This window comes from Trachurus trachurus, assembly GCF_905171665.1.
Source record: "Trachurus trachurus genome assembly, chromosome: 1".
In the NCBI taxonomy this organism is placed as follows: Eukaryota; Metazoa; Chordata; class Actinopteri; order Carangiformes; family Carangidae; genus Trachurus; species Trachurus trachurus.
Window position 1 is genome coordinate 18,612,639 of NC_139891.1, and position 121,896 is coordinate 18,734,534.

Here is a 121,896-nt window from a genome sequence, read left to right on the forward strand (position 1 = left end):
CTCTGAAGAGCGAGCTGGGCCTAACCGAACATGATCTCCTGCAGTGGGTTGAAGATGTTCAATCATGGGCTGCAGCAAGTATGCATCGTTAGAAATTAAATGACAATTCTTGACTTATTTAAATGTATGTTTTCTAACCTCTGATACATATATTTATTGAACAGCTCCATCAAACATCAGCCCAGACGATGCTCCTGGGCTGCAGCGCATTATGGAGGGCCTGGTGTTGAACATTAAAAGAAAAAAGCATGACAAGTATCGTCAGCATGGTGCGTATGCCAACATTTTATTTTGATCCTCCGTAACAGTTACAGTATTTGTCATTATTCAATGTTTGGATGTGTATTTATATTACAGACAGCAGCAAAGCCAGACAGCGTCTTGCCTCAAGGATTCAGAGGGAGAAAAACAAACTTGCTGAATGCATCAGCTTCTACAATCAGCTGGTGCCGGAGGAAGAGGCTGTCGCCGCTGCTGAGGAAATCTTGGCTGCAGATTACCCAATATGGCCATGGGATAAGGGTATGGGCTTACCTAAACTTGTAGTGTTTCTGAATGTATTGCATTCATATTTCTGACTCATAACATCACTTCCTCCTTTTGTTTTTTCTTATTACAGAATCTGACATTCCCTTGACCACGAAAAGGCACGCTTTTGATAAAGTGATGCTTTTAAGGCGTCTTGGAGAAGAGAGAGGGATTCTCATAAAAGAAATGCAGCAGCACTGGCTGTCCCTTTGCTGCTACTCCAGACAGCTGAGAGAATCACTCCTCAACAATGAGTCTTTGAGAGACTGTAAGTGTTTTTAAAATTTGAGACAACATTGCAAATGTTTTTTGTTCTTTTGTTTTGGAATGCATTCTGTAGTTTGTAGATTATTGATAAATATGCTTTTTAATGAGTAAAATTAAATCATTTTGTTCATACACATACTCTATACATATATGGATTTCATCCCAAAAAATATCATGAGTGCTTTTACAAACTGAGGAAGGACTGGTACAAAAAATTACCACTTGCTCCCATACTCGCATAATCTCTGACTGGTCAACATTTTGGTCTATTGACCAGACCAACATCTCACAGTGAAGTGTTGAAATGAAGTAAAACAAGTGTAAAATGAAGCAATGACCCCATCAACAGAGGTGTGGGAGCAGGTGTGTGTTTTAAAATATTTAACTTGACTGGGGATCTGTTCCCAACACCGCACAATACCAGGAGAGTGAGTTTGATTGGGCCTTGATCTTACGGACACATTAACCATGATTTAAAAATCACTGATAGAAGCTGTATTGACATTCAATATGGCATCATGGTACAATTCGAAAACAAACCGAGAGCAAAACTTACCTGCATAATGAAATGGGCACCCCTCACAGAGCATTGCACCCAGGCAGTTACCAGTAAAGCCACACATTGCCATCACACTCAGATACTGTATCTTTTATAATGTTTACTTTGTTTTGTGTGGTCTTGTTTACAGTATTTCAGTACTTACCAGAAATCATTTAATGTTACCCGTTACAAACAATATGCTTTTTTTTTATTTTTACATTCAACAGCTCTGCCGTCAGGACACACCCTTGAGGCCTTTGATGGACTGCGGTGCACGTTGAAAGCCCAGTTGGACAGAGCAAAGACGCTGATGACGGAGGTGAAGACTGTCTACAAAAAACTGGCAGTCTCAAGTGTCCTGAGTCAAGATGAGGACGAGGAGGAAGAAGAAGAAGATGTTGATATGAATGAAGGCCTTATGGACTCTGACAGTGATTCTGAAAGTGAATGAGTGTGTGTGTGTGTGGACTGACCAGAACCAGACCTGCCTCGTCCGTTTGTTTGTGGCAGCTAGTCCAGCCGCTAGTGGACTGACCAGAACCAGACCTGCCTCGTCCCTGTTTGTGTGTGGCAGCTAGTCCAGCCGCTAGTGGACTGACCAGAACCAGACCTGCCTCGTCCCTGTTTGTGTGTAGCAGCTAGTCCAGCTTCTCCCTGTTCTAATCTCAACATCTGGCCCAAGTGCATCAAGAGGGTTTATTTTGCATGGCTATCAGAGGCTTACCAGCAGTGCTCATGCAGCCACTTCCCCAGACAACACCTGTTCTGTTCTGTTCTGTTCTATTCTATTCTGTTCTATTCTGTTCTATTCTATTCTATTCTGTTCTGTTCTGTTCTATTCTATTCTGTTCTATTCTGTTCTGTTCTATTCTATTCTGTTCTGTTCTGTTCTGTTCGTTTTGTGCGTGTCTGAAGAGGGGGAAGGAAGGAGGTTTTTATTTTGAATAAAAAACAATTGACTTGAGTTGACTTGAATCATTTGTATTTTGTTGAAGAGCTTTCTAGCTTGATGATTTCACACTGTTTTTGTTGACATCTTACCATGATCATAGTAAAATAGAAAGACATTAAATATCTTACCATGATCATAGTGTACACATTATTAAATAGAAAGACATTAAACAACTTACCATGATCATAGTGTACACATTATTAAATAGAAAGACATTAAACATCTTACCATGACCATAGTGTGCACATTATTAAATAGAAAGACAGTACACAATAATCTGTCATTTTATAGGCCCACTCTGTCACATTTAAACGAGTGATGTTGTTGCGTCAGCGGCACACTAGATGGCGCTGTGTTGGCGCCGGGGTATAGACGTCACAATTCCTATCATATGATTAATAAATGAATGGTGATGATATAGAATATATATATTTTACAACGTTTTCTTTTAACGAGCAGCAATAAACCGTATCAGATAAAGATATTTGGCTAAAATTAACAACTTTTTGTTTCCATGCCTGGTGGAAGCAAGCTGTGCGTCGGTCAAATCGGTCCGGGCTGCATCTCGGAATTTGGAGAGAAAAGACTACTACACTGTTGGATAAATTGAGATCACATTACAGTTTTCATTGCTTCTAATGATTGAATGGTGAAGCAGTTAAACACGGAACTCATCGCGGCCGATTGGCCTCAAAGAGCTTACGTATTCTGTAACATTTCAACCAATACATCCATGATTTCAACCCGGAAACGGGTCTGTAGCCTACTACACGGCATAGCCGTTGTTATGGCAACGACGACGAGAAGACAAAACATTTATTTCGTGAGGAAATGTTCTTTTAACTGTCACTAAGCAGTTAAGCCTCCAGCAAACATCTCAAGTAACGTTATTATACAGCTCCGATAATTATATAATATAATATATATATAATATATAATAATCCGACTGCGTGGTTCAGGTCATAATCATAATTCAGTGCCCACAGCATAGTGGCAGAGAGTCCAATCAGTCGGATAAAATATCGCTGGAGTAGGCTACAAATAAAACTTAATTTTCATTCATTCAACATATTTGTAAAGTAAAAGACACATTTCTCGCTAGAAATGTCCTCAAATAGTGCCAAATAATCACATTTTATCCGCCAGAAAGCTTAATGAATAATGTTGAATATATACGTTTTCAATTTTCAAATTCGCAGAATATGTTACAAACAGAAGCTTATTTGCATTAATTCAACATACATTTGGAAACTAAAACACACATTTCTCGCTAAAAAAGTCATCAAAACCATGCCAAATATATCCTAAAATGTTGTTTTTCCAGCGAAAAAATAACGTTGTACAGCCACATGTAGAAAACGTTGATGTTGAATATATACGTTTTCAATTTTCAAATTCGCAGAATATGTTACAAACAGAAGCTTATTTGCATTAATTCAACATACATTTGGAAACTAAAACACACATTTCTCGCTAAAAAAGTCATCAAAACCATGCCAAATATATCCTAAAATGTTGTTTTTCCAGCGAAAAAATAACGTTGTACAGCCACATGTAGAAAACGTTGATAATGAACGCAGCAATTGGCTCACGTTAAATGAATGGGCAACGTAATGTTGGCGTATAACGTATTTTCGCTCGGAAACGTTGATCCTGGACTTTTCTGGAGTTTGCAGAATAGTCCATAGTGAACGTTTCTTTCTGGCGACTGGGTTGTACTTTTAGGTATTGTATGACTATAAGACATGCATACATACACCGTGAATAGAAAAGGGTTTGACATTTACCACCTTTTATAATAAAAAAATAAAATAAAATAAAAAAAGTAGGATGAAGATGAAAAGTGTCAGCGGTCTTAATTAGTCCCTCTTAAAAACTCATGTCAAGGTTTAAAGAGACGCTCTCTTGTGGAGACTGTGAACGCAACAGAAAATGTGTGATGTGTGGGTGGAGCTGTGGGTTCAGACCTGCTCTACCAAGCTCTGACTGTGATCAGGGAGTTGTTTCAAGGGATGCCACCAGTGAAAAACCGTTGCGTGGAAGAGATGCGCTGAAATGGACCTAAATGTTGTTAGAATTGTTCTTCTTCGTTTATTATTGCATCTAAAAATGCGCATACTTTCTCCAGCGTCTCATCCTCAATTGAGTGAACTGCAGGCTTCTGTTTTTACACGTATCACTCTCCTCATCATACATGCATATGCCTGAAGGTAAATGGACTTTTTTGTAGACCCTCCGCTTCAGTTGTGGCACATAATGACTGCGAGGACGCACGTAAATTGCCCAGCTGGCGACAGAGACTGAAGACTGCGCCTTGCTCTCTGTAGTAAACTTACTCTAAAGTTCTATTTATGGCGTTTTAAAATGTCAGACTCTGACTTGAGGAACGAAAGCAGCTATGGGATCTATTTTACAGAGGCTTTCAATGGATCCGTTCTGGAGCGAATATTTCAAAACGACAGCATCTTGACATGTAGGAACTTCACACTGGACCCGCAGGTTGTCGGGGTCGGGATCTTTCTCTCCGTTTTTATCTTGGTTGCCATCGTTGGGAACATTTTGGTAATCCTGTCTGTAGTGTGCAATAAACATTTGCAGACTGTTACAAACTTCTTTATTGTCAACCTAGCCATGGCAGACCTGCTGCTGAGCATTATTGTGCTGCCCTTCTCTGCAACCTTAGAGGTTCTGGGATGCTGGGTGTTTGGCCGGGTGTTCTGTAACATCTGGGCAGCGGTGGATGTGCTCTGCTGCACCGCATCCATCCTCAGCCTCTGTATCATTTCCATCGACCGATACATAGGGGTGAAATATTGCCTTAAATACCCCAGCATTATGACAGAAAGGAAGGCGGTGGTTATTTTAATCCTGGTGTGGGTATCATCCACAGTCATCTCTGTGGGACCGCTCCTGGGGTGGAAGGAACCGCCGCCGGTTGACGAAAGCGTGTGCAGGATCACGGAGGAGCCGGGATACGCGCTCTTCTCCTCGCTCTTCTCTTTCTACCTCCCGCTAATGGTCATCCTCTTCATGTATTTTAGAGTGTATGTGGTGGCCCGCAGGACTACTAAGAGCCTGGAAGCGGGCGTCAAGCGAGAGAGAAACAAGTCGATGGAAGTGGTTCTCCGGATACACTGTCGCAGCGTGTTGGAGGACGCGCGTCCGGCCAGCAGCTCCAAGAGCAACAAGAACCACCCGTTCCGAAGTTCGCTCTCTGTGCGGCTGATGAAGTTCTCCAGGGAGAAAAAGGCGGCCAAAACCCTCGCCGTCGTTGTGGGGATGTTTATCCTCTGCTGGCTGCCCTTTTTCTTCTTTCTATCCATGGGTATGTCTTATAACTTTACATTTTTCTCTCTTAAAGCTTCAGTGCGTCTCCCTAGATGCACCGAGGGTCATCACTCTTTCATGTCATCCCAGTCAAATTTTGTTTTTCTCAACAACATCAAACAAACTCTTAAATATTCTACCATCTTAAATGCATTCACTGGCAGTCTGGAGTTTATGAATCACTCCATGACTGATAGCACCTTATATGGTGGGTGCTAAATCATCCGCAATAAAATTAGATATTTTCTAACTGATTTATGTTCAGTGTGAATTATTAATAACTGTGCTTCACTTTGGTTGATTAAACTTTTCCAGACAGCTCCCCAAGAGAACTGGGTAAATTTCTATAAAAATAGCCTTGGTGGCTACAGGAGCAGACCACTATTACACTAAACATACTAAAAAAGATACGATATCCATTATTATCCATTAAAAAAAAAAAAAAAAGCCTTCACAGAAACATTTGGGCATAACAGGAAACATGAAAAAAAAAACATGTCTGCCGGATTTCATTTGCTGTTTATTTTGGATTCTATGCCAGGAAAGGGTGAAAATCAAGATTGTTATAATGTTATGCTCAGGAAGGGCCAAATCTACGATGTGACCATTACTGTGGTTTCTTTCATGTCTCTTATTTTTCTGAGAGCTCTGAGGACTGGCTGATATACACATTTTTTTAAAGAGCAGTCATAGTAAACTGACATTCTTCAGTAATGAGCACTCAAACTAAATGCTCCCAGTACCTTACAAAGCAGCACAGCTGTCTTAACCTCACACACTAATATGACTCACTGAAAGGAGTTTGTTGTACCTGGGTCACATTTATAGCAGGGAAAGGGAAAGACCACAGCAAAATAAAAAAATTAAAAAAATCATCAAATGGCACAGGAAATCCTGCAAAAACAAAGCCATTTGCCCTCAGTAGGAATAACAAGGTATTGAAATGATCTGCAAGATATAACAAGAGGGAAGACATTATTCTCTAATCAAGGCACATTGAAAAGCCCCTTCAGTGTAAATGACCAAGGCAGGTTTCTGTGGCCACACATAAATCAAACAGAAAAATACTGCATGTAAGCTGCACTTAACAAAAATAGCAGGCACAGAGAGACACACACTAATGGCAGCCTCATGAATTTTAATTTTGTGCATTTGTTTGAAGTAATCGATTATAAAAATCCATCATGAATAAATGGCCAGTATCTTATCAGGTATAGCACTCACAGCACTCTCACTCTTGCCGCCCCCTCTAAATTTTTCAGAATCAAATTATTAGAGAAAAAACCTGCAGGGGGAGAGAGGGTGCAAGAAATGAAATGGGTGCTGCTAATGAATTCACTCTCTCAATGGGGGTTAAAAGGGCAAGTTTAATTTGATCTGTATACAGAAATCTAAGATAAATGAAGACTTCCCATCCTCATCTGACTTGAGGCAAGTGAAGACATGAATGAGTTTTTACATTTATGATCTAAACATGTATTCATATGTTCTTCCATAATTATACATTGAGACTATTCTGCATAAAAGTTTCATGTTGATTATAACAAACAATCATTTCAAGTTAACAAACAATCTCCAATCATATAGATTGTCATCTGCATTTTTAAATTACCTATATTAACTGGAGTTTGTGATCACGTTATACAGCTGCTCCTGGGAAACATCAACCAAGATGTCAAGGCTGAGACCATTATTCATAATGTGGCACTGTTCTGAAAAATCTGTATTCCAAAAGGGGGGCTCAGCCAAAACGAACCATTATCTTATGTTCTGTCATAAATTGTTCTTTTGCATTAATGATTCTCGGTATGGTAGAGGACTCTAATTTGAATGACAGAGGAAGTAAGGCCGTCAAGAACATCGTTGTCATCTGTGATTGTTAAAGTGTAATAAAACTTTTACAGGGGTTTAAGCTCCTCGATGGAAAACATCTGTCCTGTTGCTTCCCTTCAGATATGCTGTTCATGTTCTCCAATTTGATCCTGAACATTTTAAGTCCCTGGTGGAAGTAGTTTAAACACGAAGTCCCTGCGGGGATCAGTAAAGTATTATAGTGTTGTTTTCATGCATTCATGGGGGAGTCACTGTTTGTTTACTAAATGACGGATCCATGAGTGTAGAGCAGCCACAACCCAAAGGTCCAAACCCCACTTAGCCACACCAAATGAACTGATGTTGGGGGTTTCTATAAAGGCATCATTAATGAGTAACCTTTTGCAAAGGAAGACCCTTTGAAAGGCAGACATGTACTTTTACCAACTCCTATGGCACTCAGGCACCTTTTACTGTGATGATGCAATCAGAAACTCTAGGGAGAGTGCCCTAACACCATTTGCTTATATTAGTGCACTAGACTCACAAGTACTGTTTCTTCTACTGCCAGAAAGTGATGGAATAAAGGCAGAGAGCCTTTGAAAGCTACTTTGAATGCCGTCTCTCTCCTAGTATAATGGATAAAAATATTAAGCAAAACCTATTGCACAGGGAATGAATTAGAACACAGTGTCATCGGATGTGCGATGTTCATTATTGCGATGACGATATGATTTGTGATAAATGAGCAAAAAAAGTGTGCATATTAACGATACATGAGTCTCCCTGCTAATAGGTACCCTGAAACACTGAACAGAATAAATGAAAAATATATGTTTACTGTAGCATACTTTTATTGAACAAACTGCACATGAATAATCATTATACAAGTAGTTCCGACCAAGCAATCTGATTGGTCAACAAGACATTTAGAACGTGCTCAAATCAGCATGACAGCACGCCTAACTCATCGCTAAACATATTACTCCGCCATGTCATGTTGTTTTATCCATCTCCATGGTAACCATCCATGGATTCTTATTTTTATTATTTTAGAAATGTTATGTTACTCGTGAAAATAAATTACAAACTAAATCAAACTCCTGTAGAGGGCTCCTTTCAGATGCCAAACTCAAATTTTAGAACAATTAAAGCAGAAGTAAGCGATCCGGTCGTTTTGGCTAACTTCCTGTCAGCCGATGGAGTTAGCAGTCCCCGCCCTCGTCCCTACGTCACCACATTCACGCACATACCTTGGCTGCACACACAGAGAGGACCGCCCCTTTATGCCGTTCTCTCTCCTCATTGGATAAAGGTTGTAGGATACAAGGAAAGTTTTCTCCTCGGCTTACAGCAGAGCAGAGTGACTGACAGACCCGTGTTTCAGACCAAACACTCTATGTAAGTGATTCCCGTCGGAAGATATAACTATTTAACACAAACATTCCGCTTACTTCTGCTTTATATAACCATTTTTTGCTGTAAACTGCCCCGTTTTAGCCGAGAGGCTGTTCCCTTCCGTATGTGTACAGTCAGAGAGATACTAGTTGTAAGTGCGGTGAAAATGAAATATGGCCTGGAGCTGAATATTTTGTTGGATAAAACGGAAGATAACTCTTCTCTCTCTCTCTCTTTGCGACTTTTGGGCTTTGGAGTAATCGAAATGTTTGGCTTTCCCCCAGCTGTGTCGGCGACGAGGTATTGATTTAGTTCGGGAAAATCAGAGACCGTGATAAAACATTAACGTCAGCTCAGAGTTCAGTCATCTGGGACTAGAAAATCCTTTGTTGCTAGGTCGTTACTAAGGGTTGGATTATTGGCTGTAGAGGTAAACTAGGTTCAATTACACATAGGAGTCTACTGACGTGACTGATTGTGTTTCAGGTATTAGTCGGACCCCATGTATTCCCATGGAAACGGGAAGCACACCCGCAAAAACCTTTCAAATTTGAGAGCAAATTGTCCATCAAAATAAATTTGATGATACATTTTATTTTGTTGGCAATAGTTGTATAATTGCAATATTAGGCTACCCTCGAGGGTAGCCCTGACCGCATCACTGTCGTGCTCAAATGACGTTAAAGCACACCCTCCCGGGTAATATTGCTTGAATCAATTAAACAGAATGTTTGTAAATACAGTCTCATGCGATCTCACGCGAGGGTAAAGTTCATGCGCTCAGTATGTTTACAGGTACTGTAGAATAAACCTCATGCCTCAGAGTTGATCTTCCTTTGTTGATAAAACGGGAGCTTCAGACGACCTGTAAACATAGTGAGCCGTCAACTTGACTCTCGCGCAAGACTTTGTATTACTGCGACATTTACAAACTTGTCTGCTTTCTTGAACTAAACAAACCCTCAGTGCATGTTTGAATAGCCATCTGACATTGTCTGCGAAAAAAAATGCGGTTTTGTGGGATGTAAATAGCCTAAACAGCCTAGGATCCGTCCGCTCCCATTATACGCTGCTGTGGCGATGCGGGAACAGACAGAACTACTGCATAACAGGAGCAATTAAAAAGAAAATCTTCAGATTCATTCTTTTAGACCTACAATATTAGTAAACTATTAGCCCAAGGTTGAATTTGCCTGGAATTGTCCTTTAAATATGTTGTATTCAACTGTACAATTTACTTGTAGTGCAATGCTTGTTTAACAAGGACTCAAAGTTTTCCTACTTGTAAGTCTTGTAATATTATATATTTTTTACTATTGTTCACAAATACAATTAAAAAACAAAACAGAACCAAAACTGATCATAATACTAGCATATTATTCCTCTTAGAAATCACACCAAGAAGCCATAGCTGCACGGGATAACATTTTCCTTAATTTGTATGAACATTAGCAAAGTAGTCATACTGTCATGGTCCCAGACATTCTCAATGCCATGCAATAATTGCATAAAAATACAGTAGACTATGTGTTTTAGAATTTGTTTTAAATCAGTTTAACCCATTTTAAAACTTGAACCAGAGTTGTGGTTGAGAGCCATAGAGTGAATGGGGAAGTTGGAAAGGATAGGCAGACCAGATCATTGTGTGTTTTGGACTTTTAATGTAATCTGTTAATAACATAATAAAAGTAAACTATATCATATATCGTCTGGTTGTATAATTTATGGTAATACTAGTAACCCTAAGGCTAATATGATCGTTACAATATGTCATGATGAATAAGGCTTATGAATGCATACAATAACTCAGGTATTCACTGGACCACCATCCTCGGTGGCCTCAAGTTGAGGTTGAGCTGTTTCAAATGTTGACCTTCACACAGAACATGAAATGTCAGGGAGATAATACCATAAGCTCTGTAACTGCGGACTGATCAGGATTCTGTCGGCTCACACAAAAGAGCCATCATTACCCCAAACTCTTCCAACAGCCTTCAGTGTGTATTCAAAGCAATCATCTGTTGCTTGACATTATGATTTGTGTTGGGGTATGAGCTGGTGTGAATATAAAAAGATACATCCTCAGAGGGGATTAAAGATGCCAATCATCATGCAGACACCAGACTTAAAGATAGTCTTATCTTCAAGGCAATGTAACAAAAAAAATGAGGAAGAAAAAAAAATTACCTGTTGTCATGGTGTTGCAGTTGTGCGTCAGAATGATGAATCATCTGCTGTCTGCCTTTAAGGTGATGTCACACAGTGTGAAGAATCAATGGGAAACATAATTTCCTTTAATCACTTTATTCACCTTAATCTTTAAAGATTCAGAGTCAGGACAGCTTTACAGATGAGTCTTTTTACAGAAATGAAAGCAAAGTCACAGACATGTAGCAGCTGCTATATACTGTACATTGTACAAGCTAAAGAAAACATTACAAGAAAAAGAGGGCTCTGTTTCACTTTTCAGGTTACATTCTCAAGTAAATGTTAGGCCTCATATTTTGCATTTGTTAGTGCACAGTTTGGTAGCTGATGTCAAAACGGCATGAATCCATTACTACACTGAAAACACAAGCCACTTTTGGTTCCAAGCAGTGCAGACTTGACATTAGCACTGTGAAATGTTGCCTCTCTGTGTCCAGGGTCAGTGCTGTGTTAGATCCAAACCAGGGAAGACAAGAACAACTTGTAAGAAACAGAAAAGCAACACTCTATGAATAATAGCATATCATACCAAAATTGCCATTGCAAGTATAAAGATATGAGCAAAGCAATGACATCCTGGGTTATTGACATACTGTACAGGAAGAAGTTTTCATAAAAAAAGAAAAAAGAAAACAAAACGTTTTGACTATTTATGTTGTGGGGATTTAGGGTTACCCCAACTAGCATAATGGAATATTTCAGGGTATACAAAGAAAGACGGCAAAAACAGGGTTGGTATAAACCTGTGCATAAGGAAAGTATTACATATGCAATCTTAAGACTAATCATGAACCAGAACACAAGATATCTCATACACCTTGAACCTAACACCTTGTAGGACAACTAATGTATCCTCCCAGAAAAAGCATACATCAGAGGGAAATTTAAATTGCCTTTACATTGTTAGCAGCCAGGTCAAACCAAGAAATCAAACATTTCGCATTCAAAAAAAAAAAGTTTCATCACCACATAATCTACTTAAGCAAATACAGAAAAGAAAAAGCTCTCTGCACTGGGGCTTATACTTGAAGCATCTTCTGTAAATATCAATCCCATTCACAAAAGTCACAACCCACAAACCTCTTCTGTTCCTATTTATAAACACAGCCAAACAGATATTGCCGCACAATGAATCATTACATAAATAATGCTGTGAATATCCAACTGTCAAGTGGATGAAAAATATGCTTGTAGTATAATAGCGTAATTCAATTTTGCCCACAGTGCTGCATTGTTTGTAGTGTGTGAAGTCAAACAGCAGGGGAACCAATACAGGATCTTAGTGATAATGCTTTTCTATATGGTTCCTAAAAGTGATAAACAATTTTACTTATTATATACAGTATTTAACCTGCAGTCTGCTGTACATACACTCTGCCTTCCCCTCTCTGGACTTTAATGTAACATTGATAGCAGTATTGGTATTGTGCATATACTATACATTTGGCTAACTCACAAATCTTACCCTCCTCTCCAGGTTCCTTCTTCCCAGCACTGAAGCCATCTGAGACTGTGTTCAAAGTGGTCTTTTGGCTGGGCTACTTCAACAGCTGCATTAACCCCATGATCTACCCGTGCTCCAGCAAGGAGTTCCAAAGGGCTTTCACTCGGCTCCTCAGGTGCCAGTGTCACCAGAGACAGAGGGTCCTGCGTCGCTTCTACGACCAGAGGTGGCGGACGGCTGTAAGAGGAAAAACAAGGGACCAGAGAGCAGACTATAAGCCTGGCTACACTGTGCATGAATCCTATGGCAGCTCTTTGTTACACAAGGGGAAAGGGCACTCACTAGGTTTCAAGAGATGGAGTCTGTTTCCACCCCTGCAAAAGTCCTCTGTCCAGCTCAAGAAGAAAGTGAACAATCTGTCAAATAAAATTAAGGGAGGGACAGGAAAAGGTACCACACCCGCAGTGGGCCGGATTGAGATAGTGGACACTGTCTCCATGGGGATTTACAACTCCTGTGAGCAGCACAGCTTCCAGTTCTATGATCTGGCAGATTGCTATGGCCTGAAAGAGACTGACATTTAGAGGGTCATCACAGAATCTTTTATTTATTTTCCAACGGCCATAATGGACCGACATGCAAGAAAAACTTAGATAGGGCATAATTGTTGATTAAAGCTGTGGACTGAGAGTGATGGCTTGACCCCAGCATAAACAGGACCCTTTTTTTTTTTTTTTTTTAATCTCTTGACCATCATGTTTATTTGGATGGAAATTCTTGTGGACTGCTTAAGGTCACATATTGGAAGTGCCAACTCCTCAGACTTAATTTTTCCTGCTGTCACTTGGAGCTTTGTGCATAGACAACAGTCCACAGCTGACTGTTGAATGCACTTTTGGTAAGACTTTAACATAAACCAGTGTCATTATTGCTATTTTCGTGTGTTTTTAGTATTAGCCAGCTGACACTGTGTGATGACCACTGAATGGTGAGTGCTTTGTTTGATGTCCAGTTGATTTGAGAAAAAAACCTCACTATTACATATATTTTAATATCTAACAGTAAAAAGTTAGAGTCATAAGTGCAATTTTCCATGTTAAATGAATTATGATATTTCATGTGCCATTTTTCTGTACTGACGAGGCATTGTAAAAGATAAGAGGCCAGCTGAGAATAGAATAGAGATAGTGCACAGTATTTATTTTCAAAGTTGGATTTATATGTTCACCTGGCATTGATATGAACACTCCTTTGAATGAACAACCATAATAACTGATCAAAGGTATTGTAAAGAGTACGGCCGAGGCCTGCTCTATGTGAACAGTGCCCCGAGATAACTGAATGAATTGTTGCTGAATAAAATGGACTTGACTTGTGTTGACATGAGTCTGCTTGGCCCTAACTGTAATTTGCTCCGCCAAGAGAATGCTAATGTGAAATTATGCTTTTTTTTGTATTTTCTAATGTTATGTTTATGTCAAATTAAAAGTGAACGAAAAGGAACACGTTGCATCTACCTCTGATTTTCAGTTGAATAACAGAAAAACACTCTCATAGTTTGACCCATGAATTAAAAAGAAATATTTGCTCTTTTCAACAGATAATGTTGTTTGGGTTGTTTTATCTTCCTCACTTTTTTTTCACCTGTGTGACAAATTGAGGCTGTTGGGAAGCAAAATGGTTTCTTTTTAGATAAAATACCAACAGAGTTAAAGGAAACTATCACTATTTCAGTCTGTCAGCTGAGTGATGAGAATCTGTTGATTGAGACTGCTATGCAAAATGAAGAATATAATTATTCAAAGTCGCGCACACACACACACACACACACACACACACACACACACACACACACACGGAAGAAACCCAAAGGAATGAAGAGAAAATGAGAGACAGACACAATCAAGACAAGCAAACCTCAATGAATCCCTGCTATTAGCTTCATTCTACCACAATCATCCCACATACTGTAATCTTTATTTTTTGCATTTGTAATATATATTTTACATTTATGGCAGGGTAAAATGCATTTCAATAAAGAGAGAGAAGGGGTTGACAAAAAAAACAAGGTCCTTATCTTGCACTAAAACATCAAAGCAAAGATGTATTGTCAGCACATGGGCTACAGAGTCAAAATCCAGATATGATACACACAGCTTAGCTATCATTGTTCACACGCTGTTTGTTGTGGTCTTCAACAAATGTTATTTGAACCATTTATTTTCACTCCACCGTCTGTCCCAAAACAAAAAAGAAATGACTCAACATTGTAACCACTCAACTTGCACACAGCTGTCGTCTAGTTCTTGACTACCTTGAGTAAGGCTAATTGTGTATGCTTTCTGTGTACTGGGAGTGTTTTGCAGAATACAGCTAGTTTCAGGTTACTTGGTTTTCCAGAAACTCTTTCCAATCTCATTGCTCACTTTACAACAATGTAAAACCACACACTGAGTCATGTCAATTGTCAGCAGATGTGATTGTTTGTTACCACGGAAACACAGCCCCTTGTTGAGTCTGAGATAACCTGCTAGATTGCTAGATTGACTTTTTGTATAACTAGTACAACTCACCACACTGCTGACTAATTAAAGAAATATAAATAACTACAAGAGCACAGTGAATCCAGTTAAGTAGAGAGAGAGAGAGAGAGAGAGAGAGAGAGAGAGAGAGAGAGAGAGAGAGAGAGAGAGAGAGAAGGATCTGAGATCTGTTAAAGACTTATAAACTTCATCCAGGAAGTATCACCACAGAGATGGATGAAATATTTAGAAAAAACTGAACTTGATACCAAATGATGCTTTATGAATGGCTGTTTTACATGAGCAAGATAAAAAAAGAAGCAGATTAACTGCTAAAAACACACAAAAAGTACATATTTTATTTTACATTGTGTATTTCCACATCAGCAGAGCAGCAGAAAAGAAAGAAAAGTTACAGTTCTCAACTCATCACAGGCTGCCATGTTCTGTGTTTATGCTGTCCGTAATCAGGATGTAGTGTGGCATGGGTGCTTGTATGTGTTAGGATTGAGACTGTGTGTATGTATGTATGTATGTATGAATGTGTGTGAAAAAGCCTACCCAAACCAACACCAACAACTAAACAAAGAAACAAAGGCCCCAAAACCCCCCACAGGTTGTGCTGGAGGTCCAACCCGGCCGGAGTGCAGAGAGAGAGTGGCTTCCCAGAGCTGAGCATTTCTGCTCTGGCCTGGTGGCCACACCCAGTCAGGTGCCAGCTATCAAGCCTGATGAGCTGGCTGCAGGCCTCCTCCAGCCATCACAAAAGATTTAGTTTGAAGAACTAGCACTCTTGACGTCAGACAACTCTGAAATGGCAGCAAATAATTTATTGAGCATAAGCTTGGCAAACTGAAGCACAGCATAGGTATCCTTGAGCATGGCTGCAGGTTTGGCGTCAGGCTCAGTCTCAGTAATCGTTCCCTGAATGATCTGCTTTGCTAGACATTACAGGGAATTAAGAAAACCCCCCGCAGGGGATCATAGAGACAGAGCCCACAGGTGGATGCTGGGGAGGAGGTGAGTTTGCAAAACCCCATAGGCAATAGCAGCGGAGAATAGCAGCAGCGGCAGCATAGCCAGGGATGAGCAGGTAAATTGGGGGGTTTAAATAACCCGCCCTACTTGAATGAGGGAACATGTGATTGATCAGCTGGTCAGGATGGGCGCGCGGCTTGGGTTGGCTGCCTGAACTAGCTTCGCAGGCTTCGCACCATTATTGAACATTTTTTTGTGTAGATTTCATGAGCATGGTCAAAACACAACTTCACTACATAGTTTTATTTACACCCTTTAGTCTTTATCAAGTAGGTGTTGAAAAATAACACTGCCATATAGACATTGACGGAACACATTAATTGGAGAAGGTTGTACAAGAGAATAAGCCAACCAACTTATCTCACTGCTAGTAGTGACTTTTTATTGATTATATTTATTTTATTTTTTAAATTTCCCAATGTCCATTAGCACACACATTTTATTGAAAATATGAATGACATTTAATTTAAAGCAGAAGTAAGTGATATATTTGTGTTAATATAAGTCTTAAATAGTTATATCCTCCGACAGCAATCACTTACATAGAGTGTTTGGACCGAAACACGGGTCTGTCAGTCCCTCTGCTCTGCTCTGAGCCGAGGAGAAAACATTTATCGTATCCTACAGTTTTTATCCAATGAGGAGAGAGAACAGCATGCAGGGCTGTGTGTGCAGCCAAGGGACGCCGTGAATGTGGTGACGTAGGGGCGAGGACTGTTATGGTACGTTCAAGGAAACTCGTAACTCGTGTTTTTCCGACCTGTGAAGTCGTACCAGTTCGATCTGGTACGAGTTCACGGGTCGGAAGTTACGAGTGGCAGTTATAGTGACTTTCATAGGTAAAACAGGTCGGAAAAACACGAGTGGGATGCCTGAAACGCTACAAAGTCGTAAGTTGTGACTTGAAGCTGTAATTTACGGTTTCAAAAGCCTACCTGGAACGCAGCATTAGCCAAAACGACCGGATCGCTTACTTCTGCTTTAAGTGAAATGTGATTAGTTTTAAAAGTGATTTTATGAACATGTCATTTTAGGGCTGTGTAATGCTTTGAACAAATTCAGTTTGTGTATAATCATAGTCTATTAAAATATGTAAGGTAAATACAATAGTGAATAAATCATATTTTTAGTCCTATATAGTCCCATACTCTGTTTTCCAAGCATACAACATAGTGACAGTATCAGCAACTCACTAACAGACGCCAAAACATCAACTTTAACTTTAATTACTGAGGCTAACTACAAGTTGCTTGATACCTCTGTGAAGATATAGTTTACAGTTACAGTGCAGATGAATGAGAATATTCACAGGCTTACAGTGCAGAGTGTAAATTATAATACGGGCATCAACTACTTCTTCAGGGTGAAAGACAATCCAGTGCAGCGCAGGCACATGCCACAGTCATCTCAAAGTGTTACAGTGTTTAGAATACCTTGCTTTCTTAATTTAAACTGTTGAATTATTGTAGTACAAGTACAAAATTTCCCTCGAAAATGCAGGAGTCGAAGTATTTAGTAACATAAAATAAATACTTGTGTACCTCAAAATAATAATAATAATAATAATAATAATAATAATAATAATAATAATAATAATAATAATAATAATAATAATAATAATAATAATAACAACAACTTAGATTTATATAGTGCCTTTCAGAACACCCAAGTACATTTACCCCAAGTACTATAATTTTGAGGTCAAAATTATAGTACTTGGGGTAAATGTACCTAATTACTTTCCATCAATTTCCTAATGGAAATATTTAGAATCCAGTGCATCTGTACTTTAACATTTTTCTATTACCCATCAAAATAAAAGGTAATGAGTGAAAGGGGGGCAATGAGAGGGTAAATAACTAAACCACAGCCACCCAAGACTATTAACAAGAAAAAATACACTCAATATTAATGTGTAAATAATGTCTCTCTACAACAATTAAGCCTCTGTTGTCTCACTGCGCATGATCAATCAATCAATCAGTCAAGCAAAAAACTTTATTTATCCCCAAGGGGCAATTAAAAGCAGCATGTAGAGCAGCAAGCTTAAGTTAAAAAAAACAAAAACAAGAAAATAAATATAAAATAATAAATTAATAAATAGTCTCTAGACATATAGTGTACGTCAGTTGAAATGGAAAGGGGTGAGGGATGTGGATATGTGTGTGTGCTAATGTGTGTTCATGAGTTCAGAGTTCAGAGTTGAGGAGGCTGTAACATGCTTATCAGGGGGGTCAGACTCTCCCAACGCCCCTCATGCTGTAGGTTGTGTTGCATTAAATTGGTGTTGAATTGCCCTTGTGTAAAATAACAAATCAACAAAAGAAATGTAAACAGAAATATTTCTACACAACCTGAATAAAACAAACAAACAAAACATAATAAGAATATGATAATACTTCCAAACTGACATTTATAGCCAGACAATAACAAAAGGTTAAGTTTCATAATCTTGATCTGTATGTCATGTCTTTATGTCATGGTTGAACTCACAATGTACAGGTTATATGTTCAGAAAAGAGAGTTTCAACTACTACCTGTGATGGAGACACCAAAACTCTCAATTTATGTCACCTCTTATAAATCAGCCTAGAAATGTCACTTTTCTTTTTTGCAAATTGTTTTCATTTATATAAAATCTGTTTGTGGTTAAGGTATGGTTCAACCCTCCTCCTCACTCATAGAAAATCATTTTTAGCAGTTTCCCAGCCTTGTAAAGTAGTTACATACACAAGTGGCAATCATTTGAATTTCCGTAGCCATAAATATATGGGATACATGTATAGGCTAATTACTTCCACTTCACAACTACTTTCTGGTGTGACTTTCATCTAATATTACAAGCACATTTTCTACTTTGCGCTACTGTTCTTTCCAAGCCATAGTACGACATGGAAATCATCCAAAACGTATTCACTTGACAATGCTAAGACTGGAAAAAAGCCCTTATGGCACAGCCTATCCTTCTGTTACAAAATCAAACCAGGTGATGTAAAAAAAAAAGCACGCCATAAGTAAAGGGGTGATTTAATATTGTAGTTAAAGTAAAGGTTGAGAATGGTTGCAGTCTCACCTCACACATTTTTCTCATATAGATTTTTCATAATTTGTTCATATTTCGCCTAGCTGTTAATAGAAATTCTGGTTGTAGCACACTGAACTTTGCCTTTGATTCCCCAAAATCTATAGCCCTTACTTATTTTACTCGCAATACATTGCAATACAATTACACGATTATCTTTTTATGCCTCAACAAAAAATTTAGATATCATTTCAATTTTATGGTTGATCTGCACGTTCATTTGCATCTTTCCTTGTGTGTGATAGCTCCATCCCAGGAGAGGATCCAGGTAGGCACACCCTGCAGCCAATGAACATAAGGAATGCCCTACGAAAGGAAGAGTTGAAGAAACCATACAGGAAAGGATTTAGAGATGAGTTGATATAGCCTAGCCACAGAAATATATCCCAGACCACCACCTCTGTGCTGTATTCAATAAATGGGTCCACAATGTTGACTGTAAAGAAAGGCATCCAGAAGATTAGGAATACCCCCATAATGATACCCAATGTTTTTGCTGCCTTTCTCTCCCTCCTCATAGTGTTTCGGTGTCTTTGCTTCTTGCTTGAGTCTTTCCCCACCCCAGCTGCCATCTGGCTTTCCATGGCGCTGATCTGTCTGGCTTGCCGTTTGGCAGCTTTGAAAATCTTCCAGTAGGCTATTAGCATGATAGCCATTGGCAAGTAGAAAGCTACCATGGAGGCCATGACAGCATAAATGCGATTGACCAAGAACACGCATACATCCTTAGGGAGCAAGATGTCCACACCAGAGATATGAAGATCTAGCATTATTGGGCCAAAGGAGATGAGCATGGGGACAGCCCAACATACAACAATGAGGAGAGCTACTCGACTGCGAGACATCTTTAAAGAGTAAACTAGTGGGTTGCAGACAGCATAGTAACGGTCAAAGGCAATGCAGCTGAGATGGAAGATGGAGGCAGTGCAAAGCATCACATCAAGGCTCGAGTGAAGCTGACAAAAAAGGGCACCAAAGTACCAGCATCCCTCCACAGTACGAATCATACTATAAGGCATTACTACCAGTCCAACAAGGCAGTCAGCTACTGCCAAGGACATGACGAAGGAGTTTGTGGGTGACTGCAACTGCTTAAAGTAGGCAATGGACAAGACCACTAGGAAATTTCCCACCACTGTGCAAGCAATGCCAACAGAGAGGAAGGCGTACAGGGAAATTCGAGAGACCTGGTTCCTCAGTGTGGTGCACGACTGAAGTTCAGTCTGAAGAGACGTGTTAGCATCCCCAAGCAGTTCCAAGCTGTTGTTATCCATGGTAAAATCAAACCTGTCAAAACACACAGATACAGGTGTAAGAAATTAACATTTTCGTTTGACATTGCAGTTAGTCAGGCATTTCAGAGCACTTTGGTTATATTCTTGTCATTATATTGTGAACAGTGCACCTATAATCCTATTAGTTTCAGACCAAACATCCTCTCCAAATTGTCATTAATGTATTTTTGAGCTGAAATCTATGATGCACGAATCACGAAACGTATTAAATAAATGTTGTTATAGCTGCCTTTTCTAAAATGTTTTGGGTTGAGCAAAACCCTTTACATCGACACAGATCTTGATATTCTGATGATGAGAATGATGCATTAGTCGGTTTTGCAATATTTTTGAAGTGCCAAATAGAAGCGAATAGCCTGATAAGGTGGGGGATTCTCCACATGTATCATTATCATCATTTGGAAATGGGAATTTGCAACCTGCATGTCAGTTTGTGCAAGTGAGGTTTGTAAGAATATTAGCAATTCATTTCATTTCACCAGTGTGTTTGCCTCAGGGAACAGTTATGAATTTATTAAATTTTAGTCCTCTGAGTTCAAGCATTGTTTATTAAAGGATGTCACACAGCTGAACACATATGACAAATTCTAAGTGCCAGTGGTGTGAATAGATGTCCCTGCTGATTTGGAACAGACTTTAATGAACACCACAGGGACTGTTCAGAGATGGTAAAGTAAAGCTGACTGAAAATGTAGGTTTTTGTTCAGGCTTGAACAAAAAATGACACAGATCATTGTAAATAAAGTCAAGCTGAAATATATTAATGTATTTGAATGTAATTTAAACTCCCAACACACTGTATATACAGTACCCAACCAGTGATTTTTGTAAATTTGTTTCTGCATCAAAAGCCATTCATATATGAATTATTTATTCAGTTAAAACATTGAAGGTGCATTTCAATCAGCCACACTTGGAGGCACACACACACACACACACACACACACACACACACACACACACACACACACACACACACACACACACACACACACACTGATCACTGATACCTTTCATCGTCTAATCTTTACAAGTGCTATATCTGCAAGAAAAACACCGTTATAATACAGTCTATTGTTTGTTTGTTTTAAGTGTATTTTCTTTTGCCATTATCCATGTAATTCTCAATTTCAATTTTAATTTATTTAAAAGGGACAATGTACAGTTAAAACATAAATGTTGCCATTTGATGCACTATACCAGATTTTAGCTTTAAGCTAATTTGCATCTGTAGTCCCTTGGCAGGTCACAAAAATACAACACAGTAACAAGACAGATTAAACAGTATACAGGAATAAAACACCACAACAACATGGCTACACACATCTGCGTGCAACTCCCCCCACCTCCCTCATCCCACCCACGCCCACACCCTCACACACAAAAGGAAGTCTAAGGACCAAATTAGTGGTTGCAGAGCTGGGCAGCTTTTAACAGATTTTTTAGGTTAGATTTGAAGACTCTGAGAGAGCTACTGCTCCTTACGGCGTCAGGTAAGGTATTCCACTGGTTTGTGGCTCTTACAGAAAAAGCAGATTGCCCCGCTACAGTGCGGCGAAATGGTATGGTTCTTTTCTAAAAGTCAATGTGGTGATTTTTACACTGCTCACAAGCAATAATTACTGTAATATAGTATGTGCAAAAGCTTTAAAAAATGTCTTCCTGCCAAGCTTAAACTACCACCACACTGTAATTAAGTGTCATCAATTATATTCACTGCTTAGTGATAAAATAAATATCCTCCCCTTGGTATTGTGTCATTTGCAATGAAATGCTAAAAAAACAAAACAATATTCATATGATGATAATATTGAAATGTTATATAAAACATCAAAGCTGTAAAAATTTCTATTTCTGCTTCTTCCTTTAAATTTAGAAGGTATAATACTTAATTATATGTACCTCACTAATTCTGAAAATGCTACATTTAATGTAAATTCAGAAGGATTGCTGATCTTTCATTTGATTTTATACTGAGCCCCTCAGTTACTGGCTGCAGATGACTTACTCATAGATGTTAACATTTCAGACAAACAGAATAATTTAAATTTGGTCTTTATTTTAAAATGCACAAGTTCACGTGAGAGAGTACCACAAAAATTGCAAATAGTGTGACTCACCTGTAAAGAAGAGAGATGATTGTCTATCTTCATGTCTGTATCATACTGCAGGTCTGTCAACCTTGGCTCTACACGGAGACCAGAGGGATGTGAGAAGTGCTGGGCTGTAATGAACACATGCAACAATAACCACAGTAAAAAAAAAAGAAAAGAAAACAGTCTGCTGCCAACTCCCCTGCTAACTCGGTTCAAATGAGTCAACAAAGGGGAACAGGGGGCTTTTATTGTGTGATTTTTGATGCTGCAGGTCTTATTGTAGGATGGTATATGAAGTTACTTTGCATTATTACAACAGTGTGTAAAATCATGTTGAGGGAATTTGTATGTGACACCAAACAGAAGTTACAGTACATGCAAAAAATATATACAACCTGCTATGTATGGTTTGTTTTACTAAACATTTTGCATGTTAAAATCATTAAATGAAGAAAGAACAATAGGAGAAATTGTTTGACGGCAACAATTAATACTTATGATGATGAAGTAAGCATATACCGAAAATATACATTATCTGACTTCACAATGAGCTTTGCATGGGTGCAGCTCCACTTTCTACTCTACATGTGGCATGCCCCTCAAACAGCGCTCATCATCCCTTTCATGTGCTTCACTGTGCAGTAGAGCACATCCTGTCCTACTCAGCTTGAATACCTTGGGCCTCTGCCAGTGACGGACGTATCTCATGTGTGGCGGATGTGTTCTAATTAAACATGGGGGATTTTTAATGAAGGGTGCAATAAAAGGCACATTGGCTCACTAGTGTTTTTTCAGACCAGTCATTCATATGTGTAATACAAGTGTGCTTTACAGACAGGGTAGACCGGCTGCACATCTGTTCTTTTGTTTATAAAAGAGGAGTGAGCAGAGGTTGATTTCTGTGCTTTGTTACATTTGCTAGAGGATAAATAGAGTGAATATCTTTTATGATTACACATTTCATTATTAGCAGTGTACCACCGACTGATGGTAGACTATTTGATCATTCAGTTTTGTTATCATTGTGGCTTTGTGGCATCATTTCTATGAATTTAAAACACTTTCATCTTGAATTTATGTACAAATATTTGAAGAAGATTATGTCAACTTGTAGCCTGACAAGCCAGACGATATCGTTAAAATGTATAGTCTGGCAACGACCGGCAGGGCCGTTGCTAGGAATTCTGGGCCCCCTTAAAGAATACTAAAGTGGGCCCCTCCCCCTAACTTTTCCTTTTTTTTTCTTAGACTACGTATGTATTATCGTTTTTTATTTAGCCTTCTTTGTTTTGATACTAATGCAGCATTACACTGCAAAAACTCAAGTATCTTAGCAAGAATATTTGTCTTATTTCTAGTCAAAATGTAATTTCTAGTCAAAACAAATCTCATTCTACTTAAAATAAGACACATCATATTAAAAGTAGCTTGTTTTTAGACACTTTTTACTTCTTTCAAGCAGATTTTCACTTGGAATAAGTAGAAAAAATCTGATAGTGGAGCAAGTTTTTCTTCCTTATTACAAGCACAAAAAACTTACTTTCACTGGCAGATTTTTCTATTTATTGTGAATTTAAGTGAAAATGATCTAAAAACAAGTTAATTTTTAGGTAATGAGTCTTATTTTAAGTGGAAAGAGATTAGTTTTGACTAGAAATTAGACATTTGGACAAGAAATAAGACAAATATTCTTGGAAAGATGTTGAGTTTTTACAGTGTACTATGAGTATTAGTCAGGGTCTTACGCAGAATAAATCAGTCATACAAAGATTAGACTACTGGGGTTTTTTATGGGCCCCACTGGGCGCTGGGCCCCTAGAATTATCATCACCTTTCTCCCCTATACAACGGCCCTGACGACCGGTAGACCTCGGCTCAATCCAGGGGGCGGGATGAAGGCTGTCTTTCAGACTCCCTCTGCACGCAATAGGGTAGCGCTTGAGCGCTACGACTAATCAGAGCGAAGAGCAGGATGACGTTAGCCTGACAAGCCAATTAAAATGTATGTCGTCATCGCGCTAAGCCCGCCCAATGACTCTCTAAACAGATAGAGCGCTGTGATTGGTGAACACAAACGGTGTTCAAGACTCCAAAAGTTCCTATGGCTCGTTTCTAGACCCACCTACGGAGCAAATATAATTTGCTGCCGCTAGGGAGCGTCTAGATTTCTAGGCTAGTCAACTTGCCATAAACACAAAAAATGTGCTTTTTTCATGACATTTTCTGGTAATGTCACTTTGATTAAAGCCCCTGTACAGACTTTTCATTTAGTGTTGATTTTGGCAGCCCCTGTGGATGAAAGCGATGGTGTTTTGCCGGAATGAAGACCACCACTGTCGTGGCGTGTAAATTTGTTTTGGAAACGTCAGAAAGAAGACGGGATTTGCTTTGAAAACGTTTTCTTTTTAGCAGCTACCTGCAGCGTGCATATGGATGAGGTAATGTATCCATTCGTATTGTTTCGTCAGTGGTCCGACCCGACCATGCCTTCCAGAGGTATAGGATTAGACTACTTAGAAATAGCATATCTTCACACTGATGGGCTCATTTGTTGTTGTTGGTAACATCAGCAGAAACCAGAGACTTTTGTATATCCAGTTAAAAGCTCTGTACCGGGGTTTAAAGCAGAAGTTTGTGTTAATATAAGTCTTAAATAGTTATATCTTCCGACAGCAATCAGTTATATAGAGTGTTTGGTCTGAAACACGGGTCTGTCAGTCACTCTGCTCTGTAAGCCGAGGAGAAAACTTTCCTTGTATCCTACAACCTTTATCCAATGAGGAGAGATAATGGCATAAAGGGGTGGTACTCTCTGTGTGTGCAGCCAAGGGATGCGTGTGAATGTGGTGACGTAGGGACGAGGACCAATAGATCCATGACGAGGGCGGGGACTGCTAACTCCATTGGCTGACAAGAAGTTAGCCAAAACGACATGATCGCTTACTTCTACTTTAATGTAAAGTTGTCATAATAAGGGCATCCCAAACCAATTTAATGTCAAGTTGTCATGACGAAGACAACTTCTGGTCATGTCACTTTGATTAATGTCAAGTTGTTAATGTTTATGACACATTCATGACTGTGTTATGTCACTGTTATGACAGTGTCATGTCACTCTTATGATGACATTTTCAAGTAAAGTGTTACCTAAAGTAACCAGCAAGTTACAGCAAATTGTAGTTCAACTACATGTAGTTTAAGGTCTCCCCACACTGCACACACACACACACACACAAGTCTGAATCAACCTCAAGGCAATGCAGCCCTCTTCTGGTGTTCCATTTTTATTGCATATGCAATAAGAATGACAAGAAAAGACAATATGGCTTGGGGAATCAAGATTTCGTTAAAGCATCAATAAAACAACATTGTGATAGAGGAATCAAGAAAAGTACAGTGATATATTGAAGTTCTTTGTCCCAATTTAAGAATCTGGGAAATCTAGATTATACAAAAGTTTTCAAGACTCCTTGAATTTGAACACCCTGCATAATAAATGTAAACGGGTAATAAAGGGAGGTTTGGTTATATCTGAAGATGAAAGGTAAAATAGTTGTAAATTAAAAATATACACAGATGGAGGGAGTTTGGGTATATGGAATTCTTTATTACCCCTGTTCAGAGGAGACATAAAGGTGTTGGAACAAACAAACAGCACTGACTGCCGTTTATTTTAGTTTAGTATTTTATATTTTAGCCATATTGATTGTATTGTCTTTTATTATTTAAAATTTGAGTTTGCTTAGTTTTAGGATTTTAACATTCTGTCTTCTTCTGTTTCTAGTGTTGCGGTTGGTGGGGTCCTCCATTCACCGGTTTGGTTGAGATGCTGGGAGTTCACTTTAGATGGTGATATGGTTTGTGGTTGCACAGTGTGGTGTTTTTATTTGAAGTGTGTTGGTTTTATATTTCTTTTTTGATATTTGGTATACTCCCAGTGTCCTATAGGCAGTAGGTGGTTGGTCCCCCAGCCGTGATATGACTGTCTGTCTTCGTGTCCTTCATTGACTGTGTTTTTTAGAATTTTACTTATTGTAAAATAAATGGCATATGATTGACCCACACTGACCGTTGTGGCCTCCTTAATTGAAGCCCCTGAGCTAGACCAATCCTCAAGGTTACATGTAGTTCAAATGAAACTCTTGTCTTACTGGTATGACATTCACACATTTAGAATTACTATGCCATTGGATGTTCCATCAATGTATTGGGGCACCATAACATTGTACACTTATCTACAGCAGATTAATATTTACTCAGAAATTAGAGGGAAGAACGTTCTAACGAGGACGTGAGTGCAACCCAATGCACCAACACTGGAAGACTGGCAATAAAACTGTTCAGGTAATCTATGGAGAGACTGGACTTCCTTTTTAACAATGAGATGGTGGTCAAATGAGTCAGATGTAGGTTAGGAGACCAGAATTGCTTTAAGTACCTTCTTGTATGGTTTGAAGTACCAGACTATGACTATTGGAGGACTGTGCTGTGAGTAGATCTCTTTAAAGAAATGTGACATTCTGTGTTCAGATGATAATCTGATGATGATTTTATTTTGCAAACTGTAAAATTAAAGGGAGAGCAATTGATGTGAGATGTGAGTGATATCTTGGTACATTTTTCATTATGTATCGGTGCAGGATAGATTTTATGTACCTAATCCTGATCACTGTATGGTCCTTCCCAGAAAAAAACAAAACAAAACAAAAGAATGACACACCATGAATTTTATTTATGTAGTTTGTGTATTTAAAACCCCAAACCATAATCAATCAGCTTCAAAGGGGGAAAAAAGATATAAAATTAGACGTACAACATCCACATTTTCAACCATCTCCATCAGGTTGCTTGTTTTTTTTTGCTCTCAAATTATCTTAAATTCAAAAATTTTGACACATTTGTACCTTCATTCACAATGAATAATAATGGATATAAACTATAATCAACTAAATTGTACAATGCTTTTACTTAAAAAGTAATAGCCGCATTTTGAGAACATTAACTACTACAACGAAAAATAGCACAGAAAATGGCAACTGCAAGAAATCATAATCATCATTGTAATCATCTTAAAGTCTTTTCTGATTAATAAAACATAATTTAAGCACAAGTTGTTTAAATAGCAAATTTAGAACATACTGAAAAATCTGTACGGTATTTGACACATATCTTTTTACCACATGACATTGTATTGGTAAATTTCATAATGTGTTTTCGTATTCTTTGTTTTGGTTAGTGCTTTATTCCCACACATGCTAATGCTAAGAGTCAAGGCAATGTATCAGTGCTTTGGATACTGTAATACAATACTCAAACATACTATATGCCAATTAGCATCTGTGCCACAGCCAGCAGTGTCAGTGAAAAGACTGCCAAAGAGGGTAGAGGTGAACTGCTTGAGCCTGAAATGTTAGAAAAAGCACATTATATTAGTCAATGAAATTCCAAATTAAGTTCAAAATGTAGGTTCAAGGAGGAACTACATCCCAAACCTTTACCCTGGGAATTACAAATACAACATACAAACATTTAGTTGATGATTTACACAACTTACTGATAAGTACACTGCCTGGAATAAAATTCAACAAGGTCGAATTGCCGAGTTCACTGCTGAGTTGTGAGGCTGCGTCGCTTGCAGAAGGAACCGAATTGTTATCTTTGAACACAAGAGTCATGTTGACAACCACTGATCCGTTTCTGCAATGACAAAGAACCAGAGAATAACTTTATAAAAAGAAGTGAGTGACACATGTCCAGCAAAATACTCAATAATTAAAGTTTAGTCTTACGTGAAAGCGTTAACGATGGAACGAAGGTAAGTTGAGCTGAACAGCCTGTTGCCCACTTCATTTATCTAAAAGAGGACATATTAATTTAACACAAAACACAATGGAATAGTCACTGTATGAAGTTTGAATCATGATAATTAATATAATAATTCAAATTCTAATAAAACAAAAGCTCTGAAAGCTAGAGAGTTTATGCCAGCCCTTTACCTCAATATATTCAGAATATTCTGCATTAATAAGATAGATACAGTAAGTAAAGATTGAAATGTGGGGACAGAGAGCAGGGGCACAACATGACAGTCTATTTTTTCTATTTTATTTGGCTCAACACTGAGCAAACCAACAGTGATCTACATTCAGACCTGCCTTCATTTTGGTAGGCATATTCCTAGTCCTGCTCTAAAGATATCTACCAAGATCTATTGGACAAACGGTTAATGTGGCCAATATTCGCTAAGCCCTGCCCTCTGCAATGATATTTTGAACATGTTTTTCAACCAATCTTGATCATTTATAATAGTGTCGATAGAGTCAAAATCTCAAAAGTTCTATTCATTTTACCGTTTTTTGGTTAGTTCATAACGGTGACCTTTATGGTCCGAGGGGCCAATTTTGGTGAAATTCCATCCAATAGGCTTTCAGATATCCCCCCTATGGGTTGAGCAAGAATTTAGTTCCCTAAGGCTGTATACCAAATTTGGTGTTGATGGAGTGATGTCAAAAGTTCTATGTTTTTCATATTATGCAAATTAACAAAAAAAATCCAACATGGCAGACTTTTATGGTCCAGGAGGCTTTTTTGGAGAGTACATTGAGCTGGGCTTGTGCGTCAAATTTCAAGTCAATCGGATTCATGGTGTGAGGTGTGTGGCCTTCCAAAAATCACATGTTTGAGCCTTAATAACAGCACCACCATCTGGCCAATGGGGCTTATATTCCTTGGAAAGCTAATGCATGTCATTTCCAGTCATTGGGTCAAGTTTAATGTTTCTGGCCCATTCCCGCTCACAGGAATTTGAGCCCAAGCGGCAGACAACACTATATTTAATAGTAATAATAATAATGATAACGCCCCACAGGGACATCTTACCACTGCCACCACTGATGCAGCCAAAGTCTGAAATGCAGATGATGACGAATTGGACAGATCTGATGTAAATGTTTCATTAAGACTGAATATCAGACCCAAAGTTCCCTCAGAGGATGAAGGAGCATCCGTAGATGCAGTGGCAGTAGTGGCAGTAGTGGCAACTGTTGCAGATGTAGCAGATGTAGCACTCGTAGTGGCATTTGTTGCAGACGTAGCATTAGTGGCACCTGTTGCAAATGTAGCATTAATAGAAAGAAAATATGAAGTTCTGTAGATATGGCTACACATACATACATACAACACATAATTTGTTTACACATGTTTATCATTCCTTGATTCAAATTGATCATAAGAAAATTTGATGAACTGGTTGTGTTATGACAATACCTGGTGCGGAAGTTACGTTCGAAGGGGCAACTGTGGCTGGTGTCACCACTGAAAAAAAGGCAATATAACAAATGTTGTTTTTTAATGTATTTTATCATATGCTACTGTATCTTTTTATATAAAAAACCAAACATGTAATTTGACATTTGATAATGTTTTAAAGCTTACCCTCTGCAACAATAGATGATGGGTCGACAGAGAGGCCACCAACACCACCATTTGCAACAGCAGTCGACAAAGTGCCGGCCACAGAATTGCCGTCTGGTAGCGCAGATGCATTGTTAAATCGCAGCTCAGCATCAACCACAACAGATCCTGCACTGTAAAAGAAGTACTCTTCGTTATTTTTTGTTATAGGAATCTTATTTGGCTACTGTGGCTTCATAACAAGGATGACTGATGTATCAACAAAAAAGTTGTATGAACTAAATCCAATCATAGAAGCCGCATAATTTGATTTCTTATAGTAATTTAAAATGGCACCAGCCTCCGTACCTAGTCTAAAAGTAATTACAAACCACATATGATAAAAATGTAAATGAAATTAAACAACACAAAAACAAGTTCAAACACTGTCTTCCATTTCCATCAATAACAAGGGCAAATTGTTGAAATGCATTATCAAAGAAGCATCAACAACTAAAAAAACTGTAATAAGAAGCATTGTTTTATACCTGAAGCCATTGATGGTGGTTCCATTGAAGCTTGGTCCAAATTGTGTTGAATAGACTGAATCAAGCTGTGAATGAATTGAATATCAACATATAACATTTCAAGTTAAACATGGAAGATATTTTCTCTTTCCATAATATGATATTTAATGCAGTTTTGATAGTGTTTTAAAGGGATAGTTCAACATTTTGCCAAATTTGCCATAATCCCCATTACCTTTAATTGTCGGAGGCAGAGACCCGAGTTGCCCAGCTAACACAATGGAGGCACACGGTATTTTCATGTTTCCCTCATCAAACTAAATACACAATCCAACAACTCCAAAACATTCTTGTGGACAAGTTCTGACCTGCACATTCAACACACTGAAATAATCTTGTATAATAATGTAACTTTACGACACATGAAGCAAATACTCTGAACTACTTGTGCTTCTGAAGTCACTCTGCCAAGCAGTCGTGTCTGGAATGTAGTTCCGGCTACGCATTGGCCTCAAAAACAACTCTGTCTCGTAATGTTACATTATTATTTCATAGCATGGTGAATATGCAGGTCCCAACTTCTCCATGAGAGTGTTTTGGAGTTGTTGAATTGTGTATTTGATGAGTTTGATGAGGGAAAGGCTAAAGTACTGCACGCCATGCAGAGCTTTCATCTCTGTCCCCGCCGATCTAAAAACAGCTTGCACCAGCAGTTAAAGGTGATGAACGGGATTATGGCAATAGGCAAATTTGCCAAAATGTTGAAATATCCATTTACGTAAAAGAGGATTACCAAAACAAGAGGCAACAGAGCAGTAAAATATATATGTAGGCTACTGTATATTTATGAACTTACCGCTGTGGAAACATCGTTTGCGAGAGAGATGAACTCTGGTGAAGATTGGTTTGACAGCTCTTGGGTAAAGTTTTGCGCCAAACTGAATGTCAACTTAATTGTTGGCTCTTGTGGTGGGGCAGGTGTTGTCACGTTGACTGGCGAAGGATGGTAAAATTATTTTGATAACTGGATTACATAAATACTTCCTTTAGAACTTGTCATGTTTATGATAACTGGCTGCTTTAAGACAGCAGATTTCATACTCTGTTGGTGTTAGTTAAGTTATTGTCCTGTTATTCCATGATTTGGAAATGGTTTAAGTACTTGTGTCACATGTTTACAAGAAATAAGGTTACCATGACCAAAGGGGGCAATGAATAATAATGAGTGACTGTAATAACTCAGAATATGAACTTCAAACAAGTAAAAATTTTGTGTTATGTCAATACCTGGTGGAGTAGTTATGTTCGTTGGTGGGGTTGGAGCTGGGGGTAGAGGTATTGCCATTCCTGAAAATAAGAAAATACCACAAGTGTTGGCATTTAATGTATTTTATCAACTGTTAATGTTTTATTATCAATCATGTACACAATTTGACATGCAACAATGATATAAAACTTACCATCTACAACAATAGATGATTGGTCGACAGGGAGGGTAAAATTAGAACTGGCATTAGCAGCCCTCAAAGTGTCGGCCACAGAGCTGCCATTTGGTAGTGCAGATCCATTGTTGAATAGCAGCTCAGCATGAACCACAACACTTCCTGCACTGTTAAAGAAATTTGTTATTGTTATTTGTTGTTACTAAAATCTTGGGTTTAATCAGCATGCACATTCTCCCTTAGGGTGGTGCTGGGAACAGGTCCCCAGTCAGGCTCAACATAAAAAAATCAGCACTTGTTCCCGCACTCTTTTATTGTTAAGTCAACGTTTCGGTCTATTGACCTTCATTCGGACCCAATATTTTACATCTGTTGTGTGACTTCCTTTTAAAAAATCTATAATATCTGTACTCTTCTGTCAATAAAAGGCAAAAAAAAAAAAAAAAAAAAAACATAGAAAAATAAATCTTATTTGGCTACTGTGGCTATTGTTGTTAAACTAAGGCTTCATAACAAGGATGACTGATATCAACAAAAAGTTGTATGAACTAATTCCAATCATAAAAACTGTATCATTTGATTTTTAATAGTAATTACAAACTACATATGATAAAAGTGTAAATGAAATTAAACAACACAAAAACAAGTTCAAACACTGTCTTCCATTTACATTAATAGCAAGTAGAAATTATTGTAATACATTATCAAAGAAGCATCAACAACTCAAAAAATATAATAAGAAGCATTGTTTTATACCTGAAGCTTTTGATCATGGTTTGATTGAAGCTTGATCCAAATTCTGTTTTATAGATTCCATCAAGCTGTGAATGAATTGAATATTAACATATAAATAAAATGTCAAGTTAAACATGAAAGATGTTTTCTATTGACTCTTTCCATAATATGATATTTAATGCAGTTTTGATAGTGTTTTAAAGGAGGATTACCTAAACAAGAGGCAACAGAGCAGTAGAACAGATATGTACTAATATCTATGAACTTACCTCTGTGGTTACATTTTTTTTCAAAGCGACGAACTCTGGTGAAGATGTGTCATGCAGCTCTGTGGTAAAGTTTTGCTGCAACTTGAATTCCAAATTAATTCCTCTCAGTTGCAAGATTTCGCCGACTGGGGGTGAAATTATTTTGATTAATAGGATTACAAAAACAAATCCTTCACAACCTGTCATATTTATGACAACTGGTTGCTTTACTCTGTTTATGGTAGTAAAGTAATAGAGTCCTGTTGTTCCATGATTTGGAAATGGTTTAAGTACTTGTGTTATATGTTTAATAGAAATCAGGTTACCACAACAAAAAGAGGCAATGAATAATAATGAGCGACGGTATTAACTCAGAGTATGAACTTCAAACAAGTGAAAATTTTACAGACTGGTTATGTCACAAAAAATAACTGGTAGGGAAGTTACATTGATCAGTATAGTTGGGGATGAGGGTGGAGGTGGTGCCACCACTGAAACTAAGAAAATATCACAAGTGTTGGCTTTTACTGTAATGTATTTTATCCACTGTTCATTTTTTACTATCAGTACACAATTTGACATTTAATAATGATATAAGCTTACCATCTATAACAACAGATGAGTTGTCGACTTTGAGGGTAAAATTAGAACTGGCATTAGCAGACGTCAAAGTTTCATTCAGCTTAGTGACATTTGGTAGTCCAGAAATATTGTTGAATAGCAGATCAGCATCAACCACAATAGATCCATTACTGTAAAAGAAATACTCTTTGTTATTTTTTGTTAAAGTAATCTTATTTGGCTACTGTGGCTATTGTTGTTAAACTAAGGCTTCATAACAAGGATGACTGATATCAACAAAAATGTTGTATGAACTAAATCCAATCATAAAAACTGTATCATTTGATTTCTAATAGTAATTGCAAACCACATATGATAAAAAGTGTAAATGAAATTAAACAACACAAAAACAAGTTCAAACACTGTCTTCCATTTCCGTTAATAACAAGGGCAAATTGTTTAAATACATTATCAAAGAAGCATCAACAACTCAAAAAAATATAATAGGAAGCATTGTTTTATACCTGAAACTATTGATGACGGTTCGATTGAAGTCTAGAGCAAATTCTGTTGAATAGATTCCATCAAGCTGTGAATGAATTGAATATTAACATATAATTAATATTTGAAGTTGAACATGAAAGATGTTTTCTATTGACTCTTTCCATAACATGATATTTAAATGCAGTTTTGCATGGTTGAGTTAGTTTTGCAGAGGATTACCAAAACAAGAGGCAATGCAGTATAGATATGTACTGTATATGAACTTACCTCTGCGGTTACATTTGTTTTCAAAGCGATGAAATCTGGTGAAGATTTGTTAGACAGCGATGTGGTAAAGTTTTGGTCCAAATGGAATTTCAATGTAGCTCTTAGCAGACCGGTCCTGTTGACTGGGGGTGAAATTATTTTCATTAATTGAATTACACAAATAAATCCTTTAGAACTTGTCATGTTTATGGCAAGTATTGCTGTAAACATATTAAGCATTTGTCACCATTTGTGTGATGTTGATGTTGTGTTGATGTTGTTGTTCCCACTAGTCCTGAAGAGAAAAAAATTAAAATTAAAATTGTGTCAAAAATAATGTATATTTGCTATATTTACCCTCACACACGCACGCACGCATGCGCACTCACACACAGAAACAAGTACCTGCTAGGAGCAGCAGGGACATGAGAAGATCCATCTTCCTGTGTAGTTCCTGTGAAACATATAACTTATTATACATATATTATGTTGATGCATGTTGATAGCATTTCCAATATGTAGAACAATTGCTTATAATATTTTGTCCAGCCATTAGTATCAGGGTCCCAAATATTAAAAACACCTTTATCCTAAAAAAAAAAAGAAAAAGAAAAAAAAAGCAGAATGAAGCAGAAACTGATTTTGTTACAAAGTGACTCAAATGACTTATTTGCAAGGCTATTCCATTTGACTGCATTACATTTCAAAATCAATATGAGACAGCTTAAAAGGAACTTATCAGAGGCAAATGCAAAGCAATACAGAAAACCATGTGGATGCATGTTTGTAGAAAAAAAGGATTACAAATGGCTAGATCAATCAAATAGACGCAGGTGATGCACAGTTTTTTCTTGTGTTATGAGCGTTAAATTTAATGATCAATTATAATAAATTTTGGGTCCAGTATAGCTTGCCCAAGAACACTTCGATTTGTGCACTGGTGGAGCCAGGGAGCCAAGGTGCTATCAAACCACCGACCTGTTAGTGAATGACCCAATCTACCTCCTGGGCAACAGCTATGAGAAACTATAAGTTCTTGCTTTTTGAAACATCTCACTGAAGTTGCAGGACTTGTCTTACTGGATTGTGCGGTAAGGTTGGGTTGGTTGTAGGGTTGTTGGAAGTGGGGTTGTGGGTGGAGTATATGGTTTAATCAGACCAGATATGACTGAGCAAGAGCGTCAACAGAAAGACCATAGTCTGATCTGATATGAATGTGTAGTCAATGAATGGAAGTATAAAAAATTCCATAATATGATAATTTCCTATACTTATAGTCACAGCATTCTGAACCATCTGAAGACTTTTAATCAGTGCATGTGGCAGACCAAAAAACAAAATCAAGGTCTCATGGTTCGCTAGTGTTGTGGTCAAGACCAAATAACCCGAGACCGAGTCAAGAACAGAACCAGAGCATACCAAGACCAAGACAAGAGCAAGACTTTGAGGGATTTGAGAGCAAGTCAAGACCAAGACTGAGACCAAACAAATGCAAGGCCATTTTCAAGACCATTACTGCATCCATTACCAATACTCCTAATAATCATGTGGCTTGATATTTACATTACTCCTCTGCAAAAAAAAAAAGATAATTCTATTTTTTTTTTTCAAATCTATACCATATTTAATTAAAACAAAGTTTGGATTGAACAGAATAACACAGCACACAACCTGCTAAAGTCTCCCACTTTTGATACTGTTGCAACTAAGTTTTTCAGATGATTACACAAGCATATACTATACGTAGAACAATTTTAAGTTATCTTAAAGTTATTACAGTACATTACATAAACCAAAGTGAGCAAGTGAGAGAGACAGTTGCGGTCGTGGTCTTAAAAGAAATTCCTTAATCCAGCTTGACCAAGACCAAGACAAGACCAGGTAAAAATGTAGTCGACTCAAGACAAGACCAAGACTTCTCAAGACTTTTGCTCATGTAAGTACAGTTTTGTCTCAGAAAAAGATGCAAGATTTGACACTTAATTGTTTTTTTAAATGTAACATTATTAAGTGAGAGGTATGTTGAAAGTAAAACGTACAATAATACATTTAACTCAAATTAAATCTTGAGTCGAACCTGAGTGGTACAAATAATTTGTACAAATAAATACAAAGCAAGATAAAATATATGTTACAATAATAATATTAAAAAGAACTAGGCATTACACAGACAGTTCTGTACATTTGAAATAGCCAATATTGCAATAAAAAACTTAAACCAACAATCTCACCTTGAAGTAGAAAAAGATACTGCAGAACCTTCTGATCCTGTTAATTTCCCGTTCACTAGAAATTGTCCCCTGCTCTCTTGCATTTTATACCCTAGTACGCTGCAGAAGGAATTGTGTGTGCGTGTGTGCGTGCGTGTGTGCGCGCATGCATGTGTATGTGTTGTGTGTGTGTTGACAGGTGTGTGAGAGCTCTGCCCTACCCTGGATGAGAGGGAAATAGGTGCAGTAGGAAAAAGATGAGCACATGTGATGACAATATAGTTATAGATGACGTGAGTGAGGACATCTATAGTGTACGGTATCTGTGCGTAGGTGTGTTTGGTATGTGACCTATGACAAAAGGAAGTTTGGAACAGACCTGCTCAACCACCCTGAGCAGGTCTCTTTCTTGGCAGAGCTCCAATTAAGGCATTATAGTTATCCTGCGTCCAAACAGTTGCCTGTCATGGGGTATGGTTCAGTGTTAAAGCAATAATTATAAAATGATAATCGGCAACACTGCCAACACTCATCCTGCAGCAGTGCACACTGTACATGTCACCTTTTTGCTGGTGGGACTTTCAAGTGTACCATAACAACAAATAATAATAACTTTATTTATATAATGTACAACTTTTCAAACCAAAGTTACAAAGTTTTTGCAACAAAACTGCATGTTGCCAAACTGCCAACGGCCAACATCTGTCTGTCTATCAAAAACACCTGTATGTCAGCATGCCCTCTGGAATTGCCATGGTGATTTTACCTACTTAGTTCCCTGTGACACTAGCAGGGATACATGCAAATGTATGGGAGAAAGGGGTCTACAAACCCCCCGAACTCCGTCAATCTAAGTCACACCCCTGGGACACACTGTGGCACTAGAGCAATTATTCAGCTATTTCATAGCTTTAGTGCCAGGGTGACCTCTGTAGCAATTTGCTACCGTGTTGAGAGGACCCGTGCAAATTATATATCAAAATAATAACAATAATAATAAAGTTAATTTATATAGCACTTTTCACAGACAAATGTCACAAAGTGCTTTACAATCGAGAATATATGAATGAATGTTTATATCGCTCTCTTGAGCAGCGGGGGAGTCTGTATCTGTGGCTGAATGTACTTTTAAGACTGCAGTGTTTTATGGAGGGGATGGGTGGTGTTGTCAGTGATCCTGAGGAATTTAGTTCGGACTCTGTTTTCAGTGACTTCCTCCAGGGTGCTCAGCTTCACCCCTACAACAGACTGGGCCTTCTTTATCAGCTTGTTAAGCTTGTTTGCATCCTTTTTCTTGATTCCCACACCCCAGCACACCACAGCACAAAAAGAGGGAACTGGCTACAACAGTCTGATAAAACATATTAAGCATCCTGTTGCACACATTAAAAGACTTAAGCCTCCTCAAAAAATACAAGCGGCTCAGGCCCTTCTTGTAAACAGCCTCTGTGTTACCTGCCCACTCCAGCTTGCTGTCCAGTAGGACGCCAAGGTATTGCTCCACAATCTCCACATCGTTTCCCCTGATGCAAACAGGAGGGGGTGGGGACTTTTTCCTCCTGTAGTCAACCACCATTTGTAAATCATAAAATCAACATAAAATAAAATGATGATACAAATGATAATACAAACATAGCATCAGGATGGTGACAAATTCAGAGATGCTACGCTATGATCTTAATGACTGAGTTAATAAAGTAACAGTAAGTAAGTAAAAGGTTACCCAAATGCCTGCCTAAACAGAAGTGTTTTACAGCAATTTGCTTCCTAAAAGCTTCAAAGGAAGCAACAGAGCTAAAGTTATGGTGCTTCAGCTCGAAATGTCTCCACAAGCCTTCAGGTGGGTGTGTGGTATGTAGAGAAGATTTTGCGTGGACCTGGGGAAGTGGAACTGATGAGTGGGGGTGTAAGAGGTCAGTCACAAAAAGGGGAGCCTGACCATGTGAGGCTTTGAAGGTGAGTGTAAAACAAGTGGCTTGATTGGAAATGGTATGCTATCACTTTTCTTGATAAAATATGTATTCTTCCAAACACTGTGAAACATTTCCCATAGAGAAAATGAACGGGAATTCAGGGATTTTTTTCTCTAGCCACTTATAACCTGCTTCCTTTTCTAACAGGAGCTACAGATTAGAAATTATTTTGAATATCTAGAATATATAGTGTTTCTAGTGTTAATCACCTACTTTAATAACAAATCCAACTAACACATACACTCAGACACACACACACACACACACACACACACACACACACACACACACACACACACACACACACACACACACACACACACACACACACAAAGGTTGACTGCTCCTTAACATCAGTGTTAGAGAAAGAGATGATCACGTGTTGATTAGCTCTGTTCAATATGTGACTGGTGATCTTTTATTCCCATGTTAACAGAGGTCACACCCAGTGATAGACTGGCCCCAAAAAGAGGCCATGGCCATTTTTATATATACATATTTGGGTACTTTTTCACCAGGATAGGATAGTTGAGAGAGAGACAGGAAATGGGACGCAGAGTGGGGGGACTAATGTCGCTCGACGCAGAATTTGAACCGGGGTCGCCTGCAGTGAGGACTATAGCCTCAACACATGGGGCGGGTGCTCTACCAACTGAGCTAAACACCACCCAAAGCAAAACCAAAAAAACTATCAAGAAAAACTCTATATGGCAGGGATTGAACCCACACCTCCTGGGTAAGAGTCATGCATGCTTACCAGTCGCCCAAAGGGACATTTCCTTAGCCAAGTAGCCAGGGCGCATGATCAATTGGAGGCATAGTGACAGGACCCTCAACTGTCACATGTAGTAACAGACCCGAATCCTTAAGTCACATTTTTTGTAACTTTGTTTTAGTAAAGACATCATTATTTAGGCTACTGCTATTATGTTACTCTAGAAAGTTCCACCTACAAAAAGGTGATGTGTAGCCTACTGTGTGAACTGCTGTGTGAATTAGTGTAGGAAATGTTGTTGATTATCTCGTTATAATTATAGGTTAAACACTGAAACATGCCTCATTGCAGGGTGTCATTATGCCCATCACTCACTACCAGCTAACACAATGAGATGACGTGAGTGAGGCCATCTATACTGTCCCGTGCCTGAGTCTATGTGCGTCTGGTATGTGACAAGAGAAACTGGGAACAGATCTGCTCTGGGTGGTGAAACAGGTCTGTTCACTTCAATCAGATGATTAGGAATGTCCAATATGTTTAGGGTGTTTATCACCTATACTTTACCGTCAATCCAACACAAACACACAGAGACACACGCACACAGGCTGACAGCTCATGAATGTTCAGAAAGAGATGATTGTGTGTGTCTGTCTTGTCTCTTCACAATGTGTGACTCCTGATCACAAAGTCGTGGGTTTGATTCTCATGTTAACTAGCCACAGAAGCCTTGGTTTTTGCTCTCTGTTACCCGATCTGTTCTTGTGCATATTAATCTCCCTGTTTCTGATTGAGATGTGGTCTGTGGTGCATGTGTCACTGTTTCCTACCAGACCTCTTTCTCGTCAGAGGGCAGGGTAGTGTCGCACAGACTTGGCAACACACACACACACACACACACACACACACACACACACACACACACACACACACACACACACACACACACACACACACACACACACACACACACACACACACACACACACACAAACACATTAGTTATCGAGTTATTTGACTGTGGCATCAAACATTTGGCAGTTTTTTGTTGTCATTGTGATTCAGGTCTAACACACATACACACACAAGTTGACAGCTCCTTAAGGTCAGTTTTCACAGAGAGATTACCATGTTTCTGTTTGATTAGCTCTGTCTGCCCATTGTGCTAATATTGCTGTTAAAGTGGTGAATGGGTTTGATTCCCATGCTGAAAGAGATTACACCCCGGCAGCACACCGTGGCACTCGCAAAATTTCTGCAAGGAAATTTTCTATTTATCACATTTTACAAAGAAAAGCAACAGCACACCGATCCAAAGTCCCTACTGTGCTATATTGACAAATAATTTCCCTGTGTTCCCTCAAAATTGTAGGAATTGGGAAGGGAGTGTAGGGAGGGGGTGAGGGAGGGAGGGGAGGGGTGGGTGGCTGGGACGGGATTATTTACTATATTGTCAATTTATTATGTCGGGGAGAAAATGTTTATTGTTGCTTCTGTAACAATGAATGTAAAATAAAATAATTGTTCACAAAAAAAATTTGTAGGAGCGAATCGAAATTTGTTAAGGAAGATGAAAAACAAGAGGAAGAAGACACGCACAGGATAACAATAGTGGCTTGCTGCTCTGCCAAAGAAGAGACAAGGTGGTGGAGCAGGTCTCTTCCAAGTTTCAGTTAGTCACATACCAGACACACCTACCCAGAGGTACAGGACATCTATAATGTCCTCACTATTGTCATTTGATTGTGTCAGTCAATAGCATCAGATGGGCATGACTCAGGGGTAAACCGTCCTTTTTCATTTGCACAACAATCTATGTTGTGCAAGACAAACTTGTGATAGACGTGACGAGTGTCTATTTGTGTGTTCGACTTTGACAGTGAAATAGTAAATAAACACTACCAACACCCAGATGTTCCTAATAACCTGATATAAAACACTTGTCTGTGAGCCTACACTCAGACCACAGCCACGGTCATTTTAGGTCCTTATTTTTTGCTGAGTGAGATTCAGATGAAATGTACCTCTAACACTTACAACTTAAATATCTCAACTGCACGTGTGTTTCGAGTAATCCACATTTACAAAAAAAATCAAAACCTGTGTCCATAAATTAAGTTATGTGTAATAAAGTGAAATAACACAGGGAACGAGTATTAAAACACATCAAGAAAAGGTACCAGAAGTAAAAAGAACATCATTACACCATAAACCGGCCATGACCAGGTGCTCCCCACAAATACTCAGAAGAGTTGTGTAAGAGCCAAGGACCACTCAAAGAGATCTTTAGAAACATCTGGAATGAGCAGGTACAGATTTTGATGTTATTCAACAATCAGTTGCATACATATCCATGTATAAAGTATACCATATAAATCAATGCAGAGACATTAGTGAAAACAGGGTTTATTCAGATAATTCCTATGCATTGTAAAGTATATCCATTAAAAATATAAACCAAAGAGTCAAAACGATCACACATCATATCTTCTAAGGTGTCACATAGTAACCATACAAATGCATTACAAACAATCATGTTAATGAATTAATGTAGACAGGAATTCCCAGCATCAGTCTTGGTGGTGTGTTGTCTGTGTTCTAGCGAGGTGGAAAACCCCTGTGTGGCCCTCCCCTCCCCCTGAACCCTCCCCTGTCCCCACGGAAATTTGGTCGGTTTCTTTCACGGCCTCTGTCGCCACCTCTTCCTGCGTTTGGCCCACCACGTCCGCCCCTGGGTGCTCCGCCACCGCGGTCCGATTTGAGCTTAGCAGGGGGAGATTTTGGCCGCAGTCTCTCTATTTCCTCAGTGCAGCCAGAAAGGTGGGAGTTAGGCAAACCAAAGTGTGAGGCGTAGGTCTCTGGGTTAAAGTTACTGTTCGTCAAAGTAGGGCCCACTGTCAACCATCCTAGAAAGAGAGGACCGCAAGTTAGCAAACAAGCAGACACAGAGAGGAGGACAGGCCATCAAAAACCCCAAAATGCAAATATGGATCATGTAAATTTACCAGGACAATCAAATGTTCTATGGAAAGCATGTGTCCACCTCACCTGGTCTGATGGTTGAGTCTCGCCCAAAGAGATGCAACCTCCTGCGTCCCAAACAGAAGTGCTCAATTATGTGGAAAATCTCTACAGGCTTCTCTACGTTTCCCATCTCAGGCTCCTCAGTGATGATCAAGTCAATGTCCACATTGGCATGAATGAAGTCACCATCAGTACTCCTACGCACCGTTCCTTTGATTCCCATTAGGCAGTGCTCCTGAAAGAAATATGTTGCACTTCTCTCAGTTCAACTTCCACTGGTTTAAATTCAAATTTTAAAAGTTCCATGCATAGATGGGTCTTGTACACCGTACATTGAGTATTTAACATTATGTATATGGATTTTCACAAAAGATTAATGGCAGAGTAAATTGCATTGTGTGTAATTTTAATATACTTCACATTTCTGCTTGTATGAACACTCTACCTTGGTCCTCTGGAACACTGCTTTCGGGTCCAGTGCCTTGGTCTTTCCTGGATTATTCTTATTGGTCTTGATCCAGCAGATATCTTCACACCGCCTAAAGCCCCACTTCCTCAGACACTGGAATCGGCATAATAAGTCCTATGAAGGATTATGTACCACCTGGACTAACAAGTATTGTGCCTGTGTGATAGATTGTTACCATTCTGCCCAAGTCCAGGCCTTCACCAGAGCCACACCAGAGAAAGACAAAGGAACGTAGAGCGGATATCTCCTCAATTTCAAGTTTCATGATCTACAACAGCAGAGGATGGAAAAGGGAAAGGGGAATGGGATAATATGTCAAAAGTATTATCCATGCCAAGTGAAAATACCATTTACTAATCTGTGGGCCTGTCCCAATATGCACACTAGATCACACTTACACACTTGGGCACTTGGCGTGCGCGTTCATGGGCTTATGTCAGTGCACAAGTGTGTCCCATTTCTCCAACGACCGAAAGTGCAGCGCGCTTGATTTGCACTTTACCCACACTTACGGTAAGACCGCATCCGAGCGGTATTTGGCCAAGTATAAATCCCACAACGCACCACGGTGAAGTCCGCTGTCACCCAGAGCCACAAGTCACGTTTAGGAAATGCTTTTGAATTAATTTCAATAATATGAAATTCACTTTTCTTTTTTTTTTCGTTTTTCTTGTTTGTTTTATTTACTTACGGAGTTGGGCTTACACATTTAGGATTTGTATCTTGCGCATAGAGACACTTTAGGAGTAGATGAGACTGTGATCCAGCAGCACTGTTTATTAAAACTGTTGCTGTGTGTGTGTGTGTACATACTTGACAAGGCTGCACTCGTCAAGTATGTCCCGATTGCTTTTAAATATTCCCCACACGCTTGGCCACTTACAGTAATACATGCTTGCGCACTATATGCAAATATACGTTACGCCGGCAAAACGTCACCAAAGTGTGTGAGGAATGGGACAGGCCCCGTTACTCTTCTCCCCACCCTAAGCTGCACTGCCCTGTCAGTAGAGACAGCACAACTGACTTGATTATCATCTTTACCTTAGCAGGGTTACTCTGGATCTTTGTCTCCCCCTACTGGGAGCTCACTATCATTCATTTGTTCAAATCTCACTTTTTTCTTTTTCTTTTTTTTTTTAAATATATTTTTTGGCTTTTTGCCTTTATTTGATAGTCCACAGTAGAGATAGACAGGAAAGGGGGAGGCAGAGACATGCAGGAAAGGGCTGCCCGACGCGAGATTCGAACCGGGGCTGCCTGCGGTGAGGACTGTAGCCTCTACATAGAGCTCAGTGTGACCACTTTTACCAGTGACCAGAATTATGCACTAGTCAGGCTTAAAATGATGCAGGCTGAAGTGATCATCCAGTAAAATTATATCAGCAACACTAAATGTCCATGGAAGTTATTTAAACTTCAACTGGTCAAATTTGTGCTCCAACAGGATGATTTTCCATTTTCGGATCATAAACTTTAATGTCTCCCTGAACTATCAGGGAGACATTAAAGCCTCACGACATGTTGTATCATAACATATTATAACAAATTGAGTGTCTTTCACTTGTGTCCTGCAGGCAAGTCAAAATAATAATTATGTATTTTTGCATAATAGCATTAAGTGTTAATTACTAAAAGATGTGTACATACATCATCCCAGGTCCAGAAACGTTCAGTGTGGCTGATGCCAGATTCTCTGTAATACTCCTCCAAAGGAGGTTCAAGCAGAATAACATCAAACTTGCATTTCAAATCCTGCAAGTCAAAGTGCTCTGGGTCAGCCTGGAGGTACCTGCACAAACAGACACGCACAACTTAAATAGAGACAAGACTTGCTTGAGATCTTGCCAGCTTGAAATGGCCAGTGTTTTCTTAATTCATCATATAATCATGTGAAGTGTTAGGTCATGTTGTCAATCAGACAGATTTTTCCTACTAATTTTTTTAACATACATGGGAGGGGTGTTGGTGGTGGAGATGAGTTCATCCTTCAGTCTGATCAGCTCGCGAAGTTTTGGGTATTCTTCAAATCGGTCAGCCAAGCCTAAAGCAGATAAGACACGGATGTAAGACCCACACACACAATCTGTACATACATAAACACACACACATTGACAAGTGCACACTCACCAACATCTCTGATGAAGTTTTGTGGCCTGTGACCTGTGTCCACAAAGTGTTGACAGTAGTCATTGTGAGGGTTCAAACTCTGGGTACCCTGAGAATAAATGAATGAATTAAGATGAAAAAGATGAGTGGGAGAAAATGTATTTATTATGTTTGTACAAAAAGAGACAAAAATGGATCTTTGTGTATTTTTGCATATGTTTCATGAAAGGAAAACACCAATTAGAAACGGCAAGGTCTAATCTTCTACAATAGTAAAAAAAAAAAGTTTTTAAATGGCACTGCTATTGTAATTAGATGTCATATAAACAATGGTAATCCTGATAGTTACTTACATAACATTAGGACTGGTTTTCATATTTACTCACTAATTTGCATTCTATACACAAGCTTATAATTATATGCTTGTGTATATGTTTGTCTGCATATTGATATCAAACACACTGCTGTTTCTCCACCATTTAGCTTGTTCTACCCTGTAATCAACTGTAGTCTTCCCATAGATTTATCAGATGATTTGTTTACATTGTTGGTAATGACACACAAGTACGGTATCTTTTTCTAACTAATGGAGCTTTTGTGTTTTTAATTCCAGCTAAATGCCACAGGGTGAAATATTGCATCCAGTCACCAAGTACTTCTGAGCATTTTGAAAATGTAGATGAACGGTTAGTTTTAGTAACGCTTGTGACAACTGGTAGCTGCTTTCTGCATTCAAGGTAGTGTAGCAATGAAAACTATTCTAAGTCGCTTCCTTATTAGTGCAAACTTCCAAAATAAATCACTTTTTGCCAGGCTACCGAAACATCATTTGTGAGACGAGGTGTAAATGCCACCTTTAACCAACCTTAAGGAAAGTACTTGAGTCCTTGTACACCTCCTCATATGGGTTGCTCTCTTCTGGCTGCTGCACCTCCACTTCATCCTAACACAAATACACACACAGAAAAACACAGTGAATACATCATTTTTGGCTATGGACAGACCATTTATCTGCATGTTAAGAGTGAGAAACCCCCCATTAATAATTTATTGACTAATAATCAATTCATACTTAGAAGTTAAGATAACAAATACTAAAAAGAAGGAGCATTAATGAAATCCATTAGCACTGCCATTACCTTGTGAAAGAGTAAGCAGGCATATTGTGAAAGTTATCCAGAACTAAATCTTGTATTTCACAGTACTATACTATTTAAATATGGATTTGTCCAATATATTTATCTCATCCTTTGGGCAATCTCTGGAACTAATGATAGAAAACAATGCATTAATTTTCCTATCATTTTAATCTTGTTTTTACGATGTAGGCAGAGGCCCCCTTAACCTATCAAGATTCATAATACCGACACTACACTCACCTTTTGTTCCTCCACATCTTCCTCTGTGTCCTCTCCTTCAGTCTGTGTCTTCCTCTTAGAAAGCAGGTTTGAACTATCGAATGAAGCCCTGCCAATCACAAATATCATGAACAAATTTCTAGATTTCATGATTTCTCAAAGCACAAGATCAACATTCTTACAGTGGTATGAAGAAAGGAGGTAAGCTACATGGCATCGGAAAATCTACATTTCAGATACTATATAAGCACAAATATACAACATAAAAGGTTTAATACTCATTAAAGGCCTGGGCTGCCCTTTTGGGTCTCTTGCGCTGTTAAACCTCTGTATTTGTGCAGACATGGAGCAGATTACATTCACTATTGCACAACTGTACCCCTCCTTTCTTCTCTGTTATTTGTGACTTGTTTGGGCAGCACTTTTCTATTGGTTAGTAAACATCAACTCACCTGCATGTTTCTCTTGTTTCCTCTATCTCTTTCAGTTCATCTTTACTGTTGAGCACCGCTCCAATGCTGTCTGCACTTTCAGCTCCCAACTGTGGACACACATGAATGAACGCATATCAATTTGACTCAAATATTTTTCTATTTTCAGCATTTTCTCCTATAAGCATATCCTGTATATTTTCAGCCCAAAGCAGTATGCATTTTACCACCCGCAAAGTTGTCTGTTAATTACATCATTTACACATACTCTTTGTTTAAGTGTGGTATATTTGCGATTTCTGTGTATGAAATAGTCTCAAACAACTTCATCGTGTTAGTTTCATTCATTTGTATTTCCAGTACAGTGGGGTCCACTCGAGGGCGACCAACGTGAGTGTTTGCAAGAGGTCCGTCAGCTAACTTAGGTTACCACCATCAGCTCTGGTGACTCTTTGTCTCTTTCTTCCAGATCATTACCCGGTAAAAGGCATTTCCCACACGGCAATAACATTGTGTTATCTCGCAGTTATTTTGCAACGTTGAACTGTTTGTTAGATTAGCTTCGTGCTAACAACGCCACTTGCCTGTTGAGCTAAAAGCTGCCGCCTGAGTTTTTGTCGCTGTCGGATCTCTTGCAGGCGACTGTTCATTTCTCAAATTGAAATGTTTTCTAATCAATTCTCAAGTGTAGTTAGTCTTTAATATCAAAGCTTTCCACGCAAGTACGATTAGCTTACTGCAATAGTAGCCTACGACCCGCTAAAGTGAAACAACCGCTTAAAAAAAAAAAACAATCACAATGGGTGCGCTCGTTTTGTATACCGGGGCAGGCGGGCTCTAGCGGTTGGTGAATGTGAAGTTAGCTGCTGAAGCATCGTGTCAGAGACGCCTAGTTGCAATGCTTACTACTTTCGTTATTTTCCTGTGAACCTGAGGTGAGTTTTACATTCGTCATGGCCTTGAAACTCGACTGGAGCCGTTCAACGGTGGAAAAGAGCCGTTTATTGAGTGACAACACCGCCTTGTCGGTCAGTTTCGGCGTACGCGGGTAATGAAGTTTAACAACCACTTTTGTGGTTGTATTGTCGCCATCTGATGATGTCACAACGTTGGGCCTACAGTCTATGGCCTTCACTCGTTTCCATGTTCTTCGTCCAATCAGAGACGACAATATTATTATAAACACTAGAGGCGCTATGTGCCTCGTGAGGCTACGGGTCTTCTCTCCTGTACGCATAGAGATGCACAAGCACACACTCAGGCACAGTGATAATAATCATATCTAGTCTGTCGTCACATCACACACAGGAAGGAGATGGAGAGAGTTAGTTCATTCATATATAATTAACCACGCTGCATAAGGCTTCTTTTAGACTGCATCAGACTGCGGCATCCCTGTTAAAAAAAAAACTTCTCATATGGCGAATCCTGCAGATCTTTTCCCTATTAAAAATAAACTAATACTGAGCAATTCCGAACTTTTAGAAAAAAAATCCTCGTGAGATCGTGATAAGAACTGGTAGAAGAATTAGTGCTGGAAAAGGGCACAAAGCTATTATAAAATCATAAATAATCATAAATCATGTATAAGCTCGATCCTTACACTCACTCTAAAGAAATGAGACATCGTCAATCCATGTCTCATTTCTTTAGAGTGAGTGTAAGGAGGTACAGCTCTATCCTACGTTTTCGTCACATTATGCTGCTGTCTCGTATCCTTATGGATTCTCACTTTATTGTGGATAATATAAAATGATTGTATGCTCTAAAATTAAATTGTAAAGTTGAGGGGAAACTATCGGACGCAGTCCTGCTATAACATTTTGTTGAGGGGGCTGCCTGCTCGGCGCACATTGGACTTGAATTGATCCGTGTCGTTTTTTCTCCTCTCGGTCCTCAGTCGTCCCACAGCAGGGAGATGAGGCTGACTGAAAACCGTCTCCTCAGCTGATGATACGAGGCTATTCTGAAATCGCTCATCTGCTGCTCACAGAGACCGAACATGAATTTGTCGTTTCTCGCTTTAGTAGTCGCGATCAGCAGCTGCAGTTATTCCAGCAGCGTGCCTTCATTCATCCTGCCGTTCACCGACTGCGTCCAGAGCCGCGGCAAAGACGGTTTCTACCGGGGCGCGATAGACGTCACCGAGTCCGGCGCCCGGTGCATGAACTGGACCGAGGTGGCCGGCTTCACGGAGCGCTACCCGGGGAAAGGAATAGGGGAGCACAATCACTGCCGCAACCCGGACGGCAGGATCCGACCCTGGTGCTTTTTTAAGAACCCCAGAGGCAGAGTGGACTGGGGCTACTGCGACTGTAAACAAGGTAAACACACAGGCCTATTGACCAACAGCAATTCACGGATTCATATGTTGGATCTGTGGGATATGAGAAAAGACAAACTAGACTCATTTTGAATGAAATCCCAGAGTAAACCGAATTATAACTGAATAATTCAGCCGCAGACAATAGCACACACAATTTTATTAATTATTTTATTTGGGATTATGAAAAGCCTATAACTGTGCAGTGTGTGCATCTTTGTTGATTTACCTCAATTGTGTTCAACTCAGGAGGCCCATAATTCAGTAGGCTAATTAGAGGAGGCACACCTTCCTGTGTCCCAGGTGTGACTGTAGCCTAGCAGGTGTGCTCTGCATTAACAATGTAAAAGATTTGCCTGGATAAGAGAGTGGAGTGATTAGGCTAAACTAAATCTGCAATTGAACGAGTTTGTTGTAAGTCACACTGCATTATTGAGACCCATCATGGACTTTGAATAACAAAGTGTTGCTAACATAAAACAGGAGATCAAGTGGGTTCCACATCTTTGAACTGATGAGTTGTAGATGGAGGTAAGAGAGAGAGGGTGGTGAAAGAAATAGAGTGTTGGATTTCTATTTGGCACAAGACAGAGAGCCCCTGGTATTTTTAGTCCTAGAGTGTGTTGGGTCTTGGCGCAGCATTGGTAAATTATCTTCTGGTAATTAATGCTTTGAATCGACATACTTAAATCCACTTTGAGCAATCACATATCTTTAGGCCATGGTGTAAAGAGTCCTGTTGATATGATTTTCTGCAATAGCCTATATGACCGTTATCCACCCGTATTTGTATGTGTAAACATGGGTGTGTGCCCTTAAAAGTCAAATGGAATAACAAAAATCAGTCAGATTATCCTACATTTTAGAAAAACTCTTCAAAATTCTATTGTGAAATTTAGAAAAATGTAGAATGGGTTGGAATATAGACACCGGGCAATACATTAATATCCTGCCCCAGCCTCCCCTTTTTATATGTACCGTATTCTTATGCATTCATTGTTATCCCACCTTCTCTCAATCCTAGGTTCAGTGCATCTACAAGGAGGTCGCTCCAAGCTAGATGGCAGGGTGGAAGTCTATCTGGGAGGAATGTGGGGGTCTGTCTGTGCTGATGACTGGGGGGACGAAGACGCTGCAGTGGTTTGCAGACAGCTGGGCAAGGGGTGAGAGAGAGCACACATGCACACACTCCGTCACATGTGTATTCAGACACAGGTGCAACTGTAATCACCGTGTACCATTTAAATTCACAACGTGAAGTCAGTTAAGTTAAGTTTCTTTATTTGTTCCTCCCGTGGGAGAAACTTGTCTTGGACAAAAAGGGCAATGCTGCAGTACAAAAAACACCCACATACGTCTCACAGATGGCAAGAGTGCATTGGAAATGACTGGGATTGTAATCGACTTCCACGACACTTCAGGCGTACACATTCATGCGCTCTATACTCTTCACAGCCTTTGTACCTTTCATGAATGACCCTTGCATTCCAACCCCCCATCCCCTAGTGGTATTTAAATACCTTTAGTGCTCAGCTATTTACCTTGTTACCATCTCCCCCTCTCTTTTTCTCTCTCTCTCTCACTCACACACACACACACACACACACACACACACACACACACACACACACACACACACACACACACACACACACACACACACACACACACACACTTTGACTATGAGATGCTGTCATGCTAGAAGGGCCACTGATTTGCTGGGAGCCTGTGGATGGATCATACATATTGACAGCGTTCGTAAGCTGGAGTGTAGCCCGATCTCCCAGGAGAACAGAGACGCTCTGTGCGCTTACTACACATATTGACACTAACACCAGCACTGGCACGCACACTGACATAAACGCACGTCTGTCCATGCATATTCGCACAGGAGTCAATGAAACTCTGCAGCGGAAGGGAAAGAGGGCAAATGTCAGCCATATGTCAGCTGGAATCGCTGGTGATGACTTTCACGTGGCCAGTTACTGAAAGCTGTTGGGTGTAAAACTGCTGACCGTATTGGCCTCTGACTGGCAGTGCATGAACATACAGATGGCCAGGCTAGTATGGCTGAGAGATGGGCTTCCCCAGCCTGCCTGCAGGAATTAACCATACAACAGTAAAATGCTTTCTGTTTGATATCAGTCGTCTGATTAAAAAAAAGTATTTCAAATGATTAAACTTATTAATATCCTTCCACCTCTAGGATCTCAGGTCGTGCACGTGCAGTTTCTCTGTTTCGTCCAGGGATGGCCAAAATCCATTGGAGGGCAGTCCATTGCCGAGGAGTGGAGCCAGACCTGCTCCAGTGTCCCAAGACTACCTGGAATGGAGTGGAGTGCTCTCTAGTTGCAGCTGTTACCTGCACCCAACAGCAAGGTAGGGCCACCGAATGGGCAATTTTAGGTCTGTGATATATGGATACTAGAGAGTTGCAAGAATCCAATGATATTTGATAAGATGTGAGGAAGAAGAATGTGCAAGTTGAAGAATAAGTGAATACGTTTTCCATGCTTTGTGCCAGCCCACACAGATTCTGTAAATAGATTCTGTAAATGTGTGTATTCATGCTTGTATGTGTTTCACCAGTGGTGTCACTCCCTATACGGCTGGTTGGAGGTCAGTCAGGGTCGGAGGGCACGGTTGAGGTCTTCCATGCAGGGCAATGGGGTTCCATATGTGACGACCAATGGGATGACAGTGACGCAGAGGTGGTGTGTCGACAGCTGGGACTGAGGTGAGGGGGCACGCACACACACACACACACACACACACACACACACACACACACACACACACACACACACACACACACACACACACACACACACACACACACACACACACACACACACACACACACACACACACACACAGAAGTACATTGTGATTGTGGGAAATCAGGGAAAAAACAGAAATATACAGTAGGAAGCTGAGATGTGTTAATGTGGGTGTCCAGTTGTCTGTCTTTCAGTCTCCAAAAGTATGAGAAGTATTCTTTCCATTCAGACACACACAGAGAGAGGAGCAAGCAGTAAAGAACATCTGGGGGTCAGATAGTGAATCAGGCTCATTGTTCCTGCATGAATACTAGTACCAGAGATATGCATATTTAGCAGCACACTCTCTGCAAATGTTCCTGTGTGCATTTTTGGTGTGTGCCACTGTTGCTGTTGCAATGTTTACATATGCACAGATGCACTTGCCAAGTGATTTTTCAATTATAGATTTGAAAGACAATAGGTTTAGTCAATACAATTTCCAAATAAAACAACGACAGCATTAGGGGTTGCACAGACTAGTCGACTAATCGACTAGTCGACTTTACTGCACCACAATGACGTTTTCAGCTTGACGTCGACTAGTCGCTGATCATGTAACAGTAGGCTACAAGAGTAGCGGCTTGAAACAACAGCTGAGTGAGGCGAAAAAAAAGGCGAGAGAATCCGGTCGATTTTCAAAATAAAATAAATGATGATTAAGTTTGCTTGTCCGCCTAGATATTTGTCAGTTGCGTCTGCACACAAGACACACATCCATACACACAGCGCTAGAGACAGACCTGTAGCCTACAGACGGGTCGATGTTTGACCGGAGCGGAGAGAGAGAGCAGGAGAAGCTGCTGCCTGACACCAGCCAAGCGCCTGTGAGGCGCTGCGCTGCCGCGGGCAGTGTGTCGGGCTGTCGGCAATTAAAAAAAAAAAAAAAAAAAAACTCCGCTCATATCCACAGCTTTACGTCGCGCACAACGACAACCAACAACAGCAACAACCAACCAGGAAAAAAAATGTGAGTGAAACTGTGAGTGAGCAGGACTGTGATGGTGACGAGGCCTGTGTGTCGTTTTCCTCCCTAATTGTTTAACGGACAGTAGCTACAGTTTATCTTTTGCACTTGTATAGGAGTGCATGTTACAGAAAAACAAACTGATTTACAGCTTGTTGTTTATAGGCTAAAGCTGCTGTTCTGTGGACTCATTTCTGTGCATGAGCGTCTGTCAGTGAATAATCTACAGATTGTTGCAAAGCTTTTCCCTCCTCCTGTAATTTATGATGGGAAAAATATGAATGACGTCATCAGCGACTAGTCGACGTCGACTCGACTTTCATAACATTAGAGTCGACTTTTAAAAATCTGAAGTCGTGCAACCCCTAGACAGCATTCTACACCCCAAGTCGGTACATCTGTTTTTCATTTTATTAATATTATTGCAAACCAAACCTTCTAGCTTTTTGTGCCTTGTCTTTTCTTTATAGTGGTGTAGCAAAGGCCTGGGGCCAGGCGCATTTTGGCAAGGGTTCAGGCCATGTGTGGCTGGACGAGGTGCGTTGCACAGGCAATGAGCTCACGCTGGAGCAGTGTCCAAAAAGTGCATGGGGGGAACACAACTGTCTTCATGCTGAGGATGCAGGAGTATCCTGCAAGCCTCTCACAGGTAGGACAGTGCATCTCAGCTGTAACATTCTCTAACATTCACAAAAACATGTACACATGTTTTACATATGGAGATATGGAAGTCCCTCCTGGAATTCCCACCATTATCATGGTGGAGTGGTTTGCATGTACCCATAACACCCCCCTGTGTTGTTGCTGTTGACCATAGGGGTTTTACCTTTTGACCGGTCAAACACAGGTGTCGCTGATACCATTAACATAGCTGCCTTCCAGTTAAGTTTTCCTGTCAAAATATGTTGCTTTTGTTCCAAGTAAGAAAAAGAAAGAAGCGTGCAAGGTGAAAATGTCTCTATCCCACCAATAGCTCCACCCAGGAACATGTGCTATCAGTCATTGAAATGAAGCTTTTCAAAGACTGCAGTGCATAGTGATCAAGGTTGGAAATATGGAGTTCAGCAATTAATCAGTCTGAATAAACAGTGTGAAACAGGCTCTGTGTAGTTTCACCACACACAAAAAGAACAATCTGGTGTGTTGTCAGGAAACCAATGTGCAAGTACCTGTCTACAGAAACTGGCTACTCATTCTGAACATCATCCATTTTTCAGCATCCAGAAATGATTGCATTTGTAGCAGTAGTAGTTTTCTTAATGTCAATCACTTACAATGATTCAAAACATGCAGGACTGTAAGAAACCAATGTCTGTCTGTCTGTCTGTTTGTCTGTCTGTCTGTCGGTCGGTCTTCATCCCCAGATGGTTCTGTTAGGTTGGTAGGGGGCACTGGGAGCTACGAGGGACGTTTAGAAGTCTTTTACCGTGGTCAGTGGGGGACAGTGTGTGATGACGGCTGGACAGACTCTAACACACAAGTAGTGTGTCGACAGCTTGGTTACAGGTAATGTGAAGTATGCAAGCCACCAGAAAGGCAAATACATAATACAGTGGGGAAATGTATGTATTGAATCCCCTGCTGATTTTGTAAGTTTGCTCCCCCACAAAGAAATGGACGGGCTAAAGTTTTTATAGGAAGTTTATTTTAACAGAGAGAGACAGAATGTCAACAAAAAAAATCCAGAAATAATATCATCATATAAAGATTATACATTTATTTTCATTTGATCAAGTGACATAAGGGCAAAAATCAGCAGGGGGTCAAATACGTATTTTCCCCCTGTATGCTTTGCTTTTATAAGTAACATTAAAGCCTAAATCCTTGTGCATGGATGTGTATGTACATGTCTGCCTTACAGGTTAGGTGAGACTTTGCTTTCTAAAGGAATCAACACAACCCTGGTCCCACGCTTTGGGGTGGGGTCAGGCCCCATTCTTTTGGATGATGTGAGCTGCACAGGGAAAGAGCCTAGCCTATTGCTGTGCAACAGGAGGGAGTGGCTCCGTCACGACTGCACACACCATGAAGATGTTAATATCGCATGCAGCCCCGAGCGCAATGGAGAGAGTCTTCCAACAAGTAAGACAGGAACTACTTAGCTTACTGTACGGGAAACCTAAAAAGGTTGCACATACACGGAAACGTAAATAGGGGCTGGTTATACTGGTTGTGTATGTTGTGAGATGCTATGCACATACATAAATGGTCACTGTTGGGGAATTTGAAAGACTGGGAGCAGTTACCTATGTGAAAATGTACTGTAGGCTAGTTTGTTGTAACGTCCCTGGATGTGTGCTGTCTATGTGCACAGTACCTTGGAGATTTGCAAGTTAACAAGGAACAAGGTATTTGGGTTCATAAATGATGACAGTCATTTATGAACTGATCTTAGCACAAAAATTTGACTCACAATGCTCTTTGCAAACAATTGTTTTTTGGGTTCATAATAGAGAGTCCATAATAAAGAGTCCTCAACATGCAGTTTTTTTCCATCAGTCAAGTTCTCTTTAGATTCTTTAAATTTAGAACCTGAGAGTTGGAGAGTCGATACAATCATGATTTAAACATCTCAGTGTTTGTTACACTGGCATTTCAGCTCATACGGGACTAGCTCCAGACTACTACTGACCTTTAACCTCATATTAGCTGAGGTCCCGCTGCGATCCTCTGGTGGTTCCTTCTAAGTCTTTAGATGGAGACTATAAGGGTTTGCCATCTGGGCCCCATGACTCTTGGGTTACCAGCTGTATTAGATCAGCCAAATAAGTTCTTCACATCATTAGAAATGAATCCTTAATAATACTTAATTTTACATTAATTTATACAAATTTGTATCTATTGTTTGTAATGTTATGTTTCACCCCTGTTTGGGCTGTATATGTATATACAATTAGCAAATTGTATTTTTCTAACTTTGTAAAATGCTTTAGAAGAATAGGAATGAAAATGTATCTTTATCATTATTTTTTAACAATAGTAGTGTTAGATTAAATCCAGGAAATCCAAATTTGTGCAATTACTTTACTGCACTGAGGAGCAAGACACTAGAAGATGAAAATCTCAATGCAATTTCCCCTCACTTCATAAAACGAGCCGATCTGAAATCTGTTTCTGAGATCTCTGCCAAAGAGAACCCACAGTCTATTAGATCTAATTCTTAGAAAAGGAAATCCTACTCCAAGACACAGACAGAGGGATAATGTAAGTCATGTTAACTCTAATAGACACAGCTGTCAGTTGGATTACCCTGCCTTAATAACTGGATCGCTTGTAAATTCATCATGATTAAATGGACCTACTGCAACAAACTGATGTAAATCTCCCCCATGCCATTCTTCTTCTTCACTGTTACTAACTACAAAATCATGAATACCTAGCATCAGGGGGGGCTGATGAGTTGCCACTCCATTGCATAACACACGAGTGATCTTGATCCAAAACTGCACTTTTATAAGATGAGACAAGTAAGATTCTGGAGGTGTTACTCCTACTGACAGAAGGCAAAAGGGTTGAATCTAGCACCATTTATCAACCTAATGTCTGTAGCCTTTATACGCCAAATAAGATGTGTGAAGGCCGAGATGGATGGTACCAGATCTCTTTTTGCCTCATATGTGTTAATTTTTCTGCAGTTTGTTGTGAAGCCGAAGGTAACAAATATAACTCTGGTAAGTCCCAGAAAGAATATGCCATCGTTTTTATATCTTAAGTGATGTAAGTTGTATGACTATTTTGGGTGGAGAGCGCATACTGAAGACTGAAATAGCTGTTTCATTTGTTTGGTTTAGGTTGATTATATTGTTTGGCAAACCCAGAGGGACACTCTCACCCCACAAACACTCACTAAAGAACTATGTCATTGTTACATAGCATTTGTGTGTGCGCACTTGTGTTTGAGTGTTTATGTCCGTGCGTAACCCCCCCCCCCCCCCCCCCCCCTCCCTCCCTCCCTCCCTCCCTCCTTTTACATGCCACAGGCAGATTGGTGTGTGTTGTTTTTGGAGAAGGAGAAAAAGCAGATAAGCCAGGCTGTGCTTTGAACTCTCTCTCTCTCTTTCACTCTCTGTCAGCTGGTTTCAGAGCAGCAATGTAATGTGTGTGTGTGTGTGTGTGGGGGGTAATGGTGTTTCTGAGAAGGAGGATAAAGATGAGCATTTCCTCAACAGCAAACACAGAGCAAGAAGTAAACATTCCCACAATTAACTCTTCTTACCATAATCTCCTCCTCCCGCAGTTCTTACGCCCCACACACGTAATGTTTGAATGCAGCATGTCATTCAACTCAGCCACAGAAAAATATTTCAGGCTTGACTAACTTGTTGCTGATTTGTTCAAGGATTCCTGCTTACAGAAGGATTGTGAGAAAGTGGATTCACTATAGCTAAAAAAAAAAAGTAACGTTAAAGAAATGTGGCAATTAAAATTTTTCTGCAGCTCAAGAAAGGGTAAATAAAACCACAGACCTGAAAAGTGTAAACCATATCATCATGTAAATCATGAAAATGTCCACACATGGAAAAGTCATTAGTATTCACTTAAACAAGATCACTTTGTGTGCGTGTGTCTATGTCTGTGTGCAGACAAATGATGATGAATTGTTCAGACTGATTTGATTATCAGTGTGAGCTGAAGACCCTTTGGCAAAGGACAAGAGAGGGAGTGTGTGAAAAACAGAGCCCATGAAAATAAATGATCTTTTCATAGTGATAGGAGTCTAACTGTTTCTCCTTCTGTGCACACAAGAGGTTTCTTGCATGAAAACTGACAGGTGTTGCAGCTACCTCCTTTTGTAGGGAACATGAGCACACATGCCCCCCATTCACTAGAGCCTGGAGGGAGTTTGTTAGGGAATGTGTGTGCAGTGTGTTTAAGTAATTCTATACTTAAAGGTTTTTGATTAACAACAGAGAGAAATAAAGCGTGCCAGTCAGGTGAGCCTGTACATTGTCAGTCTAAATTGCGTCTATCTGTGTGTGTGTGTGTGTGTGTGTGTGTGTGTGTGTGTGTGTGTGTGTGTGTGTGTGTGTGTGTGTGTGTGTGTGCATGCGTGTGTGCTTCAGATCTACCAGTAAGGCTTGTAGGAGGGGAGAGCCCAAGGGAAGGCCGGGTGGAGCTGTATCTGTCAGGTCAGTGGGGGACAGTCTGTGATGACGGATGGACTGATCGTGATGCGGAGGTGGTGTGTCGACAGCTGGGATACAGGTATGTGTGTGTGCACATGTGTGTGTGGTGAGCAGCCTCTTTTGACAGACTTGCTTTTCTGGGTAACATACTGAAAACATCAACATATTGATGACTTCTATGTAGTATTATCAGTTTACCACCATGGGTAGCAGCCAATATTCACCAATGAGAAAGTGGTACCAATGAATATTGAGCATTTCTATCCAAAATAACATACAGTAAAATAGCTGAACCCTCTCATGCATTTATACATTTTCAATATCTAAAAAGAACACCAGATTGGAGTCTGGTGTACATTCTCTCTTCTCATCCTTCACTTTCCAACATGACATGATGTTGAAATAGAGGTAATCATTTTGGAACAAGCCTCGGTACTGTTGAAATGTGATCACTTATACGTTATGGTCACACAGTGAAACCAGACTGCCAACCCCATGTGCAAAATCAATCACCACTTAGATTTGGCATCTGTTTTACAATCCCACCGTTCCTCTCTGTCTGTCTTTTATCTTTCCATCTTTCAGCCCTTCTCCATTTACGCTTTACACTTCATCACACCCTTCTTGAGTCTCGTGTTGATCTACAGTAAAATAGCGATATTTCATTAATTAGTCTTTGAGAATTATTGAGCACAAGTTCTTGAGCACTTCTTATGAGCCTCTGGTGTGCCGCCAACTACTTTTAATAGAGGGTTTAGCTGCGCCCTTTTGCAAAGCCAAGATAAACATCCAATTAAAGGGCCGGCCAATTGTGCAAAAGACACATTCACAGTGACAGACATGTCGAGGCGAGGAAAACTACCTCATCTTACCCTCTCTGTATCCCATTATCTCCCCCCGCTGAGACACTGTCCCATTTTCCAAAACAATGGCTATGTGGCAGCGAGGGAAAACTGCACCATAGCAAACTGCCTTCATTTTCTCTCTCACCACTCCTCGGCAAGGCATACTCATCCCATAGCCACCCAATTTTCTGTGACACATCTGTTTGTAGATGAAAGCCACATCTGGAGCGCATAAGCGTGAGAGAAGGGGGAAGCGTGGTGGAGCCGTGTAAAAGCCATGTTAGGATCATCATTGTGTCTCGCGCAGGGTGTGATGAGAGATCATTACATACATAGCAGCTCCCAGAGGGTTGGAGGTTGCTGTGGTGATGAGAAAATATATATACATATATGTCTGCATGTATGACACAGCGTGACAGGCACACAAAGCACTCACACATACATCTATTGAGTATAACTAGGCAAGGCGTGTAATTGAAGCTAAACATGAAGTGATTTGTGACCATTTATATGATTATTTCAAACATCACCTTGAGGAAAACAGCTCAGCTTTACTTAGGGTTCTCAGACAGTTTATAATATCTTGAAGATAGAGATAGAGAGAAGATAGTTTTCGTAAAACCTCCAGTCATTTGTCATGTTGTTTGCACAGTGCTGCACCATAAGCACATGTGTTCAGAACCTGTAATGTCAGCACATTTGAGTCTCTGTTACAGGGCTAGCACAGCAGGAGAGGTTACTTAGCTCAATGACATGTCAGATTTTCTTTATCCAAAAAGCACCAATGTCTGCATCTCTTCATTCAACCCTGTTCACCCTGCTCTTCTGTTTCTCCTTTGTAATATTTAAAAGTAATCCATATCGAAAAATGCCATCTGAAAAGTAGGCATCCAAGTGTTGAACATTATTCATGGTAAATGGGCAGCACAAGAAACTCGATGCCTCTGAGAACATGCCTGGCTTCAATTTCTGCCTAGAGCAGTCAATATCCAAAGCAGACTGCGTTATATTAGCATGCAGGTTGGAGGTTCACCCTATGCATGCTAAAACCTGCTCAGGGAGCTATTGGAGACACAGATACAACTCAAGATGTCTCAATCAGAGACACGAGGCCCTCTGTGGATAAGACCTGTTACTCACCAAACCTCAGGGATGCAACATGAGATCCTCTCTGTCTGTGTTATCTCTCAGTCTTAATTAAAATCACAGTTACAGCATACACAGTCACCACCTACAGGCCTCTGTGTGTTCGATGTTTGCTAATTAAAGTCAGAGGTGAGATAGTGATACAAATGTTGTTGTTATCAGATTGTAACACTGATTTGAACTGGTTTGCGTCACAGCATGAGAATGTCAAACCACAACATTGACCCTCACATCACGGTGAGCAGCTGAGCATTCAACCCCTGTGAAATGATTGAGAGATATTTATCTTGCTTTTTCATACTTTATCATCAAAGTGGTTCAAAATATACGTGAGAATGACATGTCACAGTTAAGAAAACAACATGTATCTAATCAAATCTGACCCTACACATTCATTATTAGAGTCTTAAAAAAATGTTGGCCTAGGTTGTCAGTAGAGTTTAGAAATCAGTGTAAACGTCTATCAACAATGTTCTTGGTGATACCCCAAGTATATGAATTGGTATTGGATAACTAATGCTTTTATTCTGAAGCACTTTGTCCATCCTGTCATGAGAAATTCTGTATTATGAGTAAATTTCAATATATTGACATTTTTTCTTTATGACCTTTTTTTTTACACTTCTTGTTCAGTTAATCATCATTTAGAAGATGATGGTAATGAAACATCTGTGTCTGTCTTGTATCCATCTATCTCCCCAGTGGTGTGGCGAAGGCCCGCATGATGGCGTACTTCGGGGAAGGGACAGGACCCATCCACGTGGACAATGTGAAGTGCAGTGGCGAGGAGCGGTCATTAGCGGACTGCATCAAACAGGCACCAGGCACACACAACTGTCGCCACAGTGAGGACGCCGGGGTCATCTGTGACTATGGTGAATCACAGCCCAGCTTCAAAGGTCAGTCACAGTTAGTCAGGACTGTTTGAGTTTATGTGGATCTCAAAACAAATCGAGCTTCTCTGACTTATAGGGAGCCAAAAGGTAACGTGTTTAACAAACAGTTCCAATATGTCATACACACAGAAGAAATAATGAGAAACAAATGACTGAACGAGAAGTCAAGAGGTGACTTCAGTGTGTATGTGTGTGTCCAGATGGTAAAATGGTAAGAGCTATGTTATTGCTTCACCCTGTCTGTCACACATCGGGGCAGACTCGCGTAATGATATCTCTTACCTGCACATGTGCTATCACTACCGTTTCTCACATGCACTTTACTGGGGGGAAGTCTGAAGGAGTTTTGCTTTGAAATAAAATAAAAGATTAGCTAAGATAAGAAAAATTTCTTAAAATGCACTTAAGCTGTGTGTTTGTGGACATTAACATACACAAACACTAAGAAAATGCTGTCCGTTCTTTCGTTTATTTAAATTTCTTTATTTCCTTAGTTAATATATTTGCATTTCAAACACGATTAGGGTTTCAATCAGTCTAAACATTTAACAAGAACAACATCTGAGCCTAAATGTATGGTTTAACAATCATCACCCGCCCACACACTCTCACATCTACACATCCAAGTGGTTCCTCTTTTGTCTCTGTCAGATCCTGTCAACTCTGTTTGCGGTCTGCGGCTCATACACACCCGCCAGCGCCGGATCATAGGAGGAGAAAACTCTCTGAGGTGAGCTGGAAGGGACAGGAGGGATTAATTATGGCAGAGAGAAACCCTGCCAGATACGTATAGATTGAAGAATTTTGGATGCATTTTCAAGCTAACATGTCTTACATCAAAAAAAAAAGAAACTGATCTGAAGCTAGGAGTAAAGAAATGTCCAACTTGTCTGTACATGCTTGCAAATGTTTTTCGTACTCAGTAACATCTGTGTGTTTCAGGCATCCCATAAGTTTACACTTCACATAACAGCATGTAAACAAATTCTGCTAGATATGCTACTGATTAATAGCCTCTGAAACATGCCATAAATAATTTTCACATAGAATATACAGCTTGTTGCTATTTTGGCTGCTCAAGGCTCCTTTTCCCCCAAATCAAAGTGCATTAACTGAATATGACATGTCATTCCTTGTTTTTAGCATTATCTGAACATCACCCAATTCGCTCTTGTTAAAATGCTGTACTGTGGGTCTGTCTGTTCACGTTTTAAGTTATTTGTGCGTGTTTGGCTGTGTTTGTGTCTGTAGGGGTGGCTGGCCATGGCAGGCTGCCATTCGTTTGCGAGGCTCTCGAGGAGATGGGAGGTTGGTGTGTGGAGCGACTCTCATCGACTCCTGCTGGGTCCTTACCTCGGCACACTGCTTCAAGAGGTCAAACACACACTAACGCATACATGCACAAGAAAATCCACTTTTTAAATTGCAACTCTGGGCTTATCTTTATTCATGGAAATGAAGTTGTGCATATACATACATTTACAGGCAGATTTAAAGATGCTGTTTTAACTCCAGCCAAACTCAGCTACACCCACCGCACAATTTCCTCATTTCCTCTGTATATTCACGTCTGGCAGAAGCCTAATACCTCAACAATCTGAGCAGTAATCAGTGGTAGTTTGGCTGTGGTTGTGCTGCAGGTGGAAGAGGGGGGCAGCCAGCTTTACTTTATCTTAACTACATCTGGTCAAGGAGAGGGGGGCTCCATATGGCCTCACCAGCTTGAAATCCATCACCTAATGCATACAGCAGAGATGGCAGCAGCAGAAAGGCTGAAACTGGAGGAAAATGAACAGAAGAGAGAGACATTTGTGTAGAACTAAGAAAGTTGAGGGTAGTGACGGCACTAACCTTAGAGTCTGCAATTGATACTTTTACAGTACATGTAAGGTTGTCAGACTGAATTTGAAGGGCAATATTTTTTGGTTGTGTTACCGGACTTCGGTGTTTGGGTTTGGAAGGAAAACCAGAACTCTGTGCTGGCTCCTGCAGCTCCACCACTATTAATCCTGATGTTTCCACATTAAAGAGACAAGAATTATGAGCAAAATCCTTTCCAGTTCCATTTCTTAAATCATTCCCAGGCCCAAAACCCTGTCAGAGTTGTGTTCCTTATAAAGTTACCTCTACTGCCATCTGACTTCACGTCCTCTGCAGCGTACACAGGAAGTCCACGGCTGAAATCAGGACTTCTAGGGTTAATTAAAGTCAACAGTTGACCACAAGTGTGTTTACAGACTGAAATGATGAAGATCTATTAACTATTATCATTTAAAATTGCACGGTATCAATCAAACAAACCTTGTAACAGGTTAGTGCAGTGCTTCACTGATGAGTGCTTACAGTAGCCACAATGGTCTTTAACATGTTACTGATTATGTCAGAGCCTAGCTGCACAAAATGAAATGAATGACAGTAATATATATAAAGTAATTATAGTGACCGAGGTGCATACTCTCCTACTGCCTCAGGCTGTGCGAAAATCCTGATGTTATTCCAGACAGGCAATCCTACCGTAGTAACACTCTGCTGACAGCTGCAGATTGGCACCAGGTCTCTTCCTACTGTAACACTCACTTGTTGATCAAAAGTGTATAGCTAGATAGAAAACAACAGAACTTACTTAAGATATTTTTATCTTTGCTTTATGTTATTATAAACAGTGTAAGCTGACAAGAAAGGTCACACCCTACAAAGTACTTACCTCATCTGCATGATCACATATCAGTCTCCACTCTACAGTGCTCTGAGATGTGAGCTTTAGCTCACGGCAGCTTTGAAAAGTAATTTGCTGCATGCGAGCCAGAGACCAAGATAGGGACTTCCGACTTCACAGTGTCACTTTTCACATATGGCAACGAAAATAGAGTGTGACACGCTCACACACACGCACAGCAACAACAAACTAAACCAATGCATGTATTGTATTTTGCCACACAGAAATCAACTCATGCACTCCTGCCTGCTCTAATTAGCACAGATAATTCATCAGTCATGTTTAGGTACAGTTACCAGGTGTAAGTAACAGATTATGTTACCTGATCCTTTACACTCCCATTACCGATTAGTAGGTTCATAAAAATTGACCTGAAGTCAATGGTCACATGCTGTCAACACATTAAATCTATTAATACTTTGTAGCTGAGCAGCTGGGGGTTTGCCAGCAGAGGTGGGGAGCTAAGGTGTCACATTAAAAAATCATCTCTGTGGCATTCGGAAAAAGATAAACTTTGTTAGTTTTGTCCCAACCTTCATTTGCTTTGTATGGACACAGTGAGTTTGTGTAGATTTTAACACATGTGCCAGTTTGTGAGTGTTGATGGATGTGTACTGTACATAGATGGCTGGTCAGCAGTGTCTCTGCTCTGCCAGGAACGCTGTGGCATTTCCACTACAGGAGATCTTTCCGGAAACACTCAACCAGTTGTAACTGGACACACAGACTTGGCTGAATAGCACTGCCTCCCTCTTTCACGCCTCTCGTCTTCCTCCTCTGATCTTCCCTTTACCTTGTCCCTGTCTTTGTCCCTGCATTACCCTACTCCATTTCAAAAAGTCCAAATAAAATAGAGTGGAAAACACTGTATAAACCTACTAGTCAGCTAAATGTATGAACACTGATACTTCCATTTTCATCATTGCTGCCTATTCTCATTCTTTCATTCTGCAAAAGAGGCAAAATGGGGGCCACACGGCTGATTAGCAAAGTTTTCAGGACAAACATAGGCCTACATATAAAATGTTATTTTTTTAGAACACAAACACAAAATGAATATACAGAATCGAGTAAAAAACAAAAAAAACAAAAAAAAACCCAACTGATTACCAAAGAAGACTAGTTTGAAAAATCCATTAGCTATTGATAAGGAAACCCAATAAAGATATTGTGCTGTGTTGTTTCTCTTAAGGGTTACACTTATTTAAAATGGATAATAACGCTATAAAGACTTAACCATTTAGAAATTAACTTTGAAAGGTATTCTACTAATCATATACATTGAGTGTAGATTTTATGTGTGCTCAGTGTAAAACAGTTTTTCCAGCTGTACATGAACTACTGCTGAGGTAACTGCCGCCAGGGCTCGTAACTTTTTCGTTCATGGTTAATGAACCAGCAGTGGGGTTACTCATACACACACGTACACACACACACACACACACACACACCCTCTTTGTTTTATGGCCTCTCTTGATCCCTCGCTCTATTTCTCTCTGCAGGTATGGAAACAGCACCAAACAGTATAAAGTCAGAGTGGGGGACTACCACTCCCTCGTCCCCGAGGAATATGAAGAGGAATATGGCGTCGATCAAATTGTACTCCATCCGAGCTACCACTCCCATAGCAACGATTATGACCTGGCCCTGGTTCGTCTGTCACCGGGGGCTGTGGGCCAGATGCCAGGCGAGTGCGTGTCATTCAGCCGTCACGTCCTTCCCGCCTGTCTGCCCATGAGGAAAGAGAGAGTGCTCAAACAAGCCAGCAACTGTCACATTACTGGCTGGGGTGACACAGGTGGGTGTGTATGTGAGGGTGAGCGTGCATGTGTCTGTGCATGTGTTTGTGCGTGAGGGGGCCATACACAAAGATCTTGAGGTGCAAAACATAATTTCAAAAAAACTAAATGAATGAATGCAGTGTGATTTTCTTTGAAATTTGATTGTACAGTAGCTTTCACATCTTTAAATTCTCCTAAATAAAGGACAGTAGAGAAAAAAATGATTCAAAAACAGAAATAGCATAATTTGTTGACTGGGCTGCTGTCAATGTCTACTCCATTCATTTCTTATAAATACCACAAAAACATTAACTTTCTAAAATCTGTATGCACTGAATCATAAATAAATCAGTCGCTAAACATAGCAGTGATATGAATCAGTAGGATAATGAAGGAAAAAAGCAAACAATATCACTGTAGGTTGGGTTACTTTTGGTGAAATGTACATTTTGACAGACAGTAAAACAATCACATGCCATCACCACTATATCATTCCTGTCATATGTAACTCATTTGACGTGAACCAAAAAATGGAGATAAAATAGAGGAGAATCCCCAACCAGTAATTACACTTCACCCTCTGTATCTGTCCATACACTCGCCTGTCTACATCTGTTAGTGATCTTTAAATTACATAGTGATGTCATTAATCATGGCAACTCAAGTCACAAAGGGCTAACAAAAGGTCACGGTACACACTTATGCAGAAACATGTGCTCCCTCCCTCTGTGGGCTAAATGTGTCTCCCCCCTCCTTAATGTCAGTTGATTCATGTGAGATAAAATGTGTGGGTGGCAGAGAGTGTTTTTATTTGTTAACTTAAGTGTGATGACAGCACAGACTGTTTACAGGGTCTGATGTGGGGCAATGGCTGTTTGACTTAAGGATAAATGTCTGCTTTGCACAGCTGTTTGTGCTTGGCTATCTGCCACTTTGATATCAAACGCTCATGCACGCAAGCAGATTTTACACTTACATGCCACTGCTAAGCTGCCGTGGATAGTAAATAACGCTGTGTGGTCATGGACAAAGGCGGGAGGGGGGTGGGGGGTAATGGGGACTTCACTGTGGAGGCTTGAGTTCAGTTTTCAGCAGCAGTTCTCTCCAGCTCTGTTGCTCATTTCAGCAAACACAATTAGCAGTGTTCACAAGTGGAAAGCCATGGAGGCATCATGCCCTTGTCACTGCTGGGTAGTAGTTTGAACCCTGGCAAATGTTTTGGCCACAGGGTGAAGCTCCTTGTTAATTTAAGAAAAAGCAACTGGCTGCTGTGGCTATATCAGAAAAAAGCTAACTACTGTCTCCAACCTCCCAAGGCCAAGTTAACATGCGTGGAAATTATTTCTTCAGGAGACACAGAAAAAACGAAATGAAATGGGAACGAAAATGAAAGAGAATGATTTCTCCTAAACTCTGCCAGAAACCTTGAAACAGTTTTCTCTCTAAATTAGTCCCCATTAATTCATGAAGAAAGTCATAGAGCCTTTGGTAAGAATGTCATGAACAAGTTCCAGTCAAGTGGATGGAGTCTCTGCTGAGCACTAGCCAGGCAAACCTAAGAGCTGAGCTGACCCCTGATCAATGGATGGATGGATGGATAGATTGGTGGATGGGTGGATTATTTAGATACATAAAAAGTTAGATGCGTTGGGAAATTGATATGTTCAGCAGATCGTTAATATTAATAATAGTAACAGTTAATTATACATAATAAACAACAAAAAATAGATTTAATTTATGAGACACATTTGACTAAGGTGTTATATGCATTTTTCATACGACTCTCCAGAACAGTCTAGACTCCTGACGATCACAGACCCAGCATTGTCACAAACGTTTGAATGTTGCATTTTTTACATTTTTTACATTTTTTTTTGGTTCCAGTCCAGGAAAAAGAGGTTGAAGTTTTGACTGAATGATTAGAGATTTTGATCAGATGGCGACAAGTCCGAAGATTAAGTCATCCTTTCATTCCTGCTTCACAGCTTCTGAATGTCTGCATGAAAAGTTATGACGTTCAGCAGTTGTGGAGGCATGTCAGTCTGTGAGCATTGCTGTGCTGACAGAGTTCAACAGAGAAATAGATTTTTTTTTCAGAGGCTTTTGCCACTTGGACCATTGTCATTCTCTCCATCCCTCACTAAATTCTCTGTATTTGACCCTGACACTAATAAACACACTTTCACACAAACACACACGCACATACTCTTGTAGACCTCTCATTTTAAACTCTAACCTCTCCACTTCTGTCAGGTCGCTCCTACTCCAAGACCCTGCAGCAGGCCCCCATCTCCCTGCTGCCCCGCCGCCACTGCCAGCAGCATTTCCACGGTGCCTTCACGAGCCGCATGCTCTGCGCTGGCAGCGTTCAGTCGGAGAGGCGTGTGGACAGTTGCCGTGGTGACAGTGGAGGTCCACTCGTGTGTGAGCGTCCGGGAGGTGGTTGGGTGGTTTACGGGGTCACGTCCTGGGGTCATGCCTGCCGGACACAGCAGTCGCCTGGTGTCTACACCAAAGTCTCTGCCTTCAGCTCCTGGATAGGCAAAGTGGTTGGACGTGATGAGAAGAAAAGGTGAAAGGACAACGTCAATAGTAGAGAACTGACCTCTTGATTAGAGGGAGCGACTCATGAGTCTCACTCGATCGATCAGGTGACAACTGATACAATTGATGTCATGATGTTATGACCTGATTATCCAGTGATGTAAGAAGTGAGAAGACAAGATAGCAACGCCCCACCTGGAAACTTTTAAGGTATTTTTTGGAGAGAGGAGGACATTCATATTCTCTCATCTAAGTCATAAGCACTTATTTTAATGATTTAATATTCTCACAGGCTACAGGATTCTGGATGGTATTAAATCTCAACTCAAGAATATGTCAAAATGTAAACATCTATTTGCTATTGCTTCTGACATTGCATACCAAATTCTAATGTTTTGTTTTGTCAGAAATGTTTTATTTTCTTGCTTTTTTATGTTTTTAAAGTTTTATTTTAATTTATTATATACATTATGAGTAAAAATGTTGAAAAGGGACCACATGCACACAATAGAAAAGCATGCCCTCATGCATTCACAGTAAGTATCAGCATGGCATGAAATTTGCAGACTTGCACGACAAACACCCATGAGGTATTAAAGCATGATATTCATATATCATTCACTTTGGCGTTCGCCAAATGTCCTCATTTCATTGTTGTGTGATGTTTCTCCATGGCGCTTTTTGTTTTTCCTTTGTGTAAAATTTGATTTCATGTCTTAGTAATCACTCAGGCATTTATGATCATTTGTATCCAATCAGTATTTGTCCTTGTCTCAGCGCTGCTTAACGTTGCAGAGAAAGGAACAGACTAAAGTGTTTCTGAGTCAAAGCACAAAACGGTGTTTGTAAGTGTTCATGTGTTGTATTTACAATTTCATGTTTCTTTTATCCTGGTCAGTGTTGTCATGGTTTTGATGACACTGGAGGAAGACAATCTGGTAGACTTGAAGAACACAGAGACACTAACTACAATGCCTTCTCATTTTGGTGTTTACTGACTGATGTGTGTTATATCTCATGTACTGTAACATTTCTTCATAAACTAAGGTTTTGTAAAAACTCTGAGTTTATTGTGCTTTATCAGACACGTAACACCCTTAAGTCACAGTGACCATAATCTGTAGTCGTGACTTTTTCTGTCATTCCCACAAACCCTGAAAGTTGTCAGCAGTTGGAACAACAGACTCCTTTCAGAGATTTTTCTTTTTTTCTCTCTGACCACAAACTGTCAAAGTGAGCACCACCATGTCAGACAATGTGTATATACACACACCCACACACAGTGTCACTGGTATGTCACACAGTGTCTACAGGGACGGCACCCATTTTCTGAGTCGTCCTCATTTACAAGGCAAACGTGTGTTTGTTTAACACACATTATTCAGGAACTGGGACCAGCTGTTCCAGTGAGACAAAATCTTGGCAACACAAATAAGAATATATCCTTCCAGCCTTTGGTTGTTTTTGTTTTTAATTCTAAAGTACCTCACAAGTGTTTATCGGAAAAATTGGAAAGAAAAGGTTATTTGTTCTTAAATTGTAGTAGATTAAAAGAGATTTTTATAAATAAATCAAAGACACAGTGGAGACGGGCAACTCTAAGTTCTTACTTTTTCAATACATTTGAGTTAAGTTGTCTGGTTCTGGATGTGGTGACTGGTGTGATCTGCCTTCGCTCTGATTTTAGAGAAGCATCATCTACTGTATCTCTATCTCTAAACGTGCCCCCAGAACTTTGCTGAGGTGTTGTAGAGTTGGACCATAGTTTTTTATTAAAATTGAATTAGCCTATGTATTTCAACAAGACTCAACTGATCCACAATGGTTCTTCTGTAAATCAATTTTGCCCAGAAAAGAGCACAGAGGCTGATAGCTTTTTTTTTTTTTTTTTTTTAACATGTTGCAATATTTTTATGGGAGTAAATATTAGCACAGTCTATGACTCTATGTTATTTAACAATTGCCTAATAAAGAACTGTTCTCAGCTGCAGCATAGCTGTCTGTAGCTTGTTTTCTGAGAGCACCCTCTTGTGGTCACTGTTACACATCAAATAACAGACGTTATATCATTTTTTTCTTGTGGTTAATGTAGAAAATCACAACTTTCTGTAAATTCACCGTGCAGTAATACACTGAGATACAATTTTAAATTTATAATAGGGATGAGAATAATAATAAGATATTAATATATGATTCTGAAAGAAATTCTATGAACAATGAAAACAATAAATGCATGTGTTTTAACTGAATGTAGGTTTTTACTGTATTACATAATGTAGCTACATAATGTCAGTTATTAAACTTTCATGGCAGTGTCTCTGTAGACTAAATATAGAAACCTTTTCCTTTTTCTCTTTGTTTTATTCCTATGCTGGCTTTGATGTTTTGTGTCATATTTGTACTCTTATGTTTAAATTTCAAAACTCAGTACTTCATTTCATTTCAATAATTCAGCACAGGGGAATTTTTATCAAAATATTGTGCATAAACAGTCAAATAAAGTGATAAATAGAGGAGCCAGCCAGCTTCTTTATTTCTTTCACTTTTTGTTATTCCCAATGAACCTCGAGCTATACAGAAGCACTAATGAGTTTGTATTAGGTGTCACCAGGGGTGGCGTAGAAACAGAAGGTCTCATTACTGTATACATGGATAATTTATTTCTACTCATATGTTTCCATTCCTTAAACCCTGGCGACACCTGGGAAAAACCAGCAGAGAAAGATCTAAGGATAGTGATTAAACCTGTATAAAAGTGATCTCATGCACATCAAATTGGCTGCTAGAAACTCCCCCCCAACCAGCTGCTTTTGAAAGTGTCTGAAAATACCTTCATGGTTGTGGGATTTGTGCTATTTTTAGACTGTTTATTACTTGATCTGCAATGCTTCTGTGTATTAAAAAAAAAAAAAAAACTTTTAAAACAGGGGTATAATATAGTCTGAAAACATGAGGACAACAGGTCTACACATATATTCAAACAGAACATTAAACATTACAGCCGTATAATATCAAAGCTCTACAGACTAAATTAGGAAAAACACTGACAACTTTGCTGCCCTTACCCGGCCATTAAAAATACTGTAAATAAGTCACCAAATGATGATGATCTATTTCCTTTCCTCAGTGAATTGTTAGAAACACAGTGGGCAGCTACGCCTATAGGTAGGCCTACAGATAATGATTTATAGGGATTGATATTGCATTCTAAGACTTCTCAGAGTGGAAACAGACAATTGTATTTTCGTCTTCCACATTCTGTTGATTCATCTTCCACTCCTGCCTTGCTAACAATGACTGTTTGAATGAAAAAAGATGTATGAATTCCCTCCTCATACTCTCTTCAATTTTGATCCTGCAGACTTTTTTGAACAGTTGTGTTAAACTCTCAAGGCATTAATTAGTCTGTCAGTCCGACTGCGTCTTTTTAATGACTTCATGGCTTAAAGTTGAATGTAATTGCTTTGGTCATCTCAAAGTCTTCCATCTGTTAAAGGTTTATTTATTACAAATCTTCTATGTTGTATGTTGAGAATTAAAAAAAACAGCATAACAGCATATGAACAAATACGAACCGACTTGGCTGATATTATTACCACACTGTTCTTTTTTTGTGTCTGTCAACTTCCAAAGTTATATATCTTCTAGACTCTAATTGGATCTAAAACAGTCTTAAAAAAAGGTGAACAAGTTCATAGTTTTGTAATCTATTACTTTTTTCTGAAACATCATGTGTATGCATCCTGGTCTAATGCATCAAGTGTGTGTCACACTGTGGTTCCCAAAAGTTTAGCTAATATTTTAATAAATTCCTGGTAATTACAAAAACAAATGTCTGCATCTTATAGTCTAATGTGATGCATACCTGTGTTGCAGGTGTACACTCTTAGTTAAAAGTAAAAAAGAACAACAAAAAACACCATAATGTTCCTTTTACAAGTAACACTCAAACCTTTACCTAACTATAAGTACCACAGTGTTTCATGTTATTATATTGGTGGATTATAATTACTGATTTATCATTATAAAATCACATCAATGCTGCAGCTGGAGAACATGAGGCTAATTTAAGTTGCTCTTTAAAGTGCTAGGCAGCCTATGAATTCCTGCCCAGACATCAATAAAGTCTTATCCAATGCATTAATAGGCTAATGTACAATCTGAAAATGCAAAAGTACAATACTGTATATAGAAGTTCCATTGCCTACGAGTTGTAGTAGGATAGAAGTAAAGAGTACTTACAGGTACATCAAAGTTGTATTTATGTACATTTATGTACTTGAGGCAATGCACTTAGTTGCCATGGTGACAGCTCTATGCTGTTTTTGTTAAAAGCATTGTGTTTTGACATAACATTATTATATTGTTGGTGAGTTAATGGTGATTGAAGCAGTTGCTGACTGGCACAAATGCTGTAAATAGAAAACATGAAAACATGATTTATTTCATACTTACAGACCTAAGACTAGGGGTGACAAACTTCACTTCACTGTGCAGTTGATGTGTGTCGCCTCATTTCAGAAAAAAGAACATACACTTGCACAACTTACACAGTTTTTTCATATCCATTTCTTTAATTTTGGTTTCTGTGTTTGACATTTAGGAGGGGGGAGGGGGGGTTGCATTCAAATTGAAGCTAAACAATGTTGGCCACAGGTATTAAAAAGGAAATAAAAGGATGAGACTTAAATGAAACAATGACAAAACATAAGCAGGTACAGTAGCTACTTTAAGAGTCATAAAATGTAATGTCCCATCCATTAGGCTCAGTTTGGTCGGTTTTCTTCCCACTACTAACTCTTGTCTCCTCAGTTTTTAGCTCTGAAATCATCAGCGCTCATGCTCTGCTAAATGGACACGGCATTCTTCTGCATGGCTTGTCACAGGAAAATAATGAGCAGGCAATGCATCTTGGTTCAGTGACTCATTTCCAGTACACTCTCTCCAGTGAAAGCCTCAAAATGACATCTCTGGGGGTGAACAAGGCTACCAGATCTACCAGAAACTAGCTTCACTTAAAAAAAACCCTCACAAAACAAAACAATGAGAACCTATCATGGGAAGCATCAGCTTGTCACTCACCCTGAGTCTATGCACTCATCCTCCCTGCTTAGTTTCTCTCAGTGTGACAAAAAAAAACATAAAAAAGTAAAATAAAACCACATAGGGTGCATTTTTTGTCTTGGAGATACATGGAACAGAACTTAGTGCAAAGTCATTTCTATGGGAACCACGCACAGCTGACCAGCGCTGTTCTGGCATCATAAATAAAAGGTGAAAATAAAACAAAAAGAAAAAACCATCAAAGTCACTGCAGGTCTGTGCGAGAGTTCACCACAGTTCAGAACAGGGTTTAGGCATCAAAGACTTGCCAAACGCTCCTTGTCTCCTACAGTTCTCATCAGTCTTTATAATGGGGTTCTTCCTTTTTAGTCCGGCTATCCTCAGAGCTGTCCGAGTCCCCTTAAATCAATACTTGCATCCATCCATCCATCCATCCATCCATCCATCCATCCATCCATCCATCCATCCATCCATCCATCCATCCATCCATCCATCCATCCATCCATCCATCCATCCATCCATCCATCCATCCATCCATCCATCCATCCATCCATCCATCCATCCATCCATCCATCCATCCAAGAGTTCGGTTTCAGCCCGCAGAGCTCCCTTGCACGTCCATGACTTCTGCTCCCTTCGGCAGTGTCACAGTCTTTAGGAGAAACAAGGCACCCTGTCCTCACCTTCACCTCAGGGTTCACTAAAAGGCCACAGGCAGTGCATCTGAAGGTCAGGTGCTCTTGGTCACTTCCTGGATTTTGACCCCTTGACCTTTAACCCTGGCGCATGGATACAAAGGTTATCTAACCTTAAGAAAGAGGTGGAGAGAGGAAGGGGAGAGAGAGGGAATAGCAGAGAGGGTGGAGAAGAGAGAGAGGGGGGGGGATTTAATTACATTTTGCTCACTTATTGATTCAAATGCCAACTGTGAAAATAAGAAAAAAAACATGGTGTGGCTGTGAATGGACAGGAAAACCTAAGCAGACTTGTCAAGTGACTCAACGGCACAAGACGGCATTGTTAAAGGTAGAGTCTGTAGGTTTGTACGTTGCAGTTTGTAAACACAACATTCAAATTGGGCCCCTCCTCTCGGGATCAACTGCGCACGCCCCCTGCCCCTGACAGCTAGTTGACCCATGTTCAACTGCTGTTCACATGGAACCCATCTCGACTTCGGCCTTCAAAGTTCTTGTTTGAATATTTGCTATTAGCACCAAGAAAGCAACTAGTCGGCGCCAAGCCCGGAGAAATGGCAGATGCACACTTACCAGCAAAGAAAAACAAAATACAGCCCAAATGAGGTGCTGGAGCACCAGGCCCATACCTGGCCATTGTTGGTAACAAGAGCCTCGAGGGTTGTGTCAGAACGAGTAGGACGGCATATGGCTCCACCCAGGCTTCTGTCCTCACCGTGGCGGCCCTCCTACATGTCACGGAATAGCCCTCTTTGCTGGTAAGTGTGTGTATCCGACCATTTCTCCCGAGTTGACGCCGTCTAGTCGCTATGTTTTAGACAATCCCATGGCTTTGCATGCCCAATTTCACCTGCGCTGTCATTGGCTGGGGAAAACACACTGACACCTTGCCCAGAAACGTCCCAACTACACCAAAACATCAAAATACAGGCAGGGTGGTGATGAGTAGAAGCTCATAGGTGATGATTAAGCAGCATTTCTTTTGTATAAGTCTATATTTAGTTTTTTAGGAAAGTCCTACAGCTTTTTTTTAAACCCTTGGCAGGATTTAATCAAGTTCAGAAATATTTGTTAAACTGCAATATTTGTGTTTCTTTTGTATGTTACATCATCCATTGACGCACAATCCTCACAATTTGCTTCTGCGGGTTGCTTTGTGTGATGTGTCCCTAAATTACATTTGCTAAAAAAGGTAATGTCATATATTTCCCTGCACCAATCAGAAATTGCATCAAAATTTAATGAATCAAGGGGCTGTTTGCTGATGTTGCCTGCACTGCTGATCAAATCCAATCTAACCACACCCACACAGTCCTGACGAAGCAGATTAGTCAGCATCTTAATAAATAATAACTATGTTTTTTTTAGTCTCTATACTTTAACTTTAATTGTTTGTTTATTTAGGAATGAAAATGTAATGGTATAAAGAGCTGCTTCCAGGGACTTTAAGGACATACTTCCACTTTTCAATCCAATTCAATGCACTGCTGAAAATAAGTTTAGAGATTTTAACTTGCAGTTCCATGCTACTGAGCTAGTGAGATGAGTGTCAGAGAGTTTAAAGCCGCTGACCTTCTGCAGCTCCTCTCTTAGCCAGGAGGGAAGGGGCTGTCCGAGGCGATGCAGAAGCTTTGACAGCTCCACGTTGTGCTCCCTGTAGTATCTGGAGAGATATGCACGTGCCTGAAGAGAGAAGGAAAGAATTAGGGTTAGAAGAAGTGGAAGCATGATTACCATGACATAGATGGGGGATAGAGGGAGAAGGAATGAGAGAAAAAACAAAAAACAAACATACTGTAGAAAGAGTGAAAGTCGGTGAGTGAGAATTAGGCAGTAAGGATAAGGAGGCATGGGAGAAAGCCAGCTGGAGGAAAAGGCATGAGTATTGTGCAAGAAGGGAAGGATTGACATTTTTATTTATTTATTTATTTTTTAATGATGCACATTTAAACACACATTACAAGACAGGTACACAGACAGTTAGACATGTACAAAACTGTATGGGACGAAGGGCGGTTACAGAACAATGAATGATGTGAGGTAGTGTTTCGAGGAATCAGCTCTGGACAAATTGTAGAATAGTGACCAGGTTTTATTGTAGTGGGTGATATTGTCTTTCATGGTGAATGTAAGTTTTTCCAAATTTGAATGTTTAGTTAGCAGATTGCACCAATGTTGTAATAAAAGTTTTGTTCTGTCTTTCCAATTGAGTAGTATTATTTTTTTGGCCATAGTTGTGGAGATGAGGATGAATGTTTGATGATGTTCTGGGATTGGTAAATGAGAGAGGTCACCAAGTAAGGCTATGGTGGGGTGGATTGGGATGCTGAGGCTGAGGATCTTGGATAGCTCTCCTATGACCTCCGACCAAAACCGTCTCACTGGGGGGGGGGGGGGGGGGGGGGGGGGGGGGGGGGCAGTACCGAAGTGCATGGGGGTAGTTATCTATTGTGGCTGGGCAGTGTGTGCAGGTGTTGGTGTCAGTGAGGCCCATTTGGTGCATTTTATGGGTGGTGACGTGTGTTAAGGATTGAAATTAATGGCATGGAGAAAAACAGTTAGAAGGAGGGATATTTTAAAGATACAATAAGAGAGACAGCATTGAGTGGGAGGAAAACAAGAAATAGAGGGGATTATTAATGTGCCACCATCTTTAGAATACTGCTCCTCAATAGGACTTCAGGTGCTGTGTGTTACAAACGAGGAACGGGAGGTTAGAGGGAGGAAAGAAAATTACATGAAGGATGCATGAGCTCTATTATATCTCTCCCACCCTGTGTGCATCCCTCATCTCCCCTCTCTCTCTTTCTTCCCTGGTGTTCTCCTCCCTCCTTGTCTGTTGTCGCCTTCTGTCCCCCTGGTGGAAACTCAAACGTGGTTTAATTACAGGTGACACTGCCATTAGCCATGTGTGAGCACATGAGGGAGGACAATTTGTAGATGTGTGTGTGTTTGTCTTCATGTGAGAGCAAATGTGTGATTCATTGTCTGCTGGTCTGCTATCTCCTCCGTGGAATCAGCAGCCAGGACAAAGATTTATGGATTGGATTATCTCCTTCTACCTTTCCCCCCCTCCCTCCGTTCGTATCCCCCCGTTCTCTTTCTCATGGGTGTTCTGTCACTATTGAGTCCTCATAATTAGGTTGTAACTTTCTGGCTGGATCTGATTGGCTGACAGTTTCCACCCCAATGCTGAGTCCTGTGGGAAATTTTGCCACTGCGATGGAGGGGACTGTGGGCACTGTCACTGTCAGTCAGGCTGCTGCTGTTTTCGTTGTTGTTTGTCTGCTTCTCATACATTTCGTCTTATGCATATATCCATTTTTTTCAGTGCATATATATCTGTTTTAATTAAAATGTGTAAGTTTACCTCAGGATCCATAGGAGGATACTTCCTCCCTTTGCTCTTTCCCAAACATTTTGTCTTTCCTCCCTCAAGGAGCTGGCACCAAAAGCCCTTCTGAGGGTCAAACCTGACGGAGGAGAAAAAGCGGAAAATACATTCAGAAAGACAGTGACAACATAAAAAAGTAGTACTCAGTACAGTGCTGGTCGTAATATTTGGAAGGCAGCATTTCTTCTTTTGAAAATTAGGCCAGGAAAAGTGGGCCGTCTTAAACCAAACATAAATGTCACTGTGCATTCAACACTCTTCGTCTGCCTCTTACTCTTTTACTATCGGTGTCTCTCTGACCGTCACATTGTCCTTTTTCATCCGTCTTTTTCTCTGTCTTTCCTCATTCTCCTTGTCCTTTCCCTCTGTTGTGCTGCCTTTCTTTATCTCAACGCAGACCCACAATGAGGGCACACATTAGTACAGTTTATTTCTGTGTCCGTACAGTAATCCTTGAAGTGAGATTAAATACTCATAGACCGTAGTTTGTTTTCTTTACTCCAGTCTATGCAACCCTAATTTTAAAATGTTATTGGTTTGAGTTCATTGTGTGTGAAGACACCCCAAGGAAAGCAACTGTCCAACTAGTCCAGAGCCTGGAATTGGATTCTTTATGCCAATGAATGAAGGCATATTTTTTTCCTTTTTATAAGATGTCATTTTCTCCCTCTAAGAGCAGTGGTGGGTGAAGGGGAAACCCAGAGCACTGTCACATGTCACTGCTCTTTTTCTGTGATTATACTACATTATGCATACTTATTTTCATTTTTATTCATGTGCTATATTCTATTTCTATATGGACATAATATAAAAATAAATTATACATTATGTTTCATAATCAAGTCTTTCTTGGTTTATGGTAGAGAAAAAATATATTAGCCTGAAAGAAGAAGAGTAATAACTGGGAAATAATTGTTCCTGAGACTGAGTTTAAATCCATGACTGACTAACAAGGCAGCATGTTATGTGAGTGGGAGACGATGGGTGACACTCAAAGCAATAACAGTCACCCAATATCAACAGGAAAGCAAACACATACATGTGTACCTATAGATATTATGCATTATATATGCATGAACATAGACTTATATGGATATATACAGTATGCATGCATAATGTTCTATTACTTATTATGTGAAACGTTGATCGGGGTAATATGCACATATTTAAGCACCTTTTGCAGTAGCAAAACAAACAAAGATACCAAGATATCCATAAGCTGCCATTTGGGTTAATATGGATGTGAGAAGATGCAAATACTGTTCTTTATCTGCATGCATCAGTGGGTGAATAAAAGTGGAGAAAAAAAGAGCTAAGTGGTTCTCCTTCTCTGACAGGACAGGAGGACGAAAGGAGAGGGGGGGATTAAATAAATAGGCTCCAGTGATGAGGATCTGTCAGACTGGTGCGACGTCCAAGGAATGAGAAGGAGAAAAGAAAGATTAAACTTTTGTGTAACTCTTTCTTCACCCGAAACTCACAACCGCACACCACATGCACACCCACACACATGCACAGCCTCCTTATTATTCTGTCAAAATGCATCTCTTTACAAATTATTTGTATGCATGTGGGCTCGTGATTCAAGACAGAGGCGCTCTCTGTCCCAATCGGAGTCGCAAATTCTAGATGTCCCTGTCTGGAGATTTGAGGGCTTGCAGGCAGATTGCATTCTGATGAGTGGTGCTTGAGAAATAAATACTATACGACTTCTCCAAAAAGGTCACATGCAACATCTCTAATGGAGAATGAGTTGAAACAGACTATTAAGAAGCAAAAAGTAATTCTCAAAAAAAAGAAAAGAAAAGAAAGAATTTGGTTGATGTGCATATTCCCTTTTAATGTATTACACATAAAATCTGAATCCACTAGTGTATTATATCTAATGTTTAAAGTAAATTGATGTCCGCCTTTATTCTTGGGGTAAATCTTGGGATAAGAATGTGCTCTGTTTGTGTAACTTTCACTCTACAGACACGTATGTGTTTTTTGCCTGATGTGTGAGAATAAAGAATAAGTAGAGTTCATAAAAGTTGCATTAGTGATTTTTCCTCTGGCGCTGATGTCTTTGCAGTTTTAGTTCCTCTGCACTGACACTGTGCAGTGCTCTAACCTTCTCTTATTTTTTGTTTTAGACAGCTGTGACACAGACAGGCAGGATGTGTAAGTGAGAGGACAGTCGACGCTCTGTTGGGATTTGATCCCAGGCCAATGGCTCAGGAGGCTGAGACTTTGTGTCTTGACAAGAGAAGGTATAAAATTGTAATTACAAAAACTGTTATATATATATATGTGAATGTCTCTGTAACATAATACATGTATCATTTGGGAACTTAAGCATGAAATAATTATACACAACCTGTAATTAGATGCTACTATTCCTTCCTTGAAAGTAATGTCTAAAATTTAAGTTAAGATTTTGATACTGTAATCAGAATAAATAAGACTTTGTGAAGTAATTCCTTGTCTAAATAATAATAATCATAATAATGCCATGTCTTCTTTACTTACAATTGCCTTTACTGTCATTTATCTTTTCCTTATCCTTCCCTTATCTAAAAAATACTGACAACACCTCAAAGATAAATCTGTGCAAAGCCGAGCCTTTCATTGCTCAAAGCAAGTACTGTAGCAAACTGACCATCTGCTATTGGCTGATCTTTGGTGCCAGGTGATGTCACTGTCTGTTGTGTTATTAGAGAGTGACACCACCTGGCACCACAGACTGGGAAACAGTTCAGTTCCTTTCTCTTCACCAGTAGATGTCAGACTTCACACAGATTTGGGTTTTAGGGTCCTCTCACTGCTTGGATCTGGACAATCATTTCTATTAGAGTGTGCATGAGGTGAAAGGTGCCCATACCGCAGGGACACCGGCTATCAAAGACAATGAAGACAGAAAATGAGCGAGAGAAGTAGAGTGACATGCTGCTGCGATAGAGACTTACGTCAGGGCCTGGGAGTAGTTGAAATGAGGAGTGACGCCCAGGAACTTCTGCACTTCATCCATCACCGCTGCAGGATCAGTTCTCAGCTGATGGCCATCAATGATCATCACCTACACACAGATACATTCAAACTGTAACACTGCCCACTGCATCGAGCTGACTGGTTAGTCTATTACACCCCATTCAGGTGAAAATAAAAACAGAGAGACAGGCTCCTCAGTCCCACTTGATCCACTTTAACAACATGACCGCCACAAAAGCTGGAAATCAGACGCTGACAGCAGATGTAATATATCACTTTATTCTAGTACTTTTTATGGTGTATTACCCCGCCAGGCCGAGCAGTTAGCAGTTAGTTTCAGCAGGAATTGTGCAGAGAGATTTTACTCTGTGGAGTTTAAACCCCAACCCCTTGCAATTCAGGTCATCACCTCTGCCATTCATTTTTGTTTAATGTTTGTTGACGTGTGTAAATTCAATTAGATCATGATCAATAAAGTCGTGTTGTACTGGACTACAATATAGTAAAGAGATATGTTCTCCCCATTTAGTATGTACATGATGGGAGCAGAGTACAAGATATGCCTCTGAATATAATAGAGTCCATCACACTATGACCTCATTGCTAAATCATAAAATTGAAATAACACATCTCTAATGTGTCATCAGTAACTGAACATTATGGACATCATAAATGCAGACTTTATCACAGAACAGTTCTAGGTTCTGTTTAGTACCTCATAAAGCGGGGACTGAGTGAACACATAGTTATCATGTCCCTTTCTAATGCTGTGAATACCAAAAAAAGCACATGTATACATACAGTGCAATCTATTGTAATCATCTGTGTATATGTTTGTATCTGTTCTTACCTGGTTGGCAGGGTAGTATGTGAGCCACCTCTCCAGGTGCGTGGAATATAGACCGGGGATGAGACAGCGGTTCTGTAGGGAGCGCAGCTCGGCTGGTGCTCCCGGTTTTGCACTGATGACATCATAGAAGGTGAACCTCAGGGCAGCGTGGTCCTCATGAGCTCTTTGATGCTGGGGGGGGGGGGGTTAAAAGATACAGTCAGATGAGCTTCAAAGAACTCACTCTGATGGTAAAATTGTTCTCATTCAATCTCTTAAGCATTAAATGATATTATTCAAAACCGCGCATGAAAGAGACCTCATATTGTGGAGGACGACATAACATTTAAGCTGGCATGTTGCTGACATTCATGTCTCATTAATCTAAGAGGCTTATTCAGGTTTCAGGCTCTTGTGACATTTCCCATAGTGAGATGTATAGATAAATCAGGCTCATTAATTCCCTGTTCGCATAGAGAAATAAGACTCCAAACACATTCTTGGAAAATAACTCAATCCCAATCAATAGAGAGATGAAACATGTCATAGGCAGCTGTAGAGAGTTAAAAATAATACATACACCGGCATCTAATATATTCTGCGTGTGTGTGCATGTACCTGATACCAGCTGTAGGCCCTGTCAGAGGGGTTGATGAGCAGGGTGATGATCTTGGCCTTGGGCAGCAGGGCAGCGGCTCGCCTCGGGGACTCCTCTGAGGGGAAATAGTTAGCACTCTTCTCAAACAGGAAGTCCGTGCTTACATTAGAGGGCACAGGGAAAAACTCCATGTACCTGAGGCAAAGGAAGCACAGCAAAGTGAAAGGATATGTAAATACACACACATAAACTCACAAAGTATGCGTCATACACAAGACGCACAGCATCATTACTGCACTACTCAGTCATCTGCAGTGGAAATTGACTCAGTTCTTACACATTTTCTTCAAAGTCACACACAACTTCTAAAGTCACAAAGTTATAGCCTCTTATCTCTGTTTCCACAATGACCTCAAAATAAACTTGATATAATTTGAACAGTGTTTAATGAAGAATTTCAGTGACAAGACTTTTCTGGATGACTTCGGAGAATGCACCAGCTGTGTCTCTGTCAGCTAAGTAACCCATTTATGGGTCAATTTAGGCAGCCATATGTCTGTTGGCTTACATTTCCGGGCTTAAAAGATCATTTAAAAGACGCTGTTAAACTGTTTTGAACTGCTTAATGAATCAATGACGTCTGCAGGACACATGACAGACTGTGACAACCCCACAATATATACGTATATGTACTGTATATTTTTCCCCCCTTCATTTTACCCTAGGTTCTGACAAATAAAAGGCATAAAGAAGAATGAAAGACAGAGGTGACTGTGTGTGTGTGTGTGTGTTTTCACCAGTCAATCCCTTTGTGGTAGTTGTTGGTGTTGAAGAACTGGACCTCCTCATAAGTCTTTGGACTGGGGAAGTTACTGGAGATGGAGGGATGCATGAGTAGGAAAAGATAAAGTGCTGTCGTTCCTGGAAGAAAGGGCATAATTTATAACTGGCTCGTTAATTCAACTCAGCAGAGAGTAGTAGAGTGGTGTGTGTGTGTGTGTGTGTGTGTGTGTGTGTGTGTGTGTGTGTGTGTGTGTGTGTGTGTGTGTGTGTGTGTGTGTGTGTGTGTGTGTGTGTGTGTATCTGTGTGTGTCAGTATGTGTGAGAGCTAGGAGCTGTCACCCACTGATCCATTCTGGATGACTTTTCCCTCCACAAGATTTATATCATGTTGAGAATACAGTGTGTGTGTGTGTGTGTGTGTGTGTGTGTGTGTGTGTGTGCAATGATCACAGTCTTCCCTGTCAAATGATTGAAAACCATTTGACACCAATCAGCACTGGGGCTGCGGTTGTGCCCTCTGTTTCACCCTCAGCAGCTGTCTTGTTGCCCCATTCCCCTAACACTTACTCCCACACATCCTACATGTTACATCCGCCCTCACCATGTTGCCCATTTGCTTCAACATCTCTGCCATTTGTGTGACACAACCTCCAATAAAATGAGAAATTATTTCACCATAATTGTTGGCTGCTAATGTTGCAATAATGACTCCTCCTCCCATTTAGAAAATTATCACCTGGTTAATTAGCAGTCTTATGGACTCTCCTCACCTCTCACACAAAACACCAGTAATCAGAATTCCTGAAATCACACGGTGGCAACACTGAGGAGCAATATAGCGTTTAAAGATTATTACTGTAATAATCTCCTCTTCTTTTTGTCCCTCTAACAGAGACTATGTAAGAAAAAGAAAAGGGAGAAGTGTGGTAGCTTGGTACTGTATCTCTGTGCATCTAAAGTAGATTGTATGTGGGTGGAAGACAGGAGGTGAGAGCCTCCCTTTCAGTCTCCCACTGACGGGACCAGAGGAGTGAGGGGGATTAAATGAGTGGGCTCTGATGTGGAGTATCTAGACACCTGGGCACACAGACAGAGCATTTTTGTTGCATGTACATGTGCCTGTTAGTTTGTGGCTTACCTGTTTTCTGTGGTCCTATGACCATGAACTTGGGTAACCTGTCACAGGTTTTCTCTTTAGACCAGATGTCTTTATGTCGTTTGTCATCACATGGATTCTACAGGAGCAGACACAAAGAATCAGAGCTTAAAGTAATGTAAAGTTAGCATACAAAGAAAATTAGTGCACATAGGATTTAATACATGAGACGACTGCATAGAGGCTTTGTTATTGTGTGCAAGGATCCCACCACTCACGGCCCACATGGGCTCACAAGACATTAATGATTACTATCATTATTACTTTGTTATACTACATCAGTGTGGTCGTAGTATTATAATATACCTGTATGTCTATATTTTATCTGGTGTACTCAGTTTTTATGAAGCAACACATCAACAACCACAGTAGCATAACATTATCATTATTATTATTTATAATTAATAACAACAATAATGATAATAATGATAATAATAATAATAATATATTATATGAATTCAATATAATATTGAGATAACTAATAACTTAATTGTGAGAAACTGTTTTATTCTGATTTTGCTGTCTATAATCTACTATGTCAGTCCTAGTGGTTGTATTCAGGTCTGCACACAAGCATCTTAAATCAGCAGTCATGTGCAACATAGCTTATTTCTGTAATATTACACTGTTTTTATCACTTTTCTTGTTCAGCAGCAGTATACTTTGTATGTGAAGTGACAATAATCATCACATCAATACATTCGCCGTTTGTAACATAATTCATAAATCACTACCAAAAACAATTACTGTAGCAAATCATAGTAAATGCTTGTTAAAAATCCATCTTTGAACTTCATTTAGTATTTAGTAATTTAATGCAAAATACTTTTTTTTTCTTTATGTGAATTAGACACATCAGTTTATCTTGTTAATATTTTCAGACCACAGAATGAAAATATCTTACTGCATTCCAGTGCTCAGTAAAAAATGTATTGTTTCTGACTTGCAGAAACACAGTACAGCCTATACATGTGGGCAAATACCAACACAAACACACCTGCCAGAGAGGGTTCCTTTGTTCAGGGAAAAGCTGGAAGTACTTGTGTGCGAGCTGCAGGGGAGGGAGTGTGTGGAGCCTCAGGTTTGTCCAAGAGTGAAGAAAGGAGGCCAGGTGGACAAATGTGTACAGACCCAGTCGGTCATTGCCATAGTTAGACAGGTGGGTCATGAATATACTGATCTGGAGTGGAGAAACAGGGTAGAGGGGGAAAGGAAGGGGGAGAAAAATATATATACTTATTGTATTGTGCAAAATTGTGATAAAGTCAAAATCTTATTTCCCAAGTTCCAATGTTTGTGAAAAACGGAGGCAGTGCAGTAAATCTAATTACTGTTGTTGTGGCTGCAGAGGAAAGCAAACAGATTATTTCTCAGTATGTGATGGTTTTAAAGTCACAAACAGAGCAGCTGTCCACCGGGTATCAACATTTACCATCACTTTGCAAAGTGACACACTCACTTTTGTTATGTAAGATTGTAATTTAACTTTAATACAGTTTCAAGTATAAAAGAAGAAAACAGATAAAACAGATGAAACCGATGCATTCACCACTCGTAACAGATAAAGTTGAGGGGCCATCACATTACTCCTCATAGCCACTGGGTGATGGGAGAGATGCAGCTACACACAAGGGGGGAGAGTGTTTCAGAGTGTGTCAGAGTGTGTTCATGATGCTTAATGTGTGTGAGGGAGAAGGAGAGACTAGGAAGGAGTGGAGGAGCGATAGAGTGTTGGTCCAGGCTATCTGTCTACGCCTCGGTGCTTTTATAGGCTGATCAAAGAGACAAGCTAAGATAGCTGCTACAGACAAATGTGCTACACACACACACACACACACACACACACACACACACACACACACACACACACACACACACACACACACACACACACTTTCTTTTGTGATTGGAGGGAGCTTGGGAACGTGAAGAGTCTGGATGAAAGGGTAACACCAGCCATTAAGATATGAATTATTTGGTGGATGTGAGCATGTGTGTGTCTGCATGTGCATGGGAGACTGTGTGTCAGTGTATTTGGGAGAACACAGAAAATGCTGTGAATTTTCTGATGACAGAGGACTGTCGGTGCTTCTCTTTAACGCTGAAGGTTGCCGTAGATACAAAGCGACACAGTGTCGGGGTTTGATGGATCAGCGTCCGGCCAACCTGGAAAGCTGTTCAGAATACTGATCGCCTCCGAATACTGATGGGAGGAGTGTGTGTGTGTGTGTGTGTGTGTGTGTGTGTGTGTGTGTGTGTGTGTGTGTGTGTGTGTGTGTGTGTGTGTGTGTGTGTGTGTGTGTGTGTGTGTGTGTGTGTGTGTGTGTGTGTGTGTGTGTGACAATGTGGGAGGGAGAAAGAGGAACAGACATGTGTGTTGCCACTTGTGTGTGTCTTTGTGACAAAGAAAGCAGCACTGAAAGAGCAGAGAGGAGCAGGGGTATATGCATGTCGGAGCGATTCTTTATGTGTACGCGAGTGTCTGTGCATGTCAGCGTAATTGTTTATGTGTTCCTGCATTTGTGTATGCCAGCACAATTGTGTGCATCTGCCACTGCTTTCATATCTTGTGCTCACTCTCGGCAAACCAGCAGCGTACCATCCAGCCATGCCTGCTTCATATCAATCTAGCTGATGTTAGAGCAACAATGTGGAACCACTGTCGAGGCATCAACTAGCACACGACCAGGAGCAACAGAAATACATGGCAGTAAAAACCGTTGCACCGAAGCAGAACTTGAAGCGCTACTCTTAGAGAAGTGTCAAATTAAATTTGACAATGTTTCACTTGAAACATCTATTCACAGTTGGGACTGAGGAGATAGGGTCTGATGTGAATATTACAAAATAAGAAGCGCTTGTAGTGAAATAAAGCAAAGACCGACAAATCTGACCTGAGTAAATAAGATACTATAAACTATGTTGAAATCTTCGACCTCTTCCCTTTTCCTGTTGTTTTGTGCTTTGTCTTTGAAAGCAGGCAAAGTGATCAAAAAGTGATTTATGTTTCCTTTAAACCACTCAATACTGATGTCTCACTGTGAGGCTGTATGTGCGTGAAGTTTTTTTTTCTTCTTTTTTTTCCTGGTGTGTTAGCATGAAAGACAGAGAGTAAACGAGAGAGGGGGAGGGAGATTGAGAGAGAGAATCGGAGTGTTATTGAACATGGAAACATTCATTATGGAGCTTAAGCACTGGCTGCCAAATTAAACAAAGGCAGAGTGGGAAGATGATTTGTGTTTGTAATTGCAGAAAAGAAAGAGGGAAAAAAATCACAGAGTGGGTTAACAGGCGAAGATGAGAGTGTAACCTTGGCAGGTGAATCTGAATTAAAAAACAAAAAGAGAGAAATGTTAATCTCCAGACTCTGTGCAAGCCCCAAACACTTTCGGTGGCTAAGGATTCAATTAACTGAACCATATAAACCTTTTCTCAGCATCTAGTGCCATGTCTCATTCCCTGAATATTGGATTACTTTGGATCCCCTATGTGCCTTTAATAAAGAATATTGCGCTAATAATTTAACACCAGAATTGGGCTCCAATCATTCTTGGAACTGGACTGGGAGAGAAATGTTTAAATAAGAGAAATAAATCCACCATCACAGCCTCCCTCTTTTTTTTTTTATCTTTGTCCCTTGTCTTTTGCCCTCTTTGCTCCTATGCAGCTTCATTTCCTCCTCCTTCTTCTTTGCTTTTAATGTCTTGCTCTCACTCTTTCGTCTGCTTCAAAAAGTCACTTCATGTTTTTTTTCTTCCCTCCTCCTCTCTACAATCTCATGCTGACCTAGATGCTCTGATGAAGCATGTCAGTCCAACATGGGAGCGATGTTCTTCAAAATCCATACACTACATGAACACACAGACACACAGACACACACGTACAAACACAAATGTCATGTCTTGGAAGATTAAGAGAACATCAGTCATGTATTTGAGTTTGTGACATGTTCAATCCCCTCGAACATGATTACATTTTTAAAGAAATTACTTGTTTTACTGGCCTTCGGTTGAGGATGTTTTTTTTTCCACGGGTCTGTCTGCCTTCTCTGTCTGTCTGTCTGTCTGTCTGTCTGTCTGTCTGTCTGTCTGTCTGTCTGTGCAGTACATTGCAAAAGGATCATCACAAATTGTTGCTTTTGTCTAACATGGAGTACAAAAAATCGTATTTTTGAAATTGTTGCATTTGCATTTTTGCCAGTGGGGAATCAAAAATCTTAAAAGAAAATACACACACTAAATATAAGTAAAATATAAATATATATTATACGTTTTTTTGTTTTTTTTCCTGACCGTATACGAAGAATATGAAAAAGCTGATAAAATAAAACTAACTGTGAAATTAAGAAGGATGTTTTGCCTACACCATGTGGAATTTAATTGAATGTGGCACTCTGTGGTATAATTTCCCGTCAGAATAACAGCTAAGTGTGTTGAATTACTTGACAAACCACATTTTGTGTTCACTTTAAGTTTAAGTGGTAGTATACTTTCTATTATCCCCTATCTTCTACCTCGTTGTGTCTGTCCCTGCCTTCCCTGCTGCTTCATCTTCTTCAATGTGTAGCTGTAGCTGCCCGATTCCCATTACAGTCCACTTAGTTCCACATACATTTCCCCTTGATTGAATTGTTATTACTACTAAAGAAAAGCCTACAATCCCCCCACTCCCTGTTTTCATTCCTCCCTCCTCCCTCCCTCCCAATCGTCTTCTCTCTCCATTTTCATCCTTACACTGGCTCTCTTCTCTCTTTCTTTCTCACAGTCCATTCCGCTGTCTCTGTCTCATCAGTGGATAATTGAAAGCTGAACGTCAATATAGCAAATGATTTCTATTCGATTTATTTTGCCAGCTCCAGTCAGCATCTACCAGCCCTGTCCTTTCTGCCATCTTTCATTGCTTCACTCTCACTTTCTAATTTCTCCTCCTGTTTGCATTGTAGCTTATTGTGAGTCTGTGTGTGTATTTAACTAAAAGTGTGTGTGTGTGTGTGTGTGTGTGTGTGTGTGTGTGTGTGTGTGTGTGTGTGTGTGTGTGTGTGTGTGTGTGTGTGTGTGTTAGCGTGTGTGTGTATGTGTGCATTGGAGAGCCTGTATGTGTTGATGAGCTGCCAAAGCCTTCAGTAGCAATCAGCAGGACTACCAAGAAAGGGACGGAAGGAAGGAGTGAAAATGAGACAAAAAGAAGTGTTGAAAGATTCACATTTGTGAGCACAGTTGACATGGACAAGTTGAAAAAATATTTTAAAAAAAAGGAGAGAATGCGGTAGAGAGAGATAGAAGCTCCGGACAGGAGAGGAAGGTAAAGTATGTGATGGTGCACACTGGGTAAAACAGAAGGCTAGCAAGGAGGAAGATTGTGCTGATATTTGGTGTTTGGCTAATAAGCTTAGTGGCAGAGCTAAGCGCTAAATGTCAGCCCTGATGTATGTCTACAACTGTGCTTATGTCAGCTGTACACACATTTATACAAATATACACATGCACACCTATGCAGATACTCGGATGCTGACAGACACACAGACACACAGACACGTGTGTGTGTGTGTGTTTGGGTGCATCTGTGTGCACGGGTCTGTATGTGCATCACTTCCTCTCTGTATGTGTCTGGATTCTCAAGTGACACAAGATGCCGTGACCTGAAAATTAAATCTCAATCTGTCTGCCACCTTCTCACCCAGCCCCCCGCCCCACATCCCCTCCCCTTCTCCCGCTCTCTCACCATCTCCCTGGCCATTTATTGGGGAATGACTTGTGCCCTATTGGCTGTTTGCAGAGTCTAGGTCGTCCAATTGATTGTCGAGCTTATGTGTGAGTTGGGGAGCTCAGTGACTGCTGATGCAGCCCAGAATGATGTGAAAGTATCCAAACGTACACATGCAAGTGCACACAAACACACACACACACACATGTACAGCACACATGCACATGCACTACAGACAAATCCAATATGTTGGTTGCTGTCGGTGGTAAACTGCCACAACAGGCCAAGTGTGATTTAAAGTCACTGAATGGGAAGTGACAATGTTACCAATGTGCAGATCATCAAACAATAGGAAATCCCCGGGGGACTAAAGCAGTGAGCTACAGAGCACTATTGATTACACACACAAAGTGCACACACTAATGAAAGCTTGTGCGTCTGCAAATGGAAACAGCAGGCAGAAGTGAAAATGAATCATCCGTCTGTATGTATGTGTAACCGTGTGTGTGTGTGTGTGTGGAAGAACATCATGGCAGATAGTGCTCATTTAGTGTTTAAATTGCTTTTATGTTTAATAGGTCTCTTCATTAAGAGATACAACAAGAGAAGAGTTTCATCTTTTGTTACACTGATTAAGATAGGAATGGAGTCACAGAGAAGAACAAGAGATAGCAGAAGAAGTGGGAAAAATGTAATTAGCCTCTGTGTGTTTCTGACTCTCAAGAAGAATTTTCAACTCTTATGTAATATACATCTGTGTGTACAGTGTGTGAGTGCGTGCGTGCGTGTCTGTGTGTTGTTACACATGCACTATCAGAGGACATTGTCGGACATCCACAGTTGGGGGTGCCATAAAACATGCTATAATTAAGTCTAAAACTCATTTTATTTTTTACATTTATTTCATTCATAGCAAAGAGGTGACATGCAGGTGTTCAAATGTTTACGTTCACACAGCACTGACTCTGCAGGCTGAAGCAGGGTCTCATTCACACACCTTCACAGCGTGAATGGTTTGTTGCCCCAGGCAGGCTTTCAGACTACAGGTTGGCTGTTTAACAGAAAGTATACTAAAGGGACCAGTCTCCTTAAATATTTCTTTTTGTAAAATAAATAAATAACTCATTACTCATTTTGAAATGTACTAATAAGAAAATCTTCAAGGATAAGCAATGGATTAAAAGGGTCATATGAAAACAACAGCAGGATGGTTTTGATGTTTCATGTACCAACAAAAGGTGCACGGGTGCCTTACGGTCGTGAACACACCAAATCCACTGAGCCCCCGTCACACTTCTCTTCAAGAATCTAACTCACAACCTCAAACCTTCCATACAGTCCTGCAACAGCATGAGCTTTCTGGGCTGACATTTTGATCTTTGTTTCCTAGAGCCTTTGAATGCCTCCTTAAACTAGCGTTGAACAGCTTGGAAGTTCTGAAATTTCATTTTTTTTAGGTTATAAGTTCAGGCTCTAAGAAATACAGTGTTGGACCAAATGGTTCAGGGTCTTAGAGGAATGAAATTTTAAGGCTACAGGTTCACCTCTCTGGTAGCTTACTGAATTTTGATGTCTGACTTCCAAAGGACAGACACAAAAGCTTGACAAAAAGACTGTTCAAATGGGCCCTGCCAACTGGCTCACAGACTCAGAGGCCTACATAGCGGTTTTGAGGTCAAGGATTCAATTATTGAGATACTCACTAAATTCTGAAGTCAAAGTGGAGACTATGAACTTCACCACAGAGAGTACGAACTTCACAACTCACACCTGCAGGTCAATTCGGGGCTATGACTGAATTCAAAATAGAGTTGTAGCATGATTTACAGCATAATCAACAGTGGTGTGTCCTCTATTGGCTAACCAGTCCACTATTGTATTAGCGCACACGCACACAAATTAAATTATCTGTAGAGACGTGGGATTTTAAAAAATAAAATCACAAAACTAAAAATCTGAGGCCCAGACAACAATTAGGAAACTGAGCATTAACGTGGTTATTACAGAGCAATAGCTTTCAATTAATTTAATTAATGGTAATATCGTCACATTTTTCTGATGCTGCTTTGTTGTTGTTTTAATTGAATTTTATATATTTCACTTACAAAAAATGTGTTTATATTGTTTTTCTGCATAATGGTATTATAGCATAACACTATTATAATTATAATGAGCATCGACATACAGTATGTCACATTAAAGTAGCTGCACTGTAAAAAACATAATGTCAGATAATTGTTAACATTCCAAGGACCATCATTATTATTATCATCATTATTAGTATGGGGCTTTACTGTATTTGAGAAAGCACCACATTATAATTAAGGTCTACGTGTTTTGCAATAATACTGTTTTTTACCCTCAAGTGGTACTCTCTCGGTCAGATATTGGGATATGCTTACACATCTTCAGACTGAAAGGAAAAATATTTTGACAAAACTTGAAGAAACATAAAAAAAAAAAGGTGAATATGAAGGCTATAGTTGCCTTGAGCTTAGGAAGCAAATGTTTACTCAGTCTTTACTACTCAGTTTTTACAGATGGAGGTGGATTAATGTGAATTTTTGTAAGAGCAGGTTTGATAGATTTCCAAACCATGTCAGTATATTTAGTTTTTTGTTTATTTCATTTGCATGCTTCCATACTTGATACTTGAATAAAAATAAAATAAATAAAGACTGCAGGTGCCGAAACCTTGCTCAAATATAAAACTGCCACTGTTCCTGTTTGTTTGTTCAGCAATTGTCATTTCAGTATGTTGTGCTCATGCTAAGAGCTACAGGGATTTTTTTTGCTAAAGGCCAAAAAATTATTAGTGACTACTAATATTAATTCTTTGGAGCATCAAATTGGCTGTGATGAGGACTTTAATATGAACAGGTGACTAGGAGGTGTTTGCTTACTACAAACTCCCCACTGTGTTCACTCCTTGTGTTCAAACATTTTGTCTCACTTACTGTAACAACACATAACAAGCAATTGAGCCACTAAAATCATTCCAGCCGTTCAACACAAAGCTGTAAATTCAACTCCTTGTAATTTTTACTTCAACCACCTAGTTCTTTTCCTATTATAAGCAAACCACTGCTGCTGTTAGGCAAAACACTTCTAGAGTTACCTAATTCAGAAAAGTTAGGAACAGGACAATTAGGCAATTTTAGTGTTATTTTGAACTGAATATGAACCCATTCCTAACTTAGCTTTAAAAAATAGTACATCATCTTTCTTTGAAAATGTCATAAATTATAATTCTAAAATGGTTCCACAATGTGTTCAAGGAACGAAACAGGGATACAGGCAGAGACACAGAAATAGACGTAATGAAAAATAACAGCAAACAGCAAGCAAAGGATGGAAGACAGAATAAAGACAAAAAAGAAAAACACAAGGAAAATATCAAAGAAAGAATGAATCAAAGAAAGAAAAAAGAAAGGTATCGGGAAAAGAGACAGAAAAAGATGGAGAGATATTTAGAGAGAAATAAAACATAGTATCAAAAAGAAAGACAGACAGAGACAAAGTGGCGCAGAGAGAGAAGAAAGGGTTGGATTGGGTTGTTGTGTGGAGCTGCACGACTCTGTGATGTTCCCTGAGTTCTGACAGCTCCTCTAGTTCAGCACTCCCCTACCTGACACTTCAATACAGCCTACTGCTGCTCCACGAGCATCTTCGGCTTCGGGTGTGTTTGTGCACGTGTGTGGACCAACTCGGAGAGAGATTGTTTGGGGATAATTCCTGTGAATTTCTATGCCTGCCTTTAACAGTGGCCGTGCACGCTCATGAGCGCTTGCACATGGATGAGCATCTTAACCGCCACCAAACCCTAATTCTGTTCTTTAATTCAAAGCAGAATCAAGTTGAGCTGACATACGCAGCGGGGGTAAGCACGAGAGGGAGGGTGTGTGCGTCCGTGTATGTTTGTGTGTGTGCATGTGTGTGTGTGCATGTGTGACAGCAACCCCCCTGTGGTGAGACCTAATTTAGAGTGGGGAGATGAACACAGCTCCACAGTGAGAAGCAGCCCCTGACAGGAAAAGAGACAGACGCACACACATGCACGCACGTACCTACACACACACACACACACACACACAAAGCAAAAATGAAAAAGACTGAACCAGACAGAGTGGAAGTTACCTTTACAGAGAGAGAGAGACACAGAGAGAGAGAGAGAGAGAGAGAGGGAAACCCAGTGGGTGCCGCTTTAAGGAGCAAAAATCAAAATAGAAAGCAACAGTGCTCCCTGTTCCTCACTCTGTATATCTGCTTGCACATGTGTGTATGATTGTCTGTGACTCACTGGGTTGAGCAGCACGGTGAGAAACAGCTCTCCCCCACGGATGCTTTTGTCCAGTTCCTTAGGTCCACCAGGGTATTCCTTATAGTAGATGGTGTGGGTAAACAGGCCGCATGTCTGACGAGGCAGCACCTACACACACACACACACACACACACACACAGACAGACATGCAACAAAAGGAGCTGTTGTTACTATCACATCACATCTTCAGTTTACAAGTTGTGTCAATGAACAAATAGCTTATGATAACAGCAGGTACTAATGTCCAGGACAAAATGAGATTCTGTTGTTTTCAATGACCCATCAAAGTGTACTCTACTGATTCTGTACTGCACTCCTAACACTGGTATTTTAATCTGATTTCACTAAGCTCTCTCTGGAGCCACAAAAGACTTCATACAGCTTTTCCCAGTTCGGCATGAGTAATGCAAAGACCTGTACGCAGACTTTAAAAGTTAAAATCAGTGCTACTTCCCTTAAAGTGGCATGTCAAATCACTGTGAAACAACGATTTCAGATTAAAAAGGAGACTAAAGCAGGTGGTTCCTGATCGCTCACCTATTTCAAGCCCAAAGTACAAATAAACTGGCTACAGAGAGAAGATGTAAAATAACGAAAGTAATTTATCTGGCAGCATAAAAGATGACAGATGTATGGATGAAGCATACAGCTGTAGAGTTAAGCTCTTCTACACGGCAGTTAATAAATATGAGAAGCGGGCAGGAGAGCAGGTCAGGGTACTCTGATGTGTCGTGTCGTACAGCATATGGTAATGTTAATTATCACAGTGAAGAAGCACAGGTGTCACTTCTACAGATGGTTCGAGTCAAATTCTTGCAGCGTGTAACAGACCTTTTTTTTCACAGCAGCTGGCATTTCGACTTGTCATAGAATAAAAAGCACAAGTGTAATTAATAACACGATTGATAGCTCTGTTCCATTTACTGTAGGTGTTCCAGTTCCAGGACGCTGCTATTGTGCATGTGGCTCACCGACACAACGTACCGGGACACTTAAATAGAAAGGAGCCATCATTAAATGCTTTTAGTTCCACCTGTGCTTTTACTATTATGACAAATCAACATTTGAGAGAGGCCTGCAAGTGTCAAATTAGGGTTTTCAAAGGGAACAGCATTTAGTGCCTCCAGTGTGCTTGAGCTATAGTAAAAGTCTTGAAGAGCTGCCCAGCTTAGAGTACTTCACTACAGCAGCAGAGACACTATTCTCGTGCAGGTGCATAGCACAACACATTGATTTGCACTGGTTAAGTTAAATCTTCCTAGGGCACTGGTACCCCCCCCACCTCACCTACACCTGTTTGGTATTTTAGTGACTCGCTGTTTACCGAAGCAGGAGGAGATGATAATGGATTACTTCTAATCCCAGCTCAAACAGGTGCACTGCACACCCTTGGCCATGAAAATAGTTAAAGGACACCCCCATGCCTTTTGTGTGAGCCGCATACTCTGTGCCTTGATTAACAAAAGCAGGTTCCTTAATGTCAATTTCTCTGATTCTTTTTATCGCTACAAGTAAATCGAACAGTGTTACGGTTGGATAAGCGACAGCAACAACTGAGTCGACAACAGTAACATTGTTTTTGGCTTTGAGTCTGAAATCTAATGTTGATTGAATTATCAAGGAGACTTTACATAAACGGTAATAAAGCATGGTCCAAACAAGTCAAGGCCAATGCAAATATATGAATATTCATTACTTGATTATACTTTAGAAAGCCTGAAGTGATACATAAACAGCGATGAAAGACCAGAAGCGTGCAAGATCAAGTGTTCAGTAGCTGATGAACTAATCGCTTTTTCATTGGATCAATAAGAGAAGAGAAGAGAAGAGAAGAGAAGAGAAGAGAAGAGAAGAGAAGAGAAGAGAAGAGGTCTTTATTGTGAACTCCTTGTGGAGCACTTCTCTGTGTGAAATAGAGAGTAAAGGCTGGAAGCGTAGATATTGGTTTATCTATAAAACACCCCAGACTCGTTCACACTCACACACACACACCCACATGAGGGGGGAGGACAGAGAGAGAGAGAGAGAGAGAGAGAAGAAACGGAGTGAGAGCGAGACAGAGAAAGAGAAGGCCACCAGAGCCACAGACACTCAGCACTATTTCACCAAACCAATTATCCACAGAGCTATAGCTCAAACTGATATAGTACATTTTAAAAAGAAATACACACACACACGTATGCATGTTTGTGCGGGCGCACACATGCATGCACACACACACACACACACACACACACACACACACACACACACACACACACACACACACACACACACACACACACACACACACACACACACACACACACACACACACACACACACACACACACACACAGTCCCATATCTCAGTCTGATTTGTTCTGATACTGTGGGTCCAGTGGGTGGCTCTCAATCTGCTGACAGAGACACACAAACACCAATTTTACAGCCTTAAGACAACGTCCTGTCCTCCTCAGAGCAAACAAAGATGGAGTGAGAGGCAGAGGGGAAGGAGATTAATAGACAGAAATTGCTCGAAAAATTGGAAGTGAAAAAATGTGAAAGCCCGCGAAAACAGGGGGGGGATGTGAATAAAAGTCTGAGCGTAACTTTATGAGAGGTCAGGAAGCGAGATGAATTATCTGAACCTGAGAGCTCACAAGCTGGTTTATGGTGAAGTAATTTAAAATTTAAATTCAGCATGGACTGAGGTGCACATACATACACATGCACAAATATCACACAAAAACTGCCTCTCAGAAAAATGTTCCGCCTCCATGAGCTAAGCTTCCTTTTTTTTTCTTTTTCCTAGCCTCCCTTTGCTATTTAGTCAGTGCAGCATGCAATGTCTTGGAGCAAAAGATGGGCCTTTCTCTATTTTTCTTGCACTGCTTTCACATTTCTTCTCAGTTTTAAATATTTAATAACTACTAATACATACTTGTGCATACATCTTTGTATATGTACGTAAATAGCATTTGATAGAACGAATAATTAATAACAATAATATGAAGATAATAATAATTATAATTAATAATTGTTTATCTTTTGAGCGCTTTGTATTTATGGAGTTGCAGATGTTCTTGTTTCTGTTATTTTATTCTGAAAACTTAGCCTGGGACTTTTCCTCCATGTTGCCTTGTGCCTGTGTTACATGTGTTTCTTTTAGCACACCTCTGACCTAAATATCTGGCACAAGAGCACAGTGGCTTCAGACAGCCTGCAACTCTCCAATCTGAGATTTTATAATAAAGCAACACGATCAGTAAGCCATTACTGACAGACCTGAGAGATGAGGGCCGTTCGGCTAATGCTACGTGATCACCAGTCTTCAACAATGAATCTGATTTGCATGCGTCCTTGCTCCCCTATTAGTGTGATGTTGATGCATGAGCCCAATTCCCAACTGGAAAAAAAAGAGTCAACTCTATTCCAGCTAAAACAAATGTATAGATAGCTTTTTTGAAAGACAATGTGAACAAAAGCTTCAGAGAACAAGCTGCATCCGTCACTGAGGTTGATGGGAGCGTGAAAGTAATTTTTGTTGGGGATTTCATTTCAGTCTCCACTCCCACTTTAGCTTTTATTTAAAGCATCTTTTCTCCTGGTGTAAAATAAGTTGGGTTTTTTTGACAGTTTTTTCTATGTTATTTTCTGTCTTTCTTTGTGATATATCTTGTTGGAAAAAGTTGAATGTATGTTTTTTGTTTAGTGGCTTATTATTCAATTCAGTATTTCACTGATGCTTCAAATACCTTTGTATTGATAATGTATAATATAACATTATAGCCTGTCAAACTGTCAGCTTGGCATTGTATCAGAAAGAAGTTGGATTAAGTGGCTGTCTTTTATGACCGTGTGACAAGATGACAAGAAATAAAAGCAGACTTCTAGGACTGATTAGGAAATTGACGTAGCTGTCTGAGCAAATTGTTTGCTCAAGACCGAAATACAGCAGAACTATGTGGACTGGTAATTTTGGTGTCAGATGTGATTGGTTCTTTTGTCAATAAGGGAGCAGTTGTGCACACTGACAAAGAGCCTGACTGACAAGTGAATGAAGGGGAGGAGGAGAGACAGAGGGAGGGATAAGGACAACTTGCTTAAGTGAAATGGGCGACAAGAGTTTCATTCTATTGCTATCTCAAACAGTGACTGATGAATCATTTATTGAAGCATTAAAATATGAAAAGCCCCTCATTACTAGATCCTAATTCTGTTATACGCATCCTACACATGTACAAATGCATGCACCTGCATTCACAGAGAAAAAGCTCAGCCTCATAGGGCCTCATAGGGCCACCATTAAATACTGAATCAACATGGAGCTGGGCATGCCATAGAATTTATATGTCACACAAAACGGACAGGATCATTGAGTTTTTCTTTAATACCGTGGCAAACAATCAGCACGCAAGTTACTATATAGTAAACACTTTTGCACAAGGAGACAGTGCATAAAAAATGTTTTTCAAACTAAGATACGAGTGCAGAGCGGTGAAGTAGCATATCCAATCAGACTCTGGTGACTAAATGACTCTGCAGTTAAGCTTGCGTTGATGTATAACAATTTATAATTTATTGTTTTAATTTCAGTCAGATGAATCACGCAAATAATTTTTCCTCTGGCAGCCACGGACACTATGTAACGTGCACTGAGTGTTAGGTTTGATTCATGACCCCTGCACGATTAATGGTGTTACGTTATGGAGCACACATGATAACTTCAAAATAAAGCACTTGGCTGTGATATTTATCTTGTTTATCTGATCAACCTGACTCACCCCTTTTTTCCTCCCAGACAACACACATCTGTTCTCTGTCTGCCAAGCCAACATATTTTATAAAATGTTTACACCATCACTGACTTGTACCCAGGGACAACCACAACAAACCGCTGTGAACAACAAGCCTAATGAAAATTACCCCTAGTCCTGTAAAAAATGAACATAGTAACACAGAGGGGACAAATACTGTATGTAATAATGTTAAGATATTTGCCCGTATAATAAAATCCAACAAACAGGTAAGGACCACATATGTGCAGGCAGCGTTGCGACATGTCAGATGTGAAAAAAGTGAATACATGGATGTAAATACCGATGAGCATAGTGTGCGTTTTACAGACGTGTGATTAACAGTGATGTCTCCTCACCATGATGTTGCTGTGGATGAAGCCCTTACGATAGCGGGCGGGCTTGAGGTGGGGGTACTCTTCGGTGCTGGTGACCCGGATGTTCCACACTCGCCTCCAAGCCTCATACAGCTGCATGTGCACCGGGTACACACCTGAGTGGTGAGGGGCCACGGCGTAACCCATGTCCACTGGGATGTTGTGTTCCTAGAGGAGTGGACGTACACACACACACACACACACACACACACACATACACAGGCACATACATGAGAATTGTTTACATAAACACAAAAGTTATGGTACACTTACAACGACAGCAAAAAAACACGACAGCACATAACAACACATGGAGGCTGACAGCCTGACCTTCTGGAGGTGTTTTGTTTGTTACGATGTTGGCCTTCGGGTTGGAAATTAAAAAAATATAGTTTGTGTGAGAATGTGAATGTGTGTGAGTGTGAGGGTGGATGGTTGCTGGGTGCATCTTGTAGACTGATGGTGTTGTCCTTGGCTCTGACACACACCTACACACACTGTCAAAGCTAAGCATCAGCGGCCGGGGGGATGAGGGAGTGGCATATGTATGTGTGTGTACAATAGAGGTTAGAGATCACACTTTATGATCACATTCACCTTCAACAACACGAACCGACCCCCCACACCTCGCTGTATTGGACGTGTGACACAGCACGGTCATACAAATCATTGCCACCCACTCACAAACACACCAGCAAAGTAGAGGAAAAGCAAGCAGAGCAGAGCAACAAAAGCACTTGACCTTGTGGACTTCAGATTAAAACAGGCTCAGGTGTGCCCATCAAAATGAAGTGCATCATTCCCAACTGGGATATTTTTCTTTGTTTGTTTGGTTATAGAACATGAGTAGGCTACATGATGGTGCAATCTGTAAAAGCAGTCTTACAATTTGTGTTGACAAGTGTGTGAATGTCAAACACCTTAAAATGACAAACTCATAATACAAAAATTATACGGTTTCCTACCGTAGGATCTCTTTCACGTTAAATAAACCGTAAACAATGAAATACTTTCCAAGTAAAGTTATTTTCCTAATGTATTTTGGCTCAGAAGCTCTTTGGACATTCTGCCGCCAAACTTGGTTTGTTGCCGCCGGAAGTTGGTTATCGAGTTTCAGCCTACTTACGCCGTGTACCGAGGCAGGCAGGCTTTTTGTCACCATCTCTGCCCTGAACCGCTGTCTGAAAGCAGCCGGAGCTTCACTTGACCATCTGTATGCTGAGTGATCTTAGCAGTAGCAAAGGAGACGCGACAGAGACAAGAGTCATCACTGCCTGGCGTTGTTTTTCCCCGCTGAAGACGTGGCGCTACTAGGTGTCAACCAGTAAAGAAAGAAACAAAGTAGCATCTTTACTGGTAAGTAAATGGCTGCTCGTGCTAACTTTAGCTAATGTGACCTATGTAGCATTACCGCAGTGAAGTTAGTTTTAAGTTGAATATTCCACAGACATTCGCAAGCCACTCCAACATGGTAAACACACCGACGGCTACAGCCTGCCTGTAGTGTACCGACTTCCTGTTTTCAAAATAAAAATGTGGGATATAAAGCAGAGATACCCTGTTTAAAGCTATTGAGAAGCTATTGAGCTAAAATGCTAGATTTCAAATGTAAAAACAAGGGTATCTCATGCAGCCAGTGGAGTAGGCTACTATGATCCCATGCAGAATTTGAGTCTTGATTGATCACATGACCTGAAGCTATTGAGCTAAAATGCTAATAGCCTATAATAGCCTATTTACATACCGTAGGCTATAAATATTATGGACAGATTTTGGACAGTGTTGGATCATTTTACTCCACTGGCTAAATGAGATACACCTCTTGTTTTTACATTTTACATCTGTTCATATTTTTTTTATTATTAATTTTATATGTAGGTCTAAATATTAGCATTTTAGCTCAATAGCTTCCAGGTCATGTGATCAATTGACTCAAAATCATTGGCTGCATGAGATACACCTCTTGTTTTTACATTTTGAATCTGTTCATAATTTTTTATTAATTTTTACATGTAAATATTAGCATTTTAGCTCAATAGCTTCCAGGTCATACGTGATCAATTGACTCAAAATCATTGTGGGATCATGTTACTACACTGGCTGCACCTCTTGTTTTTACATTTTACATCTATACATCTATTTATAGCCTAATTTTTTTTTATACATTTTTATCTTATATCTTATCAATGATGTGCTTAGCTGTAAACTATACACACTGGACAAACTAGCTGTTTGCCCTTCAGCTGACCAGAAGAGGAAGTACAGTCAGTCACTCAGTCAGTCACAGCAGATCACAGGCCTGGCTACACAGTTAAACCAGCAAAGTTTGTTTCAATTAATACAAATGTTTATTAGCAGTTGTTTTGTTTTGTTTTCATTTTTAATTAGTATTGAACACAACAGCAAAATATGAAAATGTCAACATCAAAAAACTAAAACCTAACAATGTGGAAGTTATTGGACATGAATCCCGAGTCCCAGAGTTCAACATGTGCATCGGGAGTGTAATGTGCTGTGGCAAATAAATAGCAGTTAAACTGCAACAGACAACCTTGAAGAAAATGCAATCACAGGAAGCAAGCATGATTAAAAGGACATGCAAGAAGAAAGAAACAACAAAATAGACAGCTGCAAGAAATGTGTGTGTGTGTCTGTGTTTGTGTGTGTGTAGGTGCACGTGTGCTTCCAACTCACCAGAGCGAACTCCTTGTTGAGGACCATCTGCTCCAGCAGCGAGGACTCGTTGTGGAAGAGGTGAGGCTGCATGTGGCTCCACATGTGGGGGAACCACCAGAACTCATCCACATACTTCAACAGTAAGTCGTCCCCCTCATCCTCCTCTGCTGTGCCTACACACACACACACACACACACACACACACACAAAACGCACACATGTGCACAAGGACAAAAGGACAAAGACGCGGACATGCTTCATGGAGATCAAGAGCATATTAAAAATGTTTGTCATACGCAGCCTCTCACTGGTATGAGGTTAGAGTACAGTGTATTATTAAGTAACTCTGATGTCTTAAAGAGATCCCCGCTAACTGAAATGGCACTGTCTGATACCATGGCGATGAAAAGTGATCCCGTAGCAATAACAGATGTTATGATAATATCTTCCAGTCTATATCAGATTTCTTCTAATTATAATCATGTTCAGGCTCACCTCTCTTTCCCTTTCCAGCATATCCTGCTTCTTTGTTCCTTTGCTGCAGATTTATACACTTTAACTAGGAAATCAATAAAATCTGTCCCTGGATCCACAAGAAAGTTTAAAATGTGCAGCAGTATGTCACAGCCTCGCAAAATGCCTGTATTAATTGAGTCTCTGTGACTCAAAATATAGAGACGGTGATTAAAAACATAGGATAACTTCCACATCATGAGCTTTATAACTGTGGGAGCGATTGCTCCCATTAAGATCACTGTGCTGCAAATTCATCTTTCTTAGTCAGTCATATTTTGTAATTACTATGCAGGCAGCTGCCATAAAAAGAACTACAACATGTGGTTTTTCTACATTTATTTTTAAATATTGTGCTGCAATGATCATAGTTGAATTAACCAGTTTTAATTGATTGATTTTGGTCTTGGTAGAACAGGATGCACAGCAGAATCATCACTGTTAACACAATTGGTTCATATCAAACTGTGAAATGGTAGGTTTTATTCAATTGCTTATAGTGCGAGCAACAGGGGGTGACAAACTACAAGTAGGAAGAGGCTCAACTACTCCCAGTTAACGTCACATAAAACTGCTCTTATTGACTTGTACCAATGCTGATTGGCATTTTACAAAAATATAAATTCTAAAGTTCAGTTAATTCCACGTAATTGGCTGTTCATTTTTCAATTTATAGATTATGATGGGAGCCAACAAATATAGCTTTTTTTTTAGCTCCACAAGGTCCATGCAAGACTTTTTAGACAAAATGTTTCTGTATTAAGGTAAAAAGTGAACATTTGTAGACTTTTACATGAAACTGTATTGCAAGCTTTTTTGAAGCACATGGACAGCTCTTGTGTACATAAATCAAGGCAGACTACCATATCCAAAACCCACGTAGTAGATGAATAGCATGTATGACCACATGCTATTCATCTACTACGTGGGGTTTTGGATATGGTAAATAATAATAATCAGGCTGAATAATAAAATGATACTATTATTCAGTTTTATAGTGTGAGCCATCAGCACCTGTATATTACGTAACATACAGTAGAGAGCATGTAAACACAACACACCTGTGTGGTAAAACTTCCCGGAAAAGCCAAGATTGAAGGTAAAGTTGGAGATCTGAGAGCGCAGCTGTTTCTGAACGTCAAGGAGAGCCTACAGACAGAGAGAGACAGAACGTAAGAATGAACATTAGTAACAGAACTGCATCCAAACCATTCACAGTATATCAGGTTAATCTCCCCCTAGCCTGTACCTTCGTGCATAAACACCTGACCTGTCCGGTCCAGTACTTTATGTCCCTCTGTTATATACTTAGGTAAACCCTCAGAGTACTATCATGACGGCTGTGTGTACTCATCAGTGCTTGTCCAATGGCTGCTAGTTCTACATTGAGCTTGATTGCTATGCTCTGTTTTGTTCCAGAGGCTCTTGCTGTCCTTAAAGTTACCTCAGTCTCTGGTTTTTTAATTCTTGAATCGGGATTTTCTCCACTTATTTGATGACTTCATTAGTTTACTGGCCTTTAAACAAAGACTCAGTAATGAGTGTTAACTAAAGAGAGTTGCACAGTCGCACACATACACAGTCACACACACCGACAGTAATGCGAGTTAATGAAGGTCAGTGCATTAGTAGCCTCTGGAGGGTGGACTAATAACCCCCCCACCCCACCCCCCCCAGCCACCCAACCCACACACACACACACTCCTCCCTTCTCATCACTCTCTCCATCCATCCCTAACACAACCCTGTGAAACCTTGTGCCCCCCACCACCACCTCACCCTTCTCTCTTCCTCCTCGCTGATTCTGATTCGCTCTCGCCACTTCCATATTCCTGCTTCTGAGAACCTGCACTCTCCTCTCTGCCCCCCTTCCCCATTTGTCTTCCACCCTGTCTGTCCTGCCCACCCCACCACCGCCCCTCCTGAACCTCCATCTCTCCCTCGCTCGCTCTGTGAAAATGTCACATTCTCAGGAGACGGGGCTGTTCTAATTTGAAAGGAAGGCTGAAGCAGCATGGAGGAGAGCTCGCTCTCTTTCTCTCTCTCTCTCTCTCTCTCTCTCTCCCTCTCCCTCGCGCTCTCTCTTTTACAACTCCCTCCCCTTGTGCTTTACCTCCCGCCCCACCTTATTGCTACCATTGCACTTCTCTTTGTTGCTCCTATAAAAATAGTTTGTTTATTTATGAAATGAGTGTATCCTCTGTATATCTCAATCTGCTGGGACTCTCTGTCATGCTGCTTTTAATCGATCCCAAGGAACCTTCCCTGATTTACAAGACCTGAGCAGCTGATGTCAGAGCAGGAAAGAAAGGAACTGGTTCCAGGCAGTCTCTCTCTCTCTCTCTGTCTCCAACACCCCCCCTCCTGTGTGTCTCTCAAACTAACAAATATACAGACACATGCACAGAGTGTCTTCATTATCACTAATCTAATGGTGTTGAAGATGGCTTCATGCTGACAGATGTGCACAGCCCCCTAATCTGATCCCCTGTCTCCTCTGTTATGACACCCTCTACATCTTATACACGCACACGCATGCATGCAGATTTTCCTATCCACACACAAGTTAACGTGTGTGGATACAAAGACTTAAGAATTGAATTAAGTTTGTAGCTGAGTGCTTTGCATTTATAACTCAATATACACTCCCGGATGCACTTGGTCGAAATGCATTATTAACGTGTGTGTTGCTATCTGTGGGAGTAGGTGTAGGTGTGTGTCCAAGTGTGCAGTATATTAGCTTAAACACCTCATTTGTATTCTGCTACCTAACAGCCATAGCAGAAAACAGAAGAGCAAGCAGTAGCTTGTTGTGAGACCACACAGCTCCATTTGTAAGTTTTCACCCTTTAAACTATAATACTCACACATTTTGTCTTTTTCTCGCTCGTCATTATGAGCAAAGAATCATTTTGAAAATTCTCTTCATTCATGCATTCATGAATGTTCTGTCAATTGAGAACTCCTGAGGAGGATCTCGCTGGTAAGCCATATTTTTTGAGAATTTCAAAGCCAGCCCTATCCCAAAAAAAAAAAAACTTTTGTGAAAGGGACGACAATGAGACTTTTCAAATTGCTCCTTGTTTGCGACCACAGCACTGATTATGAAACTTTCACAAGCACCAAACTGCTCACAGTGGTGGATCAGCTTTCTCGAGCAAGTTTCAGTACTGTGCAATGTGCTTTTCAAACTATTCAAAAGATGTTTTATGTAACAGGCAACTTCACAGTTTACCGCTTCCAGAAAGAGACTAAAATACTAAAATTTTGTTCTTGACATTTTAAAGTTCTATATCATTTTAAACTTACATTTATATAATTTCCCTATAGGGATTTGACCTTCCTCTGAAGCATTTAAAATATATATATATATATATATAGTACAGGCCAAAAGTTTGGACACACTCAATGCATTTCCTTTATTTTCATGACTATTTACATTGTAGATTCTCACTGAAATTCCACTAATGAACCCTGACAAGGCACACCTGTGAAGTGAAAACCATCTTCAGGTCAGGCTCACCTCTTGAAGCTCATCAAGAGAATGCCAAGAGTGTGCAAAGCAGTAATCAGAGCAAAGGGTGGCTACTTTGAAGAAACTAGAATTGGTGGGGGCAGAGATAGAGGAGGAGGAGGAAGAAGGAGAGGAAGAAGAAAAGAAGAAAGAGAAGACAAAGAAGAAAAGACATGTTTTCAGTTATTTCACACTTTTTTGTTAATTCCACATGTGTTCATTCATAGTTTTGGTGCCTTCAGTGAGAATAAAGGAAACACATTGAATGAGAAGGTGTGTCCAAACTTTTGGCCTGTACTGTATATATATAATATATTTCAAATGTAGCGTATCATTTCTGTCACTTGACTTTCGGTAAACTTCAGTATAGCCAACCATATCCTTGATATCTTCTCATCATACTGTATCTTTTCTTGTACAGGTTTTAATAACACACTGCTGGTTTTGTTCATAAGAGTGCATCTAGTCTCACTGTACTATAATCAAGGTCAGATTAAGCTAAAGCAGAACTAGTTTGTACGATATTTTCAGAAATCAAAAATCCAGACAATCAGTTACGACTTAATCAATACGACTTTAACCATTGAAATTAAGGGTGCCGAAAATAATCGTTTCAAAGCCGCATCGAGATTCTTAGTTGGACGATTCTGAATCGATGCAGAACTGTCACGATTTTTAAATTGAAATAATTCATTCAAGTTTGATGTTGTTCACATAGAGACAGCAAGGTTTTTCCTGCATTGAAAATTTGGTGGTGGCTGCCCACCACCGCTAACTTGCTCACCACCACCAGCTCACAAGTCAGTTTTTTCCGGGCTTTTCATGCATTTATTTTGAAAGGGCCGCTGGAGAGGGAGGGGAAGGGGGAGAGAGCGTGAGACGGGGGAGTAACACGCAGCAAAGGGACTGACGGGTGGAATCAGGGTTGCTGCAGTGGGTGTGCTCTACCAAGTGAGATGTAAGCTACTCGCAGCTCAGCGTATTTAATAGAAGATTTCATCGAGCGTTTCGGTGACGGTGAGACGCTTCATTATTACCGCCGCTGATTCAGAGTCAGGGCACACGCACGTAACAGTCACCTGTTACGGTTACCATACCGACGAGCTAACGTGTCCTTTTTAGTAATCTCCTCTCCTGTTGTCAATAAACACACATACAACCAAACTACACAGCTGTTAAATGATTGGCTGCCTGTTACTCATAGCATTCAGGGATGTTTCAATGTCCCACGTCCTTGAATTTTACACTGTTGACTTAGTATCATTATACAGACATGTCCTGTGTGGCAACATAGAAAATTGAGGATGTGATGCATCGTATAATTGAATCGAACCGAATCGTAGACTGGTGAATCGTAATGGAATTGAATCAGTGAAGATGCACACTGTTTTGTTAACACCTTATTGATCCACAGAGTAAACACTGTATATGGCACATATGTGGCAGTGTAGTCATCAAACTGGAGGCACAACTTTATCATCATGAGAAGGAAGACCTGTGGATAAAAACTGCTTCCAGTAATATAAAAGAGCAGACATCTAGGACAGAAACATATGGGAAAACTCTTACTCTGGCTCTGTGATACAAAGAAAGTCCCCTCCTGCTGTTTTTCTGAGGGTAACTGCTGCAGATCCGGGAGAACGGGCGAGGAAGGGGGGCTTTAAGCAATATGGAGCCAATCTGTCCACTGGATACTGAGCTCAAAGCTGAAGATGGTTTTAAAACAGGCCATAAGAGATACTTCATAAGAAAGAAGGGGGGATTTGGATTAGCGGGAGGTGGGACTATGTAGCATGTGAGAGATCTTGACAATCCTAGTGATGAAGGTAAACACACACTGGGATTAGCCGTTAGCGATAGCCCTCATTTCTGTGCCCAATCCCACAGCTGCCTAACACTGCTAGTGTCAGAAGCACTGCCAGTTTGTTTCTGTGTATGTGAAAGCGACAGTGTGTGTGTGTGAGAGAGAGAGAGAGAGAGAGAGAGAGAGAGAGAGAGAGAGAGAGAGAGAGAGAGAGAGAGTGTTTGTGCACGTGCACGTTTGTGTGTACTTGCATGTGTATGTGGTAAGAACTGGAAGAGGTGCCAGCTAGATGTTGGGGTTCAAACAGATGGGAGACAGGCATCTGGACAGCTGGCATTCACTGCCTTTCACAAACCCTTTACACCAACCACCTCTCCTCCATATCCCCATTCTGTCATTCTTAACGTTCGCACTGTTTGTTTTCTTTTCTTTTCACAGCCTTAAGCCTGGCTGGGAGATCTAAAATAACAAAAGTAGTTATAAAAGAACTTATTTGCGCGTGGGATTTTATACGCAAACAGATTGGAAGGCGGGTTGAAAGGAACAAGAAAATTAGGCACATTTTACGGGTTTTAAGTCTCACACAAAAGCAGGTCAAAGTTGTCGATTCATCTACATCAGTGCATGTGTTTGTGTCTATGTGTGTATCAGTGCATGTAATATGAACACTAGACCAGCAAATTTAACTGGGTCAGGCATTTCTATTTGATGAGCAGGAAGAGCATTTTTGCAGTTAGTGCCAGTCTTTCTTTTGCTTACTCTTCCCCTCTCTGTCTCACTTCCAGTCTCGCTTGTCAGATTCCAGTCAGTGTAGCATTTTATATTGGAGCATTTTACAAAATCATCTATTCACTTGCATTTATGGATCTAAGGTACTTGTGATTGCTTTGGCATAGCTATACTTACACTAAATTCTACTTGGCAGCCCCTCAAAGATTTTGAGTTTAGGTGATTGCTGTGACCGCAAAAACCTGCCTCATTTTGTGAGAGAAAATGCATGGCACGCTGCCAGGATCTCAGAGTTAATTTGAAGTAAAAACAAAACCGCTGACAAAAATAGTTAATTAAGTTTAAAGAAAGTTATTAAGACAATTTACTTGTTGACAGATGCTTTCTTCATGACAATGACACAACTGTGTTTTTCTTCAAACAAACAAAAAATTATTAAAAAAATCAAAACCTCTTATACATAAATATATACAGTAACAACTTTTTTTTTTCTTTCTAATCATGTTAGCCGTAAAACTTCTCCTCCCCTGCATGGCTGACTGAACTTTTACTCGTCCAGATCAGGGGGGCAAATTAGAGCAGATGTCAGGAAGCATCAAGCTGGAGGCAATATCCTGTTCTCCTCTGCCATCCTATGTCATCTCTTTTTGCCCCTTCCCACCTGCAACTTTGTAATTTTAAGAACCATTATGATCTAATAGCCAAGATGCCTTATCAAAGGTGCCAGCCTTTTCCATGTATTTAATGAGTTATGCCCTCTGACCAATTTTAAAAAAAAAAAAAAAAGAAAAATGAAGTGTTTGTGCTGCTTTTTCTTTGTCTCTCTGTTAGTTTTCAAATCTTTTCTCCACTGTTTGTCTTTTCTTCATTACTTTGGTAATAGCATTTGGCAAAGTAATAAACGGATATGGAATGAGCTCAGTTCCATTGACTTAAGTGGCAAATATGGATCATACTTAATTAGGTCTAAAGATTAACTCTAAGTAGGACTGCGCAGTAAATTGCAGGCTGCAGAGCCAAAACCCTTCAGTGGAGTCTGAATTTTTCCCATTTTGTATAATTCCTTCTTTTTGTTGGGTTTTCAATTTTAGGTCATTGCCAGACCGAAGTGATCATCAGCACAGGAGCAGAAAGACTTTAGCCAAGACATTTGTGCTCTTAATTTCAAACCTCCCTACCCAGTTATCCATTACAATCTTATCCAGTATAATATGTGATGCAATTAAGTAATACATAAAATAACTACCTTCCAGCTGAATAAGATGTTAAAACAGGCTTCCTGCTCTGTCCTAAAGGCAAAATAGCTTTTATGGTTTATAAGACCATATGAAAGTAATCATTTGACTTCCCAGATCAAAATCATTTCAAATTTTGAAATTTGCCCAACTTTAATCTCGTTTTACTTGGTATTTGTCTTCAGTGTGTACAAGCGATGGATTGCTATAATCTGAAAACGGCTTAATGTGGGAGATTTCCTTTGACCGCAGTGACCGCAGTCATCTGTACACAATCTTTGCTGAGTTGCAACAAAAATGTGGACAATTTGTACATAATGTTGATATGAGGTAACTGTATTTTTTCTTACTTACACACGTCTAGATACAATTTTTTGTATGCAAGTGTCCTCTCGACTTAGATGGCACCACTTCAGAGAGTACCATGGGAAGGAATAGAGTGAAGCGAGTTGAGCGAGAGGTTTACAAATAGGCCGGAGATAGTGATTGATGACTGGTGGGGGGGGGGGGTTAGTCGAGGAGGAAGGTGGGTGAAAGGGGGGGGGTGATGAAGAGGGATCTAAAGATGAGAATCGGACACCTCCCTAACGACCACTCTCCCAAGGCAGAAAAAAAGAGCAGAAACCCGACACGCATGAATTAAAAAACACAAGCACCGGCACGAGCGGATCATTGATGGGAGTTTTTGACTGGCATCATCCCTCATTTTGAGAAATGTCAGCGACGGGGTGCCTCCCTGTGAATCATTTTAATAGACGAAATACAGCTGTGTGTGTGTGTGAGTGTGTGTGTGCAGACAAGAGGGGGTGTAGGTATTGTTTGTCACCAGATGAACTCGTGGGGTGAGTCTAATGAAGAGTGCAGAGAGAAGGAGGGTGGCATTTTAATTGGCCTCCCTCTCTCTCTCTCTGTCAGTCTTCTTCCTCCCTCTTCCTCTCTCAGGGAGAGCAGGAGATTGAATGTTGGCTTTGCAGAGGTAAAAAGGGATTTCTAATACTGACACCACAAACTCCTTGTCCTATTAATTGCTCAGTAACACATCCTGTTTGATGCTGTGTTACATGTAAGCTGTTCTCGAAGCACAGAGGATGAGGGCGGATTTACATTTTCGCATAGAGTATGTGTTGTTTATAATTATTCTTAGTTATTCATATTTGTGCTGTGATATCCTGTTACTGCTATTTATACATCAGAAAAAATATTCCGATAAATATCTCGGAACATTACAGATAAAACATTTAGAGAACTTTTCAATCTGGTCTGTAATGTCATGGTCGTGTCAGTCTGGTCCAACCAGAATTATAAATTATAAAACTAGCATCAAAGCCACACAGTTTCGCACAACTTCACTTTTACCTTGTTGAAAAACTGATTAAATAATTCCTTGAATTCCACAAGCGTTCTTATATTTAATGACAGGAGGATAAATCTTTTCAGAGAACACCTTCGCACCTGATACATGTCGGATGTCTATTCGACATGACTTCTAGCGTGAGTCATCATTTCAGCAGCTTTTTCACCAACATTTTCCTGGAAGGGAAACTAAACTAAACTTTACTAATAAAACGAGCGCTGCATCACAACAAAGATAAGAGACACCCGGGTAAAATAAACTGGCTGATGCTCATGATTATGAATATGTATGGCTTACACATGCACACACAATTGTCACTTAAAATAAACCTTGTACCAACTGTAATTTGACAACTCTACCTGAGGCTCTTCATCTCTAAGAGGAGGGCTGCTACAAATCACCATATTCCTGCTCCTGCACCTCCCCTCCTCCACTTCCTCATTTCCCTTCAGCATTTTGTTTCACAGAAATCGCTAAGTTAGCTGCTAGCTCTTCCCCCCAGGCACCATACTCCACCCTCCCCTACCTTCTCCTCTTCCTCCAACTTATTTTCTTCTTTATTTCCTATTCTAGTTCTTCCTCTGCCATGATTGCCAACTAACCTGAAGGAGAAAGTAGAGTAGAAATATGGAGGAGTGTGAGCCTTTCAAGTGGCATCACCCTCTCTTTTTCCTCTTCCTCTCTCTATCTCTCCATCTCCCTCTCTCCACTACTTCCTCCATCCACATCTCCCTGCCCCTCTGTTATGGCAGTGGTTCATCCTCATGTATATTTATGCTACAAAGCTGAAGAGTCAGGCAGACTTGAAATGAAAACTCCTACTAGAGAGTGCTTGTGTGCTCATTTTGAGAATCTGTATGTGCACGGGTCTGTGCGCACTGTGTGTGAATATGCACTCCTTTATCCTTTTTGGATACAAGCTTCTTTTTTATATTCAAGGGTGGAATTCCTCTCCACTTGACCACCCACTGCACTTGTGTTTTTTCAACCCCCCCTATCCCTCTCATCTCCCTGAGTTTCCGCCACAGACAGGTGGCTGGTTTCTTTTTTTTTTTTGGTTTTCTTTTTCTTTTTTTTCTTCCATTGTCTGATGGGACAGGTGTCAGCCACTGGCAGAAAGTGACATTCTAATCTAAAGTACTGATTCAGAAAAACACCCACGCACAAACACACACACACACACACACACACACACACACACACACACACAAATTCACCTTCCCGTCATGTGTATCCTGTGACTGCAGTGAGACAGGCGGCAGACACCTCTGGTCTTAGCTCATGCACATCACTGCAGAGCAGCATAAATCTCACCTGTCTTGCAGACAGGCTACCACACATGAAAACCCACCAAACACAATTTGTTTCCCTTGAATGGTCCTTTAGTGGTGAGTTCGCAGAGGGAGAATGTGACCATAGATTTCAAACAAAATTCCTTGTGTGGCAGCGTTTTATTCACCTTCCAGCAGACGAAAAATGTTTTTCTTTTTTGGTGTTGTTTTTTCTTTTAATCTCACTTGTTTAATTCTAAATTATTGGTTTATAGGAAGAGTTTGCACATAATGTATTTCTGTTATGTATTGCATACATGTGTGGAGGTGCACGTCTGTCTTTATGTGTGTGTGTGTGTGTGTGTGTGTGTGTTTGCTCATGCAAGCGTGTGTGTTGAAACAATAGGTGTCTTGAGAGGCGGGCTGCATGGCTGACTCTCCTTTAGTTTCCCTAAGAGGAGGAACGTGGGAAAAGAGGAATAAGTGCCATTCATCTTTTCACTGGCTCATTCACTACCTCTCTTTCTCTCTCTCTCTCACCCCTCCTCTTTCTCTCTTTCACATCACTTCTTTGTTCACTTAAATGGCCTCTTTACTTCTGGCCAAACCTCTATTTGAGATAAATACCCTCTCGCTGTACCCCAACACATATGCACTTGGTACACAACACACACAGAGACATTGACCAGACACACATGAGCTTTCCCAAGTAGCCCCTCGATGCACCCCTGCCCGAGCTAAATACCTTTTAAACACACTCTTGGTCAAATCTCTTGCTGAGACTAACAGCGCAGTAAGTACACATTCCTTATCTTCACCACTGCACTCCCATCAGTTACTGTTTTTTTTTTTTTTTTTGCAGAAGTTGATAAGAGAATGAAAAATCTAATCCAACACCACTGACCCAACATAAATTCATTCTCTCTATCGTACCATGTCTCTCTCTAATGCACATTATCACACACTCATCACCCCCAGTACCTTCACATCCTTGGCATTCATGCGTGTCCCTTCCTTCCCGACGAAAATGTCATCAATATCCACCAGTATGTGCCGGTCCAGGCCCAGTGTAAGTTTCCTGTCTGTGAGGTAGGATATGGCATCCACCAGGATGAGTTTGTGGAGCCAGTAGCCCAGCCCCTGGCCAAACAGCACCCTCTTCACTCCGTCATACAGTCCCATGTCCTGTACCACGGTGGCTTGGAGGCCTAAACTGAAGCCAGGCCCTGGATTATCACCACTACCTGCCCCTGCTCCATCCTTGGCCCGTGCGTGCAGCACAGCCTGGTATGTGGAATGATTGGAGGAGAAGGAGGTCCAGTCCTCCCCGGGCAAGGCCCCTCGGTCTGTGCCGGGTTTGGTGAGGTGAAGCAGGGGCGAGCTAGACACCACGCAGCAGTCCCAAAGGGCCTGGTTGGTCCTCAGCACCAGCGGTAGGCCTCTGACTTTGAGAAGCGGTGGGGAGTTCTCGGTGGAGCGGTAGAAACCTATAATACCCACTCTGAACTCAGTACAGTATTGATGCAACAGCTGCCTGTTCCATGTGTCTGCATGTGCATACTTTAACAGATTCTCATAAATGATTAGAGAGTATCGTCCACGGCCCTTTTCTGTCAGCGGTGGAAGATCGCCCTTCCCTGAGGCAATCTCCATGCGGAATTGGAAGTGTGCTGACTCCAATATAGCCACAATGTCCTGACCCAGCTGGGAGTATTGGGACTCCACCAGCACCAGGACCACTGGGTCAGTGTGAACATGTGTGTGAGGGGGGTTAGGTGGGTATGGGTATGGGAGTTGGCGGTACGGAGACATGGAGAGCGACTGCGAGCAGGCAGGTTCAGAAGATTGTCCAAGCTGCATGGATGGGGAGGAGTTCGTAAAGAGGAAGTAAGCAGAGAGCAGGAGGGAGAGGAGACAGCAGGAGGCCAGCAGGAGCAGGAGCCGACGTAAGTGGCGACGGAATCGCACGGCCACCGTCATTGCAAACCGGGGAGGTGTTGCGCGTAGCAGGAGGAGATGTCTTTTTTAGTTCACCGGGGGCTGGAGAGTGTCTGTCTGCACGAGCCTCGGTGTTCAACAAGCCCAGGAGGTTGTCTCTGTCAGTGGTGAGAAAGGAGCAAAGACACTCAGGGGTACGTCATGTCACCATGGCAGACGGAGAGGGGAGCTGCGCCGTACGACGGGGGACTAAGGTCTTCATTGAGGAAATGCAGTCAACGTGCTCGTCTTCCAAACCTCATGGAGGTATCACACACAGATATGGAGCGAGAGATGATTAATGTCTGCAGAGAAAGGGGACAAGGAGAAAAAAAAGGAAGAGTGAATCGGTTGGGTAAGGTTGAATATTGTGCATTAGTTCTCTAGCTGAAGGCTGATGAGTGTGTGTTTGTGTGTGCGTGCGTGTGTGTACACACCTAGGCTGTGCCACCCTGGGGAATGTGAGAGCACAGCTGGTAACTACAGAGCTGATTGAAAACAACTTACATCCTCAGGGCTTATCCAACCTCTGGTACACACACACACACACACATACACAGTGACATCACAGTTAAAAAGCACAAACACAACACAAAAGTCAATCCTCACAAATAAACAACAGCTGGTTGTGCGTTAATATGGCAGTGAGGAGAGGTGGATGGGACCTCAACTAATCAGTCCTATAAAGCTCTACAGAGAATTCCTCTAATTGCACCATACTCTGTACACTTCTATCCTATTTCTGAACCTAATCATCTGAAATACCACAAAATTAGAGTTGGAATCCTTTTGCCGGGAGCACTAATCTGGGGGGAGCCCATGACAGTACAGAGGAAATGGCAAGCCAGAGAAAAGTCAGAGAGAAAGAGCAGAGAGAGGAACAAAATGCAATGAATTATAGAAAGAGACAAAAAAGACCAGGATTAGCATCTTAATGTATGTGCCGGGAGCCAGGGAGAAGAAAAGATCCCACAGCATCTTTCTCTCTCTGCCTTACTCTCCCCTTCTCTCTCTCCCTCTCCCTCTCTCTGTCTATCTACACCCCCTCTTTCTCTGCTTCTGTCTGTTTGAATATCAATAGTCTTTCCTCACGTTCCCCATCCTTCTCTCCTTGTTCTCTGCCTCTAGAGAACACACGCGAAGAGAAGGTCATGGACAAGCGACTCCAGTCATATTCTTTAAATATGATAGGAGGAAATGAAAAAAGGGGAGAGGTGATTCTTAACAATTTTGTTTGTACCTATTCCAACACAGTTGTATGCGCTGCTTTAATGAAATGTGTGTCATCCTAATTGGCACTTCTGTATATATACTGTTAAACAGCTTCAGTTGGGGTTTTATTAGTTTCATTAGACACAATAAAGAGCCGGAGGAAATTGTCTCATGTGCAGCTCAGTCTTAAAATGGCTTTAGAATTCTTTTTTTTAGTTTTTAATAGTGTTTTGACATTTAAAAGTAGCCAAAGCACTAAATTGGACTCACAGTGGGAGTCTCAGCTGCAGGTGTGTGCAGGTTGAACCTTTTTCTGTAGGTATCCATGTGTCTCACTATAAGAAGCCACAGGAGGGCGCTGGAATTGGATTAACACAAGGGACTTCACGTGGAAGTTTCGCCTGCTGTTTGAATAACTGTAATTCCCAAGGGGATTATGAGTCTTGCAGTATAAAAGTAAGAGGAAAAACTGGCATTTTCTCTAAACATTGTCCGCAAGTTGGTTTCATGCACCATTTTGTGGAGCCATAAGAAGTTACTAAACCATTTAAAAATTCTTATTTAAATTGTGGCGGGTATATAGGAAAAATAAAAATGATTTGTCATTAATAATTGTTGTTTAGGATAATAGTTTCATGGAGCCAGATAAAGCCTGCAATTTGATTATCAATGAAGTCTGGTGGTGTTAACACAGGATAAACATTGAAAACTGGAGGGAAAACTGAAAAGCGATTGGCTAATAGATGTAATCCATACTGTTATATTAAGTGTCGATAAACCTCCAGTGAAAATGTAATGAAATAGAAAGCAACCCGCAGCATAAACAACCCTGACAGGCAGAGAGAGAGAGAGGTGAGCTCAAACTAACCAGTAGATGAATCCGGAGAGTTTTCCAATCCTGCCTTCAGCCGCTGAAGTTTACGTTAAGAATTAAAAGCTCACCGACTCGCCCACTTACCTCTATCCGAGGCTGAGGCGCTGCCGTGCGGTGAGGAGGCGTGACGGAGGAGCGCTGAATGTGATGCTGCTTCGGGTGGGTCCGGGGCTGAGGTCTCGGTGGCGCACCACTCCCGTGTGTTTTGGATGCTGAAGCGTTGTGCCATCTCCCCTCTCCCCCTCCCTCCCTATCCCCGCTCTCTCTTTCTCTCTCCCCCTCCACTAGTGCAGCAGGGGCGGCCAGGCGAAATGATCCGCTCTCCTCCCCCTTTTCATCATTCTTCTCTTTCTCTCTCTCTCTCTCTCTCGTCTCCCCCCCACTGTCTTCTCTCTGCCCACTATGCCCACTTGTCCCTTTATCTGCGCTCTTTAAGGTGGAGATTGTAGGCTGCGGGGAACGGAGGATCGCCGATATCAGGCTGTCCGTTAACGACTGACTGCCGTGCGTAAATGCTTCGGTTTAAGAGTGCCTACACAAGTGGAGGCGATCGAGGGAGAGAGAAAGTATGTGAGTGTGTGTATGTGTGTGTGTGTATGCAAGAGAGACACCGCGAGAGAGAGAGGGGGGTGGTGGTGGGAAGGGGAGGGGTCTCGGTTTGATTGACACAAACAGCCTTTTTTCTCGGGCATCGGCGATCACGGGCCCGTTAAAAGCTCACGGCCCGTTAGTTGGTGTGTGTCGGATAAGGAATGTCACAGACGGCTACACACTGGTGCGAGTTAATGGCGCGCCTTGCTGATTCTCTCATGCTCCTTGCACAAGTTGTAGCCAAGGTTAGAAAAGACGGGGGAAAGGAGGAGAAACACCTGATCTGTAGCTAGTGGAAGGAAGAGGGGGAAAAAAACACATTTTCACACAATCAGGGATGAGAATGACTACAGCACATTTCTGACATCTAGTATTCAGAATACACTCGTGCATGCATGTTGATCAGGCACAAACCTATGAGTCAGCCCCATTATGCCCACTTGTGTTGAGTGTCAGTCAAGCAGGCACAGCATGTCAATCATGGAGTGCTTTTAACTTGATTAGGTGTTCCTTTTCCCCTTCCTGCTAGTTCATCAATCTCCCTAACCTATTTGCACTGACACACACACTCACACATCTCAATGGAGCTGGTGGGCCCCTCATTCACATTGTAATGGCTTTACAATGGAGCTTACTTAGTGTGTATGCATGTGATGCGTGTGTGTGTGTGTGTGTGTGTGTGTGTGTGTGTGTGTTGAGAAAACACAAGCCAGGAGTGTGAGGAAAATGTATGAGCCCAGGAGAAAAGACGGACACACAGTTATTCTCTCAGTTGGCAGAGTTTGTGGTCGAGGCTGCACAAAGGCCCCGTGCACGCACTCAGAGGCCCACGGAAGAAGAACAAATTTTTCACTGCTATGTTCCCTTTTACTAACTTGACTAGAGAGATTTCAACATTCTTTGGTGAAAGAGAAAAATATACTTCATACATCTATTTGTTGGACAGGTGCGTAGGAGAGGGACGAGTAGCTCCACGAATGTACCGTACAGGCTCCCGCACACTTTTACACTTGCACAAAATAACCTTTAATGACCGCAACATTTCGGTACTGTGACATTCTTCAGGCAAACCCAGAAGAAACTTGCCCAAAGAAGGTCACTCACAATGCCGAAACATTGCAGCCATTAAAAGTTGTTTTGTGCAAGTGTGACATTCTTTGCTCATATTTTCAATGGGAACATTCCTATTTATGACTCTGAGTTAGTGGAGTGACTATAAGCGGTGGTGCCGAGAAAAAGAGCTTGAATGAAATATAACAGCCAGAATATCATGCCCTACAGAATGGAATCCAGAGATAATGAAGGTTTGGATTGGAGTGCGATTGTGTTTGTATGTAAATTAGTGTCAGTGGGTGAAGTGTAATTAGAGAGGCTGTTCACCCATTTCCTCCACATTACAAACTAAGAACCTCTTCTGCTGTGGTGCTAGTTGGAGACAATAAGCCAGAAATGAAAACTAGACAGCTGCTTATAGGCTACAGTGTAGGCTACGACGTGTGTGTGTGTGTTTCCATGCATATGTGTGCACTAACACTAAAAATAATAACGGAGACGCTCATTGCCGCAAACAACAGAACAATAGCTTCTGAGAAAGCTGAGAAAGAGTACACGCGCACACACTCACTCACACACAGATGTCAACGTGCGCTTACTGTGACGCATACACACATACGGCATGTGCTGACACACAGGCCATGATGCAAGTACACAAAGCACAAACATTGGCAGGCAAGTGCAGGGACACATGCGAGCCTTGCTGCGATACACGCAACAATACAAGGCAAGGCTGCAGTCACTCTCTCACACAGACTCGCGCGCACACACACACATGTGAGAGCACACTTAACAAAGGACTGGAGATGTGAAAAGTGTCAGAGCTGCCATGTTCAACTAGCACTCTGCCTGTTAAACAGAGGAGTGCAAGAGACAAATGAGAGAGAGTTAGAGAGACGCGGAGAGCGGGAGAGGGAGAATGCTTGTTGTCTTCATCAGAGGCTTTTGTTAAGTGAGAGATAAGAGAGGAGGAGCGACCGAGTCCCCCTCTTCTCTCTCCCTGCTGAGAGCTAAATGGTGGCTCTGTGAGCCTCCAGTCCCGCGCACGGCCTGAAGAGAGCAAATGGAGCTCGAGTGTAAAAACAGGAAAAGACATTATCATCACGATGCATCACATCATCCCAGGAGTCAGGGCAGGGAGTGCAACACTCACACTGTACCTCTTAATTAAAAACAAAACAAAACACTGGGCAGATTGTTGCACACTCGCGCTGAACACTAGGCCCTGAGCCCTGGCACTAATAATGATACTCTCCTTTTGCTGGCTGTTCCCACAAAGCACAGGATCTATTGCTGAAACTAGCAGCTCTCTGAGATGTATCAGCTCGTTGCCTCCCACAGTGTAAACAACAACATGCTCCAGCTTCGCTAAGGTGTGTTGGCTGCTTGATGCTGTTGCTATTTTAATGATTCCTGCTCTGTCTTCTTTGCGTGTGCGTGTATGTAGGGGTGTGTGTGTGTATGCGTGCGTGCGTGCGTGGAATCGAACCACCTACCCGCTCCTGACCCCTCCCCATGCCTGGAAATGTTGATAGATAGATGTTCTCTTAAGAGCTTGGAGGCTAAGTGAAAGCTGCCCCCCCCCCTCCCCTCTTGCTCCTCATCCCCAAGCACATTAGAGGAAATATCTTTTGGCCAATCAATACAGGGCTTACAGATTGATAAGGCAAAGATACACATGCATGACAGCACACGCGCGCATGCACACGCACGCACAGAGAGAAAGAGATTTTCTTCTTCCATCTTTGAGTCTAGTGTATAGAATAACCAGACCAGAATCAATCTATTACTGGAATGCTGCCAGTTGCAGGATTACCATAGCAACATACACCAGCAAACTATACTCTGCAATGAATAATATCAAATGTATTCTTTATTTAACACGCCCAGATAAACTTCTAATTGTACTCTAATCCATTCCTCAGCACAATATGATACTCTTATGGCAGATCATATACATGGCTTTGATATAAGTAAAAATGAAAAGAAAATGTGCGTGGGTGTGACTGCCTACATACGTCAAACTCCAAGAAAAACAATTTCCCAACATTCATGTTGCCTCCATTTTCATACAAAATGTTCTTACACAACTTACAAAACAGTTAGTGGTCAGGGGAAAAAAAAAAAAGGTGCATCTGCAGTTCAATCAAACGTAAGTGAGTGGGATCGTAGCATAGTGGTGTGTTTTGGTACGTTTCTGTTGTTCTGTGTGACTCATTAAAAGACAGGATGTGGTTCGCCAGTAAGAACATAGTTTTTGACATATTCAGGAACAATATTGCCTCCGCACAAACAGAAACACACATAAATGCGCACACATACCCACAAGATCATGCTTAACACCCACACATCTCTGTAAACAACCCAACACTCCCACACTTTTACAAGCCACAAACACCGGCAGGCTTGTTAGAGTGACAGAGTGCACCTTCATTTCATATCATATTAACACTATATCTCAGCACTGATTGCAAGTGATGCCTCTGACAGGCGAAAATGCAGCATGCATGGAGCGGCTAAATGTATGCAAGAGTGGTGAAGAAAACAAACAAGAGTCTGCCCGTGCTGGCTGCCATCAGCATCGTGTGGTCATATGAGGATTTAGAAAATAGAAAATAGGAATGAGTGGGGAGAGAGAGAACGGGGGAGGATGTCAGAAAGCACAACAGTGATCAGATCGCACAGCACTCAAGGGAGGGAGGGGTAAAGTGATCTGTCTCTGTCTCTCTCTGACCTTGTTCACTCTCGCCAAAAAACCTGACTTACAACCCCAAACTAAACATGATACCTTCTTACTCTGTCTCCACCTCTGTCTCTCTCCCCCTCTCTCTCTCTGGTAATAAATCGCTCTGTAATTACCAGGCAGGATCGATAACAGTCACATCACTCCTCTGCTCTACTCGTCTCCCTCGTCTGCAACTGACACTAACGTGTTCATCCCCCGCTGTGTGCCACTGTTATGGATCTGGGAGTGATAGATCACATCCCGTCGCATCTGCGCGCCGCACACTGACACACACACACACATGCAAAACATAGGCTCACGATCAAATAGTGCACAACACACAGAGGGGTGAACTCATGCAAACACACACGGAAAGGACACTGACAACGCACAACTACAAATGTGAGAGCTGGATGCCACGCGGGGGGGAAGAGAGGCCATAGGTCTCAGTTGCTATTGGAGACGTCTCTACAGCTGAGCAACTAACAAAGAGTTACCGTTCTCTCCCAGAATAGCTCACTCTGCCCCCTGTCTAATGAAATGGAGGACAAGGATGAGCATCACATGGGCAGTCACGCAGTGTGAACTTGGTGAGTTTGCCTTTGACGCTGCATAGGCCATGTGTGTGTGCATAGCATGCTCTGGAGCAGGTGTGTCTGTGTCTGTGCATAGGTGTGGTTTCCCAAAGTAATCATGCAAGTCTAGTGATGTTTTTAGAAGAAAAAAAAAATTCTGGAGAGCATGGGCAATTTTAACATCCCCAAATTGCTGACTTGTTATATTCACTCACAGCCACACATTTGATGAGTGTGAGTGTGTGTGCAAGAGAGAGAGAGAGAGAGAGCATGAAGATTGAATCTACTGTACAGCCTTCGGTGTAACATGTGTATCATGAATATTTGAACAAAAGGTATAGGAAGAGTTGTGCTCATTCCACACCCTTTTCCATTAATACAGTTTTCTGTTGTATGAGCAAAAGCAATTCAAAAAGAAATCTTTAAAACCTTTTAAAGAAAGAAAAGCTGATGTATTTTTTATTGTCTAGAGATGAACTGACAAAGAAAACTATTTATTCTCAGGCCAGGTTCAATTAGATCTTTTTGCCCCTTTATGTAAGATTTGAGGTTTGAAATATTTTATATGTCAAGGACACAATTGTTTGATTTCATAAGATAGATGTAATCAGGAAAAAAATAAATACAAATGTTAATATAAACATAAATAACATAAAGTTAGAAGGTAAACATTTTATGTACAGCAACTAAATGAGGCTAGATGATGCATGAAACACAATGCCTTACTTTAGCAAATGTAATTTTATTTTTAAATCACACAAATAGACAAATAGTAATGCAAAAAAAAAACACATCAACATTATAGAGGATAGTAAATATAGCTGATGGATAAGGTTTGTGAAATAGTTAAGAGGAAATACTTGAGTCCAGCAGCACTGTGTTTGTGTGTGCTGTGAGGCAGATGTGCTGAGAGAGTCGGTGGTGGTGGGCAGTGTTCAGACAGGTGATGGCTCCAGGGATAAAACTTTTCCTGAATCTCAATCTGCAAACAAAGATGAGGAAGCAGGAGTGGGCTGGGAGCGTGGAGATGTTTATGGCTACTGAGGTGCTGTAACTGTCGATCGTCTGGAGGGTGTTATCTCTTGGTACTCTTGGGTGTTTTGTGTATCGTATTTCATCTGATAAATATATGTGCCCAGCCAATGCAATATGGTAAAGGCGTTACCGGCTCCAAACGCAAGTATCCAAGGAATTATGGTCATATGGGATGATTCTCCACTTCTCAGTTTTACTTGCAATGCCAGTGTTTATTGCCAAGCCTCATCAAGAGAGTGAGTTTGAGAGGGATAGCAAGAGTGTGGAAATCAGAGTGGTGGATGCTATTGTTTCTAACCATAACACCCATCGTTCCCATGTGTTCTAGTTGCCCAACTAATCTTACCTTAACCATACTGTACTTGCTTGCCACAAATATAATAAAGAAATCTGAGTGGTACTGCACAAAACAGAAATGTGTAGCAACACTGTAGTTATGCAAGCATGGATATACATATATATATATATATATA

The 121,896-nt window shown here is 40.6% G+C and overlaps 5 protein-coding genes across 6 annotated transcripts; 2 read left to right on the forward strand and 3 right to left on the reverse strand.

The window, feature by feature from the left end:
* Positions 1–4,307: 4,307 nt before the first annotated feature.
* adra1d (adrenoceptor alpha 1D) lies at positions 4,308–13,061 on the forward strand (the record flags this gene model as incomplete). Its single annotated transcript, XM_083972348.1, has 2 exons — positions 4,308–5,613; positions 12,511–13,061. The coding sequence occupies exons 1-2, from the start codon at positions 4,653–4,655 to the stop codon at positions 13,059–13,061; spliced, it is 1,512 nt and encodes a 503-aa protein (XP_083828474.1). The 5' UTR covers positions 4,308–4,652.
* Positions 13,062–19,316: 6,255 nt separating this feature from the next.
* LOC310984116 (5-hydroxytryptamine receptor 4) lies at positions 19,317–20,393 on the reverse strand (the record flags this gene model as incomplete). Its single annotated transcript, XM_083969240.1, has 1 exon — positions 19,317–20,393. One exon carries the CDS (start codon positions 20,391–20,393, stop codon positions 19,317–19,319), a length of 1,077 nt encoding a protein of 358 aa, XP_083825366.1.
* A 21,089-nt stretch (positions 20,394–41,482) lies between these two features.
* Positions 41,483–47,228, reverse strand: LOC310996989 (N(6)-adenosine-methyltransferase non-catalytic subunit METTL14). Its single transcript, XM_083986556.1, has 11 exons — positions 47,039–47,228; positions 46,476–46,564; positions 46,045–46,132; positions 45,531–45,608; positions 44,687–44,774; positions 44,510–44,600; positions 44,207–44,348; positions 42,732–42,824; positions 42,533–42,649; positions 42,112–42,322; positions 41,483–41,969 (listed from the first exon to the last, which is right to left on the reverse strand). Exons 1-11 carry the CDS (start codon positions 47,102–47,104, stop codon positions 41,662–41,664), a joined length of 1,371 nt encoding a protein of 456 aa, XP_083842682.1. The 5' UTR covers positions 47,105–47,228; the 3' UTR covers positions 41,483–41,661.
* A 1,145-nt stretch (positions 47,229–48,373) lies between these two features.
* Positions 48,374–67,964, forward strand: prss12 (serine protease 12). Its single transcript, XM_083969527.1, has 13 exons — positions 48,374–48,778; positions 49,802–49,940; positions 50,984–51,156; positions 51,367–51,514; positions 53,034–53,212; positions 53,928–54,069; positions 54,425–54,645; positions 57,627–57,768; positions 60,383–60,579; positions 61,228–61,306; positions 61,828–61,950; positions 64,795–65,090; positions 67,327–67,964. The coding sequence occupies exons 1-13, from the start codon at positions 48,457–48,459 to the stop codon at positions 67,647–67,649; spliced, it is 2,484 nt and encodes an 827-aa protein (XP_083825653.1). The 5' UTR covers positions 48,374–48,456; the 3' UTR covers positions 67,650–67,964.
* Positions 67,965–73,234: 5,270 nt separating this feature from the next.
* Positions 73,235–113,361, reverse strand: ndst3 (N-deacetylase/N-sulfotransferase (heparan glucosaminyl) 3; the record flags this gene model as incomplete). Of its 2 annotated transcripts, none has more annotated exons than XM_083975770.1 (14): positions 73,235–73,484; positions 74,949–75,059; positions 76,747–76,849; positions 79,719–79,828; positions 80,591–80,761; positions 81,188–81,362; positions 81,965–82,088; positions 83,089–83,185; positions 84,104–84,286; positions 93,110–93,238; positions 98,268–98,453; positions 100,980–101,134; positions 102,536–102,623; positions 112,363–113,361. In XM_083975770.1, 14 exons carry the CDS (start codon positions 113,359–113,361, stop codon positions 73,455–73,457), a joined length of 2,661 nt encoding a protein of 886 aa, XP_083831896.1. In that variant the 3' UTR covers positions 73,235–73,454. The 2 variants fall into 2 exon arrangements, with proteins under 2 accessions (XP_083831896.1, XP_083831897.1); XM_083975771.1 differs by having other exon boundaries at positions 73,286–73,489.
* Positions 113,362–121,896: the final 8,535 nt, after the last annotated feature.

Excerpts from the sequence above, each read along its gene's own strand:
- LOC310996989 (XM_083986556.1), bottom strand. The coding sequence starts at position 47,104 with ATGAACAGTCGCCTGCAAGAGATCCGACAGCGACAAAAACTCAGGCGG. Across the intron at positions 46,133-46,475 it reads GAAACAAGAGAAACATGCAG|GGCTTCATTCGATAGTTCAA; the intron begins GTGAGTTGATGT and ends TGTGATTGGCAG. Across the intron at positions 44,601-44,686 it reads AAACTTCATCAGAGATGTTG|GCTTGGCTGACCGATTTGAA; the intron begins GTGAGTGTGCAC and ends TATCTGCTTTAG.
- prss12 (XM_083969527.1), top strand. The coding sequence starts at position 48,457 with ATGAATTTGTCGTTTCTCGCTTTAGTAGTCGCGATCAGCAGCTGCAGT. Across the intron at positions 51,515-53,033 it reads TGTCGACAGCTGGGACTGAG|TGGTGTAGCAAAGGCCTGGG; the intron begins GTGAGGGGGCAC and ends TTTTCTTTATAG. Across the intron at positions 53,213-53,927 it reads ATCCTGCAAGCCTCTCACAG|ATGGTTCTGTTAGGTTGGTA; the intron begins GTAGGACAGTGC and ends CTTCATCCCCAG.